Genomic DNA, 128,627 nt, shown 5'->3' on the forward strand with positions numbered 1-128,627 from the left:
AAAAAAAAAAAAAAAAAAAAAAAAAAAAAAAATTTATTATTAAAAAATTAATTAACAAAAAAAAAAAAAAAAAAAAAAAAAAAAAAAAAAAAAAAAAAAAAAAAAAAAAAAAAAAAAAAAAAAAAAAAAACAAAAACAAAAACAAAGGTATCCTTAAAGCCTTTGTTTTGTTTCCTGCTGTAGCCTGCTAGATCATACGATGGATGGCAAATTGCTACTACAGTACAGCCACAAGAGACTTTTGGCAGAGCGCTGTAGACATCCATGATAGTACTTGGTACCACCGAGGTAGCAGTACCTGAACGCCGTCCTATTGTATAAACTTAGACAGCCGAGAAATAAAACAGGCTGGGGCAAAATCTTTACATGCTACAGTTTTTTTCTTAGAAATTGAGGAGAAGTTCTCCAACTGTAGCCACCTGCTGTAGCCACCTGCATGCATCGAATCACGTTTTCTTCCAGATTATGCGCTGACAGAGGCTCAATAGTTTGATCGCGCAATTCGCAGGGGCCAATAAGAGCAGCGCTGCACGGGCCTCCCCCTCACCTACAGTACGCTGCACCTGTCGGATTGTTCTTGGCTGCCAGAAGCAGAAACCCGAGAATTCCGCCTGTGGCTGATGGGAAGAGGCACATGCAGATGCCACTGCAGGAAGCGCCGGTCTGAGCCATTGTCAAGGCTTGCTGCGTTGCCCGCGTGAGCCGCTGATCTCAACGCTGGCTGTAAAAAATAAGCTGTTTTGAGTCTAAAAGTCCGTGGACCCTGTAAACGCTTGTCGTCATAGCGCATTAGGCCTCGTAGCCAGCGGGGGATCGCTGCGCCAGCGGGGGCTCTTCAGCGCTGAGGCATGCAAGCACGTTAACATGTGCAGCATCTCCAAGGCCTCACCTGACTCGCCTGGCGGGCCTGGCTCCAGAGCCGTTGCACGTTTTGACGCAACGGCGTGCTGCCATTTGCTGTGGCATCATATCATATATCAAACCTTGTTGTTACGGTGTGAGCAGACGAGCAGATGATCCTTGTAGTGCAAGAGCAGTAGCTTGTATGGACTGTAGTATTTGCCTCTAGCAAAAGAGGAGAAGAGACGACATGAGTCAAGTTGCAGTCGACATGGTTCCCAGTATCTTGTTCTCCTGCTATTACATGCCCCCCTAGCTAGGCAGATGTAAGCAGCGATACCACCTGGCATGTACAAAGATGGTCATAAACCTGGACCGCTTCTTTGTTTGTTGAGGATGGATGGATGGGTGGGCCAAGATCTCGCGCTAAATTCAAGATCTTGGAGCGGTTGGTCCTTTGATAACGGGAATGGAGAAAGTACCCATGGACCGCCAACTTCACTCCTCCTCCACCACCACATCTGCCTCTTCTCCTCGTATATTGTCTTTCCCTTCCCTCCTCATCCTCCTCAACCCCCCTCTATCTTTCCCCAATCCCATCTCACCCGTCCTCTCCTCAATTTTACATCTTTTGGTTGTAAATATAGTTATCCTATCCTCCTCCCTGGCTCTCGTCTCAACTCATCGGCATCCGGACCCAACGGAATCGAACAAGGGAGAGTAAAAGGCCACCTCTACGGGTTACTGTAGAGGTGTTTCTCCTCGTTCTTTGCACACCTCCTCTTCTTTGAGACCATTACGCTCTAGAATCTTGATCTGATTGTTCTCCCTCCAATTGCTGTCCGGATCAAGCTGTTTGAGTCAGTCTTGGCTGCAAGTGAGACAACTTGGCCATTCCTGTTGATTCATCATCTCATTTTCTCTCCCTAAACAACATTCTCAGCTATCCAGAAACTTGTCTCTGTTTCTTTATTTTTGGAACAAACATTAGTATCTTTTTTAACCTCCAACCTATCTATTGCGCTTCCTCTGCCATCATCGTGGAAGGCGGTGCAAAATATCTACATCTCCTACAATGGCCTCTGATGATAGACCACAGCGCGGCCGGTGGCGTCTGGGCCGTTTCTTAGGGAGCAACTCCGACTCCGACTCCGAAAAGACGGGGCCATCAACATGGAATATGGGCATGCTAAACGACAGAGAGACTGTGGAGGTTCCAGGTAAGTGCACATGGCTGCGATTCACTCCTCCATAAAGCAACTCTTTCTAACTACAGTTTCTTTACAGGTTCCGTCTTGCTGCTTGCAAGTGATCGAAACGAGCCGCTCGGACTGCGCAATGTCCATGCTCGCACCTCTCATTCTTCTATTCCGGCCGGGTTTCCTGTCGAGACTCCCATGACCCCTGGCGGCACTCGACCGTTGCCGCTTTCTCCGTCTCCAGGGTTTGAAAAGCCAGGTAATGAGATTGCGAGCAAGAAGAAAACAGGAGATGGTAAGATCATCTTGGATCCACAGCCAGAAGATTCGGCCAACGATCCCCTGAATTGGCCTACCTGGCGGCGCGATTGTGCTCTTTTATCCCTGGGGTTCTACTGCATGATTGGAGGCGGCATGACACCCGTCATTGCCGCGGGATTTACCAATGTTGCCCAGGACTTCCACGTCTCGCTCGAGCGAGTTCCATTGACCACAGGCCTCTACATGATGGGTTTAGGTGTGGGTTCCGTCATTGCGTCTCCTACCGCTATCCTCTTTGGGAAGCGGCCAGTGTACCTCGCCGGCATGATTCTGCTCATCAGTACCAGCATTTGGGCTGGATACGCCTCTAGCTTTTCTTCTCTGATAGCTGCCAGAGTGATTCAGGGCATTGCTGTTTCGCCGGTAGAGTGTCTGCCATCCGCCACCATTGCCGAAATCTTTTTCCTGCACGAGCGCGCGTATCGTATTGGCATCTACACGCTTTTGCTTTTGGGAGGCAAGAATCTTGTCCCTTTGATCAGTGCCGCCATCATTGGCCGTTTTGGCTGGCGATGGGTTTTCTTGTATGTTTGACTGACTCGACTGCCTTTGCCCCCATCACAGCTCGTGACGTATATACGTATTAACCGATAATTTTTGCTTTCTAGTATTGTTGCAATGTTGGTGGGATTAGGATTTGTACTGGTCTTCCTCTTCGTCCCAGAGAGTTTCTGGGATAGAACGCCTACTCGACAAGTATCAAAACGACCCAGCTTCCTCCGCCGATTATCTTCCCGCCCAGGCCATAGATCCACAGGCCCGACCAGCCCTCGTGGTAAATCGCCAGAGCCTTCAAGCTCACCAGGAGTTATTGAGCGCCGCAGAAGCGTTCGCGCCCACGTCGGGTTTTCACAAGACGTAGAACGGCAGGATCCAATAGACGACATCCAGACATCTCCACAGCCTGCGAGTCCGCAGGTGGGATTTGCTGATCCGCCTTCAGATAACAAAGAGGGCGGCGACGACCCAGAAAAGACTCCCCGGCAGACTGCCCCAATAACTCCTCCACAGCCGAGTCTTGCTCCTGACCGAGGCCGAAGTATCGCTGCAGCGTCTCCCACTCGCAGCACAGCCGAGAGTATGGTCATTACCGAGTATTACTCTACCGCACCCAATCTCGACCACGAGCGCTTCTCTTGGAAACTTAGAGCTCCTCCTAAGATCAAAGCCTATACACACAACCTGCGTCATAAGCCTACTCAAACCTTTATCCAGCAGCTCAAACCATATCATGGCCGGCTCAATAATGATAATTGGTTCAAAGTCATGATCAGACCGTTCATTCTATTTGCCTATCCCGCAGTCCTTTGGTCTGCAGCCATCTACGCGTGCTCTATCGGTTGGCTAATTGTAATCTCTGAAAATTTGGCCGCCATCTTCCGAAATCCAGACGGATATAACTTTACGGCTCTTCAAGCCGGCCTGGTCTACATATCACCCTTTGTAGGCGGCATCCTGGGTACCGGCGTGGCGGGCAAGATTAGCGATATTGTTACTAGGGCTATGGCGCGGCGCAATGGGGGCATGTACGAGCCAGAGTTTCGCCTCGTTATGGCTGCGCCTATTTTGCTCTCAACCTGTATCGGCCTGATGGGATTTGGATGGTCAGCGCAAGAAAGGGATAGCTGGATTGTCCCAACAGTCTTCTTCGGCATCACCTCCTTTGGCTGCTCCCTCGGCTCGACTACATCCATTACCTTTTGCGTCGACAGCTACCGCCAATACGCTGGCGAAGCACTAGTCACGCTCAACTTTTCGAAAAATATCTTTCATGGCTTGGTTTTCAGTTTGTTCATTTCGCAGTGGCTTGCCGACGATGGTTCGAGGAGAGTCTACCTATGGCTCGGCATCATTCAGCTCATCTTTTGCCTGATGGCGATTCCCATGTACATCTTTGGTAAGAGGGCTCGAATGTGGACCGCGAGGATGAACCTTATGGAAAGATTTTAGAATCATGAACCAAGACTTGCTTTTCTTTGCCAATAGCATCTGTGGCGTTTTGGAAGGACTATGCGCCTACTGCTGGGAAGTTTCGAAGGCATTAAGTTCAGGGCGCATTCTTTGGGAGGAAACTTTGATATCAATACCCTTTGCTTTTATTTCTTAGTTCTGCAAATTTGTATACTGCAGTCGTCTGCAACGTAAATATACATGGATAGATACACATCCACACATATTTGAGTATATATCTATATATATGTATATAGATATACAAATACTATAATGTACTGTTTTATCTAAATACATTTGTTCTCTGCCTGGGTATTACTCTGTACCTGTGTGTCTATTACCCAGCTTCTCATGCCCCTATAACCAGTAAAGAACTGAGATTACCGTCCACTACAGGGACCAACAACGTACATTTAAGCTCGCATCTGCTGAACCCAAATAGGAAGTATAACGAATTCACTCCGTGACAGGCGGCGGGGTGTGCCGAAATTCTGTATTACATCTCGAAAGTTTACCTAAAAGCCTGATATATTATTGACTTCATCAAAAGTATAACTTATACTTGAGTTTTTCTCAACCAGATACAATATACATGAAGTATAGAACCGATTTCATATAAAAAGTCATGGCTTCACCCGTTCACTTGGCAATCATCTCATCCATCCTTCGATATCTTTTACTCGGAATCTCAGGCGCCGAATCCCCAATTTCGCTTCTATATACACAGCAAGTCGAAGCCTGTATTCGTCATGAATCCAGTTGATACATCTTCGTCCTCATCTATGGGGAGCGTGCGACCCAGCCCGACCAGAGGTTGGCAATCAACCACACCTTGTCGATACTTTCGAGAAGGGAGGTGTTGGAGCGGGGAGAAATGCCCGTTTTTGCATGAACCTAGCTTGTTGGAGGTTCAAAATATGGTCTCACAAGAGGTAACATCCATCTTTTCTATCTTTTCTATCTTCTCCATCATCTCTATCATCTCTATCATCTCTATCATCTCTATCATCTCTATCATCTCTATCATCTCTATCATCTCTATCATCTCTATCATCTCTATTCTTAGATTCACTCACACACTCGCAAAGATCTATACTAACTACCTATCGTGATGATATAGAACAAAGAGACCAGTAAATCTTCAAGTGACACAGGCCCCACGTCTTCACAAGATACGAGGCCAATCTGCAAATTCTTCAAGGAGGCAGCAGGATGTTGGCATGGAGAAAAATGCAGATATCGTCACGTAGACGGGGAAGAAGAAAGGGGGGAAGATGAAGACGAAGAGGCAGTATCCAATGGCGAAGGAGCAGCCGAGGTAATTTTATCACTTTCATCTTATTAAAAAGTAATTCTTACTAATGCCAATTCTTTTCCATTTTAGGAGCCCGCCAGTCCTGTGGATCCTGAAGACATATTGGTTCGCATGTTTGACGGCGCGCTTGTGGAATTCGACGCTGGAGCCCGCGTGACCAAAGTCCGCTTCCAATGCGACTTTTCGGCTGTCCGAATCAGGAGCTCTCCGAGAAGCATCACCAAGCAGTTGGTTCGCGACATGCTTGAAGAATTCGGATTCGGGGACTGCGTGGAAGAAGTCCACATGACGGAGGATAGACGCTACTGCGAAGCCACCGTGATAGCGAACAGCCCTTCTTTTGCGAAGCAGTTCTGCGAGCGTGTTGTGCCTGGATTTAGGTGGAGAGACATGTCAATCCGGGCATGGTCCGTTGCTGCGTTGGTGCCGCGGGCATTCAATGATCGACAGGTAGACTGTAGGAAAGTCACCGTTTCTTGGCCCCGGCCAGGCAGGGAAGCCATTTTGAGCTATGGCAACTCTGGCATGGCCAAGAGAGTATGCACCCTGTTTAACAGGGGGAGTTTGCTAATCTTGGGCCAAAGAGTTGCCGCAGCATGGGCCCCTGCAGCTGGTCCTGATCGAGTTGCCTTCAAGGTCACGTTGACTTTGCTCCCACATCGCGCAAATGTATCAGATGTACGCCGTGCCGTGGGCAACGGTCTAACTCCTCGCGACGTGGAAATTGGAGGGCACGTGGCTTCTGCCGGAGAAACCTTCTCGGCAGTACACTCGCTTTTGGCAGCTATCGGGCCTCTCGAGTCATTCGATACCATAGATGACTCGGCTGATACGCAGCTGAAAGTAGCAGCATGTTTCCTGAACCAATTGGACGGCCTGAGGGCTGCAAGGGAACTCGACAAAGCAGCCCCCTCTTTCTATCCCAGGGGACAGCTGAGTGTACGTGCCACCTACACGGTCAGGTTTGCAGTCAACAAGTGCGTCTACGATGCCATGCGGGCGAAGTTGGTCACCGTTACTTCGGAGCGGAGCGTTTTCGATTTTGGATGCGACAGCTTAGATCCCGCAATCAAGGTCTTCAAGATCGAAGGCGAATCGGCATCGGACGTTGCTGAGGCCAAGAAAAAGGTTGAGTCGATCTTGTCTGGCGTTGTTGTGGAAGATGACGGCGCTGCCCTCTGGCACCCTACGCTCCAAGCCAATGGTTTGCTTTGCGAAAAGGTGGCAGACCTGGAGAAACAACTTGGAGTCATCATCGCTCGGGATCCGGTCCGATGTAACTTGCGTGTGTTCGGAAGCGACGAGGCCTGCAATGAGGCGCAGGACAAGGTGGTCGAATTGGTCCACCGGGAATCAGGCACGGATATCTCTCGATCCATCCCTCTCAAGGATCCTAAGAGCTACTGGGGGACTAATACGGGATTCCAAAAGCTTGTCGATGTGATTGGCCCTGGCAAACTGTGGCTCAACATGGCCAACCCGTCCAAAGTGATTGAGATGAAGGGTACACTAGAAGACTATGACCTGGTACGGGACATCATAGTTGGAAAGACCCAAGTCACTGAGGACCCTGCAGCATCTGGAGGTAAACCACGGTGCTTTGTTTGCTATTGGCCAAGCAAGCAAGTTGATGTTACCCTGGTCTGCCACAGCTACCCAAGAGCCATGTCCGTTGCCAGTCTGCGCAAGCATCTTTCCCCAAAGCTGTTCGAACGCGGACTCAAAGATCGCTTCTTGGATCACGTCAAGTGCAGCCCCGACAAATTTCGCCCCTGTCCCACGCCCGACTGCGGTTACGTCTACAAGATCAGAGGCACAGAATGCCTAGAGTGGCATATCTGTTCTAATTGTCTCAAGACCACCTGCTCCGTCTACCATAGCCAGCACCTGGGAATGTAGAAGGGAAAAAAAATTTTGAAAAAGAAGAAAGACCAAAAAAAGAATAGAAAGCATAGAAAGCATAGAAATAATAGAAATCATAGAAAGCATAGATATCATAGAAGGCATAGAAATAATAGAAAGCATAGAAATAATAGAAATCATAAAAAGCATAGAAAGAATAGAAAGCACAGAAAGAATAGAAAGGCAAAAATTGACTTTATTTTCTCTTATAGCTGTTTCTCAAGTATATTGTTGTCGTTTTTACTCGGGCTTTCTAAGCGCCTATTAGTGATGCTCCTAGTAGACCACCCAAAGAATGATAACGTAGCATACCTATGCAAGCAGTCGTGCAAAATTCAAATCAGCCACTTAGCCAAGAATTTCCCGCCCAGTCTCATTTTTCATTCCATCTCAAATAATAGTGTCCATCATGGTAGTATTGGCCTGAAGAGTGATATCCCGCGAATAAAAGCGGGGGCTACTCTGCGGTCTTAGGTAAGGCTAGCCTCAACACCAAGAGATGGACAAATTCAAATTCAGTCAGCCAGTTTTCATAAGCCGTCTTCTTCCCAACGCCACATCCTTTACTGTCTTCCAAGATGCGCTGTGCCCTGATGGCAGTTGCCAAGCAGCCGTTTGCTTTGACGCAGAGGCGCCTTTTCAGCGCATCCGCCGCCAGCTTGGCAAAAAACCAAGTTTTTGACTCGTAGGTCTCTCAGTCGTGCATTTATCTTGATAGTTTCTCGAGCTGGTAAAAGACATTGCCCTGTGCCCAATTACATCCATACTGGCCGTCTGGATGTTTCCCTCTTTTTTGGGTTCAAAATAAAAAGAAAATAAAAAGGCCATTTTGCTGACAAACGCTTGCTTCCCCTTCAACAAAGCATCCGCACGCCAGCCTCATTCAACTCTCAGCTCTCTCTCTCAACCTCGCTCGGGATTCCTCTCCTCACCCTCTGGAGCACGGCTTGGTGTCCATCCTGCCGCACTATTGAGCCACTTCTCCGCAGCCTCATCTCTTCCGGTGTTGGTGAGCAAGAAGGCGGCGTTCTCTTTGCCCCAGTGCAGTTTGACACTCCGGAGATGATGTCCACACCCATTCCTCTAGCTTCGCGGTACTCTATAACTTCTACACCGACGCTACTGAGCTTTGACGCCGGCGAGGCACGAACTAGTACAAAAGTGATGGATGCGAGGAAGCTGGCGGACAGACAATTTCTGATCGACTGGATACGCAATGAGGCGAAACGGCACGAGAGCGGCGGCGGAGGAGGAGGATCTGCTTCATTTGGAGGTTTGTTTAACAGTCGATGATTTTCTCCGATGTCAGGATATAGATTTCCATTCTATGCATAAAATGCAGAGTAGAGGGGAAAAAGGAAACATTATACATATGATATAACTTGTACATATAAAATAATCTCGTCAGGTGGTCAAAGACGGAGTAAAGCGCGAGGGAAGGAAGGAACTCTGGTGTATATTACCAACTCCCCCAATTTGACCGCCCGGCAATTATCCTCCTGTACTACGTCTGTCTATACTCAACTCACTCTTCAATTGTTAGATTAAAACATCTCTACTGCTTCAATGATTCTCATCTTCGCCAGCAAAATGTAGAAATATATGCTTGAAATCCAGATCGTGAACGCCAAGTCATTCGGATATAGAGTATTTCACGCCAGACACTGCTTGAAAATAGGTTAACTAACTGTTTCTTATCTAGAGAGAAGCCATAAGAATACAGCTATACTGTCGACGCCCTCCTGGTATTAATCTCTCTTACGCTCAAATGCTTGCATATCTATCTATATATACACTCTGCGCTGGAGATTCAGCAGACATGGACAGCGTCATCTCATTGGCTCATGCCAAAAAAGGAGCCAGACGGCACAAAAAACAAACTGCGGCCTGTGTGGCTTGAACACACGACCTTCAGATAATTTGATGATTGAAGTTGAACTTCAGTCTGACGCTCTCCCAGCTGAGCTAAGGCCGCTGATTGTGGATTCTGGCAAAGGCTAATCACTTCATATTGCAATAGTGGAACAGGCGCCCTTTAGTTCGAATTCAGTCTAGGACGATCCCTCGAGAATTCAACAAGTCATGAGAAGCGATATAAAGAATTGATACAAAAACCAAAGATGAATCCTACAGTAAGGAAATCAATTAAACAACGTGCTGGATTCGGTGAGGTTGCAACAGCACCATGAGCCTATCTCAATGTCACAGTGTCACAGACTGGGCTCACGTCTGAGAAAGCCAAAGTAAGCTTAGAACCCTCAAGAAAAGCGCCAGGGATCTCAGCCAATCGCCGTGGGATTGACTCCTTGGCGCCAAACACACCGAGTTGTCTTACAGGAGCTTATACAGGCACAGGCACGCAAAACTAATGTGGTGTCACACCCTCATACGGCGCAGGACCCGCAGGGATCAGAGCCTCGAAACTCTGGCCCTCTCTTAGGTCCGAAAACCTACTTGCTGACTGGACAAGAAAAACTCGCACTAGGCCTGGCACGTTAACCCTCTTTAGAGGGGACGAGGGGGATCGGCATTCATGCATATGGACAGGAAACGGCCTTATAACGAGAACCTGTCAGCATATTGATGGAGAATGCAAACGGCGAGAATAGAACTTACGCGGGCGCACAGAATGCGGAGCACTCTGTGATACTATGGAGTTAGTCCTCTGTATTAAACTAGGCTCCAGGGTCAAGCGGCGTTTTAGAGCAGCGCCAAATCCCTGCAAGACGCCGTTGCAGCATGAATGAGGGAGCGGCAGCTTGGCGAGCCAGAGGGCGAGCATGGCGCGGAATATACTCACATGCCTTTCAATTTCGAATATACTTCGTATAGGTGACCTGGAATGCACAAGATGCAGCGACCACAGTCATGGAAGTCAAGATGGCGCTATGCGAAAGAGGCCTCGCATCGGCTGCCAGATCCATGGCTGCCACTAGCCCCGGTCACAGTCGCCTGTCAGGCGACATCTGCGTATCTAATAATAAGCCAGGGCCAAAGTCCAAGTGCCCCAGGGTCTGCTGCCACGACTCGCATCGCATATATATGTTCTTTGTCGCAGTACCAGTCGTTAATACCAGCAATACCGCTGGTCTCGAAAAGACGCTGCCGAGCAAAAGAATACTGAAGGCCCTGTTGCGACTGGAAGGATCGAGCATATAACACTACCGCTGGTGGTAAAACACACCCCGTTTGTGTTGTGGCCAGGGTTATTGTGCCAGTGCGACTCCAAACTCCGCTGGGGCTCGCCCACCCAAAACGTTTCCACACCCGCGCTGCTTCGTTCCAACTCCCTCCAGCAATGAACAGTTGTTGACGCTCCTTTGATAGTCGTTTTCTCTTCGCTTTCTGCATTGTGCGGCGATCAAGCAGGGCAGGGCTGCTAGGAGGTGCAGCTGCATCATCAGGGATCTTTTTATTTTTCTTTGCTCCAAAGACAAGCCCGTCTTACCCACTCATTCATTCCTTGACCTTGGGCGCTCGGCGGCTAATTGTTGCTTGTTGCTGCGACCCAACCCCTCGCACACACGCAAAGACACATACCCGAAATCTGGACGGCATCTGAGTCGCGAACGCACGCGCCCGTCCGAAACTACAAGACGAGACGACCACAGCAGCTGGCCGTGAACCATTGCCACGTAGCAAAAGCAGATCGGCCGCCACGGCGGTAAATCGCAACGATCAACCACGGCTTTGCTTTGATTCATTCAGCGGCACCAAGGGCTGCACAACGGTGGACACGTTGAGCATAAGTCGTTTTTGTCGAGACATCTTTGCTACTCCAACCTTCACTCTATTACCCATCTTTCCTTGCCATTGACGGCCTTTGCAATCGGTATTAATCTTTGATCTGGACATGCGCACGCCAGACACTTCACGAGACTGCAAATTATAGCATTGACATATTTTGCTTTTATTTTGTGCCCTTGGACCGATCGCGATTCGAATATTGTTCGATACCAGCTAGAAATCGAGAAATAATATAGTAATAATGGCATATGACGGGGGATACAACGGGGGCCAACAGCGGCCGTATGCTGGTTCAGCGGCACAGGCTCCGAATGCGAGAGGTTACGGAGGGCCTCCGCCGTCGCAGCAGCAGTATAATGGGTATCAAGATGATGGCTATGGCGGTGATGGAGCAGCAGGAGGAGGATACGGGCCAGAGTATGGAAACAGCCAGTATCAAGATGGTGGCTATGGTCAGAGTCGTCCTGGCCCAGCGAGGGGAGGTCGACCACCGCAAGGTGGTGGCCGAGGAGGCCCTTATATGCCCGAGGGCCAACGAGGGGGCAATTATCCCCCGAGAGGCGGTATGGGTCCTCCAGGAAATAGGGGTAGGCCGAACATGCCACGAGGAGGTGGACCACCGGGCCATCCCGCAGGTAAGCCTCATTTTCCAAAGACTTAATATATGACCAATTCCGTAGAATCCGGCTTGGTCATGAATTGAAGCCTTCGGCTCTGACATTCTTCTTTTCCTTCTTTAGCCGGTCGTCAACCGATGGATAACGGCCCTATGAACCATCAAGGCGGCCCTGGGTTTGCCAATGGCAACTACCAGGCTGGAAATGGATATGAGCTTGCAAACCAGATGTCACAGATGGATCTAAACGGACAAGATCCCAGAAGCCCACCTCGCCGGCCACCTCCAGCTCGAAGCGGCTCTCAGAACTCACGACAAGGACAGCCCAGGCCAGGACCCGATGGCTTCGCAGGCTATGGTGAAGGCGGATACGGCGCTCGGCAGCCACCTGGTCCACATGGAGCTCAGCGAAGCATGACCATGCCATATAACAGCTCTGGAGGTCGTGGAATGCCACAGAGACCTGCTACGACAACAGGAAATCGCCCTCCGCCTCAAAGGACCTATCCTCAGGACAACCAGCCGCCGCTGCCAGGACAGTATAACAACGGTCCCGCTCCTAATGGCGACAATGGCTACGACCCATCGTATGGCAATGCCATTGACGATGTATACGACTCTTATTACGACGAGCCGAGAGCGAGCATATCAAGTCACAACTCGTCGCACAATTCACATGCGCATAAAAGCAGCATTTCAAGCCTACCAGACTTTGATGCCATTCCCGTACACAGCAAGCGAGATTCTTTCGAGCAGTCTATGCGACCAGGGGCTGAGCAGGCGCAGCAGGGAGCTCACCAAACTCCCAAGCTGGGCCATGCCCGCTCCATGGTAGACATGCGCGAGCCGCAGTCTGCAGTTTTTGAGATGGCCGCCGACATTCCTGAAGTTCCGGCCATTCCTCAGTCGCATGCGTATCAGCCGGGCTATAATCAAGGATACAATGGGCCTGCAGGATACGCTCAGCCGCCGATTCCACGAGGCCCGAGTGCGCCTCCAGGTGCAGCCGGGCAGCCGCATCCTGGATTCGGGAACAATCGTCCACCCATCGTCAGGCCGGGTACCGCTGCACCCACCAATCCAGACGGCTTGCCTGCACACCCAACGCCTGTACGTCCGGGCTTGATGGACAACTCACTTGTGAACCCGAGTGCGAAGCCTCCTCCAATCCGAAACTATGGAGGCGGTCCTCAGACAGGGCCGCCGCAGCAGCAGCAGCAACAGTATCAGCAGCAGCAACAAGCACCAATGCAGCAGCAAATGCGGCAACCACAGCAGCAGTATCCTCCTCAACAGCCACAGGACCAAGGCATGCCAGCTCCCAGAGCGCCGCTACCGCAGCGGGAAAAAGAACCTCCAGTTACCCCCGGTGAGCTAGAACATTTGAGGATGGTTGTTAAAGGCAACCCCAACGACCAGGCAACTGCGCTGAAATTGGCGAAGCGTCTCATCGAAGCTTCAGATGTGCTTGTGCCAAATATTCCCGACCCGAGAGGCAAAGCGAAAGCTCGCGAACGATATACCATGGACGCTCAGAAGATACTCAAAAAGTTGGTCAACTCCCAGAACGCAGACGCCATGTTTGTGATGGCAGATGGCACGGGTAGGGGTTTGTTTGGCCCCGACGGGGATTCTAAGGAGGCCTTTACGCTGTATCAATCTGCTGCGAAACTGGGTCATGCTGCGGCTGCCTATCGTACGGCTGTATGCTGTGAAATTGGCCACGAGGAAGGGGGTGGCACTCGTAAGGACCCCATGAAAGCGATTCAGTGGTATAAACGCGCGGCGACTCTGGGAGACCCGCCAGCCATGTACAAGGTCGGTATGATCCTTCTCAAAGGTTTGCTGGGCCAACCCAAGAACCCCAGAGAGGCTGTGGGCTGGTTGAAACGAGCGGCAGAGAGGGCAGACACAGAGAATCCTCACGCTCTTCACGAGCTTGGATTGCTATATGAATCGGCATCTGGTAACGATGTCATTATCCGGGATGAGCAGTACGCCTTGAGCCTGTTCCAGCAGGCGGCAGAGATTGGATACAAGTTCTCTCAGTTTAGACTGGGCTGCGCGTACGAATACGGATTGCTGGGATGTCCCATCGACCCGAGGCTCTCCATCGTCTGGTACTCGAAAGCAGCACAGCAAGAAGAGCATCAGTCGGAACTTGCTCTTAGTGGCTGGTATCTGACAGGAAGTGAAGGTGTCCTGGGTCAGAGTGACACGGAGGCGTATCTGTGGGCGAGGAAGGCTGCTGTGGCAGGGCTAGCCAAGGCAGAGTACGCGATGGGTTATTTCACGGAGGTGGGCATCGGTGTCCCAGCAAACATGGAAGATGCCAAGCGATGGTATTGGAGAGCAGCTGGTAAGTTCCTATCATTTCTCTACATTGTCATTCTTCTCTTTGTCTTTCTTGTTACATTTTATTGGTTTGTAATTGGCGAATTGAGACTAACGTCGAGGGTTGTTATAGCACAAGATTTCCCCAAGGCCAGAGAACGATTAGAAGACTTGAAACGATCCGGTAAAGAAAAGGCCCGCCCGAGAGAGCGAATATCTCGAAACCAAAAGCAACAGGAAGGAGACTGTGTAGTGATGTAGACATGATTTGTTACGATGGAAGGATGTCCAGAGATACCGAGACGCAGAATTTCTGCTATTTTTTTGAATTGATGAGAAAAAGCTAGCGCAGAACCTTTATTTTTTTTCTTTCGTTTTTTTTGGATCTGAAAGATACCATTGGGTAGAATTGAAAGGGGTTTATGGGAAGTTTTGACAAATTTACTACGAGTTTTTTTTTCTTTCCCTTCAATAGTTGTATTATTAATATAGAGGGAATTTGATTAGATACGATCTTATCGTATACTCTATGATGGTGCTATTCCTTAGAAGTGTAGAAATATTATTATCACTCTATGATGATTTTCATCTGTAAGTTGTAGCAGCTTTGCTTTACTAGCGAAGCATTCGGCATGGCTTTCCCCTCAGCGTAACAGCAAAACAGCCTTTGCGGGTTGGAATTGGCCAGCGAGCCGTATCTCTCTTCTGCAGCACGAAAATTATTCGAAAATTATTGCAATATTATTTACCAACTTTATTTACGCATTCAAAATGCTTGAATCAATTGAAAATTACAGGGTAGTTGACACTCCGTCATTAGGGTCACTAATATCTGTTGAGCGTCAGGGCTCACGTGACCATATGCAAGCACCGTTTCGTTTGCAACAATGCAGCTAGATCAGGTTCACGAGGAAAGGAACCAATTTCCTCTTGTTTTTATATAGCAGTTAGTTCTAGATCAATATATCGAGATCTCTCTCAACAATATCCAACAGCTGCTCGTAGTTAGCTGCAATTTTGCTTAGCTTCAATTTTTTAACTCTCACCGCTTTCCTATTCAAGCAGCTCTCAGGCGGCAATATCAAATTCCATGACGCCACCTGAGGCGTGAGAGCTTCCTTCCTCAGGCATGAGCGAGCTATCGTAGCAAGAACTGAACAGCGCGTCTTGGCCCGCCCGTTGATTCTCAACTGCATCTACCAATTCTCTTCATACTGAACACACAAAATGCCTCCCAAGAAGCCTTTCAACTGGGGACTGTGGATAAAAGTCCTGGTGGGGTAAGTAGGCTCTGCAACTTTAACTTGAAGCATGACACTGACAATCATCTCTCATTAAAAGAGGAGCAATCATTAGCGTTGGTGGCCCAGCGCTCACGTACTGGGTGGTGCCGACCGAGGAAGAGCTGAGATCTAGGTACAACCCTGAGCTCCTGAAGAGGAGCATAGAAGGCAGAGAGGAGAGACAGCAGGAGTTTAACGATTTTGTCACGAAGCTGAAGGAGTATTCGAAATCTGATAAACCAAGTTGGTCCCATCAAGACTCCTTGTTTGATATCTTTTTGGGTGGATTGAGGCTAACATTGTGAAATAGTCTGGGCTGTCATCAAGGAAGAAGAAGAGAGGAAAAAGAAGGCAGAGCTTGAAGCCAGCAGACTTCAAAAGCAAGAGGCTGCAGCTCGGAGAGAAGAAATGCGGCGAGAAGCCGGTCTCGGGAAATAGAGTGAACCAAATGCAATTTTATTTGGGCTTGGGCGTGAGGCAACACAACGAAGACATCAAAGTCACCTCGCCACCGTCGCCTACGCCATTGCCGTGTACATTATGGAAAGGGAGAGCGTATGTAAGATTTGAGTCATCACCATCGACATTGAAAATTTCTCAAAGTGAACAAGTTATCGATCTGCCCAATCTGAGGGACCAGGCTGCTACGATGAGAGAACATGGATTTATGTGAACCGAGTTTCCGGGTAAGAAAATAAGAAGAAAAGAAGAGGAGAAAAAAAAAAAAAGAAAAAGAAACATGCCTCAACGTGGGGTGTGAGGCAGGCATCTCCTCGGGTTGTTCCGAGCTGAGACTCGCACGTGGCGACGAGACAAGAAGCGAAGACTACAAACCTGGCAGCAGGGGCAGAACAAACTATTGGATCTACTACATGCACTACTCCGCACACAAACTGGCTCAAAGGATCGGATTTCCCCTTGCCTTCGGTTAGTATGGGCTGGGGCGGGCCATTTGCTGCGATCCCTATGAATCAATTTTACCAATATTACAACATCTGCTATTCTTGAAGGGGCGTGAGAGCGGGATGTTCGTATATCACGAATGCATGAGTTGATCGGGTGAAAAGAAAGAGTGGTCAAACGCCACCCTACATCTTCATCAGGCCTGCATGTGCGGATGTGCCATATCAATAGTGGAAGAACGATTACGCGAGATTTTCAGACACTACAGAGTACTTCGTACCCTTACCTTGAAAGCTGCTCCGTATGAGATTGCACTTGCCATCGTCTATCCAATGATAACCGGAAAGAAAATAATGCGATATTCTTCCCGGCAATTCTAGCCATCTTGGGCTTCTTTTTCAAACAAATTAGTTCTCCCTTCGCCCGCCTCCAACGGTCCGTTGTTATACCGCGGCGATGATCCAGTTGGCGAACATCTACGAATTAAGCCGAACAATCACAGTGCATGCGTTAGAGACATTTCTTGGCGGCAACAAAAGTCCGTTCTCTTTTGGCCACCAGGTGCTCAGCTGCTGTTGGGTGTGACATGATATTACTGCTACCTCCATTGGCCAGTCGTCCATCCAATATCACTCCTACAATTGCGGTGCCCAATGACGCTAAAATCTATTCTATACTCCTTTCTTTTTTACCTTTTCTTTTCTTTTCTATCTCGCCGTGTACGATCATATGAAGGATCGAAGCCGTCTTTTCCGGCCAGTTGATTAAATTCGTCTTATCTCCTGCGAAAGACAAACAAAGATTTGTTGGATACGTCTGCTAATATCTCGTACTGCGTCGTATAAGCGCGGCGATGGGTCCTCTCTCCACCCACATCACCGATAATCTGGCGAGAACAGCGGGCGACGATAAATCTATAAACTTGATTTAGTGTTCGACATCCACCCACAAGTCCAGCGCTCCCACAAACTATTGGCGGCAGTTTATATCGCAGATGGATCCAATTAGATGTTTGCTCTCCCTACAAACTAAATGAGCATGACTAGCCCTTCTCCCCTCACGAAAAACCTGGAGGCTAGGGCGCTCGGATGATCACTTAGGCTACGGGCACATGGTAGGGATTACTATTACTCCGCGGCCGTGGCAGCCAGAAGCAAAAAGGGTACAGACGAAGACGAAAGGCTCTTATTCTTTATTTTGACGGAGCGCTGCGCATGCATGCCAGATAGCCCAGTGACAGCCACTTACAACCAATAGGCAAGGCCGCTTTATGGGAAAATATCTCCTGTTTGCTGCGCCCTTTGAACCCCGTCAGCCAACGTAGCTTTCGGCATGCCTCGGACAAACTGGAAGTATTTGGCAGGTAACCCACGTCGCCTCGGGGCACTTCTGAGAAGGATACTCCAGATCTCTTGGCAATTCGTGTGCTTGAATTGGAAAGCTGGGCATCTTGTGGCTTCAGCTTGGCGCATATTCCATCAAACTAGACCAGTGTCGCTGCAGGCCACCGAAGGTGAATTTTCAGCCATATGAAACTGCAATATTACTTGTGGCTTGAGCAAACAACTTCGGAGAAGGTAGCATCGATTTGGAAACACGTACCGCCTCCACAAGGCTTGGCGACAGAGCGGAGGCGTCAGCTAGATCACGCAAAAGGTCCTTACTGGTGCTAACGAAGACGGACTGACATTGTCCATGCCGCCCTGCTGCCAGTAACTACTATTAATGGAAGTTGGCCTCAAAAGAACCATGGAAGTGGATAATATGGCAAGTGGCCAGTCGTTTCGGCAGCCTACTTAGCGGCTTCAATAAACGTAGGTTAAGGTTAATCTAGCAGCGAACGATTTATTACGGAGTACAAGGGGCTTGGCTAAGAAGGCGCTGCCGTATAAGGGAAGTTTGCATGTGTGATTGCATCTCTTATTACGACGGAATACTACCATTTTCTACACCTAGGTGTTGATATACCCGGTCCGTGGCTGTATCGGAGAATGAGAACGTGGTGGAGAGCGGGAGAACAGAGATCTTTTGATGATTACTGTGTGGCTCCATACGTCTCCCCGGGCCTCGCTCTTATTTTCTATCTCTCCTTCCGGCCCACGGGCAGGTTTACAGAGTGCTCCCAAACAAGACCGTAGAGTACTCTACCACAATTTAGCCTTGTAGCGTTCCTATACAGAATACAGGCAATTACAGACGGTGCGTTACTCTAGACAAGACACCAGCAGCAAATCTGGCCGAGCAAAAGTTCATCTAAAATAAGTCGCAAGGATGGGGTCGCTGCCCTGGTCTAGCTTGAGCCACCCCGGCCGGCCCTAGCCCTCCATGCAGGCCATGCGGGGAGCAGCTGGATGCCGGAGGATTTAAGAACAAACGGGTGGCTAAACCCAAAGCCAACGCTGGGATGAGGAAACGGCGATCCATTAGTGCTGGCCAGGTACTTTTTTTCTCTTCTTCCAAGGGCCTGCGTCCAACGCCCTTGCATACACAATACTACTTGTATACATGCACCATGATGGAGATGGATAGACAAAATTGTATTATGAAGGATAATATTCCTTTTTATGGCTGAAGTTGCCAAGCCAAAACGTCCTATATTTTGGATAAAGAAGGCAAGTGTTAGTTACGTTGGTTATTTTGTGGGAAGAAGCGGCACATCGGGGAAGTGTACCGGCACGTCGTCAAGCAAGGCGACTGCGCAATTTGGCTGCTCATAATGACGCTTGCTGTGTTGATTTGATAATCGCAAGGGTATGCAGAGAACGAGGACCTTTTGGACAAGGAGAGAGCCGCAGAAGGCGAGCAATACCATCTCCCAGACCATGTCGGTGACGAGAGGCTGTCGACTCTACACACATTGCGTTGGTATCTCCCCGGACCTTGGATAATAATCCAATGTCAGGCTCTCCGGTGGGTAAGCCGTTGGTTTTACCCATGCGGTACAAATTACTAGCAAAATTAGATAAAGAGCAGGCATCAGGTGAGCATGGTATGAGTCTTGGCATAGATATGGATGGGTGTTGTTGGTTATTGGTGCCGCAACCTGCAGCGGTATCGGCCGAACGCTTCTCGCTCCGCGGGCGGCATGATTCATGATTGTGCTCTGGACGGTATAGGTGGTGTCTGCTGTCTATACGGCTATGGGCTGAATTTTTTTCTGTCAGAGTTGATTAGGAAACTCTTGGTTGTGCTATCGCGGCACTTTGCCTCCCTCGTCTTTCGCTGCCTCTGGGCAAAAGATGCAAATCCTACTGCAACAGAAAAAGATACGCCCAATCGGATGAATTTCTTAATATGGATCCTGCTGCCAAATGCTGATCTAATATTGCGGCTTTGCTTGATGGGGCAATATTGCTGGGCACAAAATCAACCGGATCAATTGTTTGCACTGGGCAAAGCCGTTGCTGTGCCGTAATGCATACTACCAACACGTCTCTTCCGTTCTGGGGGTGCATGTCGATATTATGGAGGCTTCCCCGTGAGAAGTGGCTACACGAACGAGGCCCTACTGCAAGCGATGTGTGCTCATCGATCCTAGGGCACGGCTTGATACAACGACAAAACATGACCACCCATTCCCGGCTTATCGGGCCCTATCCTGAGGTAAATTTGCCACGGTGAGTACCCATTTGATTTCCGAGAGCTACTTTCTCACAAGCTCAGACTCGATATACTTTCTTCCTCTTTTGCCTTAACTCTTCTTTTGCTTGCCCATAGCGCCGGGTCTGGCGCCATCCGCAGTGGAAGTTTCCGACTAGCTGACGCTTATTTGCTGTCTAAGTAGAAGCTGGCTGTTAGTAACATAGCTTATCCACTAGCCGAGGAACCATAGGCAAGGCGTATTAACTAATCCTCTGTAATGTAGTAACCGCACGGTGCCACCATTGTTCTCGCAAAAGGGCCTCTGGGGGTCTTTCGGGGGCCTTTTGACAAGACACTGGATCGGCGTCCAGGCCTCAAAGGCCACCAACCATAGCAACGGATACCCTGCGAGAGGTACTAGCTGATATGTGAAGCCCTGTTCCGTGGCGCACGCCTGAAGCCGCTACTACGGAAACAATGGGGTGTTATCTGCTTCCGGCAGGTACTCCCCACTATTCTGAGCCTAGAAGACTATCGCTGAGCATGGGATATCTACATACAGTACTCTCAACCAACAGAGGGGCGATTGCCACATGGGATCTTTTGAAGAGCAAAAGCCTTGGCATTGGCCTCTGCTGCTGCGGCTAGTACGAAACAGAGCCGGACAGCGAGCCAAAGCTGCGATACCCAGTGGCCAGGCCACCCACGGAGCAGTGGTCCTAGCGGTGGTATCCCTTCATAGATGCCCCCAGCAATCTTGCGAGTGCCCGCCCGCAATGCCAAAAATCGTCAATGCCAAGACCAAACTTCCAGACACTACGAAAGTGCCCTCGTCTAAAGCCGGACTAGCCCCGTGGTGCTACACAGAGGCACGAGATAGGCCTCCACCCTGTCCGGCGCTATTCTTGCTGCCAAGAGTCCCTGCAGCCAACGGCAGCTCGCTGCTTCACTTTTGAATAATAGGCGGCATATCGGGGAAGAACAGTAAATATGAGAAAGCAAGGGATAGGAAAGAGTGTGAGAGACATTTTCAGAGTGGCCACCGGATCAACCCACCGTTGCCCCCCGCATGCAATTCAAGGTACTTGTGTTACTCAATCTCTTGGCCGCACACGGACATGGCGTTGCAATGTTGCAATGTTGCAGCGTGTTAGTCTGGGGGTGTTGACAGTTGAAGTGATACGATATAAAGATGTCGATCTCCCACCTCATGATGAGTTGTCTTGCTTCTCTTCCTCTAGAGGCCATTCTGCTGTTCTCGCTTTTCAAGCTGCGTCAACACTACCATATCTTTTTGTAGTGGCAGCACATACAGCGATTCAAGATGGCCTTTGGATTTGGTAAAAGCGACGCCCGCGTCGAGACTGAGGCCGTGTCCTCGGGTGTCGAAGTTCTCCCTGACGCGGCTAACGTCGAGTCTGATCTCCGTAACTTCAGAAAGCAGCATCGATGGGATCCCTTCCTCGACATCGACAAACTTGACAACATTGACGAGGCTCTAGCCTCGGGCAATATCGAGAAGGAGGCTGCCATTGATGAGTCTTTGATCCAGGAAGACTCACCCTACCCAGAAGTTCGCGCTTCGGTAAGTCATATTCAACTTTCCGCACTGGTGCAAAAACATTTCTGCAACCACGACCCTGTGGGCTGTAATGACACGCCATTTTGAGCATCATTTGATTTCTTTTTTGTTTGTTCCTTTTTCAATCCTTGCCTTCTTGTCTAACGTATTATCTTGTTTGCTTCTAGGTTCCCCCAACCGACGAAGATGTCCCAGTCAACACAATTCGTGCTTGGACTATTGGTTTCGTCATGTGCACGATTGTAGCTGCTTGCAACATCCTGCTCGTGCTCCGACGTGCTCCCATCTCTATTACACAAACGGTCGTGCAGTTGATATCTTATCCGTACGTTTTCCACTACACACTCGAATAGTTCGCGGCATTGTCATATGGCTAACTGGTAGCATTATAGTGTCGGTTGCTTCTGGGCCCGCGTCGTTCCCAACTGGACATTCAGTGTCTTTGGACACAAGTTCGAGATGAACCCCGGCCCTTTTAATGTCAAGGAGCACACTATCATCACCATGATGACGGCTGCTGGAACCGCTGCGTCCTATGCTATCGATATCTTGCTGGCCCAGGAAGTCTTTTACCACCAAAAGCTGGGATGGGGCTTCCAACTTCTTCTCATCCTCTCCACTCAGGCCATGGGCTTCGGTTGCGCTGGTGTTGCTCGACGGTTCCTCGTCTGGCCTTCATCCATGGTGTGGCCTGCTGTGCTCATCACCACAACTGTCATGTACTCCCTGCATAACCACGCTCCTGCCGATCCTGCCATGACCAATGGCTGGACGATTGGCCGATACAGCTTCTTCCTCATCGTCGCTGGCGGAACCTTCCTTTGGGAGTGGATTCCTCAAGTCATTGCCCAGTTCCTTCAGTTCTTCATGTTTCCCGTCTGGATAGCGCCTAACAATGTGATTGTCAATCAGATTTTTGGCGGAAATACTGGACTGGGTCTCCTGCCCATCTCCTTTGATTGGTCAATCATCTCTGGTTTTCTGCTCTCTCCTCTCCAGACCCCAGCCTTTGCCATTGCCAATGTCTCAGCTGGTATCTTCATCATGCTTCTCGGAATCATCGGTCTTGCCTATGCTGGCCCTGAGTTCTACCGCTATCTCCCTCTCAGTGCTAACCAGAACTTTGACCACTACGCTCAACCCTACAACACGAGCCGTATCCTCAACCCCGATTATACCGTCAACCTCACAGCGTACAGGGAGTACTCTCCTATCCTGTTGGGTCCTGCTTTTTCCCTGTCCTATGGCATGGGTTTTGCCGGCCTGATCTCAACCCTTACCCACATTGCCTTGTTCTATGGCCCAGACGTCTGGCGTCGGTCTATTGACTCTCGATCTGAAGAGCCCGATATCCACTTGAAGCTTATGCGCAAGTATAAAGAGGCTCCTGAATGGTGGTTCCTCGCCATATTTTTGGTTTCATTCGGATTCGGTTTAGCGGCATGCTTGGGCTGGCAAACTCATTTGCCCGCTTGGGCCTATATCTTGTGTATTGTCATCGGTCTCTTCTTCTTCATTCCTGTCGGCATGATTCAAGCCATCACCAATCAGCAAACTGGTCTAAACATCATCACCGAGATGATTTTCGGTTATATGCTTCCCGGCCGCCCCGTGGCCATGATGCTGTTCAAGTCTTGGGGTTACATGATGACTTTCAACGGCCTCCAGTACGTATCTGACATGAAAGTCGGCCACTACATGAAGATTCCTCCTCGTAGCATGTTTGGCGCTCAGGCTTTTGCCGTGATTTGGCTCTCTATCGTACAGATTGCTTCGTACAACTTTTTGCGTGGCAACATCGAGGGTATTTGTACTCCCACTCAAGCACAGGGTCTTACTTGCCCCAACGCTCGAACTTTCTATAACGCCAGTGTCATTTGGGGTGTCATTGGCCCTAAGTTGGTGTTTGGTGCTGGCCAATTGTGAGTTTTGTCATGTTACATCTATTTCTAATCACAAGAAAATTTGATTTTTTGCTAACCAAATCTCATCAACAGATACTCCTGGACCAACTACTTCTGGCTGATTGGCTTCCTGTGCCCATTTATCCAGTGGCTTATTGCCCGTCGTTACCCCCGCTCCCCGCTCCGCTATGTTGTCTTCCCTGCCTTGTTTGGAGCTGCAGGAATGATTCCCCCGGCGACAACTTGGTATCTTGCCCAGTGGTGCATCATCGGTCTTATCTTCAATTGGTGGATCCGAAGGCGTTGGCTCGGTTGGTGGAGTAAGTTTCTCCCTGTTACTCTTTTTCGTTATATCAAGGAGTTAAAACTAACCCAATTTTTCTTGTAGCTCAATACAACTATGTCTTGTCTGGCGCACTGGATATCGGCACCGCTCTCTGCACTGTCGTTATCGGTTTGGGTCTGGGTTTGGGTAATGCAGAATTCCCAGACTGGTGGGGTAATTCGGTTACAACTAATAACCTAGATTATAACGGCGCTGCCGTCTTGAGGGTTGCACCGACTTCGGGTCCGGGCATTGGACCTTCTACTTGGTAAAGAAGAGGGTGTGATGAACGAGCCTGCTATTGCATAAATCAAGATGTGGAGAGCTGGGGGGAGTTAAGGAGAGTTGAGGAGAAGTGTGAAGGAAAGGTGTTATGATGTGATGAAATATCTTTTTGTTTGATGTAATTTTTGCAACATATCTTTTTGATATGCTGTGTCTGAATATACCCATTCTTTTCATTAACTATGTGTATTTGAGTAATACTTGTTAAAGGGACAGTCCAGATATAGAGGCCGAAATTGGTGGCTGTTGTATTCGTTCTATGATTATATATATGATTTACAACTTTCAATCACACACAAATATATACTAAAAACAACCATTGATTCTTACGCCGCTCTGCAACTAAAGGTAGGCTTCTTGAATCTACCAGTAATTTTGTATAGAATAAGAACCCCTACCTAGGCTGTACTATGACCTGTCGTGCTTTACTTTAGCAGGTAAATTTTCTGAATAATATCTGTGCAATGGTAAGACAGTCGGACTGCATGTAATTTGTCGGTAGTTGTATCAGAATATTGTTCGAAATGCAAGATAGCTTATAAAATCATGGATATTTTCTTAATTTGTTATTAAATGTGGCTCACGGTGTCGCGTGCCTCTTTCTTGACTTCAATTTGAGTATGCTCGTCCCCTATTCTGCTCAGTCGTGGTTATATCAATTATTAGATCAAAATTAAGACTGATCTAATTACATTTTCTACTTATCCAAAAATCGTGCTCTTTAGCAACGTCTATGCAGGAACTTCTTTTTTTTTATGCTTAAATATTCTGTTCCTTTAGGCACGGGATAGTAGTAGTATTAGTAGTAAATAGTGAAAATAATAGTTGCGATATAGGCCCACTAGGCCGTTAAACATGGCGAGACGCCAACTCCGTACAAGCGTCCTATATTAGCGTCCTATCATTTTCCTAACGCTACAAAAGGACATGTACTAACCTATAACTGACTATCGACTCTGGTCTGGACTGACGCCGCGGAGATATACGAGTATACATGGCTATGCTAATAGTATAAAGAGGGAAAAAAATGAAAATTCCAAATATATTGTTGTAGCAATGATTTAATTCTGTGTTGGAAGAACGGTGGCGTCTTGTTAGACTTATGCTACTGAAGCAGCCGAGAATCAGTCTTTATAACAAGTCACAGTAAATATCTCTCCCAATCTTCTTGTCAAACAAGAAAGGTTGCTCAATTACTAAATTGACTGATCAGATCATCATTAATGATAAAGAGACTTGGTTTATTCTATTCTGGATAATATGAAAATACATATAGATCGAAGAAGTGGATGTATATAAGAAAACGAGGTCTCTAGCTGGTATGGGGACATCCTCCTCACAACGCTTGGGTTATCCACCAGGGACATGTCAAACTGCCAAAATATGGAGCTACAGTTTGTGAAATCCTTAATTGCTATAAGAAATACAATCATTACGGATCCATATATGCTGTCTCTCCATGATCTCCTATTGATTTGTCGTAGATAAAGTAATAGCGTTAATTATTCTATGGGCTTAGCAAAAGAGCAAATGCGAGGATAGAAAAAAGTCCATAAAAGTAAAAATGTTACATCACATGGCAGGGACGAAACAACAGCGAGTCACACATTCACTTCAAGACCACAAGGATGATGGCGGGACCTAAGATTGGCCAAGTATTCACAGCGCCAACAGTTTCCCATTTTATAGTAACCATTGCACCGGTATGTCATTTGCTCAGCTACCAAATGCGCCCTATGGCATTCCATGCACAACCCGATATTGTAGAAGAACCGGCCGGAAAGAGACAAGAACCACAGACTCCCATACTTTGTTTCACTTTGCTCATCCGCTGCGTTGCAGACATCTCTCCTGCCATTGTATCACCCATAAGAAACTCGCGCTTTTATCGTACTTTCTTTTTAAACATTGTTTTATTTATACGGTGTTTAGCGAGTTCGGGCAGCGACCTTCTGCTGAGCACCCTTGGCACCCTGCTTGCTCACGTTTCGCTGGGTCTGGCCCTTGGCGGCGGAGGCAGCGCTCTTGGCCTTCTCAGCCTTCTTGGCGGCCTGAGCAGCAGCCTTCTTCTCCTTGTCGGCCTTGATGGCCTCGGCGCGGGCGGCAGATCGGGCCTCAGGGCGCATAGAGCGGCGCTCCTTGATGACCTCGAGGGAGGCACCAACGATGGCACGCTGGGCCTTGACGGTGCGGCGGGTGCGCTTCTTGGCAACTTCCTGCAAGGGGGTCAGTCACATTGTTCGGCGTGTGGTTCTGCTTCTTTACATCTCTTCTCCTGTCCGTGTTGGTATATAGACGTAGATATGGACATGGACAAAGCAATGCCCCCATCATATTCTACTACCAACGCGAGACAAAGAGAGAGATGAAAGAAAGCGTTTCGGAGTTCGTAGTTGCGTCGTGCGTACCTCAGAGATACCCTTGCGGTGCTGTCGTCGGAAGAGAACGGTCCAGGCAATGCGACGGGGGTTCTTGCGCTGGAGGAAAAGTGACTCCGACTTGCCGTTGACAAATCGGAACACCTTGCTGTCGCCACGGACATAGATCTTACCCTGTGAGAAGAAAGAGTGGTTAGCATCCATAAAACATGAAACAATAACTTGACGATATGTTTTGTTTGCTTGATTCCTCCAAATGCGACGGGGATTTTTGGCTGTATCCTTGCTCCATTCAATGCCTGCAGCATTCTGCTATATTCCATCCTGATGATTCCATCATGCTTCCAAGCCGTGCCCTTGTCCCATCTCTTTCCCATCGTATCGTCCTCCATAGCCTCATCCCATGACGTCGCATCGCCGAGTATCAAAGTGCAAAGGGAATTGCAAGGAAAGGGAGCATCAGCATACCTTGCCAGGGTAGATCCTCTGTCCGGAGAAGCTGTCTTCGTAGGTACGCATCTTGCCGCGGTGTGTGGGTTATGGGCGACAAGGTGAAATTTGGCGTTGAGTTTGGCGTTGACGAAAGATGAGCGGCCGTCTCGCTGGATAGGGTCAATTTCACGAATTGTGTGTTCGGAATGACTAAGCGGGCCTAGGGCAGGCGTTTGTGGGCGCCAAAAAACTCGGTAGTGCGCTTTGGCGGGCAGTGCACGTGACTTCAGACCTGGAGCACTCATTGGCGGGGAGCAAGGCTGCTGGTTTTAGCACATTGCCTATTTCGGGCATCTGGGGCTTGCAGCTCTAGGCCGCCTGTAAAATATCAACTGGCAGGCTGATCGATCTGCAATGCAGCTGAGCCTTAGTTTATGCTCCTGCTTACACGCATATATCAAACTATGGGCTTGTGCTTTTCTTTCACACACAGCTTATTATGCTCTTATGAAGTAATAATATAAACATTTGCGGACAATACAAGTCTAATAAATGACGTCTCGAGCGAATCTCATCGCCCGCGCCGTCATTAGCCAATTCGAGAAGCTCCCGTCTAAGCGGAAGCCCAACGTTCGAGATAATGGCCTCCACGAATGGGTGCCCCTGAGCGGCATCGTCGCCGAGAGGGATGGAAATTTGACTTGTTTGGCATTGGCGTAAGCTCTTTTTTATTCACATTCTTATTCTTGCTCTCTAAAACTGTGAAAGAGCAGAACGGGCATGAAATGTCTCCCGGCATCGAAGCTTGCAGAGGCAAAAGGCGTAGCTATTCACGACTGGCATGCTGAGATTTTGGCCATTCGGACTCTTAATCGTTTTCTACTGGATGAGTGCCAAAGCATCGTTGATAACAGCCATGATGGCTCTGAAGCAATTCTCCAAAGGAATGATGAGAGAAATGAAGGGTATACGAGGCCTTTTAGAGTAAAGAATGATGTGAAACTTCATATGTATTGCTCTGAAGCTCCATGTAAGTTTATTCTTCTGTTCTATGGTTTCATTTATTTCAAATATTCTCTTCTTGTCCTCAATTCTTTTGCTACCACAATACAACATCAATACAAAGACCCCTTACTTACAAACTCATTCCAGGCGGAGATGCGAGCATGGAACTCATCATGGCTGCTCAAGAAGACGACTCTCCGTGGCAGCTCCCTTCTTCTACATCGGCTGATACACAGCCCATCACTCAAGAATCCGAAACAGCACTTCCAGGGCGTGCCTATTTCTCTCAGCTGGGCATTGTGCGTCGCAAGCCTGCCCGTGGAGATGCTCCGCCAACGCTATCGAAATCGTGCTCTGACAAGATTGCCCTGAAGCAATGCACATCATTACTCTCATCTTTGACGTCACTGCTGGTCAATCCGGCCAATGCTTACATCGATACGCTTGTCCTGCCAGAGTCCCAGTACTCTACTGTCGCGTGCGAGAGAGCCTTTTCCCCCGCGGGCCGAATGAGATCCCTTGTCGGCAAGCAGTGGGGTGAAGGATACGCCTTTAAACCATTCAAAGTTGAAGCTACGACGGTGGAATTTGAATTCTCGAAAAGGGCCGTCCAGGCTCGCTCGAGCACCATCTCGGCAAGCAACCTCGCAGCTACGTGGTCGGCGTCTGGGGTTGAAGAGACGATTCTGGGGGGTGTGCTTCAGGGAAGGAAGCAGTTTGACATTAGAGGCGCCAGCAAGACGTCTAGAAGGCAGATGTGGATTACGGCAAAGGAGCTGTCTGGTAAGCTGTATGCTACTGATGATGGAGGCCTTTCAGGACTTCAAGAGCACTTCTCATCTGCCAGCAGTTACCAAGACGTCAAAGATGGGCCACTATTAGCTGAGCGGAGGCATGTCAAATCTCAAGTCCGGCAGCTTTCTCTCAAAGGGTGGGTTCAAAATCAAGGAGACTCTGGCTTTGGGATATAGGCTTCGGAGATACTCGGGATTTTAGGTATAGGGGGGCTGGCTTTGGTTTACTAAGGATATGCGGGCTGTAGATGGAAGCTGGCTTGGATCTCATGGGCAATAAATCTACCGGCGGGTTTGCCAACGAGAGCAATGACGGGGGCACATGAGATTGAGACTTTGATAGATTTCCGTTTTCTCTTGTGGATGCAGTTCATGTATTTTGTACAAACCCGCCCCTTATCTCTTGGTCGCATCCGTCACCACGCTCTTTGACGTCCGCCGCATTTCTTTTCCCGTGCCGGGCAAATCTTTCATAAAATGTGCACAAGCCGACGGGTATAAGGCGTACAAGTAATCGCAACAAAACAGAAATCATTGGCAAACTTGCAGAAATGTCTGCGGAAAGGGGGGGTTTAAGAGAGTGTACATTATTATTCCTCTCTCCATCCCAAAACGCAGTCTCTCAGCTCGTTAAAACCAAGTTTTGTCGTCTCGCAAGCTCAGAAGCGCAACGACAAAAACAAAGAAAGACCAGACGTGCCCACCTGCCAAAAAAAAAAAAAAAAGAATCCTTTCAGCTCTTTTTTGTATCCATTTACAAAATACATGCCTTTGTTTTTTTCTCTTTTCTTTTCTTTCTTTCTTTTAAGATTCAGTTAAGAACCTTACTCGACCTTGCTCTCAAAGTTCTCGCCCTCAACCAGGTCGGGGATCTCGTCGTCATCCTCGCCCTTCTCGCCAGCCTTCTGCATGTTCTGGTAGCTCTCGGCCAGCTTGCGGAGGGAGGCCAGGGAGTCGGGGCCGAGCTGGTTAAGGATGCCGGGGACAAGCTCGGTGAGCTCCTTATCCTCACCGTTACCGTAGATGGCGAAGGTGTTGGACTGGACGGCGGCGTGGACTGCAATAGGGATTTTATGTTAGTCTGTGGTCTCATGATATTTTGTTTCGGACAGTTGTCGCAGCGGGCGCTGGCGTATCAAGTATGGAAATATGATGAAAAATATGGCCTACCCTTGGGAGCGGCGAAGTGGATGACGTTGCCGTCGGACTTGAACATGTTGACCTCCTCGATGGCCTGGATGGGCTGAGTGTTGAGCTTCTTCAGCTGAGCCTGGAGCTTCTTGTCATCGGCGTTGGATCGGGCGGGAGCACGCTTGGCGGGTCTTCGGGGGGTTCCCTTTCCACTGTGAGGCGCAAACAAGGTTAGTTTCTCCAGTTGAATTCGGAATATCAATCCTTTGAGTAGTGCGCCGAATTATGGATTGCAAAATGTGGCACAGATTTGGCAACATACCCTGTGTGAGAGACAAAATGTTAGTTGGATGACAAATGACAATCAAGACATGGCGACAGCATAGAAGAGTCTTTTTCCATGCAGCAAAATAACAGGATTCGAGAATAGACGTACCAGTTCGGCCAGGCTGGCCAAGCTTCTTGAGGCGCTCCTGGATGTCGGCCATGATGTGCGTGTGTGTGTACTAGGGGTGGGAAATGCGGGGAGGGGTTCAAACTCGAGAGCTATAGAAAGTCGAAATCAGTGTCTGTTGCTGCGGTTGCAATCGCTTCGTTTTTTGTGCGTAACTTGGGCGAAAAAAGACAAGAGCTGGCAATTCTCTTTCGGATCGGGGCAAACATACCGAGGATCTCGAGAAATCGGGTTTCGGAGGGAGGAAGAGCTGGATCTTTTTTACTGCGTCGCCGTCGGCTTCGTCGATTATGAGCGATGATTGCAGCAAGAGTAGGTTTTGTGCGTGCCAAGACTTTTTCGCAGTGCGGACTTTCTGTTTAGCCGAGCGCTGCCGAATGGCTTGGCTGCCCTCATCCTGCAAGTCCGCCAGCCCTGGCTGAGAGGCTGCATGTTAGCGGTACCAAGGTACCTAATCACTCTGTACTATTGCAGATCTACGTAACTTGTAACCTGAGCATGGGTACTGTAACATGAACGGCTCTTTATTTATTAGGTATTTACTTTTCTTTCTTCTTTCTTTCTTCTTTCTTTTTTTCAGAGTATTTGAATAGACGGCAACACAAACATTGAATTCTACCTCTTGTTACACTTCAGTTTACGCTGCCCCGAGTACCGGAGCAAGTACCTGGCTGACTATGATGATGCAAAGTGGGACTGCAAGCTTGTGCGAAAGTCGCAACATGCAGCGCTTTTGAGCGTTGACTAGCATGGCATAGCACAGCTTGGCTCAACTCTCCGCCGCCCAGCTTGAACCAGTGCCTGCGTTTGTGCCTGTATCGACTATGCAAAGGCCTAAATTTGCGAAAAGTCACTTCCCCGGCGCCCATTGCTGTCGCTTGATTTCAAATGCGGCCACGGTGACATCGAGATAAGCTCCTCCAAAAACAACCATTTCACGATGAAGCCCATAAAAGAACAGTGTCGAGGAGCCCCAAGCAATCAGTGTTTGAATAATCAGTTACTCCTCGTCGGCGCTAATCTAGCCCATGATGCCATTGATCCCAAAAAAACACCTCAAACTTTCTCTTTAATACTGAGCTGCCTCTTTTTTTTGCGCTTCCCGTATTAAAATAAAAGAAAAATCCCACAGCGCCAGCTCATGTTTGTGCGAACAAAGCCGAGTAGAGAGTTTTACAACTTGGCCAGAACAGCGTCGGCGCCAGAAACGTCAACGCCTCGCTCAGTCTCCTTGGCGGCGTAGATAACCTTGCCGTGGTCAATGGCGATGGCATACCGGGCAGTTCGGTCGCCCATGGTCCAGCCAATAGCCTTGCTGAAGGCAAGCTCGGAATCCGAGGCGAAGATCTATGGTTATTTTTCCCCATATTAGCTAATTTATCCCACTGAAAAACGAACCCAAGCGGGGTGGAAGAAGGGAGAAGAAACAGCAAGAAGCAGACAACGGAAATGCCGTGAATGAGGGGTAAAAGTATAAGACGGTTGTAAAGTAAAGAAACAAGAAAAGTAAGCAAAGAAAAAAAACTCACGATGAAGTCATCCTTGGTGTAGTTGGCCTTGCCCCAGGCAGACATGACGAAGGGGTCGTTGGAGGCAATCACAACCACCTGCTCGACACCCTTGGCCTTGAGGGCCTCGATGTTCTCGATGAAGCCGGGTAGGTGGTTGGCCTGGCATGTGGGTGTGAAAGCGCCAGGGACGGCGACGAGGACAACTTTCTTGTTCTTGAAGGCTAAAAGTAAGAAGAAAAATGAATTAGTACTATCTCTCTCACATAGCATATCTGTAGAATGAAGTAGAGTGAGTCCTTACTTTCGCTGGCATCGTACTTGGTGGGGATGCCGCAGCTGGTAATCCCTTCGGTCTCGGGAGTCAAGGGAATGTAGCCAAAGGCAACATTGCCTGGGAAGTTATCTCCGACCTCGAGGACAGACATTGTGATTTTTGTTTTTGGATGTAATTAGATTTGTAGGTGGCGGAGAGAGAGAATGAGAGAAGGAAGCTGAATATGGAAGATTGGAAATTAGACGCGATTAGTTATTGCGGATACCAATGGAAGCTTGTGGAGGCACGCGGCGGAGGAGTAGGAATGGAAGTGGGAAGGAGCAGAGGGGGGATAAATAACCCGTCCTTTGGGGGAATATAAAGGCTTACCGCTTTTAATTTTTCTTTTTAACTTGATTTATATATATAGTCTAGTGAAAGATGAAAAGAGAACTGGCGAATCGGCACAGAGGATCAGAAGAGGGTGTGTATCTGGAAAGAAAAAGAATCTGGTCTAGATGCTTCCTCGGCGGGCAATATATACGGCGGCAGGACCATCAACTTCCATGGATGTACATGTAACTACCTCCTCCTCCCTTCCCCGTTACGGGAGCTACCCGGAGCAGAGAAGGACCCCAGCCAGTGATGTACTGATGGGCTATCTTTTGGTGGGAAATTTGGGAATTTGGCATGTCATGGCGCGATGCGGAACCACCAGGCGGGGTGGGAAAATCCTTGATCTACTAGGTAGGCCTACTTTACCACCTTAAGGTAGTTAACTGCTGCTACTACCCAGGTACAATTACCACGACAAAAGAGAGACAGTACCCCTTACATACAACATGGAGTTAACATGTAATATTCGGGGGCTGAATATTGGCCCATCCGTTCGCCACGAGAATTAAAGAGGGGGCACGAGAAGAGAGCCTCGCGTTCAGATTACTGTAGTGGGTATATTCCATTAACCTACTAAGGTACTATTACTGTTAGTAGTGCGAATAGTACCTCGGGAGCAAAGGAGGAGGCAAGAGCTGAACTTTGACATGTACACCTGCATGGCTGAAACAAATAAATTGAGAAAGAGAAAAAAAAAGCAAAAGAAAAAAACGCCAAAAAGGTGTTGATAGATACCTGTACCTGTAGTAAGGTACTCTGCATACTTTTTGCCCCTCCCACCGTAGGCGAAGCTGCAGGCTGCCACACCAAAAAGACGAAGCCATCCCCATGCATTGCATGCCGCCTTTTTATACCTACCAACCCCCACATCGAGCAAATAAAAACAACGAAAAAGCGAACAAGTGCCTATATGTATGTGACCTATACTACCTATTCGCACGTAGCTTCAATATCATGGAAAAATTCATGCACCGAGGGGATCTAGACCTGGAGATGGCGGGGTTCCAGACAGGTGCCACTGGCTGTGCCTTGCGGGACTCCGAGTCTCGGCTGGAGGCGTGATGACCTGGCATCTTCTCATTTTGCCCCTCTATATGTGCCCATGCTGGCAATTTACTGTACGCACCTATTACTTGCATACAAATATATGCCTATCTTAAAGTAAAAAGGTTATCATCTCGTATCAAGGATTTCTATCCTTATTACCAGCTAGCTAGAAAGAAAAGAAAGTGCCCATTTAATAGAGCTACACCTGCACCTCAAAATGTTACCGTGGCAAAGGCCAAGGCTGTCTCGATTGCAGCAATATTTTGCGAGGCTGAAGGGAGCTGGACGGCAATCCCGAACAAGCTCATTAGCCGCCGCCACAACCCGAAGAAATGGACATTATATTGTCTCAGCTGCCTCCTTCTTGCGGCCTAAATTTAGCCCGATTCGATAAAGGCTCGGCGGCTGAATCACTGACGCTGGTTATCAAGTACACTGCCAATTAACCGCCCATTAACTACGGACGTGAAGACTACTCTGGCGTTTGCATACCTGCTAGGCACTCAAGAGAATAAGCTTCTCGCTAAGGTTTCTTCTTTCTCTTTAAGCCTCATTTTCCCTTTAATCATGACATACAGTAGCTTCATCTCGAGTTGGAAAGCGGCTAATAGATCTCGGTAACGGACGGAGAAAATCAATTCCCAGATCTAGTTTATGCTGTGTAACCACTCGTACCCAAGGTGCGGGCTCGCCCAGCGTCCAAGGTCCCCTCTCCATCCTCCAGCTGGTCTACTTGGCATATGCCACTATACATACTGGCCCTTTTGGGTAGCTGGGGTCCGAAAAGAAACACACATATGTACTGTTACAAAGTATATGCATTGGCTGCTGATTGCCAGTACTAAGTAACATCCCAGCTATGGCTTAATCCATTGGCCGAGCAGACACCGAAACATTGACGGGGATCTCGTACGTATGTCTCAGCGCAATTCCAGATAATAGCACGGGTAACTCTGCTTCCGAATTTGGCGTGGAATTTCTGGCAGGTGATGTCTTAAATGCCCCTATTCCAATACGATAGTAGTTCTTACCATGGAGTACTCCGAACTGTGCTTCGTACCATGAGAGATTGCCATAAGCCTGACGGCGGCTCCCCGGTGTTGGGGGGTGGATTAAAGACTTGTGGCCCTGGTTCCATCTACAGAGGTGCTAAAACTCCGTAAATGTATGGGGTATTAAGCAACAGCGGGGTTAGGGTACATGGATGCTTTGTGCATTAAAGTCTCATCCATTATCAATGATGCCATAGTGTCTTAGCTGCCTTGCGGGAGGGCAATTGTGGTACTGCAACCACAGCAAAATTGGTAGGGCAGAAAGAAGAAGAAAAATGCCTGCGAGACCTCTGATACAGGCGCAGTCGCTGCTGCGTGGCGGCAGAGCGCCAAAGGTGCATCTACCAGCGAGATCGGCGATAGCGCCTGTATCTGTACCTTTACCGCTTGGAAGAGCCTCTCACCGTCGCCGAGGCTATCACATCTCCTCTAGAGTGCTTGCTTCGTCTCCTTCTAATGGCACAAAGAATACTTCATATTCGCATTCTAATACATCTTCTAGTTCGGGGAGGTCTCAGAATGCATCGGTATCGGTATCAGGCTGGTCCAGTGGCAGCGTCCTGGCTGTGGCAGCTGCTGCCGCTATAACTGGCTGGGGCCTCTCGAGCTTTGTGCCTCAACTGAGCCGAGACACAAGGACCAAAAACAAGAACAAAGGCAGAAGCAATCAAGATGAGGATGTTAGTGATGATGAGAATAAAAAAGACCGAAGAAAAGAGCATGTTTCGCTGGCAGACAATGACGATGGAGAGGTGGGATTTGCTAATCGCACTGAAATGCAAGAGGCGAGTTGAGACCTAGGCCAAAGAGATCAGACTTTCAAACATTCTAACAGCTCATCTGCTCTCTCCAGGCCATCTCAGATATAGTTTGGGAACTTGGGAATCAGAAGGACATTATATCGACGGACCCTGAAGACCTGCATGCTCACGGCTATTCCAGCTGGTCGACGGTCAATCCCGATGAGCTGCCTGTTGCTGTGGCCTATCCTCGCACCACTGAGCAAGTTGCTACCATAGTTCGAGTCTGTCATCGCCATCGGGTCCCTGTCATCCCATTCTCTGGAGGTACCAGCCTGGAGGGCAACTTCTCGGCGCCCTATGGAGGCGTCAGCATCGACTTTGCCTACATGAACAACATCATTCAGATCAACAAGGACGACATGGATGTGATTGTGCAGCCCAGCGTGGGATGGCGAGATTTGAATGATGAGCTCGCCAAGCTAAAGACGGGGTTATTTTTTCCAGTCGATCCCGGTTTGTTTGAACAATTGCATCTATCTCGACTTTGTGCTGGAATCGAGCCACTGACTTTTACTCTTGTTGATTCATAGGCCCAACTGCCAAGATTGGAGGCATGATTGGCACCAACTGCTCCGGAACCAATGCTGTACGATATGGCACCATGAAGGACTGGGTGATCAATTTGACCGTTGTCTTGTCGGATGGAAAAGTCATCAAGACACGTAGGCGACCTCGCAAGTCATCCGCAGGATACAACCTCAACAGTCTCTTTGTTGGCTCTGAGGGCACTCTCGGTATTGTTACAGAAGGTGAGTGAGAGTAAACAAGTCTATGTTAAGTGATATCAAATTAACATCTGTCAATCCTCATAGCGACGCTAAAACTCGCCGTCCTTCCGGAAGAGACGTCGGTGGCAGTCGTGACTTTCCCTAGCATCCGCCACGCCGCATCGGCAGCTGCGAGCATTATGCAAGCCGCCATTCCCATGCAGTGCCTCGAGATCATGGACGAGGTGCAAATGCGAGTCGTCAATCTGAGCAAATTCACCGCACCTCGAGTCTGGGTTGAAAAACCCACGCTATTCTTGAAATTCGCAGGCACCAAAGGCGGCGTCCAAGAGCAGATCCAGCTGGTGGAGAAGATTACAGCAAACCACAAGGGCGGCAACTTTGAATTTGCAAAAGACGAACAAGAGCAGAAGCTGCTCTGGTCTGCAAGAAAAGAGTCACTGTGGTCGATGCTGTCGCTGAGAAAAGAAGGCGAAGATGTTTGTGAGTTGGCTCTGCGTTCTCTCTCCTCAGTGTTGAAAATTATCAACTGCCTAGCTACCTACCTATCTTTTAGACATTTTCACAATCAAGCTGACTTTATATTTCACCTGTAGGGAGCACTGATGTAGCCGTGCCGCTTAGTCGACTTGCAGACATCATCGAAGTCAGCAAGAAGGAGATGGATGAGCTGGGCTTGTTTGCCAGCATCCTCGGCCATATTGGCGATGGAAATTTCCACGAGAGTATCATGTACAACAAGGAGAATGAGAGCGAGCGGGCCAAGGTCGAGGCTTGCGTCAAGAACATGGTTCGTCTCGCCATCGAGATGGACGGCACCTGTACAGGAGAGCATGGTGTTGGATGGGGAAAGAAAGAGAGCTTGCTGTGGGAAGTTGGCTCCGAGACCGTAGGTGTCATGGCAGCCATCAAGAAATCGCTCGATCCACGCTGGATTCTGAACCCAGGCAAGATAATGGATGTGCCATGGGAGCGGCAAGACGATTCTTCTGCTGCCTGAGCGAGCGGTAGCTCTTTTTTGTCATCAGTCATTGTTATTACAAGAAAGAGAAGGAGAAGCGAAGAGCTTGTAAGATTAAATAGCTTGACACAAGTGCTGGAAGATACAAGTGCAAGAAAATATTGGAAAATGAGCAGGAGAAGAAGTAAGAAGGAAGAAGAGTCTAGCATCATATCACAAGATGATGGCGAAAGGCCTAGTGATTAAGGCTATAGAATATAGAAGGTGAATTAGATGAGCTCGTTTTAAGTACATCATATCGCTCCATTAGGCAAGATGTAGCTGTCTACCTACCTTGATCTTTGAAGTCGGTAGTCGGCCTTCTTGGCAGCTGCCATGGCCGGTAGACAAGACAACCGGACGTGACACCTGCCAGAACAAAAATCTCTTGGCCACCACTTCAAAAGTTTTTTTTCTACTTGATCAAAGTGCCTGCACTTCTTCTCTTCATTTCAAACTCTTTTTTTTTTCTCCCCCCTCCCCTTACTACCCTCGCAAATTTACGTCTCTCCTTTACTGGATGAGATCCGTATGAGACGGATTAATCCAGCAAAGATTCTCTCTAAACTGAGGTGAGTGGCTATGCAACCACGCGACCTGTAGCCAGAACCCTCTCTTCAGGCTACGTGGTGATGCAGCCTCCCATACTGCGGCTGGTCTCTGCGCCTTTGTGTTTCCTCTCGTCCAATCCGTCCTCGCACTTCCATCTTTTCTCCACCGCACAGCTGCAACAAGCCTTTCATCTGTTTGCCTTGCAATAAATTCTCATTTTCTTTGTTCATTTTTGTCTTCTACCGCGCGTCTAATCTCTCTTTTTCTTTCATCCTCTCGGACTTTTGTTCATTCCGCAAAGACATCTAACTGGCTTACGCTTATATTAGAAATAAGAGATTGTAACTGCGACTTACGTGGTATGGTTACAGCTTATTTCATTGTCATTTCCGTTCAGATTCTCTAACAACACCTTGCAGAGAATCCTTGGGCAAACACAGCCCAACACGATTTCCCAAGTACAATCATGGCGTACGTAGAGGGCAGTCCACAGCGAGCAGGCAAATCGCCTTCCTTCAACTGGCAGAGATACAATAGTATATCAGTCAAAGTGGACGGATTACCGCTCGATGTAACCTCTGAAAATTTGCTTCAGTGGTTTTCCAATCATGGTACCATTGCCTTCTGCAATATCATCTCCGGCGCCGCCGACGAGACTCGAACTTCAGCATCTGCCAACGTTCACTTCGAGCCTGTGCCGAGTTACGCGTTCTGGGAAGCTGGTTCAATCGCTGTACAACACCCTGATACTTCCAAGTACCCCGAGGGACTTCGACTTCAGCTATCTGCTGAATCTCGCCCGGAGAGATGGTTCAAAAGTCGAATTCATTCTGACGTGCGATATCCTGCAAGAATCACCACTAGGCTTACTTCATTGGAGTTTGGATCCATGGTCGGCCCAACTGCAATCAATATCCGAAAAGCAATTATTTCGTCCAACAGTACAGACGACTTCAGTCTTGAGCTGGACGTGTTGGCAAAGAGCTTGATTATTCACTTTCCACTTGTCACCAAACAAGATGATGGCCACTATCACACCAAACAGCTCAAACTCATCGCTGAGCTCTCTCAACTACAGACTGCTTTCTATATCACGAAAAAGGGACATGAGGCATTCATTCTACCTTTTCCCTTCCCTCCCCAGTATTTCTGGAAATACGATGAAACAGAGCGGGCTGCTCCTGCCCTTACGTCACGCCGCACCGACTGGCGCTCTCAAGATGCTTGGAAGAGAGCCACAGACATTATGGAAGACAATACAAGATCGCGGGCTTTCCCAGTTTCTGCCAATCCCGTTTCATTCAGACCAACCTACTTAGATGTCGGTCGTTGGACGGCCTTCCGTGCTGTTGTGAATGCCACGGATGGGCCCAGCAAGCTGGCAATCCAGCACTTGAGATTAGCGCTAGAAGATTTAAATATGACGTTGCAGGTCTGCGACCAATTCCACGTTGGTAATTCCTCGACGACAATGTGGGACTACCTTGATCAGCACCGGGTTCAGGGAGAGCAACATGCGCTGGCCCTCTTACAGCCATCAGCTACTCCATTTATCCATCTGGACTTTGGAGTTCGCTATCAACTGGAAGTATGCGTCACCCGCCGTGTACTCAACGAGCATACGGTATCTTTAGAATTCTTGCAAAAGCTGGCTGCACTACATCCACTCGACGCGAAGCACCGACTGGAATTTCTCGTGGACCAAGAGGAGGTCATACATGACCCCATGGAGATATTCACAAAGCATACCATGGCGTCTTACAGACCAACAAGGATTCCACATTACTGTGTGATGGCACAGAAAGCTACTGTGACCCCTACTTCTATCCTACTGAGCTCACCCACTGTCGAGACTTCAAATAGGGTCCTCAGATATTTTAACCAAATCCAAGACCGCTTCTTGAGAGTGCAGTTTGTGGATGAAACGGAGAGCGGTCGTATGACTATGAACTCCTACAACAAAGAAGAGATATGGAAGAAGCTACTTAGAACCCTATACGAAGGTATCCAAATTGGCGATCGGCGATACGAATTTTTGGCTTTTGGTAGTTCACAGCTCAGGCAGTCTGGAGCTTATTTCTTCTGCCCAACTGATCATATTTCATGTGAATATATCCGTCGCTGGATGGGTCAAGTCAGTCATATCAGAATTGTCGCCAAGTACGCGGCTCGGCTGGGCCAATGCTTCTCTACAACAAGAGAGATGAAGGGCGTTCCTATCCCAGATGTACGATCCATTCCAGATATCGAGCGAAATGGTTACTGTTTTACAGATGGAGTCGGCATGATATCCGAATTCATGGCTCGGATGATTGTTGAAGAGCTCACGCTGGATGTATACAACGACCCATCTGCATTCCAATTTCGTATGGGGGGGTGCAAAGGTGTATTGGTAGTCTGGCCCCAGGCCAAAAAAGGAGAAGTTTATATCCGAGAATCTCAAGAAAAGTTCAAAGCAGACGCCAAAAATTTGGAGATTATCAAGTGTGCCAAATATACTTCTGCCACACTGAATCGACAAACAATTACTATTCTAGAGTACCTTGGCGTGCATCAAAAGGCCTTTATGGATATTTTGGAGAAGCAAATTCGCCTCTACGAAGAAGCTGCCAAGGACAACAACGTGGCGATTGACATTTTGAAAAAGTGTGTGGACGAGAATCAATCTACGTTGGTCCTGGCTGAGTTCTTGCAGGCCGGCTTCAAGAGTGACAAGTGCCAAGAACCGTTTGTGGTTAACTTGCTAAATCTTTGGAGGTCTTGGTCTTTGAAGTTACTCAAAGAGAAGGCTAGAATCACTGTTGAAAAGAGTGCCTTTGTTCTGGGTTGTGTAGACGAGACGGGTACTTTGAGAGGCCACTCAAATTCAACCGAAGACACCTCTGATAAAGATATCAATAAACTTCCCCAAATCTTCTTGCAGGTGTCCAATTCCAAAGTATACAATACAGCCACAGTGGTCAAGGGTATCTGTGTTGTTGGACGAAATCCGTCATTGCACCCAGGCGACATTCGGGTAGTTGAGGCAGTCGATGTCCCCGAGCTACATCACCTTAAAGACGTTGTTGTCTTTCCTTCGACTGGAGATCGTCCGGTCCCCAACATGCTGTCCGGCGGAGACCTCGATGGCGATGATTTCTTCGTTATTTGGGAACCCAGCCTGATTCCCCAGATGTGGAACCACCCGGCCATGAATTATTCTAGCCCATCGCCGGAGAAGCTTGACCGAGATGTCAATGTCGACGATTTACGAGACTTCTTTGTGAATTACATGAAGAATGACGTGCTTCCGCTAATCGCAACGGCTCACTTGGCGTTGGCCGATTCTACTGGACCTGGGTCACCCATTTGTAAGTAGAGGAAATGTGTATTGAGTTTTATTAATTTATTAAATGCTAACGAACCTCATAACCAACAGGCTTAAAGCTGGCTGAGCTTCACTCCCAAGCCGTCGACTATCCCAAGACTGGTGAGCCTGCGGAATGGAACCACGCTGCGCACAACCCTCAGCGTTGGCCGCATTTCATGGAGAAGAGACAATCTTACATTTCGAAAAAGGCTCTAGGAGCAATATATGATAGGGTGATCAAGCAGTCAATCCGATTCCGGCCCGACTGGGACTATGCTTTTGATGAGCGGATTCTTAACCGATTTCAGCTCGATACCGCGATGCTCAAGAGCGCCAGACAGATCAAAGGCCAGTATGACGCCGCGGTGCGCCGTATCCTTTCGCATCACAATCTAGATACCGAATTTGAGCTGTACACGTCCTGGGCCATGTCAAAACCAGCAATTGGAAGTGACTACAAGCGACAGGAAGAACTGGGCAGGGAATTCGACGCCATCAAAGAGAGATTCCGTGAATTGTGCTTTGAAGCCGCCGGCAGCCGCGACGACAACAAAATTGACAAATTCGTGGCAGCCATGTATAAGATCACGGAGCAAGAAATCAAGATTGCACTTTTTGAGCACCGCCGCGGAGCAACGAATGAGGCTAGCAATCTCATTCCAGCCCGAAAACTCGAAACAAAGTCAATGCCTCTGATTAGCTTCCCTTGGATCTTTCCTTGGGTCATGATTCGTGTCGCATCAAATGGGAAGTGCAATCCAAAACGCTCGATACTCGCCGCGGCTCATCGATTTATGCCTGTTCCTACGCTTCCCATCATTCGTCGCGCCTCAGTAGACGCATCCGAACTCAACGCATCTCAAGCTAAACTCCCAAAGAGCGCTTTGAATGACGATGAAGATAAGGTATTCGTTGCTGAAGAAGAGGAGAAAAAGGAAGAAAAGCTGCCACAGGAGCTGCCACAGGGTATGCAGGCGATGTCTCAATTTGAAGACTTTGACGACTGATTTCCGGTTCATGGTTTCCTTGCTTAATATGTTGATTGAGGCTTGCTTTGACTTCCTCAACTACCTTTACTAAGGTTTTATTCGTTAATTGGACGTGAGAGATTTCTCATTGTTCCCACTCCTGCTCTGCCACTGGCATAGTTTGGACTTGATTTTACACTTTAATAGCTAGCTCATAGCAAACTCATAGCAATCAGAGTGAATTTGTTCCCAGATTTGAGCATTTAGTGATATAGTTATCCCGCAATTGTATGCATGATAACCACACTCTCTCACTCTGAGAGAGACATGTCCCGGCAAGCAGTTTTCCACCTCATTTCATCGCCGAACACACAAATCGGTTCTTAGCACCCACTTTTCTCCTTCTTGAACTTCTCTTCCTTCGTGCTATAATGATTTTATCTTATGTTTAGTATTATTGGCTGATAGGCTAGCAACACGCAAGCAGATAAGTAGGCTAACTTACCAGCAGACAATCATCGCCATGCTTATGCAAAAGCAACATCCCGGTTTCAAGCGACACCGCAATTTCTTCAGCTGCTGATTTGCGATCATGAGGATAAAATACAGTCTCGCCACCAATGCATCCCTCTGCAGCAGAAGTCAGATACAAGAGGAGCGTCCAGGTGGTTTTAACAGATACGGAGTCAAGCATCAGATTATTAGAGTCGTCATCTAGCGACCGAGTAAATAGCCAATGTTAGTCGATTAGTGTTTCTCAAAGGAATACCATTGGGCATGAAGTAACTTCGTACAATGGCAGTCAAAATATTGACCTTTGGAGTATCGGTATATGCGGATATTGGGGTTGAGACCGACCGGTTCGCCACCCCTATTTGATTGTAGAGATGGGTAAGTATATCTATGTGCTGCCTTATCTTGAAGATGTATTGACTCACCACAGGCTGTTAATAGATTCATCCTCCAGAATCAACTCTTTTAGCCCAGTGGTGTCCCACAGTCTGCGGGCAAAGCTCGGATCATTGATTTGGAATCTATCATTCACACGGACTGCTTCTCCTTTCTTTGGCTTTGAAGGGGTTGTCTGCAATGGTAATGTTCTTAGATATGCCACATAATCGCGACAGAGAGAACGAGGAAAGAACGACGAGATAAGAACAATGTTAGATGTTGCGGGATGAAGCTCTGGGTATAGCTGAACAACTGGCAAGGGGGGTTTGAACACTGGCCATGACGGCGCCAGTTGAGGTACAGCTTGAGGAACCGAGGCCGATGATTTTGAGGATTTAGCTTTTGGCATTTGGGGCAGATGGCTTTCAGTTTAGCGTTACCAGTGAAGCTATATTGAGGGCATACGTGACTTGAGGTGGTTAAGCGGGCAGTGTCAGTCGATTTGTGTGAATGGGTGGACCAGCCAATCAACAAAAATACGAGACGGAGCAACAGCCTTCTCGAATCAATGGATGAGTTTGGACTATATCTGGGAATAACTGAACAGGATTACGGGCGCACCGCAAATGTACTTGTTTCGTTTTGAACTTGTGCAAAACTGTTTGAGTCGAGCGCTTTAATTCGGGTTGTCGCACTGTCTGCGGGCGGGTATTCCATTAACGCATATATTGATAAAGGTGGTAAATATGCGCTAAAATGTGAATAATGCTTATATCAAATTATCCTCGGACGCCCATATTCTCATTCTCACGCAGCAAAACTACTATCATCGATAATAGTCAGTCTCTTGGGGATGAGAAGAAAGTGAACATACTCACAATAACGACGAGAAGAGATAAGACAAACTAAAAACTTTGATATGCCCTGCTAAGCCGGAATTTCTATCATGTTTCGGGCACAACCACAAGCCATGTCTCAAGAGGGCTCAGCATCGTCACCACCTCAGTCAATTCGTCGCCAGCCAGATATCAATGCATACTCAGCCTCATGGTCACGCCCTCTGAAGCAATTTGGCCTGTTTTTCCTAGGCGCTGCTTTTACCGCGGCATCTATTGGCGTGTCCCGCCGGTCCGTGGTGCGTCGCCAGCGCGATTCTTTCCCCAAATTCTACACATCCAACCGCCCGGGCCCCGAGGATGGCAACAGCGCTGAAGGCGCTCTACTGGGAGCCCACGCTCTTGGACTGGCAACACTCAATGTTTCAAGCTTTGCGGTTCTTCTAACTGGAGGGCTATCATGGGCGTTTGATTTGAGCTCTATTGATGAGCTGAGGACGAGGTCAAAGGCTGCGTTGCAGAGACCTGGGGGTGAAGTCAGTCCGGAAGACGAGAAAGAGTTTGAACAGATGATTGACAATCTGATGGCGAAGCTGGGCATGGATAAAGTATCGGACAAGGACGGAAATGAGGGAAATAAAAAAGACTCGGGAGAGAAGTGACGACTTGGCTTCGATTGCTTTACTAGTGAACTTTTACGCAAAGACCTTGCTACTCTAGAGCAGAAGGCATAACCAAAAAGGCGACACTTTTATGTGCCAAGACGACGAGAATTCGGATATTGGGGCTGCGGCGTTTGATATCTAGGACTGTGTACAACTACTGCATTACATGGCTTTGATGATGATTGGCACCACACTGGGGAGTGCTTGGGCGTTACTTGTACAATATTGGGACAATTATGGGAAACTACATATGCAGAGATGCTATTGCAGCTCTTTTTGAACATGAGTGGGTGCGATAGCGGAGCACGAACAGCTCTCTCCTCTCTCCGCAATGCGAATACGAAACGAATACGCGGCTTTCCTTTCCATTTATGGCACGGCACGATACTAAAAAGCTGAAGTGTGAATTCTTTCTTCAATTTGGATTACCAGTTGCGACTATGGCGCATTCTATCAAATGTACCCTTGTGAAACTCCATATTATACAGGCTGTGGGCTTATCTAATTGCCTCAGCAAAAACGCCTCTTCTTCGCGGCACTCGGCCGCAACAGCTTTAAAGAAGAAAGGAGTAAAATAAGAAAAGGAAGAAAAGAAAAGAAGAAGAAAAAAATTATAACAAATCCTGCTGGAGAATGCAATGCCCCAAAAATCTATATCATGCGCGCCTGCGGCGAAAATTCGAGCTCCTGAAAATGTGTGACAGGCTAAAAACTCTTCAAAACTGAATGCGCTCCTCTTCATCTCTCCGTATTTTGTATCTGTCGTGGTTGATCAAGACATAGTTTATATGTTCTTTTTTTATTTTTTTTATTTTGCTTTTGCCTCTGATTCTGTCTTCATGGCCTTTCGCCATTCTTGGACGTCGTCGAGACCTTCGAGGCTTCCCCTGCGGCCCCAGTTTGCGGGTTGCCTCTTCAGGAAAGCCCCCACGGCGCCGAGGTATCCCTCATGTCGCAAAAAGTAGGCCTGCTTTTCGCCTTTACTCCAGAATTTGATGGCGTAGCTGAGCGTGTTCATGGTCTGGCGATGCCCTCTGATAAAGGAGCCGCCAAAGTAAATGTCAGAGAGGTTGTGGATTTGGGACTGCAGATAGGCGATTTGGCCAATGTTGTTGGACACAGCGTACAGCAGCGACCTTGATATGTCGGCTGAGGAAAACGGAGAGCTGTGTTCGTCTTGTCCATCATGGCTCTCTCCATCGTGCACTGGGCCGTCTGCAGCTTTTGCTTCTGTGGTCTCAGCTTGCAGCTTCATGCGGAACACCTTTCCAAATGAAGACGCAATGGCTGTGCTCTTAAGACCGATTTTGCCATAGTCGGCGCCGTAGATATCACCAACCATCATATCAACTTTGGTGTTGTCGCCATATTCAGCTTCGGCCAGCATGTCGTCGAACGACCGAGACCCCGTCAAGAGAGAGAGGAGACCCCAGAGGGTGCCGCCACCGAGAGAAGTACCGCCGACACGTTGGAAGGACCGAGGCCCAGTGACCTTGAGCATCGAGACTCCGGAGCCGATGTTGACGAGTAGATACGGGTAGATGATCTCGCGGGGTTCCATGAAATGCATGGGGTCTGTTTCGGAGTAGGTAAAGACTTCGCGGGGGATTTCGGTGATGAAGAAGTCGAGGCCTGGATTATCACAAACAGGTTAGCTTCCAATTGCCTTTTTCCTTTCCTGTTGGTTCCCTCTCTCTTACCAGCTATTAAGCATTCCATCTCGTCTTCTCGCAGTACCTCAACCTCCAATGCGTCTCGGATTGTGTCGTAGAATTTATATGCGCCGCCGCCAGTGGCCATGACGCATAGCTGTTGCGACCGCGACCCGTTCAGCGCCTTGTGCTTGTCACGTAGTAGCTTCATAAACTCAATGCAGTCGTCAATGCGATCGGTCTCGAAGTATTGGAAGTTGAGGCGACCACCGGGGTCTGTCGAATCGACCTCGCGAGAAAAGTAGACGAGCTTGACGAGAGAGCCACCAATCTACCAAAAGAAGAAAAAAAAAGTCAGACGGCGCAAAGATAAGCATTAAGAGTAAGCAACAGGAGGAGAGAGGACATAAGATGAATAAAAAAGAAAGGGATATTGCTGGATAATGCAAAGATTGCGACCTACATCTACTGCGATATGGCTGACGATGGCTGTGTGGTTTGGCAGGCGGATATCACTCGTCTCGTGATGCGATGGACTGACTCTGCCGTTATCGCTGCCATTCTGCGCTGGCGTTGCGGCATCCGGATCGACGATGAAGGCGCCCTGGACATTGATCTTGACGCTTCCTGGACGTGTGATGGTGTTGTCAATCTCCTCCGTCGAGGTCATGGTGCGCGACCGCTTGACTGGACGCTTGGGCTGCTCGTCGTCGACATCGTCTCTGTGCTCTTGATTGCGCTGTAGCTGCAGCTGGTGATGGTGGTTTGGCGGGGCTGCCGCGACAGGCTCGTCGGTCGCTACAAAGGGCGTCATTGTCGCCTCTTCTCTGGACTTTTTTTCTGCTTCTTCCCTGGACGACCTTGGAGTGCGCTCAGACAAACAAGTTGAAGATGCAAATCAAAAGATGACTGCAAAAGCGACGGACTCGTTCATTTAGGGGATCCCGCAAACTCAAAGTACTGAATCTACGCCGCACAAACTGGTACGCCGCAACCAGTTGAGGTCGCGCCGGCTTAGTGGTACCAACATTACCTGTGGTCCCTCAACAAAGCCTGCCAGCGCCTTGTACCGCCTACCTGGGGGCGCGCCACGGCCACTGCTTACAGGCAGGTACCGCTACTACAATCACTACGGGGTAGCACCGAGGGAGTATTCGTACTCGGCCTGTCGCATTGATGCAAGCTGCCAAAAGCGCGGAGAGGCCCCTGTTTTTTTGCGCTGGATTTCCAGCATCTTCTCAGCGCTAACCTTTGCTCTCGCTAAAAGCGCTGTCGATTACCTGGGGTAATGGCCCCAAGAGGCCCGTAGCTTATCGATATTACCGGTCTGGGAAGCAAGTGGCTGCAGATTTCCGATTTCTAATAGCCGTCGACTCCACTGCTGACCGAGGCAGCCCTCGGGCCGGGTTGTCCGCATTTTGCCCTTTTTGCTTCCCTTTGCCCCGGCTATTTCTTGCTTGTTTGTTTTGTTTTTTGTTTGCCATTGTTGAGCCAGAAGGGCTATTGGAGGCGAGACAGCTGACTTGGTGATTTTTACTATGCGCAGCTGAACAATTCGCTCTTGACGCAGATGACGTCGTTACATCTCCCTTCGCCCATGCACGCGACTGGGGCAAAGTCATGCACGCAATATACATACGCAAAACAAAACAGTAATACTACTACGGAGCATTTGACGCACAAAAAGAGATGGAGAGAAAGGGGGAGAAAAAAAAAATAGCCACGGCTGGTATTACGCGCATAAGCATCATCCTGTCTCATTACACTTCCTTCGCTTCAACCTTGACGGGACACCAAAGTAAGAGAAAGAGAGACAGAAAAACATACCGCTATATATACATGAGATGGGGACAAAAGACAGCTATATTGTCCGTCAACTTTATCGCATGACTTGACCGGGCGAACGGCGCGCTTCCCCCGAATCTGGCCAGATTCTCCGACTGAAACCGGGAAAGCGGAGCCCCGATATGGGACCCTCCCGAATATGTCTGATGCTCCCTTGTCACCCAGATTTCCCCTCACGGAGTTCTAGATTCGGAGAGCTGAGGGGCTCTGCTCTGCTTCTGGTAGCTGGACTATGGCGCTGAGCCCCGCGTTTCGCCATAGGGCCGTTGCTTATATCTTGTGTCCATCAGTCGCTGTGAGTGGCTTGTTGAAAGCTTCAACACCCACCCAACCACCCTAGCCGCATAGATTAACATAGGTATCAGTTGGTGCGCTGCAGCAAGCACCACCTTTTTGGATCTTGCCACTGTGTCTTTATCACATGAAAGAATCCATCTACCAAGGATGTTTGATATGTGATTAAAACAGTTGGCTATCTCAGTAGTCCTCTGGAATTGTTTTGGATAGTTTGCTGTTTACGTTTACTAGCTAACGTGAGAGCCATGCTATACCGCCGGTAGTTGTGCCATGACGTCCTTGAATACTAAACTCACCGATAAGACAGGCTACGTCAATGGACCATCAGATGTGTCTCAGCCATGAAATTGCCTGACAACTGCTTGAGTTCTGGTGTCAAACTGTCTTCCAGGCCTTCCCCCTTGGCTCAACGCCAAAGGGTAATTGGACCAAAAGGCTTACAGAGTCTCTTACAGTATTCGCCTATGAATGTGATGGAAGATGCGGCTGATCAGCTGATCATGACAGGATCAGATTGATTGGATGATTTTGCAAATCCACCGCGGCTGATAGGCTGCCTGCCATAACTGACAAGATGTGGAGAATGGTGATGAGAGGTGAGCTCCTAACTGCGATAAGATGAGGCCAGCCCATGTATCCTTACTGCCTCACATCCACCTTGTCCCGGCAGTCGGGCGCCCAGCCAGCGCCCGAGTGATGAAGCTTAGCCTTCCCAATCACCATGAGTGTATCCCGGCGCGTTGTCCCGGAGATTTGAGTGGATATACCGGCGGCCGACGGAGAGTGGTGGATACTTTGACTCGGATCGAGGACGGAGAGGCCGACGAGATTTATACAGCTCAGTCATCGTTTCGATATTCTCATCTACTGCTAACGCCGCTAAAGTATACGAGATACCACAATCCCCAAGATATGCAACTCCCCAGGCGATGGCAAGCTCAGAGTATCTTTGCAGTTGACATGTATGTTCCAATCTGCAGCTACCGATGCATGCAGGTATATTATGCTGCAATCCTTTGCATTGGTGGGCTCAAGCAAGCCCGCTAACCAGCAAGCCTCCTGCAAGCCACTAGTTAGGACGTTTTGCGCCTCCCAATCGGCTTCCTCCGCTTAGCAGCGCCGGCTCATGAAGCGGGTGAGTGAGATGGTCGTCCAAGCTTTAGCATCTTGGTGGCGCGGCACACGAGAGCTACTGCTTCATCTCTGGTGTTGCGAGTTATTAGCACCAAGGTGATAAGACCGCCTTCTAGACCACGCAATCGGGAAAAGCGAGGGGACTCGTGACGCGACTTGGGTGAGCTTTGTTGTCGATGAAACCGCCACACGGCAAGAGAATGAATGGTGTGTGTGTCTCTGCCGTGTATACCCTCTTTCACTCATTTCCAGCAGTCAAAAGTATTAGCAGCAGAGGAAAGAAAAAGAAAAGAAAAAATGAGGCTGAATGTGAGCACATCGAGTTGAAAGTAAATACGATGGCGTTTGGAAACTCTATCGTTTCTGGTTCCTGGCCCATCTCGCCAAACCTTAGTTTGACGCGAGCTTTGTCATGGCTATGATCGGGTCAAAAAGCGACAAAATCTTAATAAGATGCTTTGGCGAGATTACGCTGGCGGGCTAGGCCAACTCAAACGTTTTGCTCTTCCTCTCTGCTTGGTCGAGGCAGCAACACTTCGTCATACTAATAGTACACCGAGTAGGTTACCTCCTCGCAGGCTGCAGACTGCACGGCGTGTGTCGAGGTACCCAAGTACTCCTCACCATGTGCGCCTTCCTCGCACCGATCTCTCGTCTCCTTCCTTCGCTTACCGCAAGGTGCATATTCAAGGTTCGTTAAAATTTTCAAGCTCCACATCGACAGATGTCAATTTCTTCTCCATTCTTCGCTTCGATATCCTGCAATCCAATCATGGGCCTTCATCGCTCTTCAGCGCTGCTCACGACGCACCATTTATGATCGTTATCGCTGTGCGAGCTCGACACTAAGAGTGCAGCCCCTCACTCCACTGCAAGCTAGCTGCCAACCCCGCCAATAGCTCTCCCAGACAACTGCCGTCCCCTGTCGACTACTGCTTCATCTCCCAGGTCCTCCCATGGAGCCCAGTTCTCTTGCAACTAAGAAACTGCTGGTCTAGAAGAGAGGCACCGTTCAACGCTCCAATGAGCGAGCATATCGACCCAATGGCTTGGATTCAAAGAGGGCAGCGCCACAAAGCAACACGCTATGCACAATCGTTCCTGTATCCCAGTCATCCAACGGCACACAGACTAAACCAATTGACTGTGGGAAGGGTGTTTAATATATCTGCCTTTTCTCCCCGTGATCCACCTTACAAGTCTACTGTATTGACCAGGGCAACCCGGGCGAGCCGTTGCCCCTCTCCAGCAGCAAGTGCTGGTATGGCACCGAGTTTCGTCCCCTCTTTGTGTGAAGATTCAGGTAAGAAATGCGCCTTGCATACCGAGCTAGCACGTACTAACGTATCGCGAAGAATTGTGTAGGGCTGTGACGATGATGATGCAAAAATGGCGTTGGCCACACGGCAGTGTCGGTATATTAACCATGTCCATCGTCTCCAGTGTCGGCTATTGCCAAGAGGAGCCTCTTATATCTACCTTCTTTGGTGCCATTCCATGAGGTACACCTCTCTTACACTCCCAGCTTAATCCACCGTCAATCCCTATCCACTCAAGCATCTGCATTAATATTACCTGCAATGGATCGCATAAGAGAGATCGTCTTCACTCAAGTGGATAAGAAGCCCAAAGTCAAGAAAACGACTCTTGTGTCAAGATGTCTCTGCTCAAGTGTTTCTGCTTTCTGGGCACATGTAAGTCTTTTCTGTGATGCCTCTATACTATCTCTTAGCTTTTTCTTTCACTTGATGTTCCATCTATGTCTTTTTATTTGCTAATAATATCTTCTACAGGCTCAACTGCTCGCCCAGACAGACAAGTCGTGGATCTATGTAGCCAACATGCCACCGTTCCGCGTTACAAAGCTATCGCGTGACACCAAAAGGCTATATAGAGAATACAAAATACACAAAAAGGTTGACACGATATTCAAGGCAATGTCCAAAGAGTTGGTCATATGCGGCCTCGACGTTGATCTTCCATTTGTCCCTGAATGCTCAAATTTTTACCCCAACATCTCATCATCGCCATGCTCTGAAACCCTCAAGCATTTAAAGGGCTTTCCAGCAGACGCAAGCGGATATTTCATGGAATATATTCGCCCCTTGAATGAACATCATACCAAATATCTCATCAAACGTTACTTGACCCGTAGCGCGCAGTGCCAAGCTCTCAGCACTGGCCAATCCAAGCACTTTCTCGCAAAGGTCTACCTGGGAGACACTAAGCCACTGTCTGATCCGTGGAACACTAGTATGCATGACCGCCCAGCATATCTAGATCATCTGCTCGCAGAGCGCGTTGAAGTTTCCTATCTTGCTGCCTCTATGGGTGCAACTCTCGCAATACTCCATTGGAGCTGCGGTGTTGATGCTCGAGGCGTCGAATTTGTTCTGGGGAGAGATGCCCGAGGCCACGTGCAGTTCTGGCTGATCGATTTTGCCGACTGTGCGGCGTTTCCAAAAACTCCCGAAGCTGTCACCACGCAGCTTGTGGATGCGGTGATGGAGAACGAGCCGTTCTGGCCTCGGTTTATAAACATCCAGGCCTTGAGAGAGCTGTGGGCACATTTCAGAGATGCTTACCTTGCAATTAGCGATTTTATCATGACTGATGCCATGATTGCATATGATAATGATGCGGTGAGAACACTACCGTACTTGTTTATGATGGAGTTGGAAAAGATAAGAGGTTCTGGCCAGCTTTTGGCATAAAAATATTGAGCATGCAGAGTTGCGCATTACTCAGCGATTTACAACAAGACAACAAAATGTATAATAACAGAAACGAGACAAGTATCACGATAATGGTACTACATTTTACGGAGTACAACAGTTACAATTTCACGGCAACAGCGCGGGACAGCATGGAATAGCAAGGGACAACGGGTGGCGGCGTTAAATGAGCGCAATCAAAGTTTTATTTGGAAATGAGTATGGTACTAAGGCACTATTATTTACGAGGTTTAAGCTCGTGTGACAAGACGACAGCCGCAATTCAAACCAGTCTATTGTTTATGTTTTAAATATCATATTAAACAAATTCTCTAAAACAAGTGTCCACTAGGAACGGCGAGAAAAATCGCCATAAAAATAAGACCAATCACAAAGCCTGCAAACAGGGCTTGGTAGAAGATAGTATCTTGGATCTGCCTCAAGGCAGGCTCCTGAATCCATATCTCGCGGTCAAAGATTTTACGAATGATATTTCTCTTTTGATACTTTACCACCCATGGCTCATCTTCGTAACTGTTGTTAGAGCCGAAAGATTCCATGCTACGCGTCTTCATTTCCTCGGTATTCTCTTGAGCAAATAGTTCCCAGGGGCGGATATGGCGATGGTGCAAGCCGTGCAAAACAACGCACATGCCCTTGTAGGCGGCAACAAATGTGCTTATGCCCAGAACCCAGGCAATGAGCGGGAGAGCTCTGTAGCCTCGACCAGCCTCGCTGAGCGTTATGATTATAGCGGCGGCGAAGCCTGCGAGGATGAGACCGACACCAAGGAAGCGAGCGAACCAGACACGGGGGAGATTGCCATTACAGATGGACCAACGAACAAAGTTGGGATGTGACTGCATTCGAAGTGCTGAATCGACGCTCTTGAACAGAAGCCGGAAAGCAGACGGATGAGTGGTATAAGTCAACGCTTGAACGGCTACCTTTTGCTCCCAATCAGACAGGTTAAGCTGTCGTGAGCCGCCATCCATGATGTAGCTGGTGATTATTCGACTGACTTCCTCGTGGAAAGGCTGAATAGTAACTATATAAAAACAGAGATGATCAGCAGAGGCCCTACAGGTTGTGTATGGATGATTGTATATTCTGAAACTTACAAGGAGCCATAGTACCGGCAGCCTGGAATGCTTCTGCAACTTGAGTGCGTGAAGTGCCGTGGGAAACGGAGAGGATGTGGTTGGAGGCATTGTTAATGGTCACGCTATCCCAAGCCGAATCGTTATCAGAGGCGTCATTTGCAGAACGAGGTGGGGTGTTGAAGGGGTTCGATCTCTTGCTTTCGGCATTCTTTTCAAAATCGGTTCCTTTGAAGATCACGGCGGCGGCAGGTTCCTTCTTCCATTTTTCGGCTTGGTCTCTGCGAACCTTGCCCATGGCTTCGTCTTCCATGGCTTGAGTCCACTCGGGAGACAGGGTAATGTCGCTTGTGCTTGCCTCGCCGAAACGCTTTTCGTAACCCTTGTACCAGAGATAGAACTGCAGGTTTTCGGCAGCGTGCTCGACATATATGAGGTAGTTCATGAAGTCGCGGAGAGCCATGGGCTTTAACAGGCATTAGCAGAGCTGTCATTCGAAAAGAGGAGATTATGTGTTCTTACTGGGCAGGTTCCGCCATTGATGATTCTATCAAAGCTCAAGGCTTCCGGAATACCAGACGAAGCGCCAGAGAGTCCAGATCTGACAGAGCCTTCGCCCTCACCCTCTTCCAAAGATCTTCGGGCTTGACGATAGGTCTCTGGGTCAACCTTCTTAGGTCGCCTATATTGAAGAAAAGAAAACAGCGTCATGGTGATTAGCTATTGGCTTTCTTTTCCGCTGGCCCTCTCTCTTGGAATGGAAATAGAAAATATGATAGGCCTGAGTTGGCTAAAGGATGCCGGAAGAGAGGCCGTTCAATATTTATACGAGCTGCTCGGCGATTTGAAGATGTACAAGCATGCAGGTCGCCGGCTTGGTGTTACTAGGAGAATACGGAAAGAAACGAGTTGCAGCTAGAAGCATGACGTTAATATTCCTTTACGGCTGCATGCATTTCGGGGCTCAGAAGAGATTTGATGCAGGGCAATAAATCCCTGTTCCCAACGACGCCCGGACGGTTAACAACGAGAAATCGGCTGCCTCTCCACCTAGCGAAATTGAAAAATAAGACCTGCATCATAAATTTCGACCGAGAGAGGGGAAAGATAGTCGGCTCAGTGGAACAGTAAGGCATGCTGCGCTCGTGCTCACAGGTCTGGGTGTGATGGAGCCGGCGGCCACCTGCATCCATAGATCCATGGAGGCGTCTTTGGGATGAAGCCCGAGCTGAGAATAGCTAGCCAGTTGCCAGGCCTTCCGTCCATAGCGCGCTGGTTCGGTCAATGGGTGGAGAGAAAAGGATTAGCCCACAGGCACCCGATGGTAGGGCTAGCTGGGCTTGCGCCGTGATCGCCGGCAAATCGAGAGATCAATGTTCCCGCCGGAGCCACCCAGCTCAGCTAGGGCGAACGCTGGCGCCGCACTTTGATCAGTCTAGTCGAACCTTGATACCTTGTCCTCCAGCCTATATCTGAGCGGGCCACCACACGTGTGATGCATCAACAGCTCCATCTTTCCCGTCTTTTTTGAGCCGAGACTCACTTGGCCGTCACAAGAGTGAATGCGCCACCGCACTAATAGTCTCTTCATTTACTAAACCAACTCCATGATGGCGAGGCAGTGGTCCGTATCACGGTAACACCGAAGAAGAAGGAGAACTTCAGCTGTGCTATCGTGAAAATTTCATGGTACCATTGCTACTACTTCCTTCGCTATAGTGGAGTAGAGGGGGAAATGAATATTGAAAATACTAAAAAGGAATAAGAAAGAAGAAATTAGTGGAAAGGAAAGACATGCAAACGCGCTCGCATATGGCATCTAGACGCGCAACGCGCACAAAAAGCTATCATGGTTGTCATCAAGGTGACACCCACAAAAATACCGAGAACAGGGACCTCGGGATATCGTAACGCAAAGCTGGAAACTGGTCACCAACAGAGTTTCGCTTCCTGCCGCCGGTTGTCAACCCCTCTGCAGGTGGTCGGTTCCAACATGTCCATTCTACCGGTAGCGTCGACAAGTTCCAGTGCCAACAGCAGACCCAAGGAAAAGGGCCTGGTGTCTCAGCCTCACAAAGCAAGGGGAGCTTGATCGCCTCTCTGTACTTTGTATCTTCATCTTCTTTCTTCCATTACGTCCTCACACAGCCCGGCTCCGGCCTAAGCATGGTGATCTGCGTGGTTAAGTGATGGCTTGGCGATTCTCTTGAATTTGATTTGCAGAGGACCCAGCAGCTACAGGCTGGGCGAATCGGATACAAAGCCCATCCGAACGCTTCGTCTCTTTCTCGAACGCTATCTCAGCCGATGTGTGCAACACCAGCGCACTACACCAATCAAAGGCAGAAGGTCACCCTCCCATAGCAAGTGAACCACTCATAATTGTTGCGTCGGGCTCACTAGGCGCAACTGGTGTTTATTCAGCCGCTACCGAGGGATTTACTAGTGCTAGCTAGCAAGAGTCGGTTAAACCTGGCTTCTCGTGGTCTAGGAGACAAGCAGTGAAACACCCACTACGTGCTACAAAGCGTGCGGTATAGGTAGGTAAGCATCTTTAAAAGTGCATCTTCCTTGCATGCATCCGCCACGCCGCGCTAGGTAGAGATGCTAGCAGCAAAAGAAAAGAAAAAGCAACAAGTCATATCTCCATCAGCTAGAATCCCGCCAAAAGGAGCACCCACTTGTTGTAGTCGAAATGACTGCATGCATGTCTCTAGTTTAGCTTGTGAAAAGGAAAGAAAGAAACAAGGGGGGGCAAACACAGCTGTGATGAGTTGACAAGTCGGACGAAACAGAATTCTTCCACATGAGTACCAGTGCAGCACTCATTACTCGTAAACCGACGGGAGATCGGCTATGCCTGGGCACCCCAGTCGGTCTGGCATTAGCTTTATTCAGACGGCTTTTCCAGCTGAGTTGAGCAATGCAACCATACATAGCCCTTAGTCTATGGTTGGTTGGATCGCCAGAATATGATTGATATTATGTTGCATGCTGCGGATATAGCACGTGTTCTTGCACTTCATGCAAAATATTGCGCAGGGCAGCCCACGCTAGGTCCGCGGTACGCACGGTATAAATAGGCACGACTGAGAGAACCACATCTTTCTAGAATGGTTCAGTTGAGCGATTACCAACTCCTCCCTGGAAGAAGTTGTGGCCCAACTTCTGTACCTTTTCACAACTCAGCTTGTTCATTCAGCGTGTGGCTACCAACATGGCCAACAGCAGCCTTAGACATGGAGTGACTCCACTTGCAATGCCCTAAGACTCATCAGAGTTTGACTCGGCTGAGATAGCCACTTTTAGCTTGTACTGGACGATCCCCCCGCTGAGGGCTCCGAGATGTGGCTGCTTACTGGGGTACGATCGAACGCCAGCTCGACTCTTGCCTATCGTGAACTCGAAATTGATCCACGACAAAAGTCAGGCTGCGTTGTGCATGGAGATGTGGTGTTGTTCTACGCCTTCGCCGTAATCGCCAATGTTTTCATCTAGCGGTTAAGACACTATGATAAGGGGGCAGCTCAGCTTGAAAGTGCGGTGCTAGTATAACCCCGTGCTTTCAATAGCGTATGCAGGGAGAGGATCTCGAGTGCGCCTCACCCACAGGTAGCGACCATTCATTGGTGGTTTTCATAACACATTTTGAACCCCGGGAAACCCAGGAGATGGAAATCTGTCGTTGGGATGCGTGCTGATTGATCAGAATTCAGAAAGAGTCACCTTAGTTACAACTGACAGGTATGAAAGGGAGAGCCAGCTGCCTGACTCGAGACGTTGGTGCAGGGGCGATATCTTGCCATGGCTGCTGCATCCCAGCTGCGACTAGCCTTTCTAGAGCGTCTAAGAGGGTAATGTCGCTTCTAAAACATCACGAAGTTGTGGCATGAGCTATCAACATGGGTTGTCGTTGAACTATATGATAGGATAGGCGCCAAGATGCGGCTGAGGGCACATGAGACTCAGGCCATATTCGGTTAATGGCCACTGCGGCAATTGGGACTTATCCTTGTCCTTTCGTCTTTCAATTCTGCTGAGTATCAGAAAGAATTCAGTATCATTGTCCTCAAATTAATGACTCAGTAAGTGCCAAGTGCCTGTGTACCCAGAAAGGCTTTGATCGGAACTGGAGCGATAAGATTGAGATGGACTCCAGCTGTGAGAAAGAAGAAGGCTTCTCTTAAAACTGTGCCAAATATGGCATGTTAGCCAAAGAAATGTTAAAGTGACCGTAACATGTCCTCAGAAACACTAGTCCATACTATGTGGTTCTTAATCTCCGCGTTGGACATGCGTAACTGGCATACGAACTCGAAGCCACCAGTGTACAACCAAAGAGTTTGCGGCTTATTGTGAGCCGGTTTGGCCAGCTGAAGTATCAAAGTACCATGAGCTTTGTAAAAGCAGTGACTCGAGGTTGTCTAGCCGGCCAAGATGGCACGCAAACTGCTGGCGATATTGTGATAATCACTTGATCCGATCATGGCTCAAGTAGGGGAACAAACGTTCTTCGATAGACGTAGCCTCTATGACAGTGATTGTCTTTAGTTGGGATCAAACATAGCGGGATATCTCATCGGCAGGCCGTGGGGCAGTAATGCGTCCAAGGCTCAATCATAGGAGGGCGACTAGGTCCCAGGGCAGCTGTAAAGGGTCCATTATATCATTACCTAAAGTCTTATCAGTATTTGCTGTTTGTATATTCTCCAATGATGACATACTCTAGTAGCCCTGGTCCGTGAGTTATTATGGGGGATTGCCGTATTGGCTGCTCAAGATCCATGCTCTTCCACACTTCCTCCAGGGTGAAAGCAGTTATGAACACCAGACGGTACCTGTTTCAGCGTGGCAAAAGGGGCCCCGGAATGCCAGTCGGAAGATTTTCACGTTGTTAACCCCATCCGTGCTCAGTACTGTCAATCAGAAACCCTGGTCGCATGTCTTGGCGCCTGGCAACGAACAAACAATTCTAAATCGAGTACTGGCCAAGAAGAAGAGAATTCAGCCATATCAAACATGATAACAACGATAAGCCGCCATCACCTCCGACAAAATTCATTCCCTATTCTTTACTTTTCACGTTCATTCCGCGTACTTGAGGGTAAAGCCTTGTCACAGGGAGACGTTGAGCTTTGCAAAATTGGAACAGCAGGTTTGGCTTAGCCACCTGTTGAAAAGAGATTCGCAAGAGAATTAGCCATATAGACGAAAGGGGAAAAGGAATCATAGTCAAGCAGCACATGGCCTATTAAAATTTAATAAACGTCCTTTAAGAAGTTGAAATGTCGCCGGCAACAGCAGGTCGATTTTTCGATAGCCTATTCACCAGACACCAGAAGATCCCGAATTGCCGTAAAAAAAGAATTCGTCGAATAAAGCCAGCTTGAGCCTCGGGTATATATTTGTGAGGCTTCTGTCATCTATTTATCCCAATCCAAAGAAATAAAACAAAAGAAACTCCTGTTGCTCGCAACCTTCAAATGCTAGGCAGTGAATGTTCGTCATCATGATATCTCGATAGTCCATTTCAACAAGTTGAATATCGAAACTTTGTCACCGCAATCGTTCATTTTATGGATAGCTGTTTCGGAGCAATATGGCATCCAATAAACGGAACAATTAAAAAAAGACCGTCTCAAGAGCGCTTAATCTCCCACCTGCTTTCGACGACAATGCGGTTTGCTCCTGCGCGATCCAGCGCGGAAGATGCCTTTTGGGGACTCAAATTCGTTTCACTTGCACTCGGACTTTGTTCCTCTGGCACAAATGCAGTTGCGACGTGGGTTGTGTCATCGGCATGGTCGTATATTGAATGCAGGGCGATTGTGTCGGGACCTGGTTGTCTTTTCCGGCTAGAAAGTTTCGAGCCCGACTGCCCTGATCGGTCAGACTGGTTGTAATTGACTATTTTGCTCGCTCCTCGCGTTTTATTCCATCTTGCAATCAGGGGGCCCAGCATAGGTAATGACACGCAGATGATACCAAGATTGACCTCGAGTGTCGAAAGGAAATCTACCCACACCATGGTGCCTGTTATGTTCGCTAGTTCCAGGTGTGTCAGGGTGATAATTCGAGCAACGGCGACAGCAGAAACCCTGTTATATCTGCGGTTAACCTTCATGATAGCTACATCAAAGAGAAGAAAGAGAGAGTGTGAATGGATTGCATACAATAGACCAGCCAGAAAGATCGCTGAGAGCGAAAGCTTCATCTGTTTTTTCGTGTTCAGAGTCCAGATCGTGCGCAACGGAAGCGTGAGAACAATAAAGTCGCTGATAATGTTGTAGACGCCGACTGCGATAAATGCCGAGACTTGATTTCCACATTTGCCTCCTGGTGTGGCAGGATTATAACTTGCCGCAAAAGGATGGCAGAGCAGGAAGAACATGAGGATATTAGCCAACGCCCACACGCTGATGAATGCAATCACTATTTTTGTTGCAACAACCATGCTCTTGTTTGGGAAGACTCTGAGATAGAAAAAGAGAACGCTGAGTTTCACGGTGCTGATGCACAATGTGTATATCAGCGCATACGAGAGAGTCAACTGCAAGATGATGACAAGATTCGGCAACGTTTCGGTAATTGGACGGCCAACTCCCATCGGCGAATCTGTTCAAGCTAGTCAATAGATGCGTCATCAAATATCGAGGCCGTTTCGGCAGTACAGAAACCTACATAGTCCTTGAATGATGAGCATGCCAATGCCCTGGGGCATCGAAAAGAGAATTAAATAATCATCCCACCAAAGTTTTGCGCCAGACATGAATCGTGCAAAGAGTCGAAGACCAACTACGAAGATGGCAATAAAGACGAAAACGCAATTGATAATCAAGTGTACCTTGACTATTGGCAATATTGGAAACGTTACCGCCTGCAGCGCCATGTTGCCGGTATTGTTATCGCTGCTGCTGCCGTAGTTACTGTTGCTGTTTCTTCTTCAACTACCATCCATTTAAACACCTATTCTGTTCCAGAGGCGACAAAAAATTGAGTAAGCGACATAATATAATAGTTGAGCATTGGTCAAGAGGTTGCTCGACACAGGAAGCCGAGTTGACGCTAAGCCTCCATCCCTTGTGGAAGGAATAAGCAGGATCGACAGTCCAGGACCAGTTTTAGCTTACATCTCCTCCTTGCAAGGATCGAATGAGCGTGTATAAGTAAGTGCGGATCATGCATTGCCGCGAGCAATTGGCTGCACCCCTTTCAAACCGGGATGGGTCCGGACGGGGAGGTGAGGTTCGTGCTTAAGAGGATTCCGATACGACTATACCACGAGAGTTAGTGACAGTGCACGACGTAGTAGTATTACAACCTCTCGTAAGCGGCCCATTAAGCTGCGAGTTTTGCGTTCCCGTATCTGTCGACCCTCCCCAGTTCTTCATTTCTGCAAGAACCGAACCCGTGCCCGCATGATAGAGTGGGGGGCTTTTTTTTCTTCTCGCTACATGTTTGACATGCCTAGTAAAAGCGAGATGTCATGTACATACTTGTGAAACCCAATGGCATCCCAGTAGTGTCAATCGGTGAATACAAACACTTGATTGTTCTTGGCAACGGGCTTAAAGCAGTACAGAAACTGTACTCTCTGCGGAGAATACCAACCGATGTACCTTCCCCCGTACCCGGAATGGATCAGAATGGGTCCTATATCCAGAATCCTAGTCGCATAGCTATGTTGCAACGAATATGGGTCTTATACTGTATCCAGAAGCAAAAACAAGGATATCTGTTTCCCGTCTAACGTTGAACCAGGAACTTTTTGAGCGGCAAGACTGAAGTGCAACCAACAAGCCTCAAATTAGGTATTGCGTACATGTTCCGTGAGCAATTTATTCGTACGCAATGCACATTGTAACCCCGTTCAAATTGGCCACTCCTGTAGCTCCTTGTTTCACTGCGTGTTGAACAGTTCTAAACGGACTAGTCAAGCAGATGGACTAGTTAAGCAGATGGGCTAGCCAAGCAGATGCATGCAGGGATTCCTAATCATGAGTTAGTGACTCCGATCTCTCTCCACATAGGGCAATGGAGACTACTCGTACGAGCTCTCAATAAAGCACCCAACAGCCTTGAGAATATCCCAGCTCATTTTCAAGGCCTCTGGAACACATTTTAAGAAGCGAGAGTTCCCCAGCTGAGTCCCCTGAGGATTCTTCGTCAAGCTTAGGAGTATCAATTTTACTAGAGATTTTCCGAACAACCAGACAACTTTCATCTCGTTTGCTTGCAGTCGTTTGTTATCTAGGAACCAATCATGGGTTCTGCTCCAGAAAGTTTCGACTACATCATTGTAGGAGGTGGCACTGCAGGCCTAACTGTCGCAAATCGTTTGAGTGAAGATGCGAGCGTCAAGGTTCTGGTGATTGAGGCGGGTAAAGACCAATCTCAAGACCCTCTCGTTCAAGTTCCAGGACTTGTTGTTGGGCAGTATGGCAACCCTGAATACGATTGGAACTTCAGTTCAACCCCTCAGGTGAGTAAATACGCTATGATTCCTTGGCTATGTATTGTTGTTAGACTAATTCTGAGTTTTCCAGTCTGGGCTTAACAACCGTATTATCAGCCAGCCTCGTGGCAAGCAATTAGGAGGATCATCTGCACTTAATTTCTTGATGTTGCTTTATCCCCCCAAGGGCAGCCTGGATGCTTGGGGTGCATTAGGAAATAAGGGCTGGGATTACAACTCCTTATCACCATACTTGCGCAAGTTCGCAACATTCCATACCCCCCCTCAAAGTGCCAAAGATACTGTTGGCCTTGAGTATCACGACGATTCAGTAGTTGGCAATGGACCCATTCAAGTTTCCTATGGCGAAGGCTTCGGAAAGCCAAATTCGGTCTGGATGGAAACTTTCGCTAAACTTGGTCTGGAGATGAAAACCGACCCAAGGGCTGGGAAGGCTCTGGGGGCATTCCAGCAGGGTGCCAATATTGATCCCGCTACCCACACACGAAGCTATGCCGCTAATGCGCACTACACTTCTGAGATTGCAAGCAGGCCAAACCTAACAGTCCTCACAGAGACAACTGTTAAGAAAATTGTCTTTGATACGTCAGGAGCCGAGCCTGTTGCAACTGGTGTACTCGTGAGGACTAAAGCGGGCACCGAGCAGACAATGAGCGGTGGTGAAATCATTTTATCAGCAGGAGCTCTCATGTCACCTCAAATCCTTGAATTGTCAGGTGTTGGCGACAAGTCTCTCCTTGAACGTTTAAACATTCCTGTTATCGTTGAGAACCCAAACGTCGGGGAGAATCTGCAAGATCACCCAATTTCGACTCAGGCAATTGAAATTAATCCCGACATTGCCTCGGGTGATGTGCTCCGTGATCCAAACGTCCTCAACGCACTTGTACAGTTATTCCAGGATGGAGGCAAGGGTCCCCTGGGCCAGTCAACTATTAGCGTCGCATATTCTTCCCTTGCTGATGGGGAAGGTGTCTACTCTGAAGATGCTAGAAAGTCCTTGTTTGCCTCGCATGATCAGCACGCACAGACTCAGGACAGCAAAATCCTCCGTGAGCTCCTTGAAGGACCCAATGAGCCAACCGTGCAGTATTTTCTGTTCCCCGGACAAGCACATACTGTCCTTGATAACCCAGCCAGCATGGCGGAATACCTCTTGCCAACAAGCCCAGAGAATTATCTGACCGTCATGACAATGATAAACCATCCCTTTTCTCATGGCAGTGTCCATATCACTAGCGCAGATGTTGATAAACTTCCAACTTGGGACCCCAACTTTAACTCAAATCCGCTTGATTTGGAAATCTCTGCACGCCATATTCAGTTTGTGGAATTACTCCTCCGGACATCTCCGTTCAAGGACCTTTTTAAACTTGACGGCGCTCGTATCCCGCAAATCAAGGGCGATACTCTTGAGAACGCTAGAGAAATTGTTCAACAGAGTCAAGTCAGTTGCTTCCATCCCGCATGTAGTTTAGCGATGAAGCCACGAAACCAGGGTGGTGTCGTGGATGACAGGCTGAGGGTATATGGCATAAAGGGGTTGAGAGTTGTTGATGCCAGTATCTTCCCTATCCAAACTGCAGGCAACATCCAGACTATGGTCTATACTGTTGCAGAGAAAGCGGCGGATTTGATCAAGGAGGATAGGAAGTTGAAGGCTTAAACAAAACCAGATCCTAGGATGAGTTTTGACAGAAAGCAATCTAACTGTGAAGTTTCGGAATCTACGGAATCCTACAGAAGTTGGTTATTAGTCATACAAATGGCAATGGCCCGAGAAGTCGGAGGGTTCCTCAGGAGCTGTGAGCTGGGAAAATATGCTAGTAGTAGTATTTGCCATAGTACACATAGCCTCTCAAAAAAAATCTCATGTTTATACAAGGGCAGCTTTTTTTTTCCCCTCCACGTTCCCCATTCCCCATGGGTGCCAAGCATGAAATGAAACAGTCGAAGAAAGGGAGATGCAACTTACTTTGTTCACAACGAGTATAAGGAGCTGCTGGTCCCTTAAGATGGTCCTCTCTCAGCCCTTTCAAGTGCATGCTCTGCATTATGTGGAACGTGCGAACAACTGCCATTTGGAGGGTACTCAGTGCCTCAACCTGGTGGTGTGTCGACGTAGAAGGTAATTGCAAACTACCCAGTCGGCGGCAATGAAACGATTCCAGTCCCAGGGTATGCGACGGATGATCAGTGCTCTCTTGAACAGAGGCCTGGGGTCTTATCAGCCGCTCCCGCTCTTGTCAGCCGCAAAGGAGTATTCACTCCAAGCGAATACAGTTCTCTGCCGATTCAAGCGACGCAACGTTTCAAACGGGCAATGTTGCCCGGCTTCCCCAGTTTAACAACCAGACGGCGTTAAGAGTTACCAGAATCTCTTTCTGAAGCCGTACAGTAGATGGTCCGTGTGTCAGAGCCCGCCCTCTCGTAAGTGCGGATGTGTCGATGCGAGGCTTCCATGTTGAAAGACAAGTTAGCGTAACGGGCGATCGACGAGAAAAGTCTTCGAAGCGGCATGGTAAACCCGAACTCCTAGCCTTTTTGAGGATAACGCTGCGGCAATTGTCAGCCAGCGGCGGTGACGCAGATGCGGCTTACCCAAAGCAGAAAGAAGTTATTAATATACATCCTGGCATATAACTGTTTTGCTCAACTTCGCAAGCAACTGATGATAAGGCGCTAAGCGTCCATGTGGATATAAAAGCCGTTTGATCTTATACTACTATTGCCGACTGTTGGTGTGGATCGCATTCCGGCATACTAGCTCCCGCAAGCATGGACCCAATACAGAGCGGGTTAGCTGATCTGCTGCCACGCTTGCGGCTTGCTGTTTAATGCAATCATACGGATGGTAGGTTGTAGACCTGTGCTCCGTACGGAGAGTACTTCGACTCGTATTCTTGGCATTAGATTCTCCATCGTCACATGCTTTTGCTCTGCTGAGAACTGGTCGTTCGTTGCTGGTTTTGGAGTGACGAATTTTATTTTCTGGTTGGAAAGGGGAAGGGGTGGAGACTGTCTTTCTCCCGTATTCGTTTGCCAAGTTAATTGACAAGCTAGTGAGATATTTGTTCGATCATTCACGTCTGTTGATATTTTTGCCTCAATGGGTGATTAATCTGCTGCTCATAATTCTTTTCCTGGCTGGCTGAACGCCAGTCATTACTTTTCTCTTCCTTGCCCTTCCAAATCTATCGAGATATTGGTCATTCTCCTACCGATCGGCCGGAGCTTGGTCTTAATCATCCGCATATGTCGCATTTTCCATCATTCAATCAGATATATTGATTGTACAGCCTCGTTGAATACCCCATCATATCCTCAGCTCCATGGATTATTAGTATTATAATTATATCGGTTGGTCGGCCGCTGCTCGTTGCCCGGGATTCGATTCTCATACTTCGATTCTCTCACGCTTCTTATAATGCGGTTTCTTTACGATTCTATATGGCTCAGTGCTTTATACGACTTTATTCCTGTAACTCGATCCTTAAACTCGCCACTCACGAAGCATTTACCGTTCGATTCTTTACCTTCTTATAGCTCGATGCTCACGATTCGTTTCTTGATCTCGGGTCTCGTCCGCATCTCATGCTGGGTTGTATAAGATTCTTACGACTCGGTCCTTAAAGGTTGGTTCTTATACAGCACTTAAAGCTCGTTTTCGAAATTTGCTTCTTGTAACTTGATATTTGTAGCTCAGTACTTGAGCTTCGGTTCGTATGGTTCAGTTCCTGTATTTCTGCTCTTTACGTTCGTACGCGACTTGCAGTTCGATTCTTGCAGTTCGCTTCTTGTGCCTCGACGCTCTCCGATCTATTCATAGTGACTCCATTCGTACGACTTGGTGCTTTTGACTTGATTCTGATCACCTCCTACGTCTCAACCTCTGCATCCACCTTCACCTTCATCCCCGTATATATATATATATATATATATATATATTATCATATCGATCGACCGGTCGCCCACTCCTTGCACCGCGATGTGCTTGTAGTTTTCAGCTTATTGCTCGGTCTCTATAAGCTCGATTCCTACGCTTAGTAGTTACTGCTCGGTTCTTGCAGCCTGGTTCTTGTGGCGCGGGATCGTATACAATTCTTGCGGTTCCTTTCTTGTAATTTGGTTCTGATTCAATCTTGCAAAGCGGCTCGTGTACGATTCTTTCAACTCGATGCTCGTAATTCGATTCCATGCTCACAGCGGCGAGAGGAAGAGGTTAAAATACGCTCACGATAAAGTGGTGGGTAATCAACCTCCATAATTTCCATCTAAGAACGATGTTGATATTACCGGAAAAGGTTTTCTGGGTCTCAAAAGCATCCTGGCGTCTTTGTACAGGGTGTGTAAGGATGGGTTGTGAATAGTAGGATTTGAATAGGCAGAGAATTAGACTTGAAAGCTTTCAAAGAGCTGCATAATAGCGACGGCGATAGAAACTAGCGGTGTTGTCAATGCAAATAGATGTTTGAAGAACTGCTTTGATGCTCAGGGGCATCACGATTCGCACTCATGTTGAAGACAGGCGCGGTGGGTGGAAGACGGGATATATCATGCCAAGGGGTAGAGTGAGGGCTTTGGGAAGAACGTGTTGCTCAGAATAGAGATGGAAATTGTGTTCGTCTGCGGCGGGCAATTACATGTGGCAAAATACTGTCGGCCTTTGTTCTTTTTGTCGAGGATGGTTGAGGATATCTGGGCTGCACGTATCAAGAAATCCAATGCAGAGTTTCTGAAAGGTATTGGGAGTATCTACACAGTTTTGGGAGCTTTTTGAACCGTTGAATTGATCGATAATTCACTTTTTGGATAGATTGGAAGACTGTAAAGGATAGAGATGAACAAAGGGCTGCTATTCAAGGGGGGGATAGCCACTAACTTCAGCATAACGACAGCTGAACAGCAGCGAACAGCAGGTATAGAGCTATAATTTACTACACAAAGCACCTGAACAAGTCTATAGGCCTATTACATTGAAATAACCTAGGTATCTATGTAAATGTAATCAATACAGCTATAAGTAGTAGAGAATCATGGACAGCCGTATGTTTTTAGTCGTAGGTCCAACTTCAATTGCCCGAGTGGGCGCCAGATGCCTTATTGTTAGAGTAATTAAAGCCAGCATCTATAAAATTTTCTTTTTGTGTATGATATAGATATCATACTAACAGATGAAAGGACTGCGAGATATATCGATCTATGATTGGCACAGGATATGTCAGCTTTTGACTGTCAGATGTCAAAACGAGTCGGCCGACAAAGGCAAAGCCACGTTACTTCAAGTCAGCGATTTGTCTTGTAAATTCTGCCAAATGTACCAAGCAGAGCCCCACTAGACCGGAAATACGTTAAAATGTTCGAACTTGAGCGAGATGCCATCCATGGAGGGCAGTGGGGACATGCTACCATCTCTACTCTATACAAGCGGTTGACAGCGAATAGCTTACAGCTAGCATCTAGAAACATCATGTACGCACTAGGAGAAAGAGTCATAGACACGAATAAAGAATAAAGAAAATCAATTGCCCTATAAGAAAAGAATTAACATAACTAGCGTACACACATCCATTTGACCCATTATTACAAAAGTCTCCCAAACGATTGCGGATCCCAGAACAGCCAAGGAAATTAACCATCTCTGCCCAAAGAACAAAAAAAGAAAGGTCTCAAGAATAAAATCAAGCAAATGGTATTGAAAACAGTCTAGAACAAAAGGAAAGAAAAAACGTGGGTTAAGAACGGTCTTGAAGAACGGTATTACGAAGGAAAAGGGAAGAAGGAAAAAAGCCCCTATAACCGACAAGTGCCCAGAAGAAGACCCCAAGGAGACAGAGAGAAACGAAAAAACGACTCTATGAAAGTGCAGAAAACAATCTAAGCCGGTCCCCATGTTGGCCACCCACCCACCCGCATTAGCCATGGGGACGGCGAGGATAACCGCTTGAGCGCTGTGCCAAACGGCTCTTTGGGCACTTGTTTCTATCACACGTCAGTATAAGCAGAGATTGCGGTGCAAACGAAGGAGATTCCTCACCCGCCCAAATACAGTTTCCAATCTACTGAAGAAATTCTTTCTAATCTTCCAGCCTCGTAAGCGTCCGGTGCGTCACGCTGCCATAGTCCACCACCTCCTGAGCCGGCTGCCAATCCTCAGGCACAAACTCGGCGCATTTGAAGATGGCATCAAAGGCCTTTGGGTTTGGCGGATTGGGCCTGGACCTGGAAGTAGTAATAGACGAGCGCAAAGAAGAAGACAAAGGCCCTTCTCTCGCAGCAAAAGAAGAAGACAAAGGCCCCTCTCTCACAGCAAAGGAAGAAGGAAAAGAAGACGACGAAGTAGGAGAAAAACTCTTGGCCTTGTCTTCGCGGTGAAACATTTCAACCACGCACTTGGTTCCCATGTCCTCAAACATGATATGGCAGCCGTCTTCGCTGAGATCCGACGCAAAGGGGCCATGCGGCTCGAACCAGAGGACGCGATACCACAGCGAGTCCAGCGGGTGGTTGCCTGCTTTATCCTGTACAAAGTCGTACAACTGGCCCATGCGAAGACCCTTGTCCGGATGATTGGCGTTGAAGATGCAGAACTCGAGCTTCTCTTGCGATTTCGGATCATCTATATTCTTTGGCGAAAACTCTAAGGCGATAAAGTCTGGAACGGGGGGCTGCGTGACGAGCATCTTGCGCCAACTTGCGCCGGCTCGTGTGAAGCGCTCTCTATCCAGGAATACCTGAAGAGCCTCAACTTTTGAGATGTCGGGCTTGACGGATTCATACTTGTTGTAGCCGGTATCCAGTTTCCTCTTCAACTTGAGCCTGTTGTGCTTGGAAGTCCATCGCTGCTCGTAGAAAGATTCAGACCGGCGTGGGCAGCCGTAGAATTTGCCGCCGACAGGAAAGAAGCTGCTGCGAAAATGCCTAACCAGCAGCGAATTCAATACGGGATATACTTTGGCTGAATCTGAATCCTTCTCCCGCTTCGCCTGCGGATGGGTCTCGAGCGGCCGCGTCTCATCGGGGATGAAGAAGAGCTTTCGCTGCAAGAGAACCGATCCGTCAAAGACTTCCTTCCAGGTCTTGTTCACCCGCTGGACAGAGGTGAGAAGGGTGACCGCATCAATGTTGGCGAATACTTGTTCCAGAATCTCTGTAGAGGCCAGCGCTTTTTTTCTTGCGGCCCAAGGCTGGTCTGGACGAGTCAAATCCGGGCAAGACACATTGATGAGAGAGGCATCTTGGGTAAGCTTCACCAACACACCGAGGGGACGCACACGAGGAGGCATTCTAAAGCCACCGGGGAGAGGCCGCCAGGCGGGGTAGTAAATATCAGGTCCAGGATTGAACTTGGCAGCATTAATATGGTGATTATTAGGATACAGCACGGTAAGGGGATGTTTAAAGGATCGAATATAAAAGGAAGCTTCGTCGCGAGACGGGGTATAGAGAAGGAGAGGTACGGGAGGGTCAGGCCCTCCGTGATGGTTTTCTTCATCAACCTCATAGATGGTTTTCATCATCGTGAGAGTTGGAAGTTGGTGTTTATTAGTAGCTAGTGGTTGGTGGTTGGTGAGCAGTCTATGACAAAGTGAATGGGCTCTATCAAGGAAGGCAACGCTGAGAGACTCAGGCTAGGACTGAATAACGAAGAGAGAAATGAAAAAAAGGAGATGGATTCAAAAGGGAATAGACAAATGGGTAATTGCCCGAGGCCACCCTCTTATATATCCCTGGACCGGGCCTCTATACGTCTTTTTATCTGGCTCGACCCTTTCTTCCACGCCTTTCCGCCTCTCGCTGCTACCACTACCGTAGCACTCACCAATAGCACTGCTCGCTGCTCTGCACTACTTTTGGAATAATTCAAATGTACTTTTTGCTTGTTTTATTCCTTTTGCTAGTTTGAGACAATAATGGCCTGTTGTCGGGCTGAAGGCGGAGCCATCCAGCACCAGCTACGCGTCTCCATTGGCTCGAAACAAAGCTGTATAAGTGACTGGGCCTAAGCTGCTGTGCTTCTGCCATCCCCGTCGTATTTTGTGGCTTTTTTTTCCATTTGCTTCTTTGGTCTTCGCCATCTCTCTGTCTGTGCACAGCTGCAAGCTACCAGCCAGGTTATCAATCGGTCAAGGGAGGGAGGGAGGAGAAGCCGGTAGAGACATGGTAGTTTGATAGGCTCCCTTCGTCCAAGAGAAGCAAACATTTGCAGTATCCAATTGCTATTTTGCAAAGAATCCAGCACTGCATTACCACCATCGTCACTATTACACACCAACTTGGAATTATTATCATCACTTTGCCCCCTCTCCAATACGACATGGCGACCTGGCTGCTTGCTACTGGGCCAAACGAAAGCAAGAGCATGCAAGTATGTTGGAATTGAGCCATTCAAGCATTGTATCAACATATAGGCTATTATACTCCATAGATGGGCAAACTTTTCTATTGCTTGGGCCATTGGGCCTAAGCTCTTGTTCTTGCATTCAACCCGAATTAAATGCCTTAGCGAGGCAAAGAGAAGCAAGGCATGAACACGTGTCACGAGCAAAGCCCGCTGTTCATCATGCAAAAAAGGGCATATTTCTCGTTTCTGTGTAGGATTTGCAAAAAAAAGCAGGTGATTTTTGAGAATTGATTCAACTGCAATGCAAATGCAGATGCAAATCCAAAATCCAAAATCCAAAATCCAAAATGCAGACCGTAAATATTGCAATACAGCTAGATAACACGAATGCAACTGAATAATACTTGCTACATGAAATGCAACCAAGTACATGCGTGAGGAGGGGAAAAAAAACCCCGGCCAGAGCTTACCACCTCCCAAGATACAAAGATGCAATCTTACTGGGTAAACCTGGTACATGGCAATGCTACTGTCTCATTGCCCGTCTGCCTGTCTGCTTATACGTATATCCAAGCAGATGCCTATAAACCCTCTTCCCATTCTCGGACCACTCCATCCGTAACTCAAAACTTCAAAAGAGGAAATGGCACAAAAGTGGGTACTTTCAGGTGCGGCTGAACCCGTCCTGTCTTTGTGCTACTCAAAAACCAACTTTTCTCCCATGTCTTGTTTGCTCGTAATCATCCCTTGCCGTATCTTTTCTTTTCGCCTTTCTTTTGCTTTTTTTTTGTTCTTTTCGCCCGAGACAACTATTACGCCACTTCGGATGAGGGGCATTAGGTAGTTGTTCAAAAGCAGGCTGGGCAGGCAGACGTGGCAAACGCGCGTTGCTGCTGCTGCATTGCAGTTGCTTGCTGTATGTGTATGTAGGTGAACCTGGTTGGATGGTTAATGCAAGTCTCTCGTCTCGTACGAGTAAGGAGGAGAAAAGAGAGGAAAGGGAAAGGAAAAAAAAAAGGATCCAGGCCTGCATGCTGCATGGTAGCAGTACATGCTGCGCTCTGGGGCACTCCCTACATATATACAAAACATGATTGGTATCATGCAACAGAGAGAGAGCAAGAGAAAGGCATACAAATAATGCAATGCAGTGCTTCATACATGAATGTGGAGTCAATAACCACCACTCAGCACTTGCAGCAATAGGATAACCATTCGCAAACATATTTTGGTGGTGGTGCGTAGCAGCAGGATCCGGGGCAGATCGTCCCACCCCGGACACGCTCCGAGTCGCCCACTCCTGAGACTTGTACCACACACATTAGCCATACGGATTAGAGATACAATTGTGATTGTGATTGTGATTGTGAGTGCCTGAATCAACGAGTAAAATAAAAAACACAGCAGTGCATTGAGACCCAAAGCAACCCCGCAGATAGACGCCAAGTCGTAATGCAACATTAAAAACAAATCAAGCACAAGGTCATGACACCATTCGCTCTCGCTCTCTCTTTCGCCCCAACAAAACCAAAATAAAAAAAAAAAAAAAAAAAAAATCAGGCTCCCAAGCACACAATCTCTTTCTTCTCTTCCTCTCTTCTTCTCACATCTCCTCTCTTCTCTTCTCTTCTCTTCTCCCCAGCCCAAGCACACAAACAGCTCGTTTGTTGCATGTTTGTTGCATGTTCCAGGTAGGTATATCATCCGCTCCAGCTCTGGGGCCAGTTTCCCCTTCACGCCCTCTCTCTATTTGTCTTTTTTTTCTGCTTTTTCTTTCTTTCGTATTCTTTTTTTTTTTTTTTTACAAGAGATCGTCGGAGCCACTGGCAACGCTCTGTTCAATAGCGTGGATAATGTCGCCCTCGGAGAAAACTGGTCCTTGTCCGTCGCATTTGGCCAATTGCTTCATGCGCTCGGCTACTTGGCTGACATCAACCAGACCTCGCTTGTACAGAGGGTGGGCCAGGATGAAATCCCAGGCGGCTCCTGCGGCGAGCAGCCGGTGTCCGTCGTCAGAGGTAACAATCCGGTGTGAGGGGAACTTGTTGTTGTGGCCCTGGAGCACATTGGTGTAAAAGTCGGTGGGTGTGTATGTCATCGGCCCTGTTGTCAGAGGCTCTGGAGAGTGAGAGCCGTTATTCTGGTTCATGGCCGACGTGGCCCGGAGAATCTCATTCTCGGTCGACATCCTCTGAAGGTCTCGTCGGAGTCGCTCATTTTCGGTGGCAGCTTCTTTCTGAGCAGCCTCAAGGTTGGCGAGCTTGGACTCGAGATCTTTGACATGTCTTTCTTTTCGTTCGCGGAATGCTCGTTGGCTGTAAATTAAAGTAATGTCAGTTTAAGCTATACCATAGGCCCCCTCTTACTGGAAGGAAGAAAATGAATGAAACAACGAAAACAAGTGATAAATTCGCCGTCCATCCAAGATTGGTCTGCAAGTCTGGTTTTGTACAGACAATAAAAAAAAAAGAGCACAGAGAGAAATCATGGCAAATTAGGAAGGTAGGAGAAGGATTTAGCTACAGGCCCCGAAATTCACCATCCATGAAGCAGATCGATCTACTTTGGTAGTCCGATGCGACTCCAGGAAGCATTCCGGGGCGCCACAACAGCAAAATAGAAAAGGCAAAGATAAGGATTTTGGATTGGGCCAATAATAATGGGGAGGAACATACGCTGCACGGTTCTGAGCTTTTCTCCTCGACTGGGCTGGAGTCAACATATCCTCATCTTCGCTGCCACCTATGTCGGCGTTGGCCTCGATCTTGGTTCCCGATGCGCCATCAAGTCGCATGCTGCTGCTGCTTCCATTGATGCTGCCATTTGTTGACGGGGACTGCGCCAAGTGCTCCGAGACGTGCTGCTCTTGATGTTGCTGCTGCTGTTGTTGCTGTTGCTGCTGCGGTGGCACGGCAGCTCTCGGATGCTGGCCGAAGACGGGCGGCGACGGCGGGCTTGGATGAAAGGCCGACTGGTGGTGCTGGTGATGGCCGCCAAAGGACCCCGTGTAATCAAAAGTATTGAAGTGGTCTGCAAAGTTGTCCTGTAGAAATCAAACAAAGGTCGATTGTGTCAGCATCAGTCAAGCCTTTACACAGCGATTAATCATTCAAAGCCAGACGAGTTGTGATTAGTCTTCTCTCTCGTAATGCTCAAGTAAGGGAGCGCTAAGGCAAACAATCTGCGCTTTCGGGAGACGAGGTGGGGGACGCTGGGGGTTCACAAAAACCTACAGGCGGGGAGGTGTTGGTGAACTCGTCCGAGCCATTTGATTGGGAGTGCGAGGGCGTCAAAGGCATAAAAGACGCCGGGAACGCCTGGTGAGGGCCGGAAAAGGCGTACTGCGCTGCGAAATCCATGGTGTTGGTCTGTCTTTGAGGAGCGATGCTGCGATGGGAATATCCTGAGTTGGGTAGGTACTGTAATAATGGAGCAAGCCCGCCTGGCTTTTTTTCTTTTGTCCTAGGCGTGTACGGAGTTATGTACGGAATATGGCCGTCGCCCGGAATCGAGGACGGGGGGCTGAGGCGAGTTTTTGAGTTGGGCTTTGCTTTCGTCCACTCGTATATAATACCCTGGGGTTATGCGTATGGTATGGGTGAGAAATAGGAAAATGAAAGAGAGGGCCTTGTTTTTCCAAATCGGCGGTTTGGGCCTACGTGTTCGCGCTGTCCGGACCTTTTCCCAATGGCACTATCACGCGAGTATCATTAATAAGACGGACAGGCAAGCCAGTGAGTCTTAGCCAAGCGACAATTCCCGACCCAGAAAGAGAGAAAACTCAGGAGCAAGAATACGGCAGAAGACGAGAGACAAACTGCGGCTACGCTGCCTAGTGTTCCCACCGGCGAATCAAACGTCTTGGCCGGAGACTCGGCAGCTTCTTGAGGCCTGAGGGGGGCTTGTCCATGCCGCGAAGATGCTAGCACGCATTGCCAAATGAAGCCGTGGGGAGACAAGTCCCTTTTTTCCCCCATTGCTTAGGGATTACCGCGCGGTAGCAGCCACATGAGACCCCCATCCATGGCTGCAACTATCTATTGCCTCATGGGTGGGCAGCACAGTGCAGTGTTTGCTGCCAGGCATCTAGATGGTCCTCTCGGCCGTCGCGTTTGTGGCGCCAACACCCAACGCCGCCTTGGCTCCAGCGGCCAGACCGCCATTATTTGCTGCCTCTCTGCTCTGGCTCCAAGATTCCTCACCCCGACACACCCGCTGATGCCGCTAAGAATACTAACAACGGCGGACAGCTGCAAGTGGCTAGCTATCAAGCAAAAGAACGTGAGCCCTGTGCTGTGATGGCGACGAAGGGGGCGTGGCACAGGGGGGTCCCTTAGCGCTGTGAGAAACACGGCCTCAGCATACGGCAGTTGAACCCAGCATGGCTAAATTCGACATAAGTGCTGCACTTCTCCTCGTGCTGACTTGATGACTCGAACCCTCTAAGTTTTTTTTATTTTCGAAGGTTCCGCTCTTTTCTAGAAATAGAACATGGCCAGAAAGTTCTAGCTACAAAATCCAATTGCTTTGCCTTTGTTCCTGGAGCATTGCCTTTTTCTGGTCGAGGTTCGAACAAGTAGGAAGAAGATAGATGGGCATGAAGAGACGGTAGAAGGACAAGGAGTGTGATAAATCAAAATCAGAGCCAAGACACAAGACCAGATTCAAAACACCAGTAATCGCCGACTGGGTCAAATCCTTCCACATAGGCCAATGGATAGTGGAATAAAACCCGCGGTCAGGCTTACTTTCCGGATGGTCCCAATTTCCGTACGAATAGGCCGAGTATTACGGGAAATACTATTTCCATCGAATCACCACTCCCAAAACTCCTAAACACCGCCCCTTGCGCCCTCCACGGTGAACAGTAGGCAATTCATTTGTAAGTTGGCGTAGGACTGTCTCCACGTGCTGATGATCGCTGAGGGCATCGTTCTCACCACATGCAGCACCCAAAGTTCCTTGCGCCTTCAAAGGGCAAATATGCCGACTTACACCTCGGCCATATCCCCTGTGCGACTGGAACTCGTAGCAGTGGTAGGACCATCATATTAATAGTAGCATCATAGAGTTCCTGCTCAGAGATCCATCCTTCCGGATTCCGGAAACGGTAGGGCTGAAGGAAGCTTTCGAGGAGGGGCCCTTGTGACTCTTATTCTGAATCCTAGATTGCAGTTGATTGATTCATTGAGGAGACCTGCTGGTAGGGCAGAACGTTAGCAGTGTCAGCATTGACTAATAGTCGTCTATTCTAAGCTCCCACACTCCGCGCAGCTGGGACAGACCAAGTTCTTCACCAAAGCGGGGCCTAGCTTCTAGCAGATCAGCGCCAGGAACAGCATGACATGGATCACCCAGCTGCCTGTTGTAGTTTTGTATGGCGTCTTCTAAGGGGAGATCCGCCGTCGCAGGGCAACTTTGTAGGGGTAATCCAGCCAATACGATGCTGCAACTTGTAGATTGACTTGCATATCGGCATTTTGACTTCTTGAAGGAAGTGGACTACTGCGTAATGCTGTCTCGCGCTGTTTGCCCAAGCAAGTTCGTCAACCCCATGCAAGTCCCGCCCGAACGATAGGCGAAGTTTGGACATTAGCATTAGCCGAGGATCCGCGAAGTAGAAACTGTATGAGGAGAATTTGTCTACACCCTACCAATACAAGATATCCGATATGGTGTAGTGGCTAACATCGCTCGCTCTCATCGTTCGAGTGCCGAGCAGCCCTGGGTTCGATTCCCAGTATCGGAGACATGTATTTTTGCTGGCGTACCAGGTTTCTTTTTTTTGGATGTGATAATAATAGCCGTGATGTTGTAATTGTTTGTTGTAGTCGGAGAAATAGAGAGAGGGGAAGCATCATTTGCGTTTTGGATTGCGTCTTCATGCACAGGGAAGGAAGGAAGGAGCTGGATCTCCTAGTGCCTGCAGGATCGAGGTCCCGCTAAAGGACGGATAGGCCAGATCCCTCCACTGAGCTGACTCTTACCAGGTAGGCAATAAAGCTCAAGTAAATGAAGAATGAAGGGTCCAGATTGTTTATTCGAGTAGTATTCTTCTAAGCATATCACTCCTAAGTCCGAGGTATACAGATATACGTGCATGAAGTATCCTCGGGTTAAGACGACCTCTCACGCCATCAGTGCAGATAGCCTCAATTTTCCTATGCAGCCCAAGTGAGAGATTCGTTTCGATATACAAGCAGTAATTGCCGACTCAGTGATAAAACAAGTCTCTGTTTTCTTCAGAATATATTCTACTATCAATTGCTCTATCTAAATGGCATCTAACAAATAATAGTATCCGCGAAACGCCCAAAAAATCTATATAAGCTCGGGCGGGTGCCCTAATATCACATAATACCAACTTCGTGCTGAAAAGAAATGGCCATCGTCCATCGTCCCATCTAGGCCCTCGTCTGTTCAATGTATAAATCCGTCATCATATCACGTTACAAAAAATTTACTTTTTTCTCCTTTTTTTTAAATCTTCTCTATCCTTCACCGTCGTCGACTCGCCCAATTCGTTATCAACACATGAGCTTTTTCTTCTTCTTTTTAAAAAGAGAGATGGTGTCGCACTATACAACATACTCAAGTAGCGGTACTTGGGTAATACGGTGCATTCCCTTAGTGGCTCTTGATGCCATTGGGCTTCAGGACAGCCGCCTCGTGGTGAGGATGCTTGATAGTCAAGCACCAGATGTCGAGGTAGTCACAGATGGTAACAATGACATCCACGACAAAGCTTCCGTAGACGCCGAGCGCAGTGCCGAGCATCAGGAAAACAAAGGCAGTCTGGTACACGTCCTCGCCGAGAGAGCTGGGCCAGCCAAAACCGTACTGGCTCAGCAGAACCGGGCCGATCGAATCGAAAACGCCAAAGCCAATCAGCACGCCCAGGATATTCCAGTAGGGGAAGGGCATCTTGGTAAGGTGTGCAGTGATCATCTGCCCGACGCTGTAGGCGTTGACGAGGCCAGCGAACAGGGCAAAGGGAATCAAGTGGTGGTGCAGGATGTTTGGCTGCAGGTAGAGGTAGGTAACGATCAGGGCCCAGACGGCAAAGAAAGGCAAAAGGCCGAGAAGAGCGCCGCGTGATCGGTCGCCGCGAGCCCGTCGAGCACGAATGACGTTGACAGACGACTCCACAGTGTTGAGCACCAGGACAATTGTTCCCTGGACCATGTACCACTCGGTGAATGTGAGGTCGTAGATGAATTTGGGAATGCCCAGCGAGGCGGGGATACCAATGGCGCCGAGGGCACTCTGCTGCCAGATGTGAGCGCCTCCCATGAAGCCCGTCAGGGCAAAGACAGAGGCAACGATGAGCACGCCTTCAACAGGGCCATTGACGATGCCGAGAGTGAGAGTCTTGGTGTGGTATTCGTCCCAGGTCTGGACATAAAAAGTGAGAAGAGCTGGCAATTCCAATTAGCATTCCTAGTTTTACTCTTCATATCGTCTTCTATGCACGATTCCCCATATAAGAAGTGGGTGGGACGATGGAGGGGAAGTGGGGGAGAAGCAAAAATTGAGGAAGCCTTACAAGCAAACAGAGTAGCTACCGTCTTCCAGCCTTGGCCCATGTTCTGGGATGCGGCAAAAAGGAGGACCTCGAGAGACGTGTTGAGAGCATCGACACCGTGATCGAAGAGTTCGCCGAGGGGTCCGGACTGCTTGGTTCGTCGTCTGCAGAAATTCGTCCCAGAATTAGCTCTTGATGCCATTCGAGCTCCAATCTCCTCAATTCACAGAAAACAACGCGTGGAGACACCGGAGAAGACAAGTACTTACGCTTGGGCACCGTCAACAGCGTCAAAAGTCTGGTAGAGCAACAATCCGATGGCCCAGCTGTAGTACACCCAGCTTGGGCAGTCCTGATCCAGCGTAGGGTTGTACCACAGCATAGTCAAGAAGTTGATGACGACGAACATGAATCCCGTCAGGGTAATCAGGTTCGGGGCCATACTCATCGGGAAGCAATGGATGACGAAGTTGGTGTAGAAGGGCTTGAGAATATATTTCGAAACCAGCGACCGATCCACGGCAGAGTACTTGTACTCTTTCAAGGCCGGGAGGTTGTGCTGCCGCACGTAGACCATCTTGTCTTGTTTTCTTTTTCTCGCTGTATGTGTCGATTTATTGTCGGGTTCTCAATGCCGTCGCAATGCCCGTCGGAGCGTGTTTTCGTAGGATCTCGTTTCGGTTGGGTGTCAAGATCGTATCGGCCTGGGTCAAAGGATTGGCGTGTGGTATTTTCCCTCGCCGCAAAAAAAAACCAATTAACACAGAATGCAAAAACAGGCCCAGCGCCGTGAATGAAAGGAGGTGACACGAGAGTGAGAGAAGCTGCTCGCGAGGAAACAAAACAAGGCTAGGAAGGGCCTCCTTTGTTGGTAGCGTGTCGTGTTATTAATTTAATTTAGTATGAAGTAATGGCTGCGACCAGATGGCTGTCACGAGGAATTTTCGGCCACACAAAAGCGAAGGACTGACATCAACTGCCGCCATTTGCGCCCTAGTCAGTTCTGGGACGGCCAAAGAGGGACTAGCGCCAAGAGCAAGCTGGGGAGACCTAACAATATGTGTACACTTGTTACGCCAACTCTCGCCAAATCCCACCGCTTTTGACAATAGATATGTAAATGAATCTTAATCAGTTTCCAGTTGTAGTAATTGGCCAATCTCCTGGATATTGGCTAAATTTTAATATTTAAGCTTAACTCTGATGTTTGCACACAGTGAAGGCGCTCCCACATCCTTTTGCCTAAATTCAGGTGTAATATTTTGTTACTGTTTCCAGCATGTTGCAATTCTCGTATACCAAACCACAAAACATTCGTCGTAGGTACCTAGGAAAGTATTATTCTGCTCTAGATAACATTATATAGATATTTTTCATTGCCTTTGAATATAACCCACGTGTACATCGCTTATCATAGAGAATTTTTGACTCTTCGTCGCTCACCGCGCCATTGCTCATCACTCTCCATCCAATCGTGGCGAACATGCAGTCGACTAAACGTTCAGTGATGGAGAAACCAGTGAGCAGTACAGGTCGACATGGAAGAGCTTTAAAGTGAATATATTCAGACAGAACAAGTCTGTATGTGTATGCATGTATGTATGTATGAACCCGGCCTACGTTGAAAGGCCCGGCGGCATGAGCATCTACTAGGTAGATTTCGCCCTCATGGCCCTGGAGATGCCATTCACGGCTTCTTCCCCAAGACGTAAATCCGGTCTGCCATCTCTTCTCTTGGCTACCCCCCTCTTCTCGTAGCTCTCATAGATGGGTAGCTTCTCCTTTCCTTCGCTGTCAATAGCAGCGCTTAAAATTCTTCTCATCCCTCTCCATCAGCTGCTTCACCCCTTCTGCGCAATATGAAAATAGTCCTTCTGTTCCACAATATAGCCATCCCTCCAGCTCAACAACGACACCCCCCTCATCACCACCTTGTCTCCCCTCACCGTTCCCAGCGCCGTCGACGGTAGTCTCGCCGTCCACTTCACGTCACACTCCCAAATAGTCAAATCAGGCGTCCCAGTGACACACCGAGTGACAAACTCCACATTCTCGTTGTACTCGATCAAATCGGAATAGAATGCTCGAATCCACGTCTTGTCGACTCCCACCAGCCCAAACACTGTTTTTATAGGGAAACGACATATGATTAGCTTAATCTTGTAATATATTAAAAATGTATCACCGCTTAGCCGCCGTCGGTCGTCTTGCGTAAGACAGACGATAAGCGGGGGCAACAAACTCCCACAAAAACTCACAATGGGCCGAGAATCTGGCGTCGTCGGCATACAACTCCAGAATGGCTTCCAGATCCAGGGTATTATAAGTCGACTCCAGGATCGCCATGACGCCAGCAGCGGCTGCCATGATGCTTCTACCACTACCACTACGGAGAGAGAGAGAGAGACGTTCCTTTTTGGTTGGTTGTGTGTGTGTGTTTCATACCAGCTTAGCTCCCTCGCCACAAAGCGGGAAGTCATGTATTCTTTATATCGTCCATTTTTTTAACATGGGCGCCATCACCTCCATGCTCCATGCTCATCACACAATGTCATGCACGAAATACAAAAGGTCATTTAACCATGTACATTCGTACAAGACTCCATAACCCCATTCTTACTTGACTTTTTTTCTTCTTTTGATGCTCAGGCCCTCTATCTTATCTTAGGGTCAATGCAATATAACATAATCGGGCGCACCTTTGGAATCAATCTGGGCCACACAGCCCCCATTGGCCTGCTGCCCGTCAGCCCTATCCTGGACGCTTTGTTTTTGGACCCCCATTTTCCCCCGGACTTCCGGGTCGCCAAGTTCACGCAGCGCTCTATAAAATGCGATGTTATTCTTGTCTTTTTTGAAAGAATTTCACGGCTGCGTGAACTGCGATTACGATGATTTTTTTAACCCAAAAATCAATCAGGTACCTACCTAGATAGACTCAGAAATGCTCGCCGTGAGTAGCCATGGCTGTATGTATATTGTGCCCGAGCAAGTATTCTTTAGCAGCAGCAGCAGCACTTATCTTAAAGAGATGTACACCTTTTTCTCATTTTGGTAATATACATTCATCTAATGTGGAAAGGCTGGGAATTAGGAGCAAAATACGTCAGTAGCCGGCGTATCGGTGCCGCTAGGCATCACGATCGACCTGTCGGCAGCTTTCCGACTCCTCTCCTTGCTAGTCCAACAACTATCGCCATAGATTACTGTAGAAACAAGTGGACAGAGAAATAGGCCTAACCAAGTATCGCGACAGCTCTGTGATATATTACTAATTAGCCGTCCTAAAAATTCATGTTCCAGCATCTCTGTGATATAGGCTGATCAAGTCTTCAGCATGCGTCTCTCTCTCATCTTCAAGGCCGATATTCAGTCTGCTCAATTCATCCAACCGTCCACCTGCCATTACCTACTAAGCATTAAACTAATCCTCTTGCTCCCCATTACCGCATTACCCATAAGTATTCATATCTATTGGCCATTTTCATAATTTCCATTTTCGTTCGATTTTCCTCTTCACGGTATCAATTAGCTCGGCTTAGAACTTCTCCCAAGAGTGCGAGGTGGTCATTCACAATACTGTTCTCACTAGACTCCGATGGCATATTTTTCATAGATGCCTCGTCACTTTCTTCACAAGTAGAGCTTGTCTTTGAGGGACGCCCGTCGCCAACGGCACCATAAATATTCTTTGGCTTTGGTGGGTAGGTGGGTTCAACGATAGGCTTTGGAAGTGGATAAGCGTCTCCAAGCAAGCCAGTTGCCGCGTACCATTTGATATGCAGCTGTCTAGTTCGCTCTCGTAACTCAGCCTCGGTCAGCCAGGCCGGATGTCCCATACACTGAGGAAACATGGGGGTGGTCAGCTCGCGGGGTTCTTTTTTGTAGTGATCAGACCAACTCTCGAATAGAGAAGATGTGGCTGTAGCCTGTGGAGTGAAAGAGTCAATCGAGTTGAAATAGGCGTCCTTTTGAGTATCGGAATAGTATAACCCCTCTCCATCTCCATTACCATTGGCTTGGTAGGGCCACTTGGATGGCACACTAGGGTATTGCAGCTCATCTGGATCGAGAGAATCTTCAAAGTCGGAATAGCCAGGATAATAGTGTAGAGGATCTATAGGAAGAGCCGAATTTTCTGTAACTTTATCTCTAGTTCGATTGTATGTTAGCGTGGGTCCGAGAGCATCGGTATTCGACACTTCGGGCCATGGGATAAATTCTTCATCTTGTTCAATGTAATCTTGAGTAGTCGCTGGAGTTTCAGTGAGTTTGTGCAACGAGTCAATGAAAAGATAGTCATTTTCTTCTTGAGCTTGGGCGATGCTATCTTGAGAATCTGTTGGATTGGTGCCGAGCACCTTGAATATCGACTCGAATGTCGAAGGGCGATATTGGCGTTGACCGGGCGGGCCCGCAGTCAATGGCTTAGGGGCACCGAGGCTCGAGGCGAGGCTCATGGATGCTGAAAGATGGAGGTCCGAGCTGTCACTTTGGATAGACGGAGTCGAAAGCCGAGACGATGATACAACGATATTGTAATCGGCGTTTGCTTCCGTTTCCGATATTGATACTCGAGGATAATTCAGAGATTTTGGGAAGCGAAAGGTGGCAGGATCCGAGAAAGCGTGCCGCGATCTCATGTGTGGCGGTAAATATTCACGCAGGGGAGCGCTTCCTCCAATAGGGCTCACATTACGATAGATGGATGGTGTATCCAGTCTAGATGGTATATTCAATGCGTTGTTCACTCTTGGCTTTGACCCCCGAAGAAGCGCCTTCTGAGCGCTCTTTTGGTTCGGGTTCGGGTACGAGGCCAAGTTTTGGAGAGATTTGGTGGTCATTTTCGCGAGGGCATTGGTTACGGTGCTGTCCTCATCATCACTGGAGTTTGCATCGACCGCGATGCCTTTGCCCTTGGCGTCAAACATGGGAGCGGACGACTGTCCGCTCATGGATAACGACATTCTGGGCGCTTGATCCTGAGCATTCACGGGGCTGACAGCGCGATCATAGTTCTGCTGCAGAGGCTCGTAGGAGATTTGTCGATCCGGGGGAACCTGAGTCTGGGCAAGATTTTCACTCATATAGAGTCTATGCAATGCATCAGGCTGGTGTCTAGGGAGAGGAGGGTTGGTGAATTTCAGGCTATCAAAATCCGATGTCGCCTTGAGCAAACGGCCACGACGAGCAGGGGGCTGGAGCCGCTGAGAAGAGCTGGGATTGTAGATGGTTCCCGCCGTCGTATAGGTTGTTAACGAGGGTACAGAGCCAGACGCCACAGGAGATTGGAAAGGCAGAGTTAGGGAAGAAGAGTCGTTGTCCATTGTTGGATACAGCGTGGTTCCTGTCTTTCTTCTCAGTCGGATGGTTGCCACCTGGCGAGAGAGAATTTGAACTGTGATAAGAATGACAATCTGCAGGAAGGTTCATGTCAGTAATGAAGCGAACCAAGCGAGAAAAGAAAGAGAAAGGAAAAGAGACTGAGAGCGGCCGTTTACATATCCCTGGGAAATAAGAAACACGAAACATAGAAGAGAAGAGAAAAATGAAAGGGGTGAAGTCGGATATTACAATTCAACGTTGAAGCCAAAGAGGATAGTCAGATCCAAGCAGTGGCTAAATGAATTGATGCGTCAAGCGGGCATGTGGATGCCAAAAGAGTCTTCTCCAAGATGCGGCTCTGTGATAGTGAAAGTTTCCCAATGAATCAACAACCACGATCCAGTGAGGCGAAGCGCAAGAGGAAGTTGGCAGTGTGCAGAAAATACGGAAGAGAGGCAACGATGGAAGAGAGACAGAAAGGGTGAGGGGGATAAGGGTATAAAGAGCGAGTAGGCTAGGGCAGAGAGGGGGGGTGCAAGAAAAGTGGGAGAATTAAATAGAAAAGCGTTGGGGCACAACCAGTTGGGTAGTTCCTTCCTCAGATACTATCGTAGGTGATTGCTGATAAGATTGATAAGATGGGAAAGGAGGAGGTATAAGTGACATTAGGAAGACTTGAGGAAGACTTCTTACCGTTTGAATGTCCAAGGAGACGAGATTTAATAGCCAAACGATTATACAAACGGCCACGGAGAAGGCGGTGGAAAGCATTATGAAGAAAGAAAGAAGAAAGAAACGGTATATGCGCCGAAAATGATGCAGAATACTGGAAAAACGGAAGACGGGTGCCTCCAAACCAAAAAGTGAGGCCAAAGTGAAGTGAGCAGAGCCAAGAGGCTATCAAGGTTCGATGAGAGTGGCTACGTGAAAGCCAATTAACATTATAAAACAAAGGTAATAGGATACTTCTACAGCCGCTCTGAGTGCCGTCTATAGTTTGTGTGGATATTAGCGGCTAAGCTAGCTCATTCGACGTCTTTTCGCTATGAAGCTATCGTCAGTGAATCATTTTTGACTTCAAAACTAAAACCAAGAGTCTGCTAGTTATTGAACCGCGCAAGCTTAATTAACAGCAAAAGTTTTTTGTCCAAGAGACTTGGGAGTACATACGCTCAACAAATAATTCGATTAAAAGGATAAGAAAAAAGGAAAAGAAAAGAAAAAGTTTAACTGGCGTCACCCTCTCCGCTCACAAACTGTATTGACGGTAGGTGAAGATGACGATGTCTATGGCGCTGGTGATGGTCGATATAATAATCGCATTCTTCTAATTGACGATTTTTGAAGACAGATTCTGGCGGCAGATAAATAGACTATCCTGTTCTACATGGACTCTAAATACTGCTTGGGTCTCCGAATCTACAATCATGTTCACCTCTGCGTCTCTAATTTCTTTGACGCAGCACTGCATTTTGTTCACATTGATATATTGTTCACCTATTGTCTTCATCTGTTCGCTATCCTATAGCTGCATGTACTATGTAACATTTCCTTGGCCAATGGTTTTTTTTTATAAAAAAAAAAAAAAAAAAAAAAGAACAAGAAAACAAAGGCTCAATAAAGTCTTGATACTTTTCAATTCATTCCTAGTATTCCTCCCTGGGTATGATCAAGATGCGCTTCCCGAATTGTCAGACTTTAAAAAAGAAAAAGGGTTAAAAAAAAAAAAAAAGACAAAGCCCCCGCATCAAAGATAGCCAAATCGTCCTCACAAAAGTGTTATCTATTAATCTCAAGCGTCGAATCCTTCACGTCCCATAAGAGGTATCGTTCGTCGCAATATCGTAAAGAAGAAGAAGAATGCACTCGTCGCTCACTCTCCAGATCGAGAGGGCTATCGCAGTGCACAAGATAGAAGTAAGACACGTAGTAAAATGAAAAATTGTGCCGAAAGCAGTGTATATCCTGAGGCGCGAGCGCCATACAGTATGACAAGCTGTGGATTAGATCAAGGCCAAAAGTTGCTGTCGTAGGTTGAAGAAGAAAAGGGTCGACATTAAATTTCCAAAGGCTGATTTAAACTATGTGGAGGAAGAGAATGTGGAAAGGTTAAAAAAAGGAGAGAGAAGAAATGCAACGGCAGTGGCCCATCAGCTCGACCCTTATAAATCCGGCTGAGCTCAAGCCTTCAAAGCAAGCAAAGATATTCGGGGAAAGGGGGGTATTGAGCAATGACACATGCCAGAACTACACCTAGCGGCCCGGATACGCGCTGTCAGGGGTCATGCCTGGTAATCTTCGTTTTCCTGCGGCTGCCGATCGGCCCCCGGGAAGCTTAAAGTCAGGATTATCTAGAAGCATGTCTTGACGCTGCTGTAATGGCCTGCGCGCCGGCATTGGGGGTGGATTCCATTGCGGGTTAATGCCACGCTGTGAAATAGACGTAAAGTTAGAATGCTCTGACTCTGCGGGACTGCGGGTTCCGCCACCAGCAGCTCGCATCTCCTCGTAGTCGACTTCTGTAGTTGGTTGAATTCGTAGCGGCGGTGGTGACCGACGACCTGGAGGAGTATGCGCGGTCTGGTCAAACCGTGGATCAACATCTTCGTAGTAATTGCCAGGGCCCTTGGCGTTGGCTACCGGAGCAGTGGTGCCAGAGAGATCAGGCGTAGGTCCTCGGCGTGTCCCTGCGAGAGGTGCCAGAGGTGCCACGTGAGGCGAGCTTCTCCCCTTCTCTTGATTCCATGCGGCTCGCTGTGCAATGTTTTGCCTAAGACTCGTTAGTAAATCTGATTTAATGTCAAGAGCATCAAGTGATGGCGCATACTCGTCTTGAGAATATCTGCTTGCTTCGCTAGCAAACGTCTCTCTCCGTGGGGATGAAAGCTTCTTGCCCTGCTGGAGATTCACCATCCCAGCGACGTCCGTATCGCTATCCCTGAGGTTACCAGCAACCGGTGTTGCGTCCATCTCGATCGCCTGTCCTGATGATGAAATAGCAGACTCAGTCGGTTCAGGAAGCGGTGGGGGGGATTCTGCCCTGGGCAATTCGGAATCCGGCCGATACGGCATAAATCTGTTGCTATTGCTGTTGTCGCTGGCGCTGGCGCTGCGACTCGGTGCCGGATAATTTACTGAAGGATCAGACTGTGCCTGTTGGGACCCAGCATAAAGGCCTTGTTCGTCGACGTAGCCCTGCTGTTGCTGTGGCAGCCTGTTATATTGGCTAACCATGTTGTCGTTGGAGTAATTCATAGGTGGAGGACTGCGTGTGACTCCGTCTCTGGACATGTTATAATAGCCACCGCGAGACTGCGGTCCATAACCTCCTCCTCCTCCTCCGCGACCACCACGGGGGCCGTATCCACCTCGGCCGGGAGGGCCATAGCCACCGCCGCGTCCTCTCATGGGGGGACCGTAGCCGCCACGGCCACCACGGCCACCGCGATATCCATTAGAGGGGTCGGTTGCCTGTCTGGTGGGGCCGCGATTCATACGGTCATAAGGCTGTCCAGCCGCTGCTCCGTAGGCATTATTAGGATAGTTGCCATATGGGTCCTGCGATTGAGACCTCTGCGGCCCGTTATATGGGCCGCCAAAGTCACTGCCTGGTACCACGGCCATGTCAGCGGCCATGGGCTGCATCCCATTGTTCGACCTCTCAGACGTAGTTCGCTGTGTCAGAGGAATGTGCTCGTCGCTGATCTGGTCGTCCCGCTGAGACTCATACGTGGCGAATGCAGGCAGAGTGTCTTGCGTGCCACTTCCGCCGCTAATGGTTGGCACGGTGGGCTGGGTTGTCATGACAAAGGTAGATTTGGGCTCCTCTTCCTCTCGGTTATAGAAGTTTTGAGCATTCATCTCTGCATTCTCTGCGATCCTCCTCCTTTGATCTTTTCGACTGATCAGAGTGCGTCGCATAGCACATGAGACGAGTAAGCTCAGGAAAACCAAGGCCGTGGCCGCGATGACGATGTAGGTGCCCCATGCCAGGTGAGGAATGAAGAGCAAGACATCGATGACAAAAGTGGCAAGACAGACGAGGAAAGTGATGAGGTTGAAAATAAGAAAGGCGAGCAGATACTTTGCCGAGTGGGAAGCGGCGCGGAAGTGGGAAGCAACAGCCATGAAAAACATGACTAGCGTGAGGAATGCGGCCACGGGGTGAAGAATCAGGATTGTAGAGAGCGTATGGCGAACACCGCTGGGCAGGTCGAAATCCTGAGACCTTTGATTGGCGATCACGCTACCTGTAATGTTGTATGTAATTGTTAGCCATTGTGCCGGGTAAAGCCTGCTGATGATGGACAGGCAGATAGGAGAAGAGGAGGGAGGAGGGAGAAGCTTGATTCTCACCAATATCGTAGCCGATGCCAACGCTGCTACAGCCCGAGGGCTTGCAGAAGCCAAAGACGCCAAACTGAACATTGTTGAAGCTGCCGAGTGGAATAGCCGAAATGATGGGTGCCGATATCACGGAGAGGAGCAGCAAAGCAAAGGCAATCCCAAGCAGCACTGACAAGGGCGTCGCCGGTCGCAGCATGCTGACGGTGGACAGAGTGTGCCCAGCAACAGCAGACGTCGACTAGGCGACGCGAAATAAGAGCGGATCAAGCTTTAGGAGCCAGCGAGAAGATGGAAGATGGCGAATCGATTTGAGCGGTGGAGAGTTTGCTGTCAAGCTAAGAAAATCCAAAAGAGAGTGTAGCGAGGAATATTAGAATAGATGGTGTCGTCGTTGTAGTCGTCGTCTAGGAGTCCCCTGTTGATCCTGGCTACCAGGTACGGAGAATTGTCGCATGCACTGGTATTGTGCGCGAACTGGTTGAACGAATGAATGGCGCCCAAAATGCGTTACGGTGCTGTTATTCTCATGATCCTCCACATAATCCAAAGCAGCTTCGGGAGATGGCAAAGGGCGACGGTTTCGACGGATTGTAAACAGAGAAGCAAAGAAAGCCGCCCTACGTGAAGGAGTGAAACAGGGTCACCGGCAGTAGCAACAGCGAAACGAGCTGGGGAGGGCAGAAAAAATGACTGCCCGGATACTGCTGTTTGCTCCAGGTGGGCCCGCCGTCTGGGTGAAATTTGGAGGTCTTCGGCAAACAGCAACACAAAAAAAAACAGAGCAGAGCAGAGCGTTGGAAGGGGGGGAGGATGGAAATTTGGTGATGATCCTGGAGGCGGGTGGAGAGAAGCGCTGCACTGTCTCGCTCGCTCCCACAGGCGCGTTGGAGGCTAAACGTTGTAGATGGATGCAGCGCTAAGGTGCCTGTCTCATAGCGCAGTCTAGCGCATCTCAGCCAACCAGAGCCCCCCACACGAAGCCCCGAACTGGGACAGACGAGCGAATCCACAGCGCCGTTCGCGGGCTGCTAGGCCTCAGACGAGCATAGCGCTGACCCTCATGGCGCAGGGCGGGCGAGTGGGATGTAGCGAAGCACGCAATTTAGCAGGCGCGGTACACGGGCAATACACGTATGTCACAGGCACAGAGACAGGCACAGGCACAGACTCGCCACGGGCCAGAGTCGATGATCCCGACCAACATGCATGGACGGAAATGAAATTTGAGTTTGGAAGGCTCAAATCTTGCGTGCGCCCAATTGTGATACGAGGGCACATGATCCCGTATAACCAGAGGCTTTTCAATGACGAGAATTCTAATTTTTTTATTTGTGCTAATACGATGACAATGCTGGGTGCACAGAACTCGGTCGTCGCATGAACATTTGCTGTGGCAGTAATATTACGCGTTCCTGGTCCCCTGTAATTTGCTGGGCTCTCCAGGTACACCAGGTGCACTATTAAACGTCGGGTATCACAAACCCGCTCAAGCTGCTGCTCGCTACCTCAGTGGGTTCTAAAATTGCCTTGTGCTGCAATCAATTGTTGATACTTGATTACTTGATACTGTATGTAGTATCTCCGACCCGCATTTTGCTATACATACATGTCCGTCCTCATCAGCGCCACGCAGATTTTCCCCATGCTGAGCTCCTTGCTAAGATGTCGCCTGGTGGCTTTCGTTGGGGCCGCACTATTGAAATGATGCGCTGCAAGTCATCGGCTAATGCTAGCACTTAGGTACGAGTACGACCAACATTCGGTTAAGCATGCCGTCCAAAGTCTACTATAAGAGAAAGGGGAGAGGGTAAGGGCCCTTTAGATAAAGACGGTTCCTCTGCTCTAGCTTGCCCGCTTCGAGCAGGTCGGTTGGCCGTGAAATGAGTAGCGACGGGCTTTTGGTGTGCTTCCAGATCAATTAGCAGCATATTCTTCCGGCATGCGCTCCGAGTTTGTCCTAATCTGCTTTGGACGGCTTCGTTTTTGCACAGGGGGCCATTGCCATCGTAAATGGGCGCTATTGGGCCGTCGTTGCGACAATTGACGCAGCAAACGCCAACGCCAGCAATGCCTCTCTTCCTCGTACGGCGTCTGTAGCGACTCTCAGCGTCAGCGCCACACAGAGCGGCAGGGCGAGAGACTCTTCCCCAGCGATCACGCACTCATGGTTTCGCCACTGCTCCAATGATGCAGCGGTTACGAAACGATGCCCCCTCTCTGCCTCTGCCGCTACCCCTGCTGGGCTTTGTGCGGGTTCACCTTGGCCGGAGGGACCAGCTCCGTGTTGTGCTCTAGCGCTAAGGGAAAAGATGAAGCTAAGGGGATCCGCAAATGGCTAGAACAGATGGCTTTGCTATCAGTTTCGCTTACGAAGTAGCTTGTCGTATCTTGTAAGTGTAAGTCATCAGTTGGTAGCATTATCAACATAGGGTATACAGTAATACTGCGCCTCGGTGGTTGAACTTACTATTAATAGCTTTGAAGGTGTTGTTTTAAAGCTTGCATAATGGCTTTGGCTAGGGATGCAGCTTCAAAACTTGCCGCTGCCAATCTTTCGCCAAAGCTTATATGCGATCGCCCCTCCTGTTTCAACTACTCCCACCCGCTTCTCTATTTCATCGCCAGCTTCATCCAGTTGACTCATTGACTTGGAGAGTAAAACAAGATTCCGTTATTAAATCATCCATTTGTTCATAACGTCAGCTCTTATAATCCATATAGACTTATCAATAGAGAGCGGCTAACTCAGGTACGATGCTGTCTAAAGTCGTCACATGTAGTTTATCCTATTCAAATAGACCATCTAAGCCCATCTGAGCAACTTTTCACCGAGTTGTGAAAGACACTCTCCGCATACAAGTCGTGCGATTATACTTGGGCTGCAGTAGTATCCGATGCCAGAAAAGTCCACCTGCAGCTGAATCAGTCGATCTGATGCAGTGGTTTCGATACCACTAGTGCTAGCTCCAAGAATAGCTGCAGTGAAGCGGGCCATGCCTTGGCGCCAGCCATCTTATCTTATCTCATTCCGCGTCAAGTGAAATGAATGTCGTCACATGCTGGAGCCTACCCTAAATCACTAATCATTCTTCTCGCGATACAGAGAATTAAGGCAGCTGTGTCGGTATTAACACATCCCATTCATGTCGCGATTATTAATGAATTTTTTGTGTCATCTTACAGCATAATATTCTATATGTAGTATGAGTTTTTCTTTTGTTTAGTTGATAGAACTCGTAGCATTTAATGCATAAACTAAGCTCTATCACTATAAATTCACTAGCAAGGATACGACTCAGTTGATAGGTGATAATACACCCCATAGCCAATAATCTAGTAAACTACAGTCCTCGTAAACCAAGCAGCATGTAAAGAAGCCAAAAATGATACAGCATTTTAATTACACAGAAAATTGACAACCAACTCACGCCCACGGCTCCCTGTATCAAATGGACAAACCTCGGACCTACCGCAATACCGGCCCCGATGGCGGATCCGAGGCGCCACAAAATGCCGCGGCGGGAAATCCTTCCAAACTACCGCCACCATCTCACTCAGCAGATCTTGACGACATTTTCCAAACTCCGCTCCTCTTTATAACCTCCCCTCCTCCTCCCGAATGACGCCGCGGTAGGGCCAATTGAAATTTTGACGAATGCCCAGCATGCTTTGTCGCAGCAGCGGCTTGGGCCTCTCGAGACAGGCTCTGCTGCGCAACCAGGTCCTCGTACGGCGTCTCCAGAGCTCAGGGCCATTCCAGCCACTGCGGCCACCATCCCCCGCCGATCTTGGAGCACCGCGAGCTGCCAAGCAGTACAAACGCAGCCGGAAATGGGGGCGTCGATTTCTCATAACAGTGGCCGTGGGCGGTGCCATCTATACGGTAGATTCACAGGTATACGCATCTAGCCTGGGGCGATCGCTTCGCACGTTTGGTACGGCTGCGCTTGCTGCGCTGGACTATAAGATCAACTTCCGGCCGGAACCATGGACGGGAGGCACCGTGGCTGACCTTCACTTGCGTAATGCCGAAAGGCTTTGCAACCTGCTCCGGGAAAACGGTGGATTGTACCTCAAAATTGGCCAGGCAATTGCCATGCAGAGTGCGGTTCTGCCGCCTGAATTCCAGAGGATGTTTGCTAGGATGTTCGATGATGCGCCACAAGACGACTGGAAAGCCGTGGAGGCAGTCATCCAAAAAGATTTTGGGAAGAGTGTAGAGGAAGTATTCGGAGTCAGCTTCACCGGGAAAGAGGGCTATGGCGTCATGGAGAGAAAGGCTCGCGCGAGTGCAAGTGTTGCACAGGTTCACTGGGCAAGGCTTCCGGATGGCAGAGAAGTGGCCGTCAAGATTCAGAAACCAGAGATTGCAAAGCAAATTGCGTCGGATCTCTGGACTTTCAAGTATGTCGCTGAGTTATCCCCCCCTCTGCCGACTGACTGCAATATAAAGTACTAACATGCGTGATTACAAAAGGACTGTGACATGGATACTTTCGAAGCAATTCGACCTTCCCCTCTACACCTTAGTACCGTTCATCTCCGAGCGCATAGAGCTAGAGACAGATTTTTTGAGCGAGGCCAAGAATTCGGAAACGATGCGCCAGCTGGTCAACTCAGAGAGCCGTTTAAAGGGACGGGTATACATCCCCACCGTGTATTCCGATCTTACCACGAAGCGAGTCTTGACAACTGAGTGGATAGAGGGCATCAGGCTGTGGGATAAGAAGGCCATGACATCAAGATGGCTAGGCGGACGTGGAAAAGGCAGCCCAGGAGCAGGCACCCCTTTGCCGGTCATTGATATGGATCTTGCCCGCCGTCAACTGCGTACAGAAGCCCACAGAGAGAAGATCAAGCCAGAGCGCCAGGAGTGGAAGGGCTTACATGGAAGAGGAGGCCTTGGTCTAAGCACCAAGGAGGTCATGACTACCATGGTTGATCTCTTTTCTGCTCAAATTTTCAAATGGGGTGTTGTTCACTGCGATCCTCACCCAGGAAATATCTTCATTCGACGACTTCCTAATGGCCGTGCCGAATTGGTCTTGATTGACCATGGCCTCTATGTATACATGACGCCGACATTCCGCCACCAATATGCCAAGTTCTGGAAGGCTCTTATGACTTTTGACAACAAAGCTATTGCCGACGTCACCGGACAGTGGGGCATCAAGGCAGCAGATTTATTTGCCAGTGCTACGCTGATGAAGCCTTACGAAGGCGGCGAAAATGTCATGCAGAAAGATTTGAAGGAGCTACAGGGTCTGACCAGGGCGGAGAAACATTATGTCATGCAGCGAAAGATGAAGCAAGGGATTCGAGACATTCTTGCGGACGAAGATAAGTGGCCCAAGGAGCTTGTTTTCATTGGCCGCAACATGCGCATCGTCCAGGGCAACAATCAGTTCCTGGGTTCGCCCGTCAACCGCATCAAGATGATGGGCGAGTGGGCGAGCCGTAGCCTGTACGAGGACCCCAATCTTCCCTGGATACAGCGAATGAACAACGTATGGCGCCACGTCATCTTCAAGTCGGTCATGACTTTGTCAGATATTGCATTCTATTTCTTCAAGCTGCGGCAGCTGCTCGGCCTGGGTGGCGGCATGGAAGATGAGATGGAGCGTCGCGTGAAGCGTATGACGCAGTACGGCTTGGAAGAGCAGCCCGATATATTCGAAGGGTAAAGGAATGACTCTCTGTAAAACATTGATGGGCGGCTGCTATTGTTATTGTTATTTTCATTCTCCTTTCATCCTTTTTTATCCACCATGCTCCCAACTATTTTGATAGAGAGAGGCGCTGGACCGCATTGCTTCTTTATAGACGGAAAAAGCGGAGGGAACAAGAGCGTTCGGCAGGCATTCGAATTATACTGGTCAGGTTTGACGATGGTAAAATGTACTGTATGTATATGTGTGTACGAGTATAGATGGACGATATACCACTCATATTTGCGACGACAATCGGCTGCTTTGGGTTATCTTGACATTCTCGCTGGTGTGTTATGGTTGGTTGTGAAGCTATTCGTAATTGCAAATTCTCGAACAGAGGCTTGTCGAGCACGAGTAATTCAAGACATTCTTGTACTCGCCAGACATTGTTTTCTCGTGCTATTGGAGCTAGGGTCAGCCTCGTTCATGTAGCTAAGGTTGGCGGCGGGTTTTTGTGGTCCTTGTCGAAAAACTCCAGCGAGCAGTTTCACGTTTTCACGCGAGAAGGGAGGACCCTCCATGGAAACCAGTGCCGGAGCATGATTGGCGGCGTCTGGATAGTGTGACGAAGTCGCATGGCGAACTGGAAGCGGAACCTGCAATTTTAAACACTTGCAGGGATTGGAAGGGGAGCGAGTTTGGAGTCGGCGCCAAGATTTGGACAAAGCTCCGCGATGGGGATGAGAATTTGGAGCCGGACCCTGAGATGGTATAGATTTCGCTTTGCTCAGTCGGCCTTTTTTCTTTTTTGGAGGTCGCGCGGCTCAATCTGTGCTCGTTAGGCCCGATCTGAAAGTATACAATTCTGCCCTAGATGCTGTCCTTGTATCTCGGTTTGTTGTCGTGTTTGGCCTCTCAATTTCTTTTCTTTTCTTCTTGTTGGGGTAAATCATCGCTAGCCCGTTCCTTGTTGGCCTGGTTTTGTTTCATCAGCAACAAAGAAAATCTCATTAGACGGGGCCATGTGAGGTGCGGAGGATGCAGGCGTTGCCCCCCTGCTTTGCGTGCGAATACAAGTGCCATTATGCGAGCAAGCACAGCAATGCATGTAATAATATGCCGTCAATCTGGGGGTCCAGGCCAAGCCTGCGAAGAAGATTAATGTCCGTCTTAATAAACATCATCCAAGCATTCGCGTCCCGAGTTGCGAGTACCTGTAGTAGTAACTGTAGCAGCAGTAGTACTTGGCTGCTAGGTAGAAATATCAGGCAGTAATTTCCTTGCTGGACGTACTCGTATCGGTACCGACGTGTGCTTCATGCCTCAGGACCCAGCCCGTGTTTCTCCAAGTGCCGTCTTGCGATAGTACAGCGGAGCTTTTTTCCTGCAATCACTAATGGAATCAAGATCAAGACGGATCAGCAGCCGCAGGTGCCGCAGAGTTTCAACTCTATTATGTTCCGCCATCCGCCGCCAAGATCTCGAGGAGGCATCCTGTTGATTCAAACAGCTAATACTGTACGTACTCGTGCTACTGCCACAGCGCTAGTACCACCACTGACGGGAGGTGTGTCGTGTTTCAAGCTCGCCAGGGGAGCTTCAGAGGCCCAGCAGGAGACCTCCAATCGCCATGACATGATTGCTGGCCAGGGCTGGTTAGATGGGATGTGCCTGTGGAGAGGCGAAACGGGGCCGGGGGTCGCCTAGCATCACGAACCTGGACCTCGATTGGCGCCAGCTGCGAAGCTACTGAGTGGCTCCCCTGAAGCCCAGAAGCTGGAGCAGTGCCGGAGACAATGTCGAAGCCAAGAACGCGCTCATCTCTTCTCGCTTCCGCAAGCTCTTTCTCTCTCTTCCTCATGGGAGTTTCCAAACTTCACTCACTCGCTTCAACCAATTCCCTTGCTGTCGCCAACGGCTTCTTCGTCGTTACCACCATTCAATTCGCCCGACTCTTCGGCGCTTGACGCTGCCGACCGTCCTTGTTTTTTCCCTCCTCGCTCGTTACCGCTGTGACATCCGTGCGAAAGCTGTAAGCCGTTACCCTGGCCCTGGTGATACCACGAGCTTTGGGCAACTTCACGAGGAGCTGATCAAAGCGGTGTCGAGCTCCAGCGAAAACCCCGGCCTCTGACGCCTCTCGTTTTTTCCATTTTCCTTTCTCAATCTGTCAAAGGCGAACAACAATCCAAAACTTGCGATTTCCTACGATCACCTTCCCCGCGTCTCGGCTGGACCAGAAGAAAAAAAAGAATAAAATTACAACATCCACCTCCTAAAAACTACGAGGCTTTCAGAAGCAATATTGTAAGTAAATCAATTGCCCTTCGTCGTTTATCACCTCTCTTTATTTCTCTTTCATTTCTCTTCCTTCGGCTTGTGCCATCGCCAAGCCCTCTACAACTACTGTCGACGCCATTCGCCATGGACCCTATCGCTACATGATAAAAGATGGGCTTCAACAATCGGGGGTTTTATGATGTTGCTTCAAGCGCAACGTCTTCTGAGCGATTCTGGCATTGCGCCGCAGGCAGTATTGTTTGCGCATCACAAGTAGCTCTGTTTTGTGCCAATAGTCTCAATTCCTAGACCTCTGCGACAGTGCTACGAAGCAAACCTGGCGGAATCAGAATTGGGTCTATGGGCAAGCTCCTCAAGCAATATCGTGGAGATGCTCAAGCTTGAGCTGTGCGATAATCGCAACAGAGTTGTTTATGGGGCTGCTCCAACTACCCGCCATTCCCGGTCGCAGGCGCTTGACACCACCAACGCGCGTCGCCTGGTGACCAGAACCCTGACAGAGTGCTTCTGAATGCGATGCTAATCACCTCCTTTTTTTATTCTCTAGTGACGTCTGCCATCGAATTGGAGTCGTCTCCGCTGCACAAGCCCCGCCTCCCCGCCTCTTTGCCTACGTAGCTGGTGCATTAGACCTGCATCGGCAGCTCTCCATCTGGTATACTTGGTATGGGAAATCCTCATTTGAAACGGCAACGGTATAGCGGCTCGTATTTGTACGGGTTGACACCTTTGTGAATTCTGCTTGGCGCATAATTAGTGTGGCAGAATCCGAGGCGCCAAATCCAGCGGCAAACCAAGCCACTCCGTTTGCTTCATTGTTTCTGTGTTGCTGACCTCCAGAGTGAGCAGGCCATCTTTTGCGAATCTTACCTGATCCAGCCTGGTTGTTTCAGGAACAAAACGCCACCCGACCAAGGCTTCTGTCTCATCACTGCGGCACAATACCATATCCCTTTTCATCATAATTGCGAAGCCAAACAAACGATTTGCTTTATTTTGGCTTAGCACTCATCTGATAACCTGCCTCTGGCTAAATAATGAGTTCTCCGCCTCGTCGTTCGACCAGCTTCGGAATGTTGCTCAAACGCACAAAGAGTGGTGATCTGGGCAAGGGCAATAGAAAGACCCAAGCCGAATTAGATCGCCAGTCTCAGCCCACTCCACGAGCAGCGCCCAAGCTTCCCGAGTTTTTCAACAACACCGAGCAGCTGTCCAAGTCTTTTGCGCCTGAGCTACAGACTACTAATTCTACCACCACCGGGGTTAGCTCCATCATTCCAGGTGGTTATGTTCGCGAATCGTCCAGTCGCTCCTCAGCGGAGGCCACGCGCGCCGCGGCCAGCAAAGTCCCAATCCCTCCCATTCCCAACAATGGCTTTGATCCCTATGCCAGGTCAGAGAGTATGACAAATCGCGGCCGCTACAGCTATGCCAGCAGCAGTGCCATGAGCACCATCAACAACCCCAGGAGGATCCGTAGAAGAAAGGACCCTACCCCATTCAAGTAAGTCGCAACTGGACTTTATTCCTTGCCCATTTGGATCGCAAGCAAAAGGAGGCGAACTGACCATTTCGCCAGCATTCTCATCCTAGGAAGCCAAAATGCCGGCAAAACCTCTTTTCTCGAGTTCCTCAAGACAGCCCTGGCGCTTCCACCGAAGAAGCAGTCCAAGAAGCAGGAAGAAGACGCTTTCCAAATGCCAATCGCTCCCGTTGGTAACTTTATTCCGCACTATCTCGAAACCGAAATCGATGGCGAGCGGATTGGCCTGACTCTCTGGGACTCTGAGGGCCTAGAGAAGAATGTTGTCGATCTACAATTGAGAGAAATGTCTGGCTTCTTGGAAAGTAAGTTTGAAGAGACTTTTACAGAGGAAATGAAAGTCGTGCGTTCCCCAGGCGTCAAAGACACCCATATCCATGCAGCCTTTTATGTCATGGACCCGTCCCGCCTCGATCGCAACATTGCGACGGCAAAAAAGAACGCTTCGCGGAATGGCTATGGTAATGGAGGCTATGGCCAGGCTCAAACTTCTGGTGCTCTCGACGAGGAAGTTGACCTCCAAGTCCTCCGGACCCTTCAGCACAAGACAACAGTCATTCCTGTTATTTCCAAAGCAGATACTATTACTACCAAGCACATGGGTATCCTCCGCAAGGCCGTCTGGGACAGCATCAAATCAGCGAACCTGGACCCCCTGGAAGCCCTGGGTCTGGATGAGGATAGCAGCAGCATCATCGAAGAGGAAGACGATGATGATAACGAGGCAGGAGAAGAGGAATCAGCCGAGCAAGGCGAAAAGGCGCCCGTCTCACCTGGCCATGCAAAGAGACTCTCTACCAACTCCATCCGTAGACACAAGTCTCAGGAGGATGCTAAAGCAGAAGAACCGCCATTCCTTCCCCTTTCTGTTATCAACCCTGATCTTTATGAGCCCGAGGTCATTGGACGACAGTTCCCCTGGGGACTTGCCGACCCATACAATGAGGAGCACTGTGACTTTGTCAGGCTGAAGGAGGCTGTCTTTACCGAGTGGCGCGCTGAGCTGCGCGAGGCAAGCAGGGAGCAGTGGTATGAAGGCTGGCGAACGAACAGACTCAAACGCCGTGAGATCCCCCATGCGCGATAGAGCCAACGTGGTGTCGAATGGCAGCGCTGGGTCGGAACACAACATTTTTTGTCATAATCTTGTCAAGCGAATCTCGCACTGACCGTGCAGATCTCTCTTTGTTGCGATTTCTCTCATACAATATGCTCCTAGTTTGCATTTGCCTTAATTCCGCTTTCAGTTAGCTCGCAAGCATCAGCATCCCTTCCATGTCTCGGTTCTGCTGGTGAGACAGCTTTTGGCTCCCGAGATTGTGCAAGGGGGTTGTCGATATCAGACTCTTTTCTTTGCATCGTCGAAAATAAAAAGAACCAACAACAATTGAGAGGCCTTGATTCAGAGATGTTACAATTTCAAGCCCTGCATTGGATGATGGACGTGGCTAATTGTCATCCTCGACGTGATTCTGTGCCATCTCTTGCTGCTGGTCTGCTCTAATGCGTGTTTTCTTCTCGCCTCTGGCCAAAAGCACTGCTGTCCTCGGTTGAGGAAAAATGGGTTAGCTGGCGTGATGGATATTTCTTTTGTTCCTAATCTTCTTTTGATACGCAAATGACCTTTGATTCCCCCAATCCTTTTTTGATGTCTATTTTCTCTCCTGTACGAGGTCTCCCAAGATTGGACTCTCGAGACCAGTTTTTGGAACCACGGAAATGGCGACTATGATTTGTTTTTTTGCTTCTCTTTTCATTCCGCAGCCTGGTGCAAAGCAGTATGAACGATACCCGATGATGGGGATCCCGTTGTTTGTGCATTGTTCTTTCTTTATCCATATATCATTATTTTGTTTTTCTTTTTCCACTAAAGAAAAATTGCTGAACAAAGAACATGGCACAATGCCCTGGATAGGTAATCTATAAGTATGCGGCGGAAGTTTGGCTTGGACAGATGTAGGATAGGATGAGAGAGAAAGCTTCTTTTCCTTTTTCTATTTTGAATTTGAACTTGACCATTTTTTTCTCTCGATTTTTTCCTGGTGCGTATGAACTGATGCTTTGGTCTCTCTACTCTCTTTGAGGGCGGCTGATAAGACGTAAACGTAATGGCCGGCTGTTACACCTAGACTAAAGGTTTATTGACTTTGTGATTTGAGATATCAACAATATTAATATAGACTTGAAGACGTAGACTTGATTGGCGCAGTCGATTCCATATCGAGCATACGCAATAAAACAAGCAACTAAATAAAGTAAGCACAGTAGAGCAGCCAACCAAGCCAACTATGATATCTAGACCCAGAATCGACCAAATTCCTTTTCCTAAACTCAAACCCGCATAAAATTTCGGTTTACAACGCATAACTGACGCTTTTCCCTTTCCTAAACTCGCATTCGTTTCCCAGTAACTTGATACAAGTAATAATCCTTTGCAAAATCCCGATATAAAAGTTCAAATCAAAGTTAGCCATCTTCATTGCACGCATAAAAAACCACATAATTTACCATCCTTCCACCAACGCTCCTTTCCTTCTTTATTCTCTGCGTCCATAGAGCTCTGCCTCTAGAGGGACGTATTTCGTCTTCGTAGGCCTGCCATTCCTATCGACATCTGCTTCCATCCTGGCAGGGTTCTTGCCCAGCATCTGCAGACGGTTGTTTTCCTTCTTACTAAGATTGACCAAATCGAAACCAAGCGGCAGAACCGCATCCGAGATGAGGAAATCGACCTTCATGTTGCGAGCCCTGTCGCGGTAGGCTTGTGCGTTGCGCGGGAGCTCGAAGCGGTGGCTGTCCGCCTTTTCTATGTCGGCCCAACCGGCGGCACGGCTGGCGACGAGCTCGATCAACGTGATGGAGTCGCGCTCGCTCCAGATCTGGCGCCGCTTGAGGGGGCGTGGGTGGTTTAGTCGCGCGTTGGCGCGAGCCTGATCCTTTATTCGATCGATCTCGCCAAAGTCTAGCATAGATGATGATGGCGGTGTGGCGGCGGATCTAGCATGTCCAGAAGTGGCGGCAGTAGCGACAGCTTCTTTATACTCCTTTCGTCGCTGGCGAGGCCCAGGCGCTGAAGAAGACGGGGCATTGGTTGTCTTGGTTCTTTTGACAGGCCGCCGATCCGTTTCAAAGTCATCATCATCGTCGCTGGCGTCTCTGCTTTGATCCTCTTCCTCCTCTTCTTCGTAGTTGCCGTTGCCGTTGACACGGCGGCTGCCTTGATGTGGCCGTGTATGTGACGGCTTTGAAGCAGGCAGTTTTTGCTGCGTTTGGCCTGAGAACGATCCCGCAAGAGATACTTTACGAAGCAGGCCGGCCATCCCGCTACGTTGGAATAAAGAATCCCTAGAGACCAAAATTAGCAAGTTGAACAAGCAGCAACCATAGTCTAATGTCCACTTAAGGTGGGGCACAAGGAGAAATGATATAACCAAGAAAAAGGGATAGATTGGGCAAGATAAGTCTTACTCTCTGGATGGATTGTCTCCGCCTCGTTGGATCTGCGGCCGCTGCGACTCTCCTTGGGAACTAGCCACGCTTCTGGGAGAAGCACTAGGGGAGTCGGAGAGGAACAGGCTGTCTTCATCATCGGGCGGAGGCGGCCGTTTGTCTCTATCTCTTTCTTCTCGTGACCTTCTTTCGTCAGACTGCCGCGCCCTGAGGAGTTTCTCTCTCTCCCAAGCTTGCCGCTCCTTTTCCAAGGCTTCTTCTCTGGCCCGAAGGTTCTGCTCCTCTCTGGCTCGCCGTTCCTCTTCTCTGAGCCGTCGTTCTTCGTCTCTGATTCGCCGCTCCTCTTCTCGAGCTCGTTGTTCTCCCTCCCGAGCTCGGGTTTCCTCTTGGATTCGAAGCTCCTCTTCGGCACGCCATTGCTCCAATAGCATCTGCTTCTCTTTGGCAATCTGTTCCTGCTCTGCTCTCTCCAACAACTGTGAAACCGATGAATACCTATTCAAAAGCCACTTCTTGAGAAGCTCGAGCGTATTAGGAAGAGGATACTTGGCTCGAACGGAGGGCAGATCAACAGGAGTTCTAATCCCTCTCTTACCGTCTTCGGACATGAGCTGCCATATGTCTTTAACCCTTTCTGAACACACGTCAAGCAGCTGGTCATCAGAGAGCCCAGCCAATGGCTTATACGGGCCATAGGCAAAGAGAGCATTGTAGTTGTTTGGAGCATTTGGGGAATTCATTACACAAAAGGCATAGCCCAACATTCCGCGCAGATCTGTGGCCTGAGGCGATACAGCAATGCTTTCAATCGCTCGCTGAGTGCGAATTTCCAAAGACAAGCGTAGAAAGTGCTTGCTTTCGTCAGCAGCAAAGGATTGCGGGAAGCTGGTATCTGTAGCCTCGAGAAAAGGAACAGGATCGTATCCCTCATTCTCGATGGACCTGATTTGGAGGAGAGCAGTGGCAATGTTTGCCATCTTGATGGCAAGTGGAACTGCTTTTTTGGCAATGTCTAATATGTCCTCGTCTTCTATCTTGTTTACCCAGTCCCAGTTGAGAAAAGGAATTTCTGGACGAGAGCCAGTACGAAAGCTAGGCTGAGGGCCAGCGAAGATGCTGCGAGACATTTCAAAGGCTTTGATCTTCATTTGGAGTACTTGCTTGTATGCATGTCGTGTACTTTTATCTTCAAGCGCACTGATGACATTCTTTGCATCCCTGGCCAAAGCAGTAGTGGCCTCTAGCCATATCTCGACCTCTGTCTCCTCAATCTCGCGCTGTGCCATCTTCTCTGCCAGCAACTCAGTTGCTGATTTGGGTGGTGAGGTAGGGGTTTGCTCACGATCCTCGTCGTCAGTATAATCCCTCTTAGGGGTTGAAAATAGACTACTGAGGCTGAGATTCCGAGGAGCTCCTCGACGTGGTTTAGGGTCCCAGATAATGGACCCTTTGCGTGGTATAGACGTCAAGCCTTTTGGAACCTGTACATCTGGTGGTGTAGGAGAAGCGTTGGGTCTTGATAGTGAAGGCGTGAGTTGAGAAGGAGGAGGAGCAGCATCACCAGCAGCTGTTGCTGTTGCTGTTGCTGAAACCGGAGAAGATGAAGAGGCAATATGAGGAGAGGGAGAGGAAGTGGGTAGATGAAGACGGGAAGGAGAGCTTATGGTTACGGGAGAGCTTAGAAGAGAACTGGGCGAAGGGTTGGAGCCAGAGCCAGAGTCAGAGTCAGAGCCAGAGTCAGAGTCAGCGCCAGCGTCAGAGTTTCGGGCTCTGACATCCTCTTCAGGTTTCTGCGTAGTTGCTCTGCGAGGATTTCTTCTGACAGCGGGTTGTGGAGATGAAGGCGGCAGCGGCACCGGCAGCGGCAGAGCAGCTTCGGCAGCTCTCTTGGACCTGGTCTGCATTTCTGAGCTAGCTACGCACGGTAGCTGCACCAAGGAGAAGAGCGGATACGGTGTTGGAGTGGGACAATAAGGCAGAAGAGCGGGACAATCAGATGGGAAAAGAGAAAGAAAATGGGTGAATAGGAAGAAGCAGAAGAATAGGGCGAATTGGATTAGGAAGTGATGCTCGGATCCTTTGCTGGGGTCAGCGGATGGGCGGGCGGCGGCGGTTTGTTTTGTTGTTGCGAATCGTCGGGATCGAGTCTGCCGGCCGTCGTGAACGCCGCAGCGAATCGAACGCAGCTGCCGGACCCCAAGCCTAACCCTGTTTGCAGCCTGTCGAGGTCAAAGGGAGATTTGCGTGAGAGCAAGAGAGAGAAAAAGTGGCTGAGACTGGGAATTTGACCTGATCTGCGCTAAGACACGCTAAGCTGCGATTCTGCCTGGGGCGGGCCTTTGGGTTTATTTGTAGGCGAGAAACTCTGATAGCAGCCTCGGTTCAGTTTGGAGGAAATGGCGGAGCTGCTGCTAAAAAGGCGTGGAGCGCGCCTTTGCAGCACGGATGAGTGAATCGGCCTATCAAGGCTGGCAAAACGCGGGCTTTGTTGGCTTTTGTGTTACAAAGTGCGGCGTTGATTTTCTGCTGATGGCACGCACGGGTCTCCAAGAGGCGTTTTCTTGAGCTCGAGGTCCTCAGCCAACTCCCACCTGCAGCGACAATCCACTCTGACAATGATTCTTTATCAGGCCCTGCAACCTGTAACCCTGATACATGCATACAAGGCGGGCCATCCTGGCTATTGATTCCTCGCCAAAACAAAGAATGCGACATGACCTGAAGACCGGGCGAGTACTTGCCAACGCTTACCCTGTGTACTCGAGTGGGAGAAGAGCTCGCTGTCAGGCCGGGTAAAAACAATTGACTGCCAGTCAATTTTTTCTTTTCTTATTTGAAAAGTATTTTGGCCTTGACATTCTGTCGTAATGATACAAGCCAAGCTGGGAGCTGCAATCTTCTCCGGCTGACACCTTCGCGAATCTACCTCATGGCTTAGTAAAAGTGATGAAGTTTAGAGATCCAGTATCACCAGGTTCTATCTGCCCTTGTATAATTGAGACAATATTACTATAGGGTTCACAAGACTTGGTCTGGTGCAAAGAAGAACCCCCATAGGTGGCATTAGCAATTATGAAGCTAGGCTGTATTACTGAGTTTGTGGAACGTCCCTATACCAAGTGAGATAATATTACTGTAGCTTGCTGAGTGAAACTAGGTGCCATATTCCTTAGTTTAAGACAATATTACAGCATTTTCTCTCGCATCTTACTGTAATATGTCTACTACCTAAGACGTGGGATTAGATTGGTAGCTTTGGAGAGGGTAGATGCGAACCGCTATACTATATGTCTTGCTTTCCACCTATAACCCTCTCGTAAGCCGTGAGATATCTATATCTTGCTCTTCCTCGTCTCGTGTTGTTAATATTTTCCTTTCTTCAATTTAAACAAACATCAATCATTTCTTTCCTTCAATTTCAAGAACAGCCCAACATCTAGTATTATGAGACTCATTAACCTTGCTTCGTTAGCTTTACTTGCAGCTACTGCCACTGCACAAGAGGTAGGATTCTATAACCAAGCATGAGTTTTTAATTAAACCACCTTCCGTAACGCTCTATTAATTATTTATTAGATATAGGCCAGTTTAAGTGATCTGGATTCGCTCGCAATGTAAGAATTGGATTTTCCCGTGTCTGCTTGTGTAAACGTTGGGTAAGGACATTACTAAATATCATTATCTGATTCTAACTTATATTAGTTCCTTTTATATTGGATACTGGCGGCTTTTTGTGCCAGAAGGTCAAATTTGTAGGCTATACGAGTAAGAGTTCGTGCTCCATAAACTACCTATTTATATTAATATAAAGTACAGGGCTCCTGATTGCAATTCTGGCGACGGCGTAGTTGACGCGAAACCTCCGGGAATAAAGGATCTTAGAATAGCGGATTGGGTTGGTACTGGAGAGAATAGCAAAAGTATTGCCATCGGCTCTGCTCAGTGCGCCTATGTCAAATAGTCGGAAGGTCTGCCAGCTGGAAGCATACCCAGACAAGGTGGCCATAGCCTATGCCAAAACAATTACTATGTATTTAGTCTCTAGCCGCAGTATGAAATGAAGTCAGCTATCAGAGTTAAAGATGATTATAATTCTTTTTCGTACATGCGGCATCTTCTTTACTTGCTTCTCTTTATTTCCCGGTTTGTGCATCACGCTTTCCAAAGCCATATATCCGCATTGGCCAGTGAAATGCTGGAGGTCCTCTGAATAGATACCTACATGTATCCAGGTAGCTAAATGCCCATTTACTATTTAATGCTTGTTCTCGGTCACTGTGTTAGTTGCCAAGATAGACGTCCGCGATTCACGGAGAAATAATGCTTCAATGTTCTGAGACTGTCAAGTGCCTTGCTTTCAACAAAATGCATGGTGTGCCACTGCAAAGAGCTGTCTTTGCTGAGCTGTCGCTGTGCGGCTGCTCGCGAAAGCTCTCCAGGCCTCTTGTATAAAAATTCGGTTTTATGTAGAATTTGGTTCTGTTCCTGTACTCCTGTAGATTTCCCTTACAGTTACAACCTTTTGACTCAGCTATGACCAATACTGCTGGCCCGCAGCAACAATGATATGCTGGCAGCCGACCTAATAAATCTAGGAATACCTAGGGATCATAAACTTAAGTATACTAATAATGATACTCAGCAAAGATCGTCATCATGTGGAAGTCGGCAAAGCTGGAAGTTGCTGTTTTCTCCGGTTGGCGCCTTCGCAAATCTGCTTTACAGCCTTCTTCAATAAAGATAGTAAGGTAGTAAGTCCAGAGTTTTAATTGCCCTTGAACAAGTGAGACATTATTACTATTATGCAGATCTTAATACTATAAGGAAGAATTAGTCGTCCTCCCCACCAAATTAGACAATGTTCTTGGGTGCCCATAGCTTAAAGACAATATTACGGCATTGCTTTTTGAGTCTTACTGTACCATATCTTTATTACTCAAATGTAATGCAATACTGTAGGCCCTACTTTCCACTTATTTCCCTCTTGTAAGCTCTCGAGGTATCTATATCATGCTCTTCCTCGGCTCGTGCTATTAATATTTTCTTTTCTTCAATTTAAAGAACAACCCGACATCTATTTATTATGAGACCATTTACCCTTGCTTTCTCAGCTCTGCTTGCAGCTACTGCAACTGCACAGAAGGTAAGATTTTTAATAAAGCATAAAATTTTAATTAAATCGCCTTCTACAATACATTACTAAATATTTGTTACATATAGGCTGCTTTCTTTACCAAAGAAAATTACTGCGGGAAGCAATTGGATGTTCCCGTTGATAAATGTTTGAACATTGTCGAGTAAGGCTATCGCTCAATGCTGCCATCTAAATCTAACTTGTATTAGCCCCTCTATCCCTATCCCTCCTTACTTGTCGTTTAAAGTGGAAGAAGGCCTAAACTGTGGGCTATACAGGTAAGAGTTCACATTCCTGATGGAGTACCTATGGAAATTGCTCTAACATACAGAATAGCGCTCAGAATTGCAGTTTTAGCGACCACGTAGTCAACGTGGACTCTCCGGGAATATGGAATCTTACAGCAGCGGACTGGGGTGGTGAAAGAGAGAATGTTGTTTCTGTTCAGTGCGCCTATATTGGAAAGCTGGATTGATCAATGTCACATAAATTGATCAAGATTGATTTGATACAGTAGAGCAAGGTGGCCTAGGTAGATGGCTAGATTGAGGCCGACTGGATTGAATAGGTGATAGTCATTACCTTAGGTAGTGGGCGCCTGGATTAAATCGATGGCTTCTTTATTCATGACATTCCGTTTTATTCTCGTGCTTGCAGGAAGATTTTTTTACTTTTCCTATTTGGAAACTTGTTATACCATTACATAGGTAGCTAAGAATATGTTTTTCTATTATATTCCAGCTGATGGAGACTTCTTTGAGGCGATATACATCAATGTATCATACTTGTTAATATATTAAAGAGCAAAAATTACCACAAAATAAAAACAAAGGCCAATCTTCCTATACCACGCGGCCGCTAACTGGGGCAAAGTATGACCGCCCGGCCGCCCCCTATCAAGGGAGACAATATTACTAAATGATTTACTAGCTGATACCAGATGGCGTCTTCTATAACCCAAAGGCAATATCACTAGATTTCCTTCACATCTTACTGTACTATATCTTTGTCATCTAAGATATGCTATAGCTTGAAAAGCTTGTGGAGTGGAAATATACCCTGCCAGACTGATAGCTTACTCTCTACCCATCTCCCTTCCCCAAGCTTCTCAGGTATTTATACCCTCCTCTCTCCCATCTATTTTGTTAATTTTCCTCCATTTCAATAAACACAGCTTTTATAAACCATTTGTTAACATCTATCACGATGAGACTCACTCACATTGCTTCCTTAACTTTGCTTGCGGCTAATGCAAGCGCGCAAAGGGTATTTAATGTAAGTATTTTAACTACATTCTACGATGCTTCCTTGAATACTCATTAAATATAGGGCGCCTTATATACTCAACCTGGTTATACAGGGGACATATTAGATTTTTCTGACGGCCCTTGTGTGGAATTAAACAGGTAAGGCTGCCGTTGAATATTATTGCCCAAGTCTAAATTATGTCAGTTTCGTGGACCAGTACTTGTCGTTCAAGGTGGAAGGTCCTATAGAGTGTGCGCTATTCAGGTAAGAGTTTACATTTCGGCCGAGTGTATATTGTTCTAACATAACGTATAGGGATCCAAATTGTGATACTACCATTGGCGAACTTCTTGTTGTGCAAACTCCAGGAGAACCGGATCTCAAGGCAAAAGGTTGGGCTGGTGATGGACAAGATGGTAAAATACTATATCCATCGTCAGCTCAATGTCGGGTTGTCGATTAATTAGAAAGCCTGACAGCTGAAAGCATAGGCAAGGCGGGGATAACTAATGCTCAAACAATACTATAGTTTTCAGCCTCTATTAAGTGTAGCAAAAAATTCTCCATTATTCAACGTATTGTATTCTTCACAGTGGTTCTCCTTTGTAATACCCACCCACGGAGCGAGTGTTGAAAAGAGAGCAACAGCAGGCCGAGGACTCCCTACCAAGCGGGCGAGCATAAGTCATGCGACGAGTGCCATTGCGTCTCAAACTGCAATCCGCATTCACCCCTGGTTCCCCTTCAAGTAGCTGGTAAACAGGGTAAGCTAAGGAAATCATGACCTAGATAGAGTTGACATTGCATTAAGCAGTGGTTCACGTACGACATGGAACACAGGCATAAGAGGAGCCTTTTCTTTCTTCTTTTCTTTTCCCTTTCTTTATATCCTTTATTGGGAATTATTATTTAGCGCCCTAGTTTCGTTCTTAAACACCCTAGATATAGCCCAACAAGGCAGCCAGTCCACTGATAACAATATCTAGCTGCCATATACACTTAGCAGTAGAGGCAGTAGATTAAAATAGCTATAAATTCGCGACATTACTATGGTTAGGATGCTGAATAACAGTCTTCATTTTATAATAGGTAGGTATAATATGTATATCTGGCCAGGTTTTGGAAAATCTACTGTAGTGTAATTTGCTGCTTTGGTGGCCATCAGGTCCATCTGACTAGACGGAGATGGCCTGGTTGGGCTTAAAAAGGGAAGCACTAATACGCGGGCTAGTAAATCTTGGTAGCATTAGCTGATTTTCCATCCCTGTTAGTGCCCGACGGCTGATGCAAACAAGAAAGCTTATCAGGCCTGGCATAAAATCAACATGTGAGAAATACTTTGTACTGGAAATTCTTAAGTAAAGTATATACTAATCGAGGTTTTAATTACCTTTCAAATCTATATATATAACACTATTTTAGATGCATTTCAATGTTAGACAATTACAAATAACTCATACAAACGAGCACTGCAGCCCAGCTCAGCTGACCTACATACGCCCCATCTGCAAGAAATTCCCTGGCCAACAGGTAGTATATTTTGATGAATCAGGTTAACTCTACGCCTGTCGCAGAGCAAACAGGGATAAACGGGCCTGATCGGATAATGTTACGTATCATTTTGAATCATAACAGGACTGCAAAGCGTAACCCAAGGTCTAAATAGGATAGTCAGAAGGGAGAAGCAGGCCGGAGATGCCGTCTGATCCCCACGCTTTCTCCAATCAACTGCATATCAACCTCAATATTATATCACCTCGGAGCCCGACAACCAACAACGCGCGCACTATGGGTGTGATGGTTTTATTGTTGATAGGCGCATTTGAGCCTCATATGATGCTTCGTGCATCAGGCTTGCAGCATCTCATTACTATGTAATTCCTACCGCGAGATTGAGCAGCACCTTTGTCTTTATATTCTAGCCTGCTCCACACAGCGGCATACCTCCATCATAACTGCCATCAATCCATGGCGCAGACCTTGAAACGAAAGCGGCGGCGAGCAGATGAATCCCCGCCAGACCATAGTTCCAAGAGCTCAAAGTCAAGCGGCACGGTTCGTAGGCTATCGAATTTCTCCCCCGAGTTCTACGATAGTCTATCAAAGATCTGGCTTACGCCTCGCGCTCTACGAGAGCTAGACCGGCGGAACGAGAACCTCCCTCCATATAAGTCTACAACTACGCCTGCAGCAGGGCTTGTAAAACCTCGCGGCGCAAAGCTTGTTGCGCTTGCGAAACTTGGTCGCTCGGAGCTTGCCCGGTTTGCGGCAACTGGAGGTCCAGATCTCAGTGATCTAACAGGCGTATGCGCGCGTATTTGCCTTCATTGCCAAAGCTATGGACTAACCGCCCTGCTCAGTATCCAGAGCCATCCAACATTACCCACTCGATGGCGTCGACACTACTTCCCTTGAACCATGATGGAGCATCTCTCTTGTCCTCAAGCACCCGGCAGACACGGCGGACTAGAAGAAGGACAGCCACATCTAAAAGCAGACGCACCTCGGCATACGATGACAATTTCATGCAGTATCTAATACAATACTGCATCTACCCTCCTCGCTATAAACTTTCCAACGGCAGGCGTTCACCCAAGCCGAATAATTTTGAAGAGATTCGCCAAATTCTAAAGGAGTCAAGGCGATCTCTTTCCCCTTCTGTTGTCCTTGAGACCGCTCACGAAGATTTTCTGGAGAAAATCGCAGTTGCGTCCGAAGCTGACCTGGCGCGAAAAGTAGTTCCACTCATTTCTGGTGACGCAGACATCCCGAATAGTAGTGAACGTCTGTTTACCAATTTGGCGTCAATTACTGGGGATACTACAGCTAGACTACAGCCCGATTTCTTCGACGGTGCTGACCCTGAAGATGTGAACATAAATGTAAGAGAAGACCTGAACAATACGATAATACCAACAAAAAAAACAGGGGCCCCCATTGCGCCCAATTTCTTTCTAGAGCTCAAAAGCGAAGAAGGAAAATGGAAGGTAGCACGGGCTCAGTCGATTTTGAACGGAGCTCATGGTGCTTATATAATGCATGCTTTGCAGAACTATCTCGTGGATGAGGAGCCTGTATACGATGGCAACGCCTATGCATTCACGGCGACTTTAGTTCGCGGACACCAACTCGATCTATACGCACACCATCTGACTGCCCCTACCCAGCCCGGAGAGCGACATGGTTGCCATACCACTCTGCTCAGAGCTTATGCGCTAAACGACGAAGAGAATTATTCGACTGGCAGGGCAGCATTCAGGAATCTGAGGATGAGGGCAAAGGAAGACCGTGACCGATTCATTGAGACGGCCAATGAGAGAGCGCGGCGTCAAAATGAAGGCACGGATGATGGAAGCATGGAAAGGGGCGACGGCGTTGAGGAGAGCTTTACAACTAGTTTCACATCGGCTGATCGTGAAGATTACCAGCAACCTCGGCGTCAGCTTAGACCACGCAATCCTCGGCCATCTTCTTCTTCTAATCGACAAAATCAAGGCGGTCCTCCACCCTCTTCTTCTACTCGAAACAAGGCACGCAATCCTCCACCCTCTTCTTCTACTCAGAAAAGGGCACGAAGTTCTCCGACTCCTTCTACTAGGCAGCGTAAGAGACGAGCTAGGCCAGCTGGATGAGGCACATTTAAACACTTTATAAGAATATATTTTGAATCATTAGAAATCCCTCAACATTGACTTTTAATAGCCGGAGTAGAGAAAGTAGAGAAAGTAGTATTATCTCAAGGTTGTCTAGAGGCTCTTATAAAAAAGTGCAAATGAACAACATAGTTTTGTCCGTTTGCCTCTACGAGCTTTCTCAACGATCTGCTGCTGATGCTCTGGGAGCATCGACAGACGGTTCCTCAATCTCAATTACATCTTATTGGTATCCAAAAGTATCATGATGTTTGTTACATCTCCATTAATGCAAGCATATACATCATTTTGTTATCCTGTCATTTCGAGAGAGGAATTTTTATGCTCCTCCATGTGATTCATTCTGCTCTCTTTTCTTCCCCTCTTCTCTCTAAAATCATGTTGAACGTGACTTCAGATACGGGTTGATATTTACTGCGGAGTCTAACAACAGAACTATCTCTTTGATCTCTTTGCCTCATCTAGGAAAAGGTAAAAACATGCAAAGATATAGTGGCAGATGAGTGGCCCCACTAAATTCACAAAGTCGTCTTTCAGTAAATTTGTCTAACTTGATGCTTAACAGTATGCCTTTTCTCAAGTATCTATGCTATCGAAAGCGCAACTCTGTGGACTGGCTGGATGTGATTTTGGAAAGCGTACAACATATAGCTTTAATCTTTTATGCCTATAATTTTTATTACTATGCGACTCATTGAGCTTTTCAGCGCGATCCTTTACTATTGCATAGCAGGCTACCCCGAGTAGCTAAACTTGAGCCTCCAAGATTTGTAGCCATCCGGTCGAAAGTCTCCCCGAGTCAGTCGCAAAATGACACAAGTGGTGGTTGCTCCTACATGTGCTAGCTACATTGGGTTATACATGCAGAGCTGACTAGAACCTATTTGTGAAACTTCTAGTTACATAGAGGAACAAGGGTTATCGTTGCTGAATTATAGAGCTGAGGGCAATCGAGCATGCGCATTGGTGGTATGCATGCGGTAAATACAGGATTTTATTAGTTTTACAAGTATACATGCAACTTTATGCGGGATATGTAGCATGATTTCTACTTCTAATAAAGGCTTCGGAATTATACTGAACAGAGAAGCAAATGCAATTAAAATAGCAATGAGATGTCAAACCCCGCCAGTATCGTTGAAAGCTCGAGACTAAGCTGAACTGCCGGAACAGACGAGCTTCCTCTTGTAATGCAGCTTGAGCTGGTAATTTTCCGTTTATTAGCTGGAGGAAGCGGTGAGTCCAGTCTCTAGCGAGGTTGCCATCATTTACGACTGATATTGGTGTCATAAGCTTGGACCACCTCGCAGCATCGGATTGCAGCTTTGCAGCCTATCAATTGGCCTTCTTCTTCTTCTTGCTTGGCTTAATGGATGCCGGACCGGTACTATCTGGGCCAAAGATGCCTGAAAGATAGGCAATGCGGGTGAAAGCAAGAAACAGCTGTAATGGTTGGACACGTGGTTAGCTGTAATGCCAACGAACGTAGCAGCATCAATGCGACTTTAGCTATCTTTCTCCTCGGTTCTCCTCGGCTCGGAGAGCTGTTGGCGAATAGACAGCAGATGAGGACGAGAAAAGAAGGAAGGGAGTAGATGTAAACTGTACAAAGTACACTCACTGTGGCTCCTAGATTCCCCCAGGCCATGGCGTTCCACCCAGAGACGTCAAAGAACCGCTCAGAACCCATGCCGTACCATGTGAAGCCAACGTGGCCGGCATCAGCAATCAGGAGGGCGATGAGGTAGCTGTGGATGACTTTGACATCGGAGGTGGACCAGAACAGAGATAAGCCCACAAGACACATTCCTAGGTACATGTTGCCCAGTTGATGGGCCAGTACGATGCTATTCTCCGAGGCCACGAGGGGCTTTTCCTGGGGGATCTGCTGTGCAACGAACCATGCCGGATCGTATACGGCACCAAGGAAGCCTGCCACGCTGTTGTTGTTTTCCACTCAAACGAGAGGTTAGTTGTGTATACTAAGTAGTTGTAATTGCCAGTTACGAGATACGAAGTACTACTACTAATCAAGGAGATCACCAGTGATACTGGAGATGAAGCTCCCAAATCAACTCCCAAAAATTCATGCAAGCAAGCATCTGAGGACCAAAAGACGGCGGCTCAAAATGGAGAAGCAAGACGTGTGCGATGGACAGAAAGAAGATGTTTGGATTTGGAATGGCAGGTTGTCTTGAATGCCAATTGGACTGAATGGGGATTGAGATAACAGACAAGGGTTGTGGGCTTACAGCGACATGGGCTCCAGGATCGTAAAGACGACGCGGGGGAACCGTGGCAGCAAAGCGGCCATGATGGATGATGAATATGCGTTGTTTGTTGGATGATGGATGTACAGAGGAATGAGGGGTTATTCTATTGGAAGAAGCAGAGTAAGACGAGCAGCGATGAATAGCTGGGATGCTGATAGATGGACAGCGAAGCTGGAGATGGAGATGGAGACGCGTTGGTGTCAACAAGGCATCTCCGAAGTTGAAGAAGGACTGTGGAGCCGGAGTAATACCCTCCGAATGGAGTATAAAGTATCCGTACAATGAGGGATAATGCCTGGTAGTTCGTAAGTGAGTAGCCGCAGTTGTACTCGGCAAGGCAACGTTGTTGGTGACGATGCTCAAGTTTAGGCGCCACTGGAGTGTTGGTGATATGAAAATACAATTGAAATATTGGACTTGATTTGAGAAATGTTGAATGGCGATTGGACGCCTTCCGCGGAGTTGGTCTGAGAGTGCGCTACTCGACAATCAAGTCGACGATCGCCGACCCGACGCAACGCAGAGCAGCATCGGCTTTGGGGGAAATTCCCCCTTTCGGGGCGAGGGGCAGCGGGGATAAGAAAACTTCATGTTGGCTGATGATTGTTAATGAGTGTCAGTCAAATGCGAGGCGGGGCAGCCGCAGCGGGTGTTGGTGCTGAAGCGACGTGATTCTTCCACTTTGCCCACGGCGCTTACATGCAGTCGCTTTGCCGCCGTCACTTTTTTTTCTCTTTTTAGAGGTTTTGTTTACTATTTTTCACTTTTACATCCAACTGCCTTGTGCTTCTGCTTGACGCGATGCGACTGCGTGTTGGTGCTGCTGCGACTTTTGTAAGCCGTTCGGGTGTCGACGGACCGCGTGTAGAGTACCACGGCACGGTACACGGTACAAGTTCAGCACCCGAGATGGACTGACGGCTATTTCGGGCAAAGAGAGGGCGATATGGAATCGAACATATAAAGCCTGGATGCAAAGACTGCTCAGATGCAGGACGGACTGGTCAATTCGGATCACTAATAGCTGGACTCAACGCTCAACAGGACGCGGCGCTGTTGAATAATGCCGATTTGTAACCAGAGAGACAGACCCTGTGCTTTCTTTTTTCTTCGTTGCTTTTTTCCCCTCAGCTCAGTGCAGCGGCTCTTGTCTCAGGCGTCGTCCTCCCACTAAACCTCATTCCGGCCCTTCTCCATACCTCATCCAGTGCTTCACGTGCTGCCACACGGCCAGCGTCTTCTCCCTTTTCTTTTTGCCAGCCCCCGACGTCGCTGTCGCCTCCCCTCGCTCGCCCTTCCAAAAGCAGTTTCAGCCGCAGCAGTAGTGGCATCGCGTCAGCGAGAGAGAGTCATTTTCGCAGTTGCTGCTGCTGCTACTGCTACTCAGCTGCGTCTTAGCCAGTGCGGTGCTGTAGTAGCCGAAAAAACGCCAGTGAGACTCAACTCCTTTGTGGCGGCAGCGCGGCATACCAGCGCCAGCTCCCAGGCACATCCGAGCGTCCGTCACTTCAGCTCCCTCAGCTCCAGCTCCAGCTCCTCCCTCTATCCGTCCATCCCTCTCGCTTCTCATTCTCTCCCGCGCTACCACGCGCTGTCTCTATTCTTTTCTTTTTTTTTTTTACTTTTTCCTTTTCCTTTCTCCCACACTCTCACTTTCTCCCTCTTTCTCTTCGCAGACTCCATTCATTTATTCATTCGCTTTCTCTCTCTCTCTCTCTCTCTCTCTCTCTCTCTCTCTCTCTCTCTCTCTCCACCCGTCTTTCGTCACTCTTTGTGCTGCCGTCAAATCGAACCACGCCACTTCAGCCTTTTTCCTCACGTGCGGCGTTTCATCATCCAACACCTGGACTGACATCGAATCCAGCTTGGCATCAACCAATCTTTTTGTATTCAATGCTTCGGCTCAGCTGAGTTCGCACAAGAACGACCATGGCTACCATCGAGCCGCGTCTAATCCATCTCTTGAATGATGAGCCAACAACGCCGGAGCCTCCCACTGCCGACTTACACCAACTGCCGTCGCTCCCGTCGCTGCAATTGCCCACCCTTGCCGGCACTCGCGATGGGCCTCTGCCTCCGCTGCAGCTCGAAGGGCTTCGCGCAGACAGATTCTTTGGCAGCTCTGGACGACATGCCGCTCTGCCGAGCATCAACGGAGGAGGTCATGCAGCTCCACTGACGTCTTCTCCTGCTGGAGACCAGGCGACGACAGCCTCGCCGGACCACAGGAGAGATTCCGAGTATTCTAGGGAAGGCAAATATGCCGGGAGCTCGGGCGTGTTTCCACTGCGGCTGTTGTTGAGCGATGTGCCGCCCATGTCGGTGTCTGCGCAGCCGGCTCCCTACCTTTCGTTCTCGAGCATCCTCAACGACGTGCCGGACTTCCAGGATGACGCTCCTTTACCTTCGTCGTCCTCTCTGTACGCCTCTGCCGTTGCCGCTGTCTCTACTGCGGCCGTCTCTGCCTCTATTGCAGCCTCCACTTCTACCTCTACCTCCACTACTACGTCAGCTTTTGCCTCTACTTCTACATCTCAAACTCCTCCTGCCGCTGCCTCAACCTCCACCACTTCTCCCTCTACCACTTCAAACTCCAAGAAGCGGCCTGCTATCCATATCAAGGATGATTTTTTACAGCTTCCACAACCTGCAAAGAAGCCCAAGGCACATCAGGCACCCTTCATGCCCCCCATCATCAATGGACTCTTCGAGCCGCCGCCCAACGTCGCTCTCTTTCCCCCCATAGCGTCTAGTGTTTTTGATGATACCGATGCTGGCCAGTCCAAGCTCCTTCACGAGCTCAGCTATAGTCCCCCGGGACCCCGTCTATCGCCCGAGCCAGACCAACCTGTGCCCAAGCCAAGAACCTCAAGAAAGCGTTCAAGCAAGCCCAGACGGAAATGGTCAGAGGAGGAGACGAACCATTTGCTCATGGGCGTTGATCGACATGGTGTCGGAAGGTGGACCAACATTCTAGACGACCCGGATTTTTTATTTAATTCCCGGTCAGCAGGTGATCTCAAGGATCGCTTTCGCACCTGCTGTCCGGAGGAGATGAGGGTGACCGACGCTGACAAAACCAAGGCTCGTGCCAAAGGGCCATCAGCAAACAAGACGTCGTCGCCCAGCAAGTCGGAACAGCCGGATGATGAGTCCGCCGATACTGTCATGACCGACGCAGGCGACGCCCTGCCGACCAAGGACCAGCTACCCAGCTCTAGTCCAGTCAGGCCTGACGACCCTCCCGCCAAAAAGAGTCGTGCTCATCGCATGAAAGTGTCGGATCTTGTGGGGCTCGGGATTACTGGGCCCTTTAAGAAGGCCCGTCGGCGAGAGAGGACCACCTTTACTAGCCGAGACGATCAAGAGATCTTGCAGGGCCTCGAGACATATGGTCCGACTTGGTCCAAGATTCAGCGTGACAAGCGCTTTCACCTTGGCAATCGGAAGCCTACGGACCTTCGGGATCGCGTGCGAAACAAGTATCCCTACATCTATCAGCGCATCGAAAAGGGCGTCTTTCAGCCCAAGGATGTCAGCACCAACAATATTCTCGAGCCAATGGTTAACATGACCATCAACCACTCTTTCAAGGCTGCTTCCAATACATTGCGTCCCATAGCTCCCAAGCCTGGCAAGTCTGCTAAGCATGGAGAGGCTGCAGAGGAGCAGCTGGCATCCAACTCTGAGAATCCTTCGGAGCTGCCAGTGACGCCAACGATCGATGCCGATACCACCTTGATCTACCGGTCGCTTTTGGCTGCTTCTGACGCTCTTAAAGCGTAAAGACCTAGATGGCGATTATATGGGTATGATGAGAATCCATCTACAACAACAACAAAACAAGCATCATTGCAGTAATCATCACAGCCCTTGCTCTTTTTCTATCGCTACTTCTTACCTGCATCTACATTCTCTCTCTTTCTTTTGGTTGGGCATCTGTTTTAAAGACAGATAACTAGGAATGCCTTTCTTTTTCTTTTTTAGGAGCTTTAATATTTTCATGCTTCACTTGACGTGTTGCCACCTTTTGAGCTCGCATATGGAAAGGGGACTGGCAAGGATTATAATACCCGTATTTACGTTACACATGATGGGATTGGATGGGAGGAGTTATAGCAATGCAAACATCAATGAATTGACTTATCAATCTATACATCTATCACTCTATTGACCTGCCCGTCTATTTATCTGTCTTTTGGTGCCCATGCTTAACAGCATCAAGATGAAGCCATCGTCACACTCGTCTTAGTAATCGTCTTGGTGATTTACAATTTTATGGAGCCCATCTCCATAGCGTCCATACGGAGTAAAATGGAGCATCATTATGGAGACAATCGGAAAAACCACGGCATTGGATGCAAGGCTATATCACGTGAATGTTAGACTCGATGCTTTGCTATCCAGCCTTAGGGCAAGGAAGCCCCCACATTTTGGCGCTCACGAAGCGAGAAGAAAAAAAAAGACGTGCCGCCAATTTCATTTTAGATCTTGATCCACGCTCAACCTTTTCGTCGTTCTCATCATCCGACAAAACAGCCAGTCGTCACCATGGCCCGAGGAATGTGAGTACCAGCAATGAAAAACAATGTCGAGAAGCATCTATCCATCATCATCATCATCTTCTATCTCGTAAAGAAGAAGAGGGAGAAAATGAATTTGTTGCGCTGGCGCAAATTGACTGTCGAGCAACACTTTAAATTTTTCTTGAGGATATGGCTTCAATTGCAAACAAGCAAAAAGACATTGGAGCAATGAAACAACACTATAATGGAATCAATCAAGCTGACCTCTCTCCTCTCACAGCAAGAAGCACCAGAAGCGCCTTAGCGCCCCCTCCCACTGGCTCTTGGACAAGCTGTCCGGCCTGTACGCCCCCAAGCCCTCTGCCGGTCCTCACAAGCTCCGCGACTGCATGCCCCTGATCGTCTTCATCCGAAACCGCCTCAAGTATGCTCTCAACTACCGCGAGACCAAGGCCATCATGATGCAGCGCCTCGTCAAGGTCGACGGCAAGGTCCGCACCGACATCACCTACCCCGCCGGTTACATGGACGTTATCACCATTGAGAAGACTGGCGAGAACTTCCGTCTCATCTACGACACCAAGGGCCGCTTCACCGTCCACCGCATCCAGGCCGAGGAGGCCGAGTACAAGCTGGGCAAGGTCAAGCGCGTTCAGCTGGGCCGTGGTGGAATCCCATTCTTGGTCACGCACGATGCACGAACGTGAGTTGTTCTGTCAGACATCATTCAGTCGTTGGATCAAGCTTTGGTCGATTCTTGGGGAAAAAGAGAAGAAGGATACAGAAGAAGAAAACATAAGAAACTTCATCTCCTCCCTTCCACCCACACTTTTTTCATCCTTTTGCTGGCTTTTCTTTTCTTCTCCCCCCATTTCTCTTCTCTCAATCTTGAGAGATTAGAAGGAGAAAAATGAAGAGCAAAAAGAATGAAGAAAAAAAGAGGAACGATGGAAGCTTTATTCTACGGCTGTATGTTCCCCAATTTCCCTCTGCGAGTGCTAATTTTTCTTTTCCAAAACAGCATCCGTTACCCTGACCCCCTGATCAAGGTCAACGACACCGTCAAGATTGACCTTGCCACCGGCAAGATCACTGACTTCATCAAGTTCGACACTGGCGCCGTCGCCATGGTCACTGGTGGTCGTAACATGGGCCGTGTTGGTGTCATCACCCACCGTGAGCGTCACGATGGAGGCTTCAACATTGTCCACATCAAGGACGCCATTGACAACACCTTTGCCACCCGTGAGAGCAACGTTTTCGTCATTGGCCAGGAGAAGCCCTGGATCTCCCTGCCCAAGGGCAAGGGTGTCAAGCTCACCATTGCTGAGGAGCGTGACCGCCGCCGTGCTCTGGCTCACTAAGGAAAGAAAGAAAATATGTAGTAATTTTTTCTTTTTTTCTTTTAGTGGATAAAATGATATCCAAAATCAATGGTTAAAAAAATATTAGGCATATATGTGGACTGGAGTCTCGGATTTGATGTTTGCTTTTTAGTAAAGGGTTAGGAATTTTCCTCAAGTGATTCCCCCTCATATTTCTTTCCCCCTCCTCTGGAGATAGCCAGCCTGCGAGGTTTAACGATTGGAAGAGAAACATTAAAAAGATTTTGAGCCCAAGTTGCTCTGTTCACGTGTGCAAGAATCCTGTCCTCCTTTTGGTGAAGAATGAATTGATTAATGTGATTTCTTTTTGTGAAGTCGACTCACTGTTGCTGGTGGGTGGACATGATCCTCCCGCCACGTCAGTATCCCTGCACTCTTTGGTCTTTCTCTCTCTCCCCCTCTATCTTTCATTCTGCTTAAGACTATTTCACATGTCACAAATTCGAGTCATCTCGACAGCAGCTCACGTCAGATTAGTTTATTGCAACCAACTATCAAACGCCCCTACAAGATTTTACTATCCAAGCATGTGTCTTGCGACTCAACCAAGACATCTATCCTACTTTTCTACGCCTGCTAACCAATAACAACTCAAGCCGCCTAATCTGCCTCATAAAAATGCACCACCTTTGCAGGATGCGTAGCATTACCGTTCACGTTTCCTCCGTACACCAAATACCCCGTCACGTCTGGATAACTGGCCTTCATTATATCGCTCGAGTCGCCAAACACCCAGACTGTCTGCATCCCCATGACCATGTGCTGCAGCATATGGCAATGAATCATCCACACGCCGGCATCCTCCACTCTCAGCCGCCACGCTCGCCACCCCCATGGCTGGTTTTGCTCTACTCTCTCGGTGTACCGAAACAGCATCGATGTGTCTCTCCGTATAGGATGCGTGCCTTTGAGCTGCTGCTCGGCAATCTCAGGATGGAATACGCCTGGCCCTCCTCCAATGTCGTATATATGGTTGCCGTGGGCGTGCCAGGGATGAGTGTCGAGGCCTCCACCCCACTTGGGGTTGCTATTGCGCTGACCAAATTGCTGAAATACAATCTCGAGGACTTCTCCGAGCTTGCCGGGATATGTCTTGGTCCGCGGATCGACGCCGTAGTTGTGGATAGCCGCCTCATAGTTGGGTAGGTACCAAGACGCGTTCTTGTACAACGACACGAGGTAAGGCTCTGTTGGGCTGGTCTGATGAGGAAGGGGTTCCTCATCTACCCATGAGATATCGTTGTCAGTCCATAGGACGTACCTATCCACCTGCTGCTGGGCGTAGATGTACACTCGGCGAGTGACTTCATTGGCGGAAGGAAAGTCATTGGGGTATAGGGGCTCTAGCTTGTAGTCCAGAAAGCCTTCAATCGTGGGAGGGAGATTTATGGGCCTCTTGGAGGGAACTGAAGTTGTCGAGACATGAAGATCGCCGTTCATGCCGCAGGTATTTCGATAGCGCAGGACAGCGTAACTGACCACACTGCTGGGCCGATCGCGAGGCTCCAACTGCAAGTAAAAATCCAGCTTGCCAAGGCGTTGGAGCTCAGCGCACGTCTTTGCTTTGAACAGCGCGCTGAACCGCTGGCCGGAACCAATCTGCAGCAGGGGTACGGAAAATGGCTTGGTATAGCCCCCGTCCACCTCAATCACCTCAAGATCGCCATGGTTCTCAAAAGCGAGCGAGACATATGACAGTGCCATGGCGCCAATAAATCTAAATCTGTACCACTTGCCGGGATCGATGTCGATGACGGTCAGCTTGGCGGATCCTGGATCAGTGATGCGCCAGGAGGATATGGAATCGCCATTGACGAGGAAGGCGGCCGCCTCTCCAGACCATTTAAACGGCGACTCCCGGAGGCCCTTGGCGATTTCGTTGTCTGTGCCGTAGAACAGTTCTGATATGTGGATGATGCGGTCGCCGCCCTCGACAGGATACGGCGAGGGGCGGTCGCTCGGATCATCCACAATGAGGGCCCCGTTTGCCGTGCTGGTCTGGAAATCGACGTGCGAGTGGTAAAAGTAGGTGCCGGCGGTGCCTTCAGGCGTCTTCAGCTCGTAGTCAAAGTAGTGGTGCGGCGGGATGGGCCACTGGCTGGCCATGGGAGTGCCGTCCGAGAAGGGCGCGGCAGCCTGAGCAAGGCCATGCCAGTGCTATTGTTATCTTGTAGTTAGCCATCAGTAAGTATGGTGATGACAGTTGGCTTACCATGGTGAGGTTGGCATCGTTCATGTCATTGTACACTCTGATCCATACGACTTTTCCCTCGGGGATGTGCAATTCAGGACCCGGCAGCGTATCATTGACTAGAGTTGTATATCTCCGGATGCCACCATAGCAGAATTCCTTTCTCGAGACCCGGAGGACATGGTTGGGAGTGAACGTTTGGTCGTGGACTCGCGGCGCACCAGGAGTATACGCTGTTTTCGCAGAGGCGACTGTAAAAATGAAGGATAAGACGCCGTAGAATGTCGACCAGCGCATTTTTGGGGCCCGAGAGAAAGATCACAGCGCATAAAAATTTCCCCTTTCCTCCGATTTGATACCCTAAAAGATGTGGAAGGAGCGATACGACGGAGTTGTTGGGAACTCTCCATGTTAATTGGAAGATGCTACATATTTTATGTTTGTTGAGGTACAGTCCATGTATATCTCCCTTGATGTACTGGTCTTGGATTTGTAGCCCATTCCTTTGGGATTGGTACCTGGATGCTTCGCGTGGATGGTTCTCGATTCATTGACAGCGTTGAATATTTCCCAGAGGAATGATATAGCCACTACGAAGCACAGAGCATACGATTCCTACTGAATAGAGAGACAGAGAGAGCGTGGTTCCTGACGATGACTTGGATTGGTAGATGTGCTACAAAACTTCTGTCTGGTAGTTTTAATTTGGCCTGTACAAAGCGTAAACTTTGCAAGTACGTTGTAATTCAGAAAAAGAACAAAATATGGAATCGATGTGTTCTCGGAATTAGGGCACTGACGCAAAGTTTATTCAGCTATTATGGTAGATACTTTACTGCGCCACGGTGCTATGTGGGCAAAGGGTATGGGATATTAATATCGTGATGCTGTATACGTGTTGTTTTGTTCCTGACTGTTGGAATGGGAAATGGAATGAAAGATGCTTCTTTCTGGCACCTGCTATACCGGGTAACATCGTTCGCTACCTGGGAGCCGGTCGAAATGTTGAGACACGGCAGAGAGTTTATTGTTTTACTATTCACATTCCATTTACAGCTACCTTTCCTTCGGAGGTCTATCAACATCGTTAAGAAATAACCGTTTCTATTTTACACTCATTAAGCAATATAAAGAGACCAAAATCACGAACTTAGAACAACAGGCTGGAGTTACTTGCGCTGGTCAGAGAAGAAGAGAGAGAAAAAGGGAACTGAAAACAGCAAAAGACCTGGGGCATCGCTGGTAGACACATAGAATGCCTCTCAAGCAACATCGCACTCTGTCCAATGAATCTAGCCTGATATCTCAGACAGGAGTTTCCACTTTTTATTTGTTTGCTTTCTTTCCATCCACTTCTCCGCATGATTTATTGGCCTCAGGTTTATAGACAGGTCCATGAGGCTGTCCAGTAGGATGCCTTCCATCACATGCGCCCCTTAATAGATACTAATCATCTCCGAGCCTGATATTATCTGTCACTTGGGCAGGAAATGGGTACACACATGCTTTTCTGATGCGTAATTTGGTGGCGTTTCAGCTTGTGGGATTCTGGACCCTGGGAGATGCATGTAGGACTTGGAGGCTGGAGTGGACTAGGACAAGAGTCTGGCTATCAGACATGAGAGAAATTGCGACTGGTAGCTTGCATATGCCCCTTGATGTAGGTCTAAGAGCCACAACTGGACCGGTGTGCAAGGTTCATGAGAGTAACCGGAAAGTTTTGGGGCGATCATGTTCGTCGTAGGACGAGACATTAGGGCTGAAAGTATGAGACTGACGTGTTGTACGAGCGGGGGGAATAGCTTTTCGAGTCAGGTAAATCTTGGTACAGGTAATAGCTGAAGAGTACATAGACATACATAGTGGAAATGATAGAGATAGCTGTAGACTTGGAAGTAAATGCATATGGAGAGAGAGTTATGCTGAGTGTCTATACGGCGTAAGTAGAATATACTCAAAGGAGATTATTAACTACAGGCGGATGTTGTTAAAATTTAGTTGGCATACACCTATATTAATGGGGAAAATACATATATAAAAGATGAAAAATGTAGATAAGCTCATAATACAAGTATAGATGGAGTATAAACACCTAGATGGCAGTGTATTTGAGACATGGATGCGGCGAAGGACAATATTACGGACGAATTGCATAGTACTATAACATTTACTTTACCTATAGAGTGCTATACAATATCTACCAAGATATCAGCTATCATATTTCATTATGGTGTATACAAGCATCTGTGAGTATGGACAAGGCTTTCGGCATTATGGCTGCCCGCTCTAGAATCTCTACTTCAGTCAACGCATTCATATCATGCCACATTGCCACAATTGCCTCATTTTCCTGATTCAAAGTACGAACAAGCGAATGGGAGCACGCATGAAGTCGCATTCAGCATTTGATGCTTGCCCCCTTTGAGATTTGACAGCCTAGTTGTATTGGCTGTGTTTGTTTGCTTGCGGCTGAATCCGGCCTATTTGTCTGGGCAGGGAGCAAGAATAGGGACTAGTGCTAAACAGCAGGTATACGAACTCGATAACTTCAAACATGTAGGACTATTGCAACGCACAGACAGACAATATCAAGGCTGAGTTTGGCGCTAGGCTTTACATCCCAAGTACGTGGAGCAGCTGAGGAGGATTTCCTGCTCGAACTTGGTGGGCTGCTAGAGCCTGTGCTCTACGCGTACCAGCAGCAGCTACTGAATATGAGACAGTCTAATGAAAAGAGGATGCGTTTGGGCATTCACGCGTCAGGCTCGCACCTGAGGGTTAATTTAGCGCGCGATGTATATGCAAGGTGTGTTGTAAGTGGTTTACTGATTCGTATTGCAACATAGAATGCAACTTTGCAATTTCGGACAATGAGAATGCCGAGCCAAGACATGGAGAGAGTAACTATTGAAGAAAAAAGTAAGGAAAAGCAAACAGAAAAATAGAAGGCGCCCCAGTGCCGTATTACAAGCCGGTGGTTGGACAGCGTCCAAGGCAGGATATCATATGGGCACAGTACTTTATGCGAGGGAGTAGCCTGTGCCATGGGTTCTTCACCGAACCTCTGGGTTTGGCCAATGAAACCAAATCCCGTGAATTTTCGGACACCCATGTCCTGGAGCTGTCCGTCCAGCGTAATCTTGTGAGCAGCGCAGTTTTGGTCTCGGCAAAGTGCAGTTCCGATATGGATGTTATGACGTTGAATGGGGGGCTGGGTTGGCGATGAGAAGGCGTGTGCTTTGTACGTCTAATCTACCAGTAAAATTGGAGAGTTGCTTGTCTGTCTCTTTGGTATAGTACATGTATTGAGGTTGCTGATAGGAGTGAGGGGAGGGCTTGGTTGGATCCACGCGCTCGCACTTTGACTCCGCAGCCGCAGAGCAAAATAAAGTGGAAAGGGTGAGAGGATCGAGATGATCGAGATGAGATGCGACGTGTCGCCGTGCGCACATGCCGCTTCCAGTAATTTTACTGCTACTTTTGCATTGATAGCTACGAGTATAGTCGTGCCGTATTAGACTTGAGACGTTGATTGATATCCTAGAGTCGTGCTAAACATGGACCGAGCCGTCTTCCCGCTGGCCAACTGCTCGTGTCCCAGGTACTCGGTACAGATGAAGCTGAAGAACTCCAAGCCATCGTTCAGTATCCAGACTCTTCCAGACTCAAGAGAGACAGAGAACAAAGCCGCAGAGGAGAGGGGACGCCGCGAGCTCTCTGTCTGTCCCTATTATTTTCCTTTCTTTTTTCTGCTCAGCTCGCTTATACGCTGCTTGTTTGCCATTGCTCGGATTTGGGGCGTGGGTGCGTAGGGGCGTGTACGCGCCCTGTAAAGTGATTGTGTGGGGGATTCGATCCATCAGGTACAGGTACAGAGGATGTGGGAGAGACGGCGAAAAGGCGGCGGCGTGTGGGCGCATGTACGGGTACATAAGCGTGGTATATGTGACCATGCCGCTCGGAGCATAGTGGCGACGGTGATTGGCGCAGACGCCGCATCCAGCGAGCTTTGAGGCAACAAGGCTATCTGAAAAAAGTAATCCAGGAACAGGCCAAGTACTGGTACTTGGTCGCCCACTAGAGCACGCAGCGCAGAAGGAGCGCCGGCGATAGCGCAAGTGGCAGAGCTAGAAGCTCACCTGGGCCTAATGTCCACCAGCTGCCAACTCTGCTCTGTACTCCCCCTCCATCACCATCCATCATATTCGTCTGCCCTACTTTGTCGGATGCTCTCCGGGTTCCGGCGATGCGACACGATGCCACACGCCACTTTTCAGCTCGTGGCCAACCGGATCAAAGACCCCAAACCCGTTTAATGGAGCCTGCTTGGCGTCACAAGGTCGAGCCGCAAAAACGCAGACAAGAAGAGAGGAAATAGAATCACGAGGAAGGCAAAGGAAAGAAGGGAGATGCAGCCTGGTCCAGAGCTGAAAACATGGGTTTGGTCTCCCCTGCCAAGGACACTGCGTACGTGTGTATCTTTGCCTACAAGCATTCACTTAGAATACAGTCACTAACCAGACATCTCTCCTCAGATGTCCGCAAGATTGACGAGTCTCGAGTCATTCTAAAGGTCGTGTCTTCTCTCAGCTCTGATGAAGCTGAAAAACAGCGTAGAAACATCCATTTCGCGTTATAGCTTGTGATGGTAAGCCCCGAGTTCTGCCATGTCTGAGAATTAGAGAGAAAATCGAAGAGATCGTCCGGTATGCAAGGGGAGCCATGCAATCCCCCGGCGTGGCTGGCTGGCCTGCCAAATTATAGCAGCATGGTTGTATCCATCAAACCAGCTCTTTACATGGGGCCAGCTAGCGCGCCATTCTATCATTGAACCATTTAGCGAATGGCTTCAGTCAACAAGGCTTGGAAGCTCGGACAAACAAGATCGTCTCCTGGCAGTAGCCTCAAGCGCGGCCAAGTTTCAGTTGACTTTCAGCTACTTGAAGTGATGGCATAGAGCACAATGCTCTTTTTTATGCCTAGCTAGTTGCATAGCTGTATCTGTGTTTATATGAATACACAACCGCCGCAAACCAGCTTCCAGCCATTAATACACCATTGTTGCATCTACGTTAGGCCTATCTTAGTCCCCTATCGCTTTCGACGGATCTGAAGTTGGTCTATTCTGCACTCAACATTTCCTTCTGTTCTTGCAACTGGATTTTTGAAAGTACCGAGTTCACGTTCTCAGCCTTCAACTCTGACAATCGCTAACAACCACTTACAGCCACCCCACTGACAAGACCAAACGCACGTACACACACAAGACCTGATCATCTGCAATCTCTCCATCATGACCCGAATGGTACGCTCAACAGCCACCAGTCTCTCCCCTCAAGACTTACTACTAACAACATTTTCTTCCACCAGATACGTGGCCTCGCCGTGCCGCGCATCGTCAGGGGTCCCGATGCTTGCCTCACCTGTCGCCGTCATGGCTTCAGATGCAACTGGGGACTACCCACGTGCGTCACATGTGATAAAAACGGATACGAATGCATCCAGCCCATAAGCACCATCGGCTATGAAGACTATATCCGCGATGACGATACTAAGCAACCCACTGCCCAGCCCGAATCTGCAAATAAGACCAAACGACGTAAGAACCAGACCAAGAAGAACAAGAAAAAGAGCAAAGCCGAGCCCAAGACAGAAGTCAAGACCGAGATCAAGACCAAGATCAAGACCAAGTCCCGCTTTGATGATGGCATCATTGGCTATAGGATGGACCTTACCCCAATATTCCAGACAAGAGACCCGTCGATTCCAATCCCGGAGAAAACTGCTACCCACCAATGCACCCGTCAGCCCGCACCTCTGGATGCTTCTGGGTCGGAATCTGGGGCTGAGTCTGGGGCTGACACTGAATCTGCATCTGCATCTGCATCTGCATCTGGTCCCGTGGCTGTGTCCGAGTCTATATCCGAGTCTGTGCCAGATTCCGAATCCGAGTCTTCCTCTGCATCGGCATCTGCATTCACACCTGCATCCAATGCTTCGTCCGAATCTACATTTGAATCTGAGTTTGTGACACGCATAAAGAGGCACATGTACAAGTCTCAGCAGCGCGAATTGGAGCAAACCTACCGCCATGTCAAGAGATCTGGCTCCACTCTCTCTAATGATGTCGATAATGATCATGACTATGCAGTGTATTACGACTATGATTACGACAGTGATCCTGACGTTCTCCAAGATGGAGAAGACTTTGATTCCAACGATGGACCTACCGATTCAAGCTTCGGACCAGTCACTGTATCCGCTTTAAAATCGCATCCTGACCTGTTCGACATCTACATGGTCAAGAATAGCTGGCAGGGTCCCGGCGAACCTCCCCTGAAAACCCGCCTCGACGATTACATCAGCTACATGAAAGGAAATCACCTGACGCCAAGAGTACATTTACCATTGACCTTGCTGGCTTCATGCGATTACACCGCAATTGATACTCTTTTTTACTATGAAAAACGCCCGGCCAATTGTTGCGTTGCCGAAATCTCCGATATCAACCCCGTCAACCCCAAGCTGGTTCGGCTGGGCTACGCCAACCCTTTGGCATTGCAGTTTGTCATTGCTCAGCGATCCAATCATCGTGAGGTGTCTTCTGCCATTTTGCCCACGGGAGAGAGCGCTGAGCGCTTTTTTATTGATGCTATTGCCCAATTTGGTCCCAAGATTGACAGCTATCTGGCCGGTAGTGAACATGAAATGTCCTCCTTGTTTGTTGCAAGCACTGTTGTAGCTCTCGTTGAGGTTAGCCTCCCTCTTCCTCTTCTTTTCGTATCTTTCTTCTTCTCCCCCGTGAGTTAATTCTGCTAACTTTTTCACAAAGAGGGCCCGAGTCGACAAGCTCTCCCAAGCATACAATCATCCGACTGCAGCCAAGGCCATTTTGAACAGTCTTCACAAACTCAATTCTGAAGATATTTTCATCAACATGCCCGAATACCTGATAGAATACTACATGCACACCGTCTCCTTTGCCTGCGTTGCTGCCAATCCCATTACGGCTGCTGGGGTTCCATTCATCAGCGCACCACAGCTATTATTTGTCGACAGCTTGGCGGCTAAAGGCTACCTCGGTAAACTTTGCGGATCTTGGCTCGATATCTTGGCCACTATTCCGCATATTTTTAGACTGGGAGCCATCATGTACCGCCGAAAACTTGGTACATCTGCGTTTCAAGATGCATCCGATGAGTTTCTCAATTTTGGCAATATAGAAGACAGACTCATGGTCTCTGCCCCTTTCAAAGGCAGAGATCCCGTCTATGTCATTGGCAAAATTGCCCTTCTATTCAAGATTGCTGCTTTATTGTACCTCTGGTCTCTCTTGGATGAGCCTCTGCTCCAGGATAAAGATTCCGAGTGCTATGATGAAGACGCTGAGCTCCAAGATGAAGACTATGAGTGCGAGGATCAAAACGAATGGAGACAAAAGATGCACAAAGTGCATATGAAATCGATACTTGAGCAAGCACAGCGCATACTGCCGACTATTCCGTTGGAGGAACATTTCAATATCGCCCTCTGCTGGCCTATGCTTATCATTGGATGCTTTACCAAGGACAAGCGTACAGAGGAATTCATCGAACAACGCTTGATTGCCATAGCCAACCGATTTGGCGTTGGCAATCCGCTTGAGACTCTGTTTGTTTTAAAATACGTCTGGAATCTGCCTAGGAACAAGCGTTCCCCCTGGATGATTTGGCATTATGTCCAGAACTCCAAGTGCCGGGAGTGCACCTGTCCGAAATGCATACCCCTTCTCTTTTGAACAAGGGTTGGACATTTTTTGGGTCCTTTTCTTTTTCTGTGCCTACTTCTTTACTCCCCCCTTTGGACCGCGTGCCGGACTATTCACCCTATGCGTTTTATTCCTTTCTTGCCATCAGCATTGTTCAGGTGTTTCTGGCGATATACATATACGTGGCGTTCCCATACCATCTTGAGGGTGCATTTGTTAGCGAAGCCGTCTGCCTTTTTCTTTTCCTTTCAGTTGGTAATTACATCTTTTTCATTTCTGAGCTCTACTTTTATTACCTTGAAACATCCCACTTTTTATACGCCTCTGCTCTCCTCGTAGCTATCTTGTTTTACCTTTTACCAGAAGGATGCAATCGATTTTTTTTGGATGGTTCCTTGGATGATTCTTTTGATTGGAGAATTTAGCGGATTAG

General features: G+C 48.4%; 39 protein-coding genes and 2 non-coding genes across 41 annotated transcripts; 20 read left to right on the forward strand and 21 right to left on the reverse strand.

Moving 5' to 3' along the window:
• Positions 1-1,915: 1,915 nt before the first annotated feature.
• Positions 1,916-4,310, forward strand: GGI43DRAFT_426460 (major facilitator superfamily domain-containing protein; the record flags this gene model as incomplete). The annotated part of the gene is made up of 3 exons (XM_083208654.1): positions 1,916-2,060; positions 2,128-2,884; positions 2,969-4,310. The coding sequence occupies 3 exons, from the start codon at positions 1,916-1,918 to the stop codon at positions 4,308-4,310; spliced, it is 2,244 nt and encodes a 747-aa protein (XP_083055300.1).
• A 749-nt stretch (positions 4,311-5,059) lies between these two features.
• Positions 5,060-7,524, forward strand: GGI43DRAFT_426461 (uncharacterized protein; the record flags this gene model as incomplete). The annotated part of the gene is made up of 2 exons (XM_083208655.1): positions 5,060-5,242; positions 5,695-7,524. The coding sequence occupies 2 exons, from the start codon at positions 5,060-5,062 to the stop codon at positions 7,522-7,524; spliced, it is 2,013 nt and encodes a 670-aa protein (XP_083055301.1).
• A 581-nt stretch (positions 7,525-8,105) lies between these two features.
• Positions 8,106-9,279, forward strand: GGI43DRAFT_426462 (uncharacterized protein; the record flags this gene model as incomplete). Its single annotated transcript, XM_083208656.1, has 3 exons — positions 8,106-8,212; positions 8,391-8,800; positions 9,230-9,279. 3 exons carry the CDS (start codon positions 8,106-8,108, stop codon positions 9,277-9,279), a joined length of 567 nt encoding a protein of 188 aa, XP_083055302.1.
• Positions 9,280-9,408: 129 nt separating this feature from the next.
• Positions 9,409-9,502, reverse strand: GGI43DRAFT_t214. The gene has a single exon. It is a non-coding gene; the product is annotated as a tRNA-Phe (tRNA).
• Positions 9,503-11,197: 1,695 nt separating this feature from the next.
• On the forward strand, positions 11,198-14,786 carry GGI43DRAFT_278210 (tetratricopeptide repeat protein). The gene is made up of 3 exons (XM_083201189.1): positions 11,198-11,909; positions 12,015-14,249; positions 14,358-14,786. Exons 1-3 carry the CDS (start codon positions 11,516-11,518, stop codon positions 14,483-14,485), a joined length of 2,757 nt encoding a protein of 918 aa, XP_083055303.1. The 5' UTR covers positions 11,198-11,515; the 3' UTR covers positions 14,486-14,786.
• Positions 14,787-15,286: 500 nt separating this feature from the next.
• On the forward strand, positions 15,287-16,013 carry GGI43DRAFT_278255 (CBP4-domain-containing protein). The gene is made up of 3 exons (XM_083201190.1): positions 15,287-15,504; positions 15,566-15,750; positions 15,818-16,013. Exons 1-3 carry the CDS (start codon positions 15,452-15,454, stop codon positions 15,943-15,945), a joined length of 366 nt encoding a protein of 121 aa, XP_083055304.1. The 5' UTR covers positions 15,287-15,451; the 3' UTR covers positions 15,946-16,013.
• Positions 16,014-21,132: 5,119 nt separating this feature from the next.
• GGI43DRAFT_278263 (OPT oligopeptide transporter domain-containing protein) lies at positions 21,133-24,400 on the forward strand. Its single transcript, XM_083201191.1, has 5 exons — positions 21,133-21,577; positions 21,742-21,899; positions 21,967-23,496; positions 23,572-23,798; positions 23,867-24,400. The coding sequence occupies exons 1-5, from the start codon at positions 21,317-21,319 to the stop codon at positions 24,073-24,075; spliced, it is 2,385 nt and encodes a 794-aa protein (XP_083055305.1). The 5' UTR covers positions 21,133-21,316; the 3' UTR covers positions 24,076-24,400.
• A 911-nt stretch (positions 24,401-25,311) lies between these two features.
• GGI43DRAFT_418594 (60S ribosomal protein eL24) lies at positions 25,312-27,088 on the reverse strand. The gene is made up of 3 exons (XM_083207566.1): positions 26,935-27,088; positions 26,497-26,640; positions 25,312-26,304 (listed from the first exon to the last, which is right to left on the reverse strand). The coding sequence occupies exons 1-3, from the start codon at positions 26,983-26,985 to the stop codon at positions 26,017-26,019; spliced, it is 483 nt and encodes a 160-aa protein (XP_083055306.1). The 5' UTR covers positions 26,986-27,088; the 3' UTR covers positions 25,312-26,016.
• A 192-nt stretch (positions 27,089-27,280) lies between these two features.
• GGI43DRAFT_418597 (tRNA-specific adenosine deaminase) lies at positions 27,281-29,421 on the forward strand. Its single transcript, XM_083207567.1, has 3 exons — positions 27,281-27,614; positions 27,672-27,928; positions 28,051-29,421. The coding sequence occupies exons 1-3, from the start codon at positions 27,451-27,453 to the stop codon at positions 28,872-28,874; spliced, it is 1,245 nt and encodes a 414-aa protein (XP_083055307.1). The 5' UTR covers positions 27,281-27,450; the 3' UTR covers positions 28,875-29,421.
• A 100-nt stretch (positions 29,422-29,521) lies between these two features.
• Positions 29,522-30,316, reverse strand: GGI43DRAFT_388769 (NAC domain-containing protein; the record flags this gene model as incomplete). Its single annotated transcript, XM_083204108.1, has 3 exons — positions 29,522-29,754; positions 29,868-30,040; positions 30,261-30,316. 3 exons carry the CDS (start codon positions 30,314-30,316, stop codon positions 29,522-29,524), a joined length of 462 nt encoding a protein of 153 aa, XP_083055308.1.
• A 929-nt stretch (positions 30,317-31,245) lies between these two features.
• GGI43DRAFT_418608 (Redoxin) lies at positions 31,246-32,525 on the reverse strand. The gene is made up of 4 exons (XM_083207568.1): positions 32,437-32,525; positions 32,095-32,284; positions 31,812-32,014; positions 31,246-31,629 (listed from the first exon to the last, which is right to left on the reverse strand). Exons 2-4 carry the CDS (start codon positions 32,216-32,218, stop codon positions 31,456-31,458), a joined length of 501 nt encoding a protein of 166 aa, XP_083055309.1. The 5' UTR covers positions 32,219-32,284; positions 32,437-32,525; the 3' UTR covers positions 31,246-31,455.
• Positions 32,526-33,354, reverse strand: GGI43DRAFT_418609 (uncharacterized protein). Its single transcript, XM_083207569.1, has one exon. It carries the CDS (start codon positions 33,310-33,312, stop codon positions 33,016-33,018), a length of 297 nt encoding a protein of 98 aa, XP_083055310.1. The 5' UTR covers positions 33,313-33,354; the 3' UTR covers positions 32,526-33,015.
• Positions 33,355-34,577: 1,223 nt separating this feature from the next.
• On the forward strand, positions 34,578-37,345 carry GGI43DRAFT_278430 (FAD-linked oxidase-like protein). The gene is made up of 5 exons (XM_083201192.1): positions 34,578-35,326; positions 35,395-35,797; positions 35,875-36,093; positions 36,157-36,555; positions 36,669-37,345. The coding sequence occupies exons 1-5, from the start codon at positions 34,817-34,819 to the stop codon at positions 37,070-37,072; spliced, it is 1,935 nt and encodes a 644-aa protein (XP_083055311.1). The 5' UTR covers positions 34,578-34,816; the 3' UTR covers positions 37,073-37,345.
• Positions 37,346-38,090: 745 nt separating this feature from the next.
• On the forward strand, positions 38,091-42,367 carry GGI43DRAFT_431934 (RNA dependent RNA polymerase-domain-containing protein; the record flags this gene model as incomplete). The annotated part of the gene is made up of 2 exons (XM_083209492.1): positions 38,091-40,974; positions 41,043-42,367. The coding sequence occupies 2 exons, from the start codon at positions 38,091-38,093 to the stop codon at positions 41,978-41,980; spliced, it is 3,822 nt and encodes a 1,273-aa protein (XP_083055312.1). The 3' UTR covers positions 41,981-42,367.
• Positions 42,299-43,241, reverse strand: GGI43DRAFT_426471 (uncharacterized protein; the record flags this gene model as incomplete). Its single annotated transcript, XM_083208657.1, has 4 exons — positions 42,299-42,367; positions 42,447-42,655; positions 42,736-42,812; positions 42,880-43,241. The coding sequence occupies 4 exons, from the start codon at positions 43,239-43,241 to the stop codon at positions 42,299-42,301; spliced, it is 717 nt and encodes a 238-aa protein (XP_083055313.1).
• Positions 43,242-43,631: 390 nt separating this feature from the next.
• GGI43DRAFT_278882 (uncharacterized protein) lies at positions 43,632-44,539 on the forward strand. Its single transcript, XM_083201198.1, has one exon. The coding sequence runs from the start codon at positions 43,779-43,781 to the stop codon at positions 44,328-44,330; it is 552 nt and encodes a 183-aa protein (XP_083055314.1). The 5' UTR covers positions 43,632-43,778; the 3' UTR covers positions 44,331-44,539.
• A 487-nt stretch (positions 44,540-45,026) lies between these two features.
• Positions 45,027-47,051, reverse strand: GGI43DRAFT_278764 (type II pantothenate kinase). The gene is made up of 3 exons (XM_083201195.1): positions 46,449-47,051; positions 46,034-46,316; positions 45,027-45,965 (listed from the first exon to the last, which is right to left on the reverse strand). Exons 1-3 carry the CDS (start codon positions 46,797-46,799, stop codon positions 45,142-45,144), a joined length of 1,458 nt encoding a protein of 485 aa, XP_083055315.1. The 5' UTR covers positions 46,800-47,051; the 3' UTR covers positions 45,027-45,141.
• Positions 47,052-50,659: 3,608 nt separating this feature from the next.
• On the forward strand, positions 50,660-52,269 carry GGI43DRAFT_278835 (uncharacterized protein). Its single transcript, XM_083201197.1, has 2 exons — positions 50,660-50,955; positions 51,055-52,269. The coding sequence occupies exons 1-2, from the start codon at positions 50,842-50,844 to the stop codon at positions 51,973-51,975; spliced, it is 1,035 nt and encodes a 344-aa protein (XP_083055316.1). The 5' UTR covers positions 50,660-50,841; the 3' UTR covers positions 51,976-52,269.
• A 1-nt stretch (position 52,270) lies between these two features.
• Positions 52,271-53,895, reverse strand: GGI43DRAFT_278779 (uncharacterized protein). The gene is made up of 3 exons (XM_083201196.1): positions 53,598-53,895; positions 53,097-53,541; positions 52,271-53,023 (listed from the first exon to the last, which is right to left on the reverse strand). The coding sequence occupies exons 1-3, from the start codon at positions 53,784-53,786 to the stop codon at positions 52,308-52,310; spliced, it is 1,350 nt and encodes a 449-aa protein (XP_083055317.1). The 5' UTR covers positions 53,787-53,895; the 3' UTR covers positions 52,271-52,307.
• Positions 53,896-58,713: 4,818 nt separating this feature from the next.
• On the reverse strand, positions 58,714-59,964 carry GGI43DRAFT_388778 (uncharacterized protein; the record flags this gene model as incomplete). The annotated part of the gene is made up of 3 exons (XM_083204109.1): positions 58,714-59,173; positions 59,249-59,690; positions 59,757-59,964. The coding sequence occupies 3 exons, from the start codon at positions 59,962-59,964 to the stop codon at positions 58,714-58,716; spliced, it is 1,110 nt and encodes a 369-aa protein (XP_083055318.1).
• A 1,118-nt stretch (positions 59,965-61,082) lies between these two features.
• On the forward strand, positions 61,083-63,253 carry GGI43DRAFT_278755 (GMC family oxidoreductase). Its single transcript, XM_083201194.1, has 2 exons — positions 61,083-61,557; positions 61,622-63,253. The coding sequence occupies exons 1-2, from the start codon at positions 61,339-61,341 to the stop codon at positions 63,215-63,217; spliced, it is 1,815 nt and encodes a 604-aa protein (XP_083055319.1). The 5' UTR covers positions 61,083-61,338; the 3' UTR covers positions 63,218-63,253.
• A 3,773-nt stretch (positions 63,254-67,026) lies between these two features.
• On the reverse strand, positions 67,027-69,312 carry GGI43DRAFT_279041 (uncharacterized protein). Its single transcript, XM_083201199.1, has one exon. It carries the CDS (start codon positions 69,069-69,071, stop codon positions 67,629-67,631), a length of 1,443 nt encoding a protein of 480 aa, XP_083055320.1. The 5' UTR covers positions 69,072-69,312; the 3' UTR covers positions 67,027-67,628.
• Positions 67,057-67,473, reverse strand: GGI43DRAFT_418645 (uncharacterized protein). The gene has a single exon (XM_083207570.1). It carries the CDS (start codon positions 67,442-67,444, stop codon positions 67,082-67,084), a length of 363 nt encoding a protein of 120 aa, XP_083055321.1. The 5' UTR covers positions 67,445-67,473; the 3' UTR covers positions 67,057-67,081.
• GGI43DRAFT_279042 (uncharacterized protein) lies at positions 69,313-70,741 on the reverse strand. The gene has a single exon (XM_083201200.1). It carries the CDS (start codon positions 70,412-70,414, stop codon positions 69,554-69,556), a length of 861 nt encoding a protein of 286 aa, XP_083055322.1. The 5' UTR covers positions 70,415-70,741; the 3' UTR covers positions 69,313-69,553.
• Positions 70,213-71,446, reverse strand: GGI43DRAFT_418649 (uncharacterized protein). The gene has a single exon (XM_083207571.1). The coding sequence runs from the start codon at positions 71,118-71,120 to the stop codon at positions 70,596-70,598; it is 525 nt and encodes a 174-aa protein (XP_083055323.1). The 5' UTR covers positions 71,121-71,446; the 3' UTR covers positions 70,213-70,595.
• A 250-nt stretch (positions 71,447-71,696) lies between these two features.
• On the reverse strand, positions 71,697-73,254 carry GGI43DRAFT_388781 (bZIP transcription factor; the record flags this gene model as incomplete). The annotated part of the gene is made up of 3 exons (XM_083204110.1): positions 71,697-72,210; positions 72,571-72,938; positions 73,129-73,254. 3 exons carry the CDS (start codon positions 73,252-73,254, stop codon positions 71,697-71,699), a joined length of 1,008 nt encoding a protein of 335 aa, XP_083055324.1.
• Positions 73,255-75,561: 2,307 nt separating this feature from the next.
• Positions 75,562-75,644, forward strand: GGI43DRAFT_t211. Its single transcript has one exon. It is a non-coding gene; the product is annotated as a tRNA-Glu (tRNA).
• Positions 75,645-76,109: 465 nt separating this feature from the next.
• Positions 76,110-78,170, reverse strand: GGI43DRAFT_279120 (CDP-alcohol phosphatidyltransferase-domain-containing protein). Its single transcript, XM_083201201.1, has 3 exons — positions 77,690-78,170; positions 77,442-77,584; positions 76,110-77,313 (listed from the first exon to the last, which is right to left on the reverse strand). Exons 1-3 carry the CDS (start codon positions 77,995-77,997, stop codon positions 76,523-76,525), a joined length of 1,242 nt encoding a protein of 413 aa, XP_083055325.1. The 5' UTR covers positions 77,998-78,170; the 3' UTR covers positions 76,110-76,522.
• Positions 78,171-78,546: 376 nt separating this feature from the next.
• On the reverse strand, positions 78,547-80,457 carry GGI43DRAFT_418654 (nuclear transport factor 2 family protein). The gene is made up of 2 exons (XM_083207572.1): positions 79,679-80,457; positions 78,547-79,542 (listed from the first exon to the last, which is right to left on the reverse strand). The coding sequence occupies exons 1-2, from the start codon at positions 79,785-79,787 to the stop codon at positions 79,262-79,264; spliced, it is 390 nt and encodes a 129-aa protein (XP_083055326.1). The 5' UTR covers positions 79,788-80,457; the 3' UTR covers positions 78,547-79,261.
• Positions 80,458-80,520: 63 nt separating this feature from the next.
• Positions 80,521-82,747, reverse strand: GGI43DRAFT_431940 (uncharacterized protein; the record flags this gene model as incomplete). The annotated part of the gene is made up of 1 exon (XM_083209493.1): positions 80,521-82,747. The coding sequence occupies one exon, from the start codon at positions 82,745-82,747 to the stop codon at positions 80,945-80,947; it is 1,803 nt and encodes a 600-aa protein (XP_083055327.1). The 3' UTR covers positions 80,521-80,944.
• A 2,116-nt stretch (positions 82,748-84,863) lies between these two features.
• GGI43DRAFT_279178 (SUR7/PalI family-domain-containing protein) lies at positions 84,864-87,443 on the reverse strand. Its single transcript, XM_083201202.1, has 3 exons — positions 87,102-87,443; positions 85,573-86,995; positions 84,864-85,515 (listed from the first exon to the last, which is right to left on the reverse strand). The coding sequence occupies exons 1-3, from the start codon at positions 87,286-87,288 to the stop codon at positions 84,999-85,001; spliced, it is 2,127 nt and encodes a 708-aa protein (XP_083055328.1). The 5' UTR covers positions 87,289-87,443; the 3' UTR covers positions 84,864-84,998.
• Positions 87,444-90,581: 3,138 nt separating this feature from the next.
• GGI43DRAFT_279209 (ABC1 family-domain-containing protein) lies at positions 90,582-92,936 on the forward strand. The gene is made up of 2 exons (XM_083201203.1): positions 90,582-91,496; positions 91,570-92,936. Exons 1-2 carry the CDS (start codon positions 90,748-90,750, stop codon positions 92,774-92,776), a joined length of 1,956 nt encoding a protein of 651 aa, XP_083055329.1. The 5' UTR covers positions 90,582-90,747; the 3' UTR covers positions 92,777-92,936.
• Positions 92,937-95,990: 3,054 nt separating this feature from the next.
• On the forward strand, positions 95,991-97,929 carry GGI43DRAFT_279302 (uncharacterized protein). Its single transcript, XM_083201204.1, has 2 exons — positions 95,991-96,548; positions 96,624-97,929. The coding sequence occupies exons 1-2, from the start codon at positions 96,082-96,084 to the stop codon at positions 97,672-97,674; spliced, it is 1,518 nt and encodes a 505-aa protein (XP_083055330.1). The 5' UTR covers positions 95,991-96,081; the 3' UTR covers positions 97,675-97,929.
• A 1,109-nt stretch (positions 97,930-99,038) lies between these two features.
• GGI43DRAFT_279418 (uncharacterized protein) lies at positions 99,039-102,383 on the reverse strand. Its single transcript, XM_083201206.1, has 2 exons — positions 100,056-102,383; positions 99,039-99,932 (listed from the first exon to the last, which is right to left on the reverse strand). Exons 1-2 carry the CDS (start codon positions 101,939-101,941, stop codon positions 99,125-99,127), a joined length of 2,694 nt encoding a protein of 897 aa, XP_083055331.1. The 5' UTR covers positions 101,942-102,383; the 3' UTR covers positions 99,039-99,124.
• Positions 102,384-105,120: 2,737 nt separating this feature from the next.
• Positions 105,121-105,646, forward strand: GGI43DRAFT_388789 (uncharacterized protein; the record flags this gene model as incomplete). The annotated part of the gene is made up of 4 exons (XM_083204111.1): positions 105,121-105,180; positions 105,258-105,334; positions 105,381-105,449; positions 105,508-105,646. 4 exons carry the CDS (start codon positions 105,121-105,123, stop codon positions 105,644-105,646), a joined length of 345 nt encoding a protein of 114 aa, XP_083055332.1.
• A 2,271-nt stretch (positions 105,647-107,917) lies between these two features.
• GGI43DRAFT_279528 (uncharacterized protein) lies at positions 107,918-110,755 on the forward strand. The gene is made up of 2 exons (XM_083201209.1): positions 107,918-108,723; positions 108,780-110,755. The coding sequence occupies exons 1-2, from the start codon at positions 108,388-108,390 to the stop codon at positions 110,049-110,051; spliced, it is 1,608 nt and encodes a 535-aa protein (XP_083055333.1). The 5' UTR covers positions 107,918-108,387; the 3' UTR covers positions 110,052-110,755.
• On the reverse strand, positions 110,730-112,929 carry GGI43DRAFT_279548 (uncharacterized protein). The gene is made up of 3 exons (XM_083201210.1): positions 112,325-112,929; positions 111,694-112,012; positions 110,730-111,515 (listed from the first exon to the last, which is right to left on the reverse strand). Exons 1-3 carry the CDS (start codon positions 112,384-112,386, stop codon positions 111,408-111,410), a joined length of 489 nt encoding a protein of 162 aa, XP_083055334.1. The 5' UTR covers positions 112,387-112,929; the 3' UTR covers positions 110,730-111,407.
• Positions 112,930-114,073: 1,144 nt separating this feature from the next.
• On the forward strand, positions 114,074-116,520 carry GGI43DRAFT_418692 (telomere repeat binding factor family protein). Its single transcript, XM_083207573.1, has one exon. It carries the CDS (start codon positions 114,275-114,277, stop codon positions 116,129-116,131), a length of 1,857 nt encoding a protein of 618 aa, XP_083055335.1. The 5' UTR covers positions 114,074-114,274; the 3' UTR covers positions 116,132-116,520.
• A 262-nt stretch (positions 116,521-116,782) lies between these two features.
• On the forward strand, positions 116,783-118,490 carry GGI43DRAFT_418694 (40S ribosomal protein eS4). Its single transcript, XM_083207574.1, has 3 exons — positions 116,783-116,910; positions 117,152-117,574; positions 117,893-118,490. The coding sequence occupies exons 1-3, from the start codon at positions 116,897-116,899 to the stop codon at positions 118,233-118,235; spliced, it is 780 nt and encodes a 259-aa protein (XP_083055336.1). The 5' UTR covers positions 116,783-116,896; the 3' UTR covers positions 118,236-118,490.
• A 3-nt stretch (positions 118,491-118,493) lies between these two features.
• On the reverse strand, positions 118,494-120,825 carry GGI43DRAFT_418699 (Cupredoxin). The gene is made up of 2 exons (XM_083207575.1): positions 120,469-120,825; positions 118,494-120,413 (listed from the first exon to the last, which is right to left on the reverse strand). The coding sequence occupies exons 1-2, from the start codon at positions 120,742-120,744 to the stop codon at positions 118,857-118,859; spliced, it is 1,833 nt and encodes a 610-aa protein (XP_083055337.1). The 5' UTR covers positions 120,745-120,825; the 3' UTR covers positions 118,494-118,856.
• A 4,490-nt stretch (positions 120,826-125,315) lies between these two features.
• On the forward strand, positions 125,316-128,403 carry GGI43DRAFT_279686 (Zn(II)2Cys6 transcription factor). Its single transcript, XM_083201211.1, has 4 exons — positions 125,316-125,617; positions 125,675-125,752; positions 125,818-127,200; positions 127,280-128,403. Exons 2-4 carry the CDS (start codon positions 125,741-125,743, stop codon positions 128,222-128,224), a joined length of 2,340 nt encoding a protein of 779 aa, XP_083055338.1. The 5' UTR covers positions 125,316-125,617; positions 125,675-125,740; the 3' UTR covers positions 128,225-128,403.
• Positions 128,404-128,627: the final 224 nt, after the last annotated feature.

This window comes from Trichoderma evansii (genome assembly GCF_050947405.1).
Source record: "Trichoderma evansii strain SZMC 28006 chromosome Unknown GGI43scaffold_38, whole genome shotgun sequence".
Taxonomy (NCBI): Eukaryota; Fungi; Ascomycota; class Sordariomycetes; order Hypocreales; family Hypocreaceae; genus Trichoderma; species Trichoderma evansii.

Coding starts and splice junctions, on each gene's coding strand:
- GGI43DRAFT_278210 (XM_083201189.1), top strand. CDS start 11,516: ATGGCATATGACGGGGGATACAACGGGGGCCAACAGCGGCCGTATGCT. Junction 11,910..12,014: donor ACCACCGGGCCATCCCGCAG/GTAAGCCTCATT, acceptor TTCCTTCTTTAG/CCGGTCGTCAACCGATGGAT. Junction 14,250..14,357: donor ATGGTATTGGAGAGCAGCTG/GTAAGTTCCTAT, acceptor GGGTTGTTATAG/CACAAGATTTCCCCAAGGCC.
- GGI43DRAFT_278255 (XM_083201190.1), top strand. CDS start 15,452: ATGCCTCCCAAGAAGCCTTTCAACTGGGGACTGTGGATAAAAGTCCTG. Junction 15,505..15,565: donor TGGATAAAAGTCCTGGTGGG/GTAAGTAGGCTC, acceptor TCTCATTAAAAG/AGGAGCAATCATTAGCGTTG. Junction 15,751..15,817: donor TTCGAAATCTGATAAACCAA/GTTGGTCCCATC, acceptor ATTGTGAAATAG/TCTGGGCTGTCATCAAGGAA.
- GGI43DRAFT_278263 (XM_083201191.1), top strand. CDS start 21,317: ATGGCCTTTGGATTTGGTAAAAGCGACGCCCGCGTCGAGACTGAGGCC. Junction 21,578..21,741: donor ACCCAGAAGTTCGCGCTTCG/GTAAGTCATATT, acceptor GTTTGCTTCTAG/GTTCCCCCAACCGACGAAGA. Junction 21,900..21,966: donor GTGCAGTTGATATCTTATCC/GTACGTTTTCCA, acceptor GTAGCATTATAG/TGTCGGTTGCTTCTGGGCCC.
- GGI43DRAFT_418594 (XM_083207566.1), bottom strand. CDS start 26,985: ATGCGTACCTACGAAGACAGCTTCTCCGGACAGAGGATCTACCCTGGC. Junction 26,641..26,934: donor AGAGGATCTACCCTGGCAAG/GTATGCTGATGC, acceptor TTCTTCTCACAG/GGTAAGATCTATGTCCGTGG. Junction 26,305..26,496: donor ACCGCAAGGGTATCTCTGAG/GTACGCACGACG, acceptor ACCCCCTTGCAG/GAAGTTGCCAAGAAGCGCAC.
- GGI43DRAFT_418597 (XM_083207567.1), top strand. CDS start 27,451: ATGACGTCTCGAGCGAATCTCATCGCCCGCGCCGTCATTAGCCAATTC. Junction 27,615..27,671: donor TTGACTTGTTTGGCATTGGC/GTAAGCTCTTTT, acceptor GTGAAAGAGCAG/AACGGGCATGAAATGTCTCC. Junction 27,929..28,050: donor GTATTGCTCTGAAGCTCCAT/GTAAGTTTATTC, acceptor AACTCATTCCAG/GCGGAGATGCGAGCATGGAA.
- GGI43DRAFT_418608 (XM_083207568.1), bottom strand. CDS start 32,218: ATGTCTGTCCTCGAGGTCGGAGATAACTTCCCAGGCAATGTTGCCTTT. Junction 32,015..32,094: donor CAAGTACGATGCCAGCGAAA/GTAAGGACTCAC, acceptor TCTTACTTTTAG/CCTTCAAGAACAAGAAAGTT. Junction 31,630..31,811: donor ACACCAAGGATGACTTCATC/GTGAGTTTTTTT, acceptor AAATAACCATAG/ATCTTCGCCTCGGATTCCGA.
- GGI43DRAFT_418609 (XM_083207569.1), bottom strand. CDS start 33,312: ATGTGGGGGTTGGTAGGTATAAAAAGGCGGCATGCAATGCATGGGGAT.
- GGI43DRAFT_278430 (XM_083201192.1), top strand. CDS start 34,817: ATGCCTGCGAGACCTCTGATACAGGCGCAGTCGCTGCTGCGTGGCGGC. Junction 35,798..35,874: donor ATTTTTTCCAGTCGATCCCG/GTTTGTTTGAAC, acceptor GTTGATTCATAG/GCCCAACTGCCAAGATTGGA. Junction 36,094..36,156: donor TCTCGGTATTGTTACAGAAG/GTGAGTGAGAGT, acceptor CAATCCTCATAG/CGACGCTAAAACTCGCCGTC.
- GGI43DRAFT_278882 (XM_083201198.1), top strand. CDS start 43,779: ATGTTTCGGGCACAACCACAAGCCATGTCTCAAGAGGGCTCAGCATCG.
- GGI43DRAFT_278764 (XM_083201195.1), bottom strand. CDS start 46,799: ATGACGCCCTTTGTAGCGACCGACGAGCCTGTCGCGGCAGCCCCGCCA. Junction 46,317..46,448: donor TCAGCCATATCGCAGTAGAT/GTAGGTCGCAAT, acceptor TTCTTTTGGTAG/ATTGGTGGCTCTCTCGTCAA. Junction 45,966..46,033: donor GATGGAATGCTTAATAGCTG/GTAAGAGAGAGG, acceptor GTGATAATCCAG/GCCTCGACTTCTTCATCACC.
- GGI43DRAFT_278835 (XM_083201197.1), top strand. CDS start 50,842: ATGGATCGCATAAGAGAGATCGTCTTCACTCAAGTGGATAAGAAGCCC. Junction 50,956..51,054: donor TTTCTGCTTTCTGGGCACAT/GTAAGTCTTTTC, acceptor TATCTTCTACAG/GCTCAACTGCTCGCCCAGAC.
- GGI43DRAFT_278779 (XM_083201196.1), bottom strand. CDS start 53,786: ATGACGCTGTTTTCTTTTCTTCAATATAGGCGACCTAAGAAGGTTGAC. Junction 53,542..53,597: donor TCAATGGCGGAACCTGCCCA/GTAAGAACACAT, acceptor TGCCTGTTAAAG/CCCATGGCTCTCCGCGACTT. Junction 53,024..53,096: donor TGCCGGTACTATGGCTCCTT/GTAAGTTTCAGA, acceptor GTTTTTATATAG/TTACTATTCAGCCTTTCCAC.
- GGI43DRAFT_278755 (XM_083201194.1), top strand. CDS start 61,339: ATGGGTTCTGCTCCAGAAAGTTTCGACTACATCATTGTAGGAGGTGGC. Junction 61,558..61,621: donor ACTTCAGTTCAACCCCTCAG/GTGAGTAAATAC, acceptor TGAGTTTTCCAG/TCTGGGCTTAACAACCGTAT.
- GGI43DRAFT_418645 (XM_083207570.1), bottom strand. CDS start 67,444: ATGGGGACCGGCTTAGATTGTTTTCTGCACTTTCATAGAGTCGTTTTT.
- GGI43DRAFT_279041 (XM_083201199.1), bottom strand. CDS start 69,071: ATGATGAAAACCATCTATGAGGTTGATGAAGAAAACCATCACGGAGGG.
- GGI43DRAFT_279042 (XM_083201200.1), bottom strand. CDS start 70,414: ATGTACCAGGTTTACCCAGTAAGATTGCATCTTTGTATCTTGGGAGGT.
- GGI43DRAFT_418649 (XM_083207571.1), bottom strand. CDS start 71,120: ATGTTTGCGAATGGTTATCCTATTGCTGCAAGTGCTGAGTGGTGGTTA.
- GGI43DRAFT_279120 (XM_083201201.1), bottom strand. CDS start 77,997: ATGGTCTACGTGCGGCAGCACAACCTCCCGGCCTTGAAAGAGTACAAG. Junction 77,585..77,689: donor GCTGTTGACGGTGCCCAAGC/GTAAGTACTTGT, acceptor GAATTTCTGCAG/ACGACGAACCAAGCAGTCCG. Junction 77,314..77,441: donor GGTAGCTACTCTGTTTGCTT/GTAAGGCTTCCT, acceptor TGGAATTGCCAG/CTCTTCTCACTTTTTATGTC.
- GGI43DRAFT_418654 (XM_083207572.1), bottom strand. CDS start 79,787: ATGGCAGCCGCTGCTGGCGTCATGGCGATCCTGGAGTCGACTTATAAT. Junction 79,543..79,678: donor CGCCAGATTCTCGGCCCATT/GTGAGTTTTTGT, acceptor CTATAAAAACAG/TGTTTGGGCTGGTGGGAGTC.
- GGI43DRAFT_279178 (XM_083201202.1), bottom strand. CDS start 87,288: ATGCTGCGACCGGCGACGCCCTTGTCAGTGCTGCTTGGGATTGCCTTT. Junction 86,996..87,101: donor TGGCATCGGCTACGATATTG/GTGAGAATCAAG, acceptor ACAACATTACAG/GTAGCGTGATCGCCAATCAA. Junction 85,516..85,572: donor AGCAGATATTCTCAAGACGA/GTATGCGCCATC, acceptor AACGAGTCTTAG/GCAAAACATTGCACAGCGAG.
- GGI43DRAFT_279209 (XM_083201203.1), top strand. CDS start 90,748: ATGCCCAGCATGCTTTGTCGCAGCAGCGGCTTGGGCCTCTCGAGACAG. Junction 91,497..91,569: donor TCGGATCTCTGGACTTTCAA/GTATGTCGCTGA, acceptor TGATTACAAAAG/GACTGTGACATGGATACTTT.
- GGI43DRAFT_279302 (XM_083201204.1), top strand. CDS start 96,082: ATGAGTTCTCCGCCTCGTCGTTCGACCAGCTTCGGAATGTTGCTCAAA. Junction 96,549..96,623: donor AAGGACCCTACCCCATTCAA/GTAAGTCGCAAC, acceptor CCATTTCGCCAG/CATTCTCATCCTAGGAAGCC.
- GGI43DRAFT_279418 (XM_083201206.1), bottom strand. CDS start 101,941: ATGCAGACCAGGTCCAAGAGAGCTGCCGAAGCTGCTCTGCCGCTGCCG. Junction 99,933..100,055: donor GGAGACAATCCATCCAGAGA/GTAAGACTTATC, acceptor TTTGGTCTCTAG/GGATTCTTTATTCCAACGTA.
- GGI43DRAFT_279528 (XM_083201209.1), top strand. CDS start 108,388: ATGGCGCAGACCTTGAAACGAAAGCGGCGGCGAGCAGATGAATCCCCG. Junction 108,724..108,779: donor ATCTCAGTGATCTAACAGGC/GTATGCGCGCGT, acceptor CGCCCTGCTCAG/TATCCAGAGCCATCCAACAT.
- GGI43DRAFT_279548 (XM_083201210.1), bottom strand. CDS start 112,386: ATGGCCGCTTTGCTGCCACGGTTCCCCCGCGTCGTCTTTACGATCCTG. Junction 112,013..112,324: donor ATCCTGGAGCCCATGTCGCT/GTAAGCCCACAA, acceptor AAACAACAACAG/CGTGGCAGGCTTCCTTGGTG. Junction 111,516..111,693: donor GGGGGAATCTAGGAGCCACA/GTGAGTGTACTT, acceptor CAACCATTACAG/CTGTTTCTTGCTTTCACCCG.
- GGI43DRAFT_418692 (XM_083207573.1), top strand. CDS start 114,275: ATGGCTACCATCGAGCCGCGTCTAATCCATCTCTTGAATGATGAGCCA.
- GGI43DRAFT_418694 (XM_083207574.1), top strand. Junction 117,575..117,892: donor GTCACGCACGATGCACGAAC/GTGAGTTGTTCT, acceptor TTTCCAAAACAG/CATCCGTTACCCTGACCCCC.
- GGI43DRAFT_418699 (XM_083207575.1), bottom strand. CDS start 120,744: ATGCGCTGGTCGACATTCTACGGCGTCTTATCCTTCATTTTTACAGTC. Junction 120,414..120,468: donor ACGATGCCAACCTCACCATG/GTAAGCCAACTG, acceptor AGATAACAATAG/CACTGGCATGGCCTTGCTCA.
- GGI43DRAFT_279686 (XM_083201211.1), top strand. Junction 127,201..127,279: donor CTGTTGTAGCTCTCGTTGAG/GTTAGCCTCCCT, acceptor TTTTTCACAAAG/AGGGCCCGAGTCGACAAGCT.